Source organism: Podarcis liolepis (assembly GCF_965112155.1).
Source record: "Podarcis liolepis genome assembly, chromosome: 16".
Taxonomy (NCBI): domain Eukaryota; kingdom Metazoa; phylum Chordata; class Lepidosauria; order Squamata; family Lacertidae; genus Podarcis; species Podarcis liolepis.
Window position 1 is genome coordinate 31,220,601 of NC_139567.1, and position 124,347 is coordinate 31,344,947.

Consider the following 124,347-nt stretch of genomic DNA (forward strand, 5'->3'; position numbering starts at 1 on the left):
GCTCCACCATCCATGTGACAGCCCTTCAGATATTTGAAGATGACTATCATCTCCCCTCTCAGTCCTCTCCAGGTGAAACGGACTCAACTCCCTCAACCATTCCTCATAAGGCTTGGTTTGACCTGGATCTGTTCCAGCCACGAGCAGCGAGCACAGGCTCTCTGAAAGGCTTGCAGTACAAATTCGGAAGATTCTGGCAAAGCCACATTTTACCGGGCTGTGCCAACACGGCTTGTCAAGCCTGTCAAGGTTAGCCACTGGAAGCCTCAAGCCCCTGGCACTGGGCATTTGGACAAAGCTCTGAGTGTGAGAAGCAGTTTGCAAATCTGATGTCTCTATTTGCCGGCCGCCCCACATCCAGTTGTGCGGTTCCACTCCACCTCCTGTTCCCCTTTCTCCATCTGTCTGTCATTTGCCAAACACCGGCTTAACAGTCTCCCCCCGCCTGCCCCACCGTTGCCTGTCCTTGAGATACTTTCATGACCAACCTTCCATAATCCGTTCCAAAGCTCCTTGTAAATCCCAGCCAAATAAATTCTTGCCACTCCCGACATAAAGAATCCCAGCGGTCGATCAGGAGTGTTAGAAGTTTGTGTGTGTGGAGCCTACAGCTTTATTTGGGAACTGATTGATGTGATCCTCTTATCCCAGTCCTTCAGGGCTACGTTTCGGCTTCGGGCCCAGCCTCCCCTTACTCAGAAGTAAGTTCCAATGAACTCACTGTGCGGACAGCATGGGCAGAATTGGCAGACAGTGTGGTGTAGTGGTTAGAGTGTTAGGCTAGAACCTGGGTTCAAATCCTCACTCAGCCGTGAAGATCACTGGGTACATACCCTCCAACATTTCTCTGACTAATAGGGACATTCAATAATAATAATAATAATAATAATAATAATAATAATAATAATAATAATAATAAATTATTATTATTATTATTATTATTATTATTATTATTATTATTATTATTATTATAATATACCCTGCCCATCTTTACTGGGTGCCCCAGCCACTCTGGGCAGCTCCCAACAACTATCAATACATAATAAAACAGTAAACATAAAAAACTTCCCTATACCTTCAGATGTCTTCTAAAGGTTATGTAGTTACTTATACGTCCTTGGCTTGGGGGTTACATAACTCCATACCCTCCAACATTTCTCGGATGAAAATAGGGACATCCTAAGGAAAAGTGTGACATCCTGGGTCAAATCAGAAACCGGGGTGGCTTCTGTAAATCTGGGACTGTCCCTGAAAAATAGGGACACTTTGAGGGTCTGTAGGTGACCTTAGAGGCCAGTTGTTCTGCCTCTCACCCTAGCCAACCTCACAGGGCTGTTGTAGGAAATTAAAGGGGGAGAACCATGCAAGCCATCAAGCTACAGACCTTTAAAGTGTCCCTATTTTCCAGGGACAGTCCCAGATTCATAGAAGCCATCCCGGTTTCTGATTTGATCCCAGAATATACTGATTTTCCTTAGGATCTCCCTATTAAATGTTGGATGGTATGGAGCTATCTAGCTATCATGGGGGGGGGGGGCTCATACCTTTCCGTTTGTTGTTGTTATTATTATTTTTAAAAACCAAGCTTCTAGGCCCCATGGTTGTGGATAAATGTGGTGATCTGGGTCACTAGTTGCTGTTCATATTTTCACAGAACGCATCTGGCCTGGGATTCTTAGCAGCCTGATCTTATTATTCAACATATGGCTAGAAAATTTGGCCTGCGAGGGAGAGGGGGGGGGGAGTCTGTGTCTGTGCACCAGGGGGGGGGTGTTTCCCCAAATATTGCATCGCCCTGTATTTATTTAGATAATTTGCTTTCCAGTTTGAGTAGCTTTTCAATTAGCTTAAGAGCTTCTGACCAGCTTGGTATTTCATCATGCAGGCATGTAACCCTCCTGGCAGCAAGGCAGGGCAGCTTCTGCGTTGAGGGAAAGTTCTCTCCTGGCCAAGAAAGCACTCCATTTCTTCCACCACTGCTTCCGCCATCAATACAGCAGTACCTCAGGTTACAGATGCTTCAGGTTACAGACGCTTCGGGTTACAGACTCCGCTAACCCAGAAATAGTACCTCGGGTTAAGAACTTTGCTTCAGGATGAGAACAGAAATTGCGTGGCAGCAGGAGGCCCCATTAGCTAAAGTGGTACCTCAGGTTAAGAACAGTTTCAGGTTAAGAACGGACCTCCAGAACGAATTAAGTTCTTAACCTGAGGTACCACTGTAGTGCCAAGGAGGGAGGCCATTCCTGAATGAGCCATTTTGAGCCTTGGAGCCTAAATTCATGTCTTCCTTTTTTCCCTTTTTTTAATTAAATGCCATCTGTTGGCATCTCTGGGAGTAAATACTGCAGAGTGGAGGGGGCGAGGGAGATGTTGCATCCCATGACTTCCTTTATTCTTGTTTTGGGAGAGAATCTGATGGAGCAAAATAGCAGCGTTTTGCCCAAGTCCCGAGATGCCCAATGCAGCCTGGTGTTTCGCTTTGTTTGCACAGCTGACGGACACACAGGTTAAACACCCGCGAGGGAACCACAGCCAGAACCTGACAGCTCCTCACCCAAAAGATTTCATAGAATCATGGAATTGGAGGGATGGAGGGATGCCAGCTCCATCCTACGATGCTGGAATCACAGCTAAAGGATTCCTGGCAGATGGCCGTCCAAACTCTTACTGAAAATCTGCAATGAAGGAGAGGTGACCGCCTTTGCAGGTAGTCTGTCACACCGATGAACGGATGTTTCTGTTGGAAAGTTCTTCCTAATGTTCAGTTGGAATCTCCTTTCATTTCATTTGAATCCGTTGGTTCAGCTCCTCTCTTCTGGAGTAGCAGAAAACAAACTTCCACATGACAGTACTTCAGGTATTTGAAGATGGCGGTCATGTCACCTCTCAGTCTTCTTGTGACGGCCTGGGATTCGGACTCAGAGGCTGCACCTGAGGAATCCCAGCCTGCACAGGAGACCCCGCCTCCAGAACCAGCTGAGCAGGGGCTGGGGCCTGAGCCTGAAGGGTCTTCACCTGTGCTGGATCCTTAGATGCAGGCGCTAGCTGAGTCTGCTCTGGCCCCTGAGGTGAGGGAGGACCCATTGCCTGCAGGTGCACCACTCTCAGCCCCATCAGGGGAAGAGGAGGTTGCCTCTGGGTCCAGTAACCCTCCAGCCTCTCCTGAGCTGCAGAGGCTCAGGGCAGAGAGGCGGAGGGAACTAAGTTCCTGCAGGAGGAGTGCTCGCCTCCAGGCCAGGAGAGGTGAGTCACCTGTGGACCAGGGCCGCCCTATGCCTCGGGGCAGATAAAAGCCAGTCAGCCCCAGTCCCAGGTTGCGGGAGCAACGTTGTTGCTAGCCTGTTCCTGCCTGCACCCTGTCCTGCTCTTCTGCCAGAGTTCCTGACCCCACCTGACTCCCTGCCTTGGACCCAGCTACAGCTTTGACAGAAAGCCTCCATACCGCACCATCGACCTCGGACTGGACTCGGACCTCGCCTCTCGGTTAGCCCCTGGAACCAGCACACCTCTCTTCTCCAGGCTAAACATACCCAACTCCTTCAACCATTCCTCATAAGTCTTGGTCTCCAGACCCCTTCGTCATCTTAATTGCCCTCTTCTACACCCCCCCCCTTCAAGAGGAACATCTCAAACACTTGATGGAGCCCACACCCCAACAGGTGACCTCTTCCTCCTTCCTGTTGCTGCCTCTTCACCTGCTCTTCTCCAAGCATATGAGGGGCAAGCAGAGCAAGAAGCTGCGGCTGACTCTCCTCCTGGCCAGCGGCAAGGGTGGTCTGCATCCCTTCACACCTGCAATGCCAAAGAGAGCAGGATCCTATTTTGCACATGAAGAAGAATAGAATAGAATTTATTATTTATAACCCCCCCCCAATCTGGCTGGGTTTCCCCAGCCACTCTGGGCAGCTTCCAACAAAGTATTAAAATACAGTGGTTTGTTAAACTTTAAAAGCTTCCCTAAAGAGGGCTGCCTTCAGATGTCTTCTAAAAGTCTGGTCGTTATTCTTCTCTTTGACATCTGGTGGGAGGGCGTTCCACAGGGTGGGCGGCACTACCAAGAAGGCCCTCTGCCTGGTTCCCTGTAACTTGGCTTCTCTCAGTGAGAGAACCGCCAGAAGGCCCTCGGTGCTGGACCTCAGTGTCCGGGCAGAACAATGGGGGTGGAGACACTCCTTCAGGGAAATGAAGTGGCCGTTAGCTGAATTTGCATCAACCAATCCAGCCATAAGCATTTAATTTTTAAGGAAAGTCAACTGGATCTCCTCTCACTCGCACATATATAGACTATAACTCAGAGCCAGCTAACAATATTGATTTGCAAAAGACATAGGATGGGGGAAAAGACTGTTAGGGCTCATCCAGACTTTGGCACCACACCTTCTGGGCTTTTCCAGGTTTGTGCTTTCCAGGTCTGTGTAAGAGTGGGGTTTTACTATTGTTTTCCCCTGGGGAAACCCTCTGATTACCACTGGGTTGGAACAAACAGATTGCCATTTGTTCCAATTCAGCAGTAAACAGTTGGTTTCCCCAGTGAAAGTGGTGGGACCCCCCCCCCCCCAAAAAAAAACCACCACTCAGACACGGACCTATAAAGTGTACATCTGTGTCTGGAAATTGCAGCGCAAAAGGAAGTAATTTCTGGAATGCATGCAAAAGAAACTTGAGACAATAAACATTTTTAATAAAAATAACAGGTATCCCTCCAGATGTTGTGGGACTACAGTTCCCATCATCCCTGACCACTGGTCCTGTTAGCTAGGGATGATGGGAGTTGTAGTCCCAAAACATCTGGAGGGCCGAGTTTGGGGGTGCCTGCATTAGAACATAAGTAGACCCTGCATGTGCAATCTAGTCCAGCATCATCTTCTTACAATGGCTGACCAACCAGATGCCCCAATGGGAACCCCATAAGCAGGACCACAACATAAGAGCATTCTCCCCTCCTGTGGTTTCCAGCGACTGGTATTCAGAAGCATTGCTGCCTCCAGCTGTGGAGGCAGAGCAGAGCCGTCCTGGCTAGTAGCCATCAGTAGCCCTCTCCTCCTTGAATATGTCTAATCGCCATAACTGGCAAAGCACACAACCCTGCAAAGTAAGTTAGAGCAAGAGAATGTCACTGGCCCCTGCTCACCCAATGGACACGCTCATGGCTGATGCTCACAGTTCTCACGCAACCACTCCACAGGCTGTCAACAATGCAGCCTTCGCTAACTTAATTCCCTCCAGTTTCATTTCGGACTACAACTCCCATCAGCCCCTGCCAGCACTAAACCTACCAGCCAGTTCATCAGAACATGTTAACCTATGAATAAGGTCTCAGGCCTTGCTAAAGCCATTCCATTGATCCAGGACTTGTATCCTATCTCCCCTTTCCACCTTCGCTTGATAGTATTTTGACATCCATGCATGAAATTCTGCCATGGCCTTTATTACAGCGAATCTGGAGCGCTTTGGGGTGCTTAGGAAAGTCACTTTTATTATCTTTGTTCTGGCAGACTCTGCCCTTCTGTCATTTTATCAACCACAGCTCTTGCTCTCCTCCAACCCCTCACCCCACCCCAGGGTGCCACCAATATTGTCATTCCGCCGCCTCAAGCTAAGTGGGGAGAGCTTTGCAAATGAAATCAAAGGAATCCCGCTCCAAATGGACATCTCAGGTTCTTCTTTAATGCAGATCAGTCTGACAGACTAGTTGTTATCTAATTCTGGCAATAATTATAGGCTGCTCAGGAAAGTGGTCACATGGTTAGCAACTCAGATTCTCTTCTAAAAAGATTTTTTTTTATAAAAAAAATCAAAATCAGACCCATTGATAAAAAATATAAATGGAAACACATCCCAGCCCTCCATTTTATTCGAGTTATTTCAGGATTTCATTGATCTTCCCCATTCATGGGGGGGGGGGGGAATAGCATCTCTCTTTCAAATTTTTATTTTTTTAAAAATTATAATTCTAAAGTGGGTTGTTTGTGGTGTAGGGGGTGGGGCTGCATTGCATTCTGGGAAGGCAGCCAACCAAGAACTCGATGTGTAGCAATTAAATGAATTAGGATTGGCAAGCTCCCAAATTAGATGAGCCAGGAGGCTTTGAATGCAGGGGGTTGTCTCCTGCTGGCTATCTGGACTCGGCACCAACATAGGATTTGTGTGTGTTTGAGGCAGGGCAAGATAATTTTTCATTCTAGAAGATGAGAGGCGGGGCCTGGCAGACACCAGCAAACAGGTGTGGTGTAAAAGCTCCTCTTCCCCCCCCCCCCGCCTCCACCGCTTCCAGTTTGCTCCTGCTGGAACTCGATCAGCACAAATCGCCCTCCGTGAGATAATGAACAAATATAAAGAGCACAAAGATTGTGTGGGAAGAGGTTGCCAGAAGCTTTAGCGGTGAGGACAAGGACGTGCAAGCCAGGTTGGGAGGAAGGGAGAAGAATCACGCTGCCAATGTATCAATTGTTGGAAGCAAAGGAGAATGAAGAGTGTTGAAGAAAAAGCAAAAAGGCCAGTCTGTGCTGCTTGCAATCTCTTCTGGGCAGACGTAGCCTGGCCCCATTTATCCAAGCCCTGGTGGCTTCCATCTTAGACTACTGTGAAGTGTTGCATGTGGGCCTTGGAGACTTTGCTTCCCTCAGAAATTCATCTGCTGGGCTGCTAGCTGGGAGAAGCCAAAGGAAATGCCTTCTGTTGGTTCTAAGTTTCTGTTCCTGAGTGCAACAGTGGAAGCTGGTCCATTTGGGCCAAGGAGGCATTGCCTCACCAACCTGAGTCTCCTTTTCGCCAGTCTCAACCTGCCTGCCTTATTACTTACAGCCAGTCCAGAGAGTGGAAATGCCTATTGCCTTTCTTCTCAGTCTTCTCAGTGTTGCTGCCTATAGAACTCTTCAAGGAGGAGGAGAAGGATGGGGATAAAACAAGAATGAGTTGGCTCTGCCTGTTTTCAGCACTGGTGCCACCTGCTGTTGGCCTCCTGCCTTACGCCCCACCAGCCCCAAAGGACATTAAGACCTGACTGAACGCAGTTCACAAAAATGGGTGTTTGGGGTTAAAACCTTTTTTTTGTTTTTGTTTTTAAATGGTGTTTATTGAGAATTTTAAAGTTACAAAGAAAGAAGAAAGAAAAGACAAGAGAAGGAGAAAAAGAGAGAAAGAAGTAGATAAACATAACAATTAAACAATACAGATCAATAAAAACCAAAGTCAAAAAAAGTAACAAAAACACACAATACATCTAAATCAAAAAACAAAAATAAACAAACAATTAAAAAACAAGTCTAATATTCCCAAATCCTTAACTTTCATTAACTTATTTCAACGACCTCCTCACACCTCCCTTTTTTGTATTCTAGTTGTTAATTATCTCAGCAAATCCTTTCCATCTTTCACAATATTCTGTCATTTAAATTACCTTAATCTATTTTAACCTTATCTTACCTAAAAAACTCTAAAACTTAAAACTTATATATACCAAATTCTTTTAACCATAACACATTCTTTCATAATTCTTTTTGACATTTCTGCTAAGGCCAAATAATTTCATTCCAACATTTTTCTAATACTCATTAATTTTACAATACTTTTCTAAATAAATTTTGAAACTTTCTTCCAATCTTCATCCATCGTCTCTTCTTCCTGGTCTCGGGTTTTGTCAGTCCTTTCTCATCTATCTAGTCCATCAACCTGGTGCTCTTATGTCCGAGGCTCTTAAATCTTTTCCATGTCTCTTCTGCAGGTCTTCTTCTTGTTTATACCTGCCCTTTACTTTATCTTTTGTTGATCTTTTTCCTGTTCTCTTTCCTTTCCCATTGGGGGGTAGGTCTCGGGAGGACTCCAATCCAAAAGTGTCTCCATCTCTCCTCAGCAGATCAGCCCATTCCCCACAGTCCCATTCCCCACAGTCAACACTGTAATCCAAAAAATATTTAAAAGCATGTTTCAAAGTCTTTCCAAAATTAAGAGCCCTCACAGCTCCAGACCCCCCCTGGTCCACTCCAGATTCGAACTTCAAGAACAGCGGCCTACACTCCTGCAAGGCCTCGGATCTCTCCATTTGTGTTATTTGAGGTTCAACAACAACCTCCTCCATTTTCTTCTGCCCTTGCGCTTGCCCTATCAAAACAGATTCCTGAGCTGGTTCCTGAATGGTTTCTATATGGGTATTCACCGTTTGTCCAAAGTTTTTAACTGCTACAGTCATCAAATCCATCTTCTCATGCATCTGCTCCAGCAAAGCACTTGTCTTACAAAAAGCAAGCACCAAGACTTCTTGTAAACACATTTTTTCCCCCAAGGTTAGAGTCTGGTCTCACGATCCTAATCATACAGCTGTGAGGTCCCCAGATCAGCTCCGGCAACAAATTAACAAGCTCCCTCTAGAGGAGACAATTTCTATTTGTATCCATCTTTTAAAAGCAGGGGTTAAAACCTTTTATAACTTGGGATATGGGAACCCTACTTTCTTGGAGTGTGCCATTTCTGCCCATTTATTTTGTCCTTAAAAGTCTCACTTGTTTTGTCATTCATGCCATTTGCTCCTGCTGTGCTCACTAACCATTGCTTTCAATGGGAAGACTAGGTGTTCTTCCCCTCATGAACCTTGCTGTTCACAGAGGCTGCCTGCCCCTCCTCTCCCCGCTGCCACCCTGCCACGTGACAGCCCTGCATCCATAAGAACATAACAGCCTGCTGGATCAGGCCCATGGCTCATCTAGTCTAGCATCCTCTTCTCACAATGGCCCACCAGATGCTCCAATGGAAACCCTACAAGCAGGACCCAATCACAAGGGCACTTTCCCCTCCTGTGGTCTCTGGCAACGGTGGAGGCAGAGCATAGCCATCCTGGCTAACAGCCATCAAGTAGCCATCAAGTAGCTTCTCCTCCATGGATTTGCCTAACTGGCAAACTACATCTGGCAAAAGCCAGGATAAAGCACATTTTTCCTCGCAACAACCCTGTGAGGCAAATTAGACTGAGAAAATGTGTCTCGGGCCTCAGAAAACAAGCCTGATCCATCTTCTTCTTTGACGATCCCTCGTAGCCAAGTAAGATTGTCTTCCATAAACATGGTTTTAAAAGTGAGTCCATGACTGTGGATTCTGGATCCACATGTCCTTCCACAGTGGGGACATAGGTTTCCGGGTGCGAGTTGATCATGGTGAGGGTTTGCCAAGCATGCCTTCCTCTTAGCGTGTTTCTCCGTTTCGTCCTGAGTTCAACTGTCTTCAAAACCCATGACACCTTTAGTAAAGGTTGTTCTCCAATTCGAGCGCTCGCAGTCCAGTGTTTCCCAGTTGTTGGTGTTTATACTACATTTTTTTAGATTTGCCTTGAGAGAGTCTTTGAACCTCTTTTGTTGACCACCAACATTACACTTTCCATTTTTAAGTTCAGAATAGTTAAGCCTGCTCCATCTTCCATGTGACAGCCCTTCAGATATTTGAAGATGGCTATCATATAACCCGCCAGTGTTGTCTTCTCCAAGCTAAGCATACCCAACTCCCTCAACCACTCCTCATAAGCCTTGGTTTCCAGACCCTTGATCATCTTGGTTGCCCTCCTCTGCACACCTTCCAGCTTGTCAATAGCCTTCTTAAACTGTGGTGCCCCAGAGTCCAGGTGGTTCAGTCTACCAACTTGGATCAGAATGGCATCCAATAGGATACACTGGCTGGGGCTCTGGGTGTGGTAGTCCCAAACATCTGGAGGGCCCCAGGTTGGCTAGGGCTGTGCCAGAAGCTTGGCCCTTTATGAGACTCAAGTTCTCCAAATGTGGGTGAAGCCTAGGATAGGTGGACTGGAGGAAGAGTCTCGAATGACATCCCTTTCTCTCCCAACCCTTATCAAAGCAAGTTGCTCACTTGGAGCTCTCCCTGGTGCTGAAACAGCTAACCTGCGTTTGCCCTGTGGCTCCTCTGCAGAACCTGGACATGAAACACTTACCAGGTGTTTACTCTCATAGGCTTGTTACCAAGCAAAGGTGTTCCTTGGAACACAATTTCCCAGCCTTCTAAAACTCTGGTTGTATAGTTCTGCTTTCCACCACTGTGAATTATGTTTGTACTGCTTTGCTCTCCTCGCTGAAGTGCAAATACTTAAGGGTTTTTTAAAGACTATTTTTATATTATTCGCTAGCTGCCCTGGAAGCAGGGAATGGATGGATCAATTTATTCCTGGTCTGTGCCACTTTCTCATCTGTCCAGTCATAACTCTCCCCCGTCCCATTTTTGCAACATCTGAGTTTGTTTGTTTTTAAATAAACCCAAAACAATGCATCTCACATTAAAATATGCATTTTGGGCATGCATTTTAGCCTAACATTTTTAGCTGATAACTATCACAAAATTTGGACACTGTGCAAAAAAAGAAAAGAGAAGAGAAGCGTAGCTGTGAGTTCTGGTCCACATATTAATCTGGGAAGTGCAAAGCAGGCAGTTTGCTTGAGAACACAGAGTGAGTGAAATCCTTTAGCATTTCTGCCTGGAAGAAGAAACATTGAATGGTGGGGGTGGTGCAGTGTAGAACAAAAGGGCTATCAACAGAGTGAGTCATTTGCTACTCTGGGCCTTTGAAAGGTTCGGGGTGGTTGGGAGACGGATGGAATGTTCTTGTGTATTTCCCCCATAGAACTCCTTGGGATCCACAATTTTTCTGAGAAGCAACTACAGTTGGAGACCCACCTGCTGGTCACCAGTGCATCATTCACTTTTCTCCTTCCTCCCTACAAATGAAGGAGGAATGATGGAAAGTTTGATGCTCTTTTCCCAAAGCTCCCCTCCCAGGGGAAGGGATCTTTGCTGTAGCTTTATGGGGCAAATCCAGCTCCCTTTCCTTAGTCTTTCCCCTGTGCAGGAGTGTCTGTGTGTGAGAGAGGGGGGGGGCTTTCAGTGCTACTATATCAAGAGGCACAGATGCAGAGCAGTTTTATTGCATCAAGAAAGGCTTCCACCCGAAACCATCCCTCATAAACGTGCACAGTGGGGGCAAGACTGGGCAAAAGGGGTCCAGGATTCAGACTAACAATGGTGCTTAGATCCAATCCCATGATTGCTATGCTAATTATTTAAACGATCTCTTTGGGATTCATGGTGAGTCGTCGTTATTGAATTTATCGGTAGCAACCGAAGAAGAAAAAGGGAAGTCTTTGCAAGAACAGTGGAAATCTGCTCCGAGCCCGTCGACATAGGAATGACTGATTGAGGTGTTAAAAATTCCAGAAATGAACAAACTGGCAGATAAAGTACAAAGCAGAAACAGACTTATGGAAGATCTGACAGATAAATGGACTCCTTTTTCTAACTGATAGGAATGATAATTCTTGCTATAATGGGTGGAATACTGTATTTTTTGCAATAAGTGGTACTAATTGTAATAATAACTTTTTAAAGCCAGCTGTGCCCTCAAGGACTGGGATTTAGTCACAGACATCCATTTCAAAGTAACGTCAAGAGTAGATTACTGCCATGCACGCTACATGGGGCCAGCCTTGAAGCTTAAACTGGTTCTTCTATCTATGGAAGTCTAGTTATTAACTAAGGGCTGTATCCAACATTAGCTATGAAGCTGGCTGGGTGACTTTGAGCCAGCCTAGCCTACCTCACAGGGTTGCTGTGAGGATAAAATATGGAGAGTAGAACCATGTACACCACGCCAGTGTGGTGTAGTGGTTAAGAGCAGTGGACTCGTAATCTGGTGAACCGGGTTCGCGTCTCCGCTCCTCCACATGCAGCTGCTGGGTGACCTTGGGCCAGTCACACTTCCTTGAAGTCTCTCAGCCCCACTCACCTCACAGAGTGTTTGTTGTGGGGGAGGAAGGGAAAGGAGAATGTTAGCCGCTTTGAGACTCCTTAAAGGGAGTGAAAGGCGGGATATCAAATCCAAACTCTTCTTCTTCTTCTTCACCTTGAGCTCCTTGGACAGGGCTGCCTTCAGATGTCTTCTAAATGTCAGGTAGTTGTTCTTCTCTTTGACACCTGATGGGAGGGCGTTCCACAGGGCGGTCGCCACTACCGAGAAGGCCCTCTGCCTGGTTCCCTGTAGCTTTGCTTCTCGCAGTGAGGGAACCACCAGAAGGCCCTCGGAGCTGGACCTCAGTGTCCGGGCTGAACGATGCAGATGGAGATGCTCCTTCAGGTATACTGGGCCAAGGCCGTTTAGGGCTTTAAAGGTCAGCACCAACACTTTGAATTGTGCTCGGAAACATACTGGGAGCCAATGTAGGCTCAAGACCAGTGTTATGTGGCCTCGGCGGCCGGTCCCAGTCACCAGTCTAGCTGCCGCATTCTGGATTAATTGTAGTTTCTGGGTCACCTTCAAAGGTAGCCCCACGCAGAGCGCATTGCAGTAGTCCAAGCGGGAGATAACTAGAGATGCACCACTCTGACGAGACAGTCCGCAGGCAAGTAGCAATAGGTATGAATAAGAATAATGCCATGTTTGTGTTTCATGGCAGAAAAATATGAAATATAATTTTACTCTTTATGCTGTAAACCGCCCTGTGATCCTCAAACGAAGAGTGGCATGTAAATTTAATTAATGATGATGATAGTTTTAAATAACATACATCGTCCACAGTTATACGTGACTGCGCTCAGAAACAAACTGACATCCGCCTAACCAGTTCTGCCTTTCATGATGTGATCTCCATTCCTTCATGAGCTGGAGCTCTGCCTGTTTTTCCCACTGCAGCACAGCAGAAAAGGTTGACCTCATCATATGGGCACAGACTTTCAGGGGACGCTCAAGAGAATTGCCAAGAGAGACTCCTTGATCCCTGCAAGGTCTCCTCCCCCAGCTGCTTCGGCAGCTAAACGGAAGGGCAGGTTCCCCTGGGAGACATCGGCAGCTAAGCACCAGCAGAAGAAAGCAGAGCCAACCATAACTCCAGGTGTCCTGATTGCCCGACAGCCACAATAAAAAGGATGACAGGTTTACATGCTGTTTAAGAAAAGAATGGGAGGGGTCCTATCCTAATACAAGCAGGAGTGCAGCAAAGAGCAAGGAGGTGCTTTTTTTAAAAAAAAAGCTTCTTGAATTATATAGATTTTTTACATTAAAAAAAATATACATATCTAAAGCAAATGTGTACAAAGCATTCCCTTCAGATGTCAGCATTCTCCCAATTATGAAGTGCACTTGCCGGCTCCAAAGCTAAATCAAGGTGCATTTTAAATTGTGAATCTTTGGATAAAATTCATTTTTCAGTGTGCCTATTTCTGAGACAAAATCCTGCCAAAAACTGGCACTCCCAATGCTGGTTTTCCAGTTGCAGGTTAATGCAGAAAACAGCAGGATGGAATGGACTTAGGAATTTCATGGGAAAGGAGATGTGGGCCAGAGGGGAACTACTGTAGACCATTGTCTTCGCACCCTCGCCCCTCCCCCCAATAAGCTATGTCAGGGAAGGGGAGCCTGCAGCCCACAGCCCAAGCGGGGCACTATTTGTTCCCTGGGACTCTTCCTCCCCAAGTCATGCCGCTCACCAGCCCTGCTCTGCATTTTCCACGACTTCTTTTGCAGGAATGTGTTCTTGAACTGGGACCGTTCCTCTTGTTTGTGTGGACAGAGGAGAGAGATACAGAGACAGAGTGAGTTTGGGTGTTTAGATTGGAGAAAAGAAGACCGAGAGGCAACAGGATGGTCCGTATGTGTGGTTTGGGAGCTGCACTGTCAGGGAAAAGACAATGCTGTCCAGGGTTGTAAAGACTGCGGAGAGAATAATTGGATGCGCTCTTCCCACCTTGGATCAAATCTATGCTTCCATGTGCCATAAGAAAGCTGCAGAGATAGCACAGGACAGTGCGCACCCCGGAAATGATCTCTTTCAGCTTCTGCCTTCTGGAAGAAGGTGCAGGGTTATAAAGACTAGGACTAGCCGCCTGAGAAACAGTTTCTATCCAAATGCAATTTTGGTTTTAAATGCAGTGTAAGGTAGTCTCTATGGGAGTATATTGTATTTAATTATGGGGTATCAGAGTTTTTAGGGGGTTAACCAGGCTGGGATAGCTGGGATAGCAGGCTTGTTAGTTTTTGAATGTCTGATGTAGATTTTTTCAATTTCGTTGTTCTGTATGGGACAATGCCAATAAAGATTATTGTATCGTATTGATAGCTACCTTCAGATATCTGAAGTCTTGCCAAGTGAAAAATGGGGCCAGTTTGTTTTCTGCTGCAACAGAAGGGGGGACCTGACCCAGTGGACATGAATGGAAAGAAACGAGATTCCAGCGAAACCTTAGGAAGAGCCACTCAACAATGGAATCGACGACCTCAGAAGGTAGGAGACTCTCCTTCATTGGAGGAGGCTGGATGGCCCATCAGTCAGTTGTAATTCCTCCATTGCAGAGGGTTTGAGCCTTGAGGTCCATTCCAACTCTAGGATTCTATGATTATATTATTTTTGAGTGGAAGAAATGTAGCTGGCTGCTCTGCCCACTTTTTCCCCTTCTTCCACAGCTGGCGCACAGTCCCCATAAGCTTGTCTGTGAGTTAATGCAGCCTCCGGACTGAAAAGCTAAGCTGCTCCTGGAGAACACAAATGAAAAACCGGGACCCTCTCAGCAGCCTCCATCTTGAATTTCCTGGGTGTTGGTGGAATGCAGCTTTTGCATTGAACTCCCGTCTATTGGTCTCCTCCCTCTGTTTGCAAAGGACAGCACTGAGCTGGGGGGGGTTATAACAGTGGTTAGGGGAGAACAGGGAGAGAGAGGCACAGATCCTCTGATTTTGGGCAGGCAGCAGGGCATTCTAAGGGCACCGGTGTGCGCGCCCGCTCCTGGTGAGCCTATTATGCTAATTCACTATGGCTGAATGGGAGCCATTTCTCATGTGTCAAGGGGAGGCTGATGATTGAGGTGGCACTTTGGCCGCTGTATTAATCCAAGTACTTGGGCTGAGAGAGAAAGAGCATTCACAACGGTTGGGCTCAAAGACGAGAGGCCAAAAAACCCCACCTCTAGTGGTTTATTTACACCAGCGGTTCCCAAAGTGGGTGGTACAGCCCCCTGGAGAGAAGTGGGGTTACATGGCGGGGTGCTAAGGCAAGGCAAGCCTCAGGCTGCGTGTAAGGCAGGGGAGGGTTCTGGCAGTACAGTGGTACCTCGGGTTACAGACGCTTCAGGTTACAGACACTTCAGGTTACAGACTCCGCTAACCCCGAAATAGTACCTCGGGTTAAGAACTTTGCTTCAGGATGAAAACAGAAATACAGTGGTACCTTAGGTTAAGTACTTAATTCGTTCCGGAGGTCTGTACTTAACCTGAAACTGTTCTTAACCTGAAGCACCACTTTAGCTAATGGGGCCTCCTGCTGCCGCCGCGCCGCCGGAGCACGATTTCTGTTCTCATCCTGAAGCAAAGTTCTTAACCTGAAGCACTATTTCTGGGTTGGCGGAGTCTGTAACCTGAAGCGTATGTAACCTGAAGCGTATGTAACCTGTGGTACCACTGTAGTGTGGCGGCAGCGGGAGGCCCCATAACCTAAAGTGGTACCTCAGGTTAAAAACAGTTTCAGGTTTAGAACAGACCTCAAGAACGAATTAAGTTCTTAAGCCGAGGTTCCACTGTACTCTGGGGACACAGAGAACATACGAAGAGCCTGCTGGATCTTGCCAGTGGCCCACCCAGTCCAGCATCCTGTTCTCCCAGTGGCTAACCAGATGCCTGTGGGAAACCCACAAGCAAGACCTGAGCCCAAGAGCCCTCTCCCCTTCTGTGGTTTCTGGCAACTGCTATTCTGAAGCATTTGCTGCTCCCAAGCATGGAGGCAGAGCTTTGGCATCATGGCAAGCAGCCACTGATCACCTTCTCTTCCAAGAATTTGTCTGATCCTCTTTTAAAGCCACCCAAGATGGCAGCCGCCGCTGCCTCCTGTGAAGCCCCTTGGTTTATCTGTCCTGAATCTTCCAACACTTGGCTTCATCGGATGTCCACAAGTTCTAGCGTTATATGAGAGAGCGAGAAAGACGTTTCTCTATCCCTTTTTCTCCATGCCATGCCTAATTTTATAGACATCTGGTTGGCCACTGTGAAAACAGGATGCTGGACTAGACGAGTCCCCTTTGGTCTGATAGTATATCTGCACCAAATATGCTTTAAACGTGCAGTGTGGGTCTGCCCTAGTGCCGCCAAGAAATCCTCAGGAGTCTTGCTTGACAGGCCTTCCTCTCAACCTCCGAAGCAACCCTCCGATCTCTCCCCTACTGAGTAAATCAGGCAAAGTTTAAAGCCCGACCTTTCCCTGACTTCTCTCGAGCTTTAAAAAATATCTCCCTTCAGCAAAACAAAGACCTTGCGCAGGAATGCCAGCCTCCCCGCCTCCCTCCTCCGCCAAGAGTGATCCTCCAACTCTCCGGCTGCAGAGATTTGAAATGGGTGATAAATGCTTAAGTGCTGGCAGGAAAAGGTGTATAATGGAACAGCTGACAAAACCTTAATTAGCGCTTTGCCAGACCTGCTGAGCAAAACACATTTAGCCAGAGAGCAGCTCTGGGGGCTGAGGATAATGTGTTTGGGTTAAAATAAACATTTATTTAAAGGTGGAGGCAAATCCTTCACCCAGGCTCCTCTTTAACATGGAACTCATGAGGAGCGAGGCGCACACAGCTCGGCGAAATCTGTTTAAGGAGAAAGGACAGCCATGACCCTGGCCAAATGAATGCGAGGCTCCTCAGGAAAGGGTTACCATCCCAGAGGGAAGCCCCTTCTGCAATTTATTTATTTTGATTATAAGGACAAAACCTCGAAGCAGTTTACAAAATAATAATAATAATAATAATAATAATAATAATAATAATAATATAAAGTAATTGTTATTATTTACGTGGATATTCCATCTTTCCACCAGGGAGCTCAAGGTAACCTACAGACTTTTCCTCCTCCCCATTTTATTCTCACAACAACCCTGGGAGGTAGCTTCATTTAAAGTAGTTCACACCACTTTAAACTGCCAGAGCTTTCCCCAAAGGATTCTGGGAGCTCCAGTTTGTTAAGCAGGCCCCCTATTCCCCTCAAGGAGTTACAATTCACAGGGTGGCTTAACAATCATTCCCCTTTCACAGGGAACTCTGCGAAGTGTGGCTCTGGGAATAAGGGTCACCTAACAAGACTCAGCAGCCATGGGGCAAGGCAGATCAGGAGCTTCAGGACCATGGATAACTCCAAGGGAGAAGCCTGATCCAGGAGAGGCTGAAATGTAAAATGGCATTGTACCACTTCAAACGGTCATGGCTTCCCTCAAGGGAAGGTTTTTCCCCCTCTCTCATAACACTGGAACTCATGGTCATCCAATGACAGAACATGTTGGAGGGACAGATAAAATACAGTGGTACCTCGGGTTAAGAACTTAATTCGTGCTGGAGGTCCATTCTTAACCTGAAACTGTTCTTAACCGGTAACACCACTTTAGTTAATGGGGCCTCCTGCTGCTGCCACACTGCCGAAGCACGATTTCTGTTCTTATCCTGAAGCAAAGATCTTAACCTGAGGTACTATTTCTGGGTTAGCGGAGTCTGTAACCTGAAGCGTCTGTAACCTGCAGCGTATGTAACCCGAGGTACCACTGTAATGTCCTTTTCCATGCAGCACAGAGTTAAATGAGGGAAGAAGAGTTTGGATTTGATATCCTGCTTATCACTACCCGAAGGAGCCTCAAAGCAGCTAACATTCTCCTTTCCCTTCCTCCCCCACAACAAACACTCTGTGAGGTGAGTGGGGCTGAGAGACTTCAGAGAAGTGTGACTGGCCCAAGGTCACCTAGCAGCTGCATGTGGAGGAGCGGAGACGCGAACCCAGTTCACCAGATTACGAGTCTACCGCTCTTAACCACTACACCACACTGGCCACCAACTTGGACAGCTTTAAAAAAGGATTTGACAAATTCATGGGGGAGAGGGCTATTGATGTCAGCTAGCCTCAGTGGCTCTGCTCTGCTTCCACAGTTGGAGGCAGTGAGGCTTCTGAATAGCTGTTGCTGGAAACCGCAGGAGGTGAGAGGGCTCCTGTGCTCTGATCCTGCTTGCAGGTTTCCCACAGTTGGCCACTGTGAGGCCCAGAATGGTAGATAGGCCCTTGGCCTGATCCAGCAGGCTTTTCTTATGATCCTAATTTGCTGAGAGTTGTTAGAAGACCCCTTCTATTCCCTTCAGAGAGCTGCAATTGCCAAAGTTCCCTGTGAAGACTGTTCAGCCCCTCAGGGAATTACAGTGGTACCTCGGGTTAAGAACTTAATTCGTTCCGGAGGTCCGTTCTTAACCTGAAACCGTTCTTAACCTGAGGTACCACTTTAGCTAATGGGGCCTCCCACTGCCGCCGCACCACCGGAGCACAATTTCTGTTCTGATCCTGAAGCAAAGTTCTTAACCCGAGGTACTACTTCCGGGTTAGCAGAGTCTGTAACCTGAAGCGTCTGTAACCCGAGGTACCACTGTATAGTTCTGTGAGGGGATGGGAGGGTCTCCTAACTCACAGCACCCTTAACAAGCTTCAGTTCCCAGGATCCTCGGGGGAACTGTAGTGGTGCGATAATGCTTTAAATGTATGTTGCAGATGAGTCTCTGTTAAGGGCCCTCATTTTCCAACAAAGCTTTTATAGGGAGTTTCCCCACCTCCCAGTTTACATCCACATTGGGCTTGAAATTGTTTTTATACATGAAATCATTTTCACGCTTTTCATAGATGAGATTGTTTTATATATTCTTTTTATTGTTGATGCTTTTATCGTTCTGCCACTTTGAGATGTTTCATAGGAAGTGCTTCCTAAATGGAAAGAAATAAGTAAATAACATCACAAATTGCTATGCTATCACAGCTTACTTGCCCATGGAGTCCTCTTTGGACTCCAGCCGTGTGGCCATCCAGGCGTGTTCCAGGAAATCTCAGAACTAGGAGAGCAGGATGTTCAGAGGGTCCAACCCCCAAAGCATTCCACAATCTATTGGATGTTTGCTGAATTCCTGATACAAGTGAATTAGACGCTGCATACTGGATACCCATCCAATGGGTATTGGATACCCAGGCAAGATTCTGCAGCCCTCCCAGAATTTCTGCGTTCACACACATTCTGAAATGCTAAACTATGTGTGACCAGAGGCTCTTTGACACTAAATACCATTGCATGACAATAATCAAGCGCTGCTGCATGTTAACTGTGCAAATACAGATCTGCAAACTATGCTTTTCATCCAACATCCCATCAAGAGGAAGAAACCTTCACCGTGCCTAAAGGGCTGGGTATTGGACATATTTTTGCAGGGGCTGCTTTTTAATAAAAGCTGCATTTATAATGTGTGATTAATTACTTGGCACAAAGAGGCTTTTTTATGGGGCCTGTAAAATGTAAATGATTTTTAATGCAGCCGCCCGAGCCACGAGCTCATCCCCCCCATCCTCCCGTTCAACTATTAATCCTGGTGCTGAGGAGATATGCCATTTGTCACCGCTACATTATCATGAGGTGCAATGCCACATGATATACACGAGCCTGCTATTTATTAAAATATTTGCAAGCGATTCTGTCTCGTAAACCTCAGGTGAGAATCAACTGCAGTTTGTGGAGGACTCCTGCAGGAAAAAAGGGAGAAGGGGAAGGGAGAAGGGGAGAAAATCTGCCCTGCTGATGTAAGGTAGGGCTATTGCGCACAGAATCATAAAATTGAAGAATTGAAGAGTTAGAAGATATCCCCAAGGGTTATCTAGTCCAACTCCTGCAATGCAGGAATCACAGCTAGAGACTCCCTGGCACATGGCCATCCAACCTCTGTTTAAAAACATCCAAGGAAGGAGAATCTGCCACCTTCTGGGGGAGTCTATTCCACTGTCAAACAGAGAGTCAGTGTGGTGCAGTGGTTAAGAGCGGTAGACTTGTAATCTGGTGAACCGGGTTCGCGTCTCCTCTCTTCCACATGCAGCTGCTGGGTGACCTTGGGCTAGTCACACTTCTCTGAACTCTCTCAGCCCCACTCATCTCACAGAGTGTTTGTTGTGGGGGAGAATGTTAGCCGCTTTGAGACTCCTTCGGGTAGTGATAAAGCAAGATATCAAATCCAAACTCTTCTTCTTCTCTTACCATCAGAAAGTTCTTGTCAAGTCAGGTGCCCCCCCCCCCAATCCTATATCTGTGCATCTGATTATTCCTCCCTAAATGTAGAAATTTAAATTTGTCCCTATTTGGGAGGGAGGAGTAGAAGGATGGAAGATGCCCATGTTCCATGGAACCTATGCACACATTCAAAGGATTGTATTGTATTATTATTATTATTATTATTATTATTATTATTATTATTATTATTAGTGGCAGCAGCACTCACACCCAGCTATAGCAGCACCCTTTGGGAATTCTAAGAAACCAACAAATCACTGCAGGTCTGAAACCAGTGGTTAATATTTTGCAATGCAGTTTTGCAAAAAGAAAAGCTGGGGGAGGGTGTGTAAAAATTCATGTATTGGTTAAAATAACATGCCAAAAATTGCATTATATAGATATGGAAACATTCCTTAAACGCAAGCCCTGTTTCCCCCCCCCTCCCTCTCTTTGAAGATCACATCAAGAGTGGAGCAGGTGGAAGGCTTATCATTAAAAGTTCCACAGCATCTTTAACTGTTCATCAAGGGCATGCAGATCATATGGGTTGGTCTCGCTTCTGTGGGGTAAATATAAGGAGTGGGGGACGCTGACTCCTTCAAAAAAACGAATACAGCTAATAAAGCCTTCCTAATTCCTCCAGAGGAACCAGATCTGACCTTATCTATATGCAAATTTCAGTAGTTTTCCCTCTCTCCTTTGAGGTAGGACAAGCTGGTTAGAAGTGTTGCTGATAACTGCGGGAGATTTGCATTTCGTTCAGGCTTCGCTTGGGGCTTTTGTTCATTCCCGGCAACTTCTGCCTTATTCAAACTCCCTCTATGTCAGGCCCATGGAGGCAGGCCTACTAGGCCAAAGAGGGCACTGCCCCACAAGCCTCGGTCTCCCCTCAGCCACCCCTACCCCTCATCGTCCGCCTCCTCAGACTTGGTGCGGCCACTTGTAGAACTCAGCCGGGAGTGGGAAGATGGGCAGCAAAAGTAGGCTTTGTTGGCTCTGCCCGTCCTTGGCTCTGGCACCACCTACTGGTGGGCTCCCTGCCTTCCACCCTACCAGTCTCAGTGGACACCAGGTGCCTTTGCTGGAGCCGCTACCAAAAAGGCCCATCTAGTCCAGCATCCCCTTCACTTGTGGGAAGCTCAGAACTGGGATCTGGGCAAAGGAACCCTCTCTCTTCTTCCCAGCTTTCAAAGCAGGGTTTTGGGCTGGGGAGACATTTGCTTGGAATACTGAACACCCCTCAGAGCATTAATTTAATTTAATTTAATTTAATTTAATTTAATTTAATTTAATTTAATTTAATTATTTTATTTTATTTTTATTGCTTTTATTGCATTAATATCCCATCTTTTTCTCCAATGAGCGCAAAGTGGCGTTTGTGGCTTTTCCTTTCCCCATTTAATCCCCGCAACAACCCTGTGAGGTAGGTTAGACTGAGGGGAAGTGGTTGGCCCAAGGTCACCCAATGAGTTTCATGGCTGAGTTGGGATTCGAACCCTGGTCCCTCCCACGTCCTTGTCCGAAACTCTAACCACTACACTGTACCAAATCACACCAGGTTAAAGTAAGCTGTTCTTTCATGGGAGACTGGGCTGGTTATTTCACACGATTGGGTGATTTTAGTACATAAACATTTTCAGTATTTTGCTTTGGACTTTAAAAATGCTTTTTATTGTATATTTTGCAAGTTATTGTCCATGTAAATCGCTTTGGGACCCTTTTGGCTGTGTGAAATGATGCATGGATTGCATGAGCTGAACTGAATCCTTCAGATAGGTGTTCCCATCCACCCACCCCCAGTTTTATAATAAGGATTATTGAGGGCAACGCATATAAATAAATAAAATGCTTTAAAACCAATGAATTGAATTTTAAATTATGGAATAATTAAGGAATACATGGAGAGCTTATAATGAGCTGATTAGACGCAGAGGTTCATTATTTGTTTACTTATTAAAAAGTAAGATAATTAAGAGTAATTTATTGTTGATGGTTAAATTTATAAATTATTGATAATTTATTGCAAGGAATGTATTGTATTTAGAGCATTAATATTCTGTATTGTAATATTGTTGCTGCATGAATATTTCTATGTGTGAATTTGCACGACTGTGAAACAAAATATACACATGTATGTATGTATGTATGTATGTATGTACAGTGGTACCTCGGGTTAAGTACTTAATTCATTCCGGAGGTCTGTTCTTAACCTGAAACTGTTCTTAACCTGAAGCACCACTTTAGCTAATGGGGCCTCCTGTTGCTACCGCGCCGCCGGAGCATGATTTCTGTTCTCATCCTGAAGCAAAGTTCTTAACCTGAAGTAATATTTCTGGGTTAGCGGAGTCTGTAACTTGAAGCGTATGTAACCTGAAGCGTATGTAACCTGAGGTACCACTGTATGTGTCATATAGTTGTTAGAGGCTTTGACCTGGGAAAGACAAGGGTTCAATGGGTGTGATGTTGGGCCAATCAATCACTCAATCTCAGCCTAACTTACCTCACAGGGTTGTTGTGAGGATAAAATGGGGAGGATGAGAAATATGTATTGAGGTCCTTGGAGGAAAGGTAGGATATAAATGCAAAAAATAATAATAATGAGCTGTTAAAAAAGAAAAGAGCCTTGACATTTTTTCAGTTAAACAGTGGATTTACATACTTTACAACTGCCGCATTTTAAGCAGGGCATCCTGGATCACAGAAGCCAATCCCAGCTTCTGTTTGGATCCCAAAATGTCCGCTTCCAAGACTGGTACCCTGGCTTGAGTCAGGGTCGACCCTGCTGACGATCGCCAGAGCGCCTTCTGGGAAGGTGCTTTGGCGATGTCAAATGGTCATGCCAAGATGGCTCAGTGGGCCTCGCAGAGGCCTCACGGCGGTGGCAGCAAAGAGACGATGAAAGAAGCGGGCCAGGGGTGGCAGCAGCAGCAGCTGAAGGGGACCAGATGGAAACCCAGTCCATTCAGAAAAGTGCCCAGGGCATAAAAATCTCCACAAGAGTAAGACCCTCCTCTCAAGGAGATCTCAGGAGAGAAGGGAATGGATAAGGGTCCACTGAGGTTGGGGTGTGGTTCTAGTATCTCCTGCTAAGAAAGCCCGGGGATGGACTGGAAGGGCTACAGCAGCAATGTCTGTGTAGTACAGGCATAGGCAAACTCGGCCCTCCAGATGTTTTGAGACTACAACTCCCATCATCCCTGACCACTGGTCCTGTTACCTAGGGATGATGGGAGTTGTAGTCCCAAAACATCTGAATTTGCCTATGCCTGCTGTAGTAGCTCTGTGTGCTGGATTGTCTGCCAATGAAAAGCCTGACCGTAGTCTGCTCTGACTTTGCCCCTCTCCTGCCCCTCCCTTCTTGGACTCTGATCTCGATCTCTGCCCTCCCGACCCTCCACTGTGTACCTTGCTTGCTCATACAGTGGTACCTCGGGTTAAGAACTTAATTCGTTCTGGAGGTCCGTTCTTAACCTGAAACTGTTCTTAACCTGAGGTACCACTTTAGCTAATGGGGCCTCCCGCTGCCACCACAATGCCGCCGCATGATTTCTGTTCTCATCCTGAAGCAAAGTTCTCAACCCGAGGTACTATTTCTGGGTTAGCGCAGTCTGTAACCTGAGGTGTCTGTAACCTGAAGCGTCTGTAACCCAAGGTACCACTGTACTCTGACCTTGCGGCAGTCCCAGACAGCTCACATTGGGGCAAAGCTTCTGGCAAGTCCCTTCGTTATTCAGGTGCTCACAGGACACAGTGGGACATGTGTAAACATGCACAGAGCTGTGATGTCCACATTGAAGCTCTATTACAAACTGCAGGATTCAAACATCTAGAGATTAGGCTTTCAGGAGGTTCCCACCCCTTCCTAATGTTCTGCAGTTGCTGAGTGGGGAGGATCCCTGGCTGTTCCCAGACTTTGGATCTCCCTAGAGAAGCCAGACTGGCTCCCTCCTTGTTGTCCTTCTGCCAGCAAGCAAAGACTTATTTCATTCAAATAGGCCTTTAGGAATGGACTGTTTTTTTAAGCAAAGGGCTTTAAAATAGGGCTGTCCTGTGTTTACTGTCTATGTTTCAACAGATTTGTTTTTATATCATTTTGATTTTTTTAATTACTTTTTAACAATTATCATTTATATGTTTTTAACTTTCTGTTTTTTGCTTGTGTTGTTTCAATACGTGTAAGTCGCCTTGGGTCCTGGTCTTGGGAAAAGGTGGAAAATGTTAAATAAGAAACAAAGATCTACTTAAAAACAGAAGACCTGGAAGCTCAGAGAAAACAAACCACCAAACAAAGCTTCCATTTAAAAATTAACAGAGATTTGTGTGTTTGCAAATTTGGATTAATGCCAAAATAATGGAGGTGGGGGAATGAATAAAAACCCATTTCGCAAAGCTTGCCTAATTCTATTATGTTACATTATTAATTTGTTTTCAGTGCAGACCCTCTTTAAAGATGCCGTGCTAAGTTTTTTCACAGAAAGAAAGAGCTTCTACGCATAGGGCAAATCAGACCGTATGACTTCCTATTATTATTATTATTATTATCATTATTAATTTTAATATGCTTGAATAATCAGGTATTTAGAAGGCTGAAAACTAAATAAAAATACTCCAAAGATCACTCCTTGAGGATTTGGGAACCTAAGCTCAATTTACAGGCTCTTCTTATGAGCCTGTCTGAACATGAAGTTGGGCGCCTGCCTAATTTTGGCAGTCTAGTGTGTTTATTTTAAGTAAAAAAAATTAACAGAGAAGTGGCTGCAGACGGGAACGGATAGATATTTGGCCCCATCGCCACCAGCCCTGCCCTTTCCAAGGCATCTCCATCAAACTCCCCCAGGGAGAGACCTGAAGGCTCTCCTTGTAAACCCTTCAGAATGAGTCTGTTGCAGGAGATAAATAGGCAAAGAACCTCCCTCTCTGGAGACCCGCTTTTGACAGAAGCATTAATAACCATCTTCAGGCAGCGGGTGAGATCGCCTCTCGGCAGCCGAAATCTCCGGCCCAGACTGCGTCCCTGCCTCGCCCCCCACAACCAAAACACTCACTGTGTGGTCCGTCTGATTAAAGCGACCCAATGTCTTTGCGACATTTCAGAGACCCACACGCCAAAGGTATGAAGAGGTTATGTTTCAGAAAAACGGGGCATGGAGCTGACAAATGCCTGGAAGTCAAGCAGTTAGCCAACAGTGAAGGAAACACACTCGGTACATGCCTGGTTGCACGGTCCTGAAGTTGTTATTGTGATGGCCTGGGAATCTGATTCAGAAGCTGAATCTGAGGAGTCCCAGCCTGCACAGGAGTTCCCGCCTCCAAGGCCGGCTGAGCTGGGGCAGGGGCTTGAATCTGAAGGGCCTGCACCTGTGCCGGATCCTCAAGAGCAGACACCAGATGCATCCACTCTGGCTCCGGAAGTGATTGAGGACCCATTGCCTGCAGGTGCGCCTCTCCCAGCCCTGTCAGGGGAAGGTGAAGCTGCCCCTGGGTCCAGTAACCCTCCAGCCTCTCCTGAGCGTCAGAGGCTCAGGGCAGAGAGGCGGAGGGAGCTGGGTTCTCTCAGGAGGAGTGCTCACCTTAAGGCCAGGAGAGGCGGGTCACCTGTAGGCCAGGACCGCCCCTGGCCTCAGAGAAGATAAAGGCCAGTCAGCCCAGTCCCAGGTTGCGGGACCAACGTCGTTGGAAACCTGCTTCTGCCAGCACCCAGACCTGTTCTTCCGGAGTTCCCGACCACGCCCGGCTTCTTGCTTCGGACCCCGCTTCGCCCTTTGTGGACTGTCTCCAGACCCTTGACCCAGGACCGGACTCTGACCACGCCTCACGGTAACCTTCCCCCGGGACCAGCACAGTTATCCTTAATTCAATTTATTACCTCTGCTTCGCCTTGGGTGGGGTGTGTGGAGAGGGTGTCACAATAATTTAAAACACTGTTGCACACCACCCCAAATCTCCTGGCAGTGTGAGATTCCAGGCACTTACCTGTTGGAATAACAGAGACGACAGGGGTTTGGATGCAGGTGAGCTGTGCAGAAGCACGCTGGCAAGCATGCTCCAAGCAAGCTGCCGGCTAGCTCTGCTGAGGCTCCTTTTATTAGCAGAAGTCAACAATTGGAAACAGTAGTGAAACCACCCTGAACTTAACGTATTTTCATCTAAACACATTTCCAGCATTAGCAAATACATGTGTCAACAGGTGCTTTCCTCAAACATTCCCCCCGATACTTGATTACGTCTGGGTCCCCAGTCATGCTCCAGCCAGGCGATATGTCTAACAAACAAATTGTGGGAGGACAAAAGGTCGGGGGGGACACACCCTGTTTTCTAGCCAAGAAGGTCAGGGAAATCAAGTGTAACGCTCCTTGACATACTGTTGCATGTCTGGTGCGAGGTTTGCCTTTGCAAAGCAGAGCGTTACCTCCACACTTACCCAAGGTTCATGTTTCCTTTTGGAATGAGGCACAGCGAAGTCTGTGGTGCTGAACAGGACTAGATGGGCCATTGGCCTGATCCGGCAGGGCTCTTCTTATGAGAGTTCACAGCCAATTAAAGGCTCCCCAAAATAATTCCTATGCAGCCCCTTAACAGCAGTCAGCAAAGCCCCTACTGCATGGGTAGGCAAACTGAGGCCCGCGGGCCGGATCAGGCCCAATTGCCTTCTAGATCCAGCCAGCAGACGGTCCGGGAATCGCCATGTGGATCACCAGCGTGTGCGTTCTTTCCCTCTCCCTCCCTCTCCCTCACACGGCGGCACTTTTCTCCTCAGGGACGGAGCAATCTTGTCCCACGCCGGGCGCCGTCAACTGTGGGAGTCAGCTCGCCCGCCTGCCCGCCTCAGCAGGGTGGTGCTGTGAAGGGGGCATGTGATGCCAGCTGCCAACTGCTGCTGCGTTTTCCTCCTGCTCCGCCTTCCTCTCTCTCAGTCCACCCTTCCTTCCTTCTCCATGCCCCTTTTCCATGCTGCTTTCTCGTGCTCTTTCATCACCGCCACCTGCCTCCCTCCTTCATTCCTCCTATGGCATTCAGGTGGGTTGTTGCGGTGGCCACAGCCGCCACTTGCAGATTGGCAGACAGCTCTGTCTTCTTCTCTGTGGTGCCTCTCAGGAAGCAGCAGCAGCAGGTGGTGAGTAAAAGCTCCGGCAACACCCCAGTTCCCCTACTTCCATCCGCTTCTCCTCCATGAGGGCTGCTGCCTCTGTCTTTGCCAGACAACGCAGCCTCCTACCCGCCACAGTGCCTGGCTGGCTGGAGAAGCCCAACTGCGGCTATTGGGACAACAACTGGGACAGGTAATGTAAAGCATCTTCCGGCCTCTTTGCGGGCAGGCGGAAATCATTTATTCCCCCCCCCCAAATATAGTCTGCCCCCCCAAGGTCTGAGGGACAGTGGACCAGCCCCCTGGTGAAAACGTTAGCTGACCCTTGCCCTACTGTGGGATGAAGAAGACTCCTCCCTGTGATTGGTCTAGCTTATGCCACATGACCTCACAAGCCCCTCCCCAGGGCAATCCCATTTGAGTATTCTTTAGGGGGGGCAACATGGTAAATTCACCCCTACTTAAAGTGTGGGAATGGCAACGTCGAAAAACATAGATCTCAGGTGTCAAAGGTCAGGATGAAGAGGTGCATCGTCAGCAGACGATGGTAAAGCAACATAGTGAAGAAATTTAGCTCCTCCTTCAAAGGTGCTCAACAAGACCCAACTTTGAAGTTTCCTGTATCTCCTGTTATTAAATACCCATTACTTCTCCATTAGATGAAGCAAGATTCCCTTGTTAGTAATCCATAATTTCACGGAGGCAGCACGAGGGCCACACCGATTAATTCATACCCGATTGCTGTTGATGTTTTAATTGTCTCCAGCAAACGCACACTTCATGACTTTGCTTGAAACCCAAGCGAAACGATGTATCTTGTGATCTCAAAAGGCAATACAAGTTAATTGGTTTCTAATCAGTGAGCAATAATAACGAGTCTCTGCTCCTTTGTCTTCTCACTGTCTAATTGTTGGTAATAAATGCCGTTCCACTCCCCGAGGCAAGAACACCTGTTCGATGCATGTCAAAGATGAGTATTCACCACAAAGAGGCATGATGGATTTTTGCCACCTAGCAATGCCATTCCTGTCCCTTTTGGTGGAGGCAAATTCAGCCCCCACCCCGTAGAACAGGAAGACTGGAGATACTTCCTCCAGGAGGGAAAGGGAGGGAAAGCCAGCAGCAAATCGCACAAAGGAAGTTAACTCTTTATTTGAAGATGCAGGATCTGTTGGGCCTAATGAACACAGCAACTCATCTTCAGCCATTGTAGAGACTGCATCTCCCAGCCTTCCCAGGCCTTTTCCCAAGCAATTTGATACCAGTCTGCCTGACTGCCTTTGCTCCTCTCACTTCATGTCTCTTCTGATTCTGGGAAACCAGTAGGGAGAGGCGCTTGTTGCAGCAGGACTGGGAGACATCCATGCAACTTCACCAGCCAGACTCCTTTCTGTCTCTTGGTCTCCTTCCTCTCCTGCATCAGCTTCTGCCTCTGATTCTGGACTTCCCTCTGCCACAGACTCTCCCTGTTCACTAAGCCCTGTTAGCTCTTCAGCTTCAGACACCTACTCCCAGTCTTCTCCCTCTGACCACTCATTGTCGCCCCACCACCACTCCCTGGGCTCTGAGCCTTCTTTCCCTGGGGGCTTCCCAGCTGGTGCCTCCCACCATTCCTCTGCATCCAACCAGTCCACAACCCATACATGGTTGTCCCCCCAAATCCCCATAACTACTCTGTGAGGGAGCTTAGGCCACAGTGACTGGCCCACAAGGTCATCCTAGTGAGCTTCAAGGCTGGGTGGTTCAGTTTTTTAAGGGAAAAGCAAAAGAGGCCTGTTGCTGAACCACGTAAATACCTGGTGGGGAATGCCAAGAAGAACCTCCAGCCTTCCAAAAGTCACTTTTGGTTAATGAAGCCAACTATTTCTAGAATATTCCTAAAAGTGCTCATCATAAAGACTTGAGTTTGGGGGCAGAACGGGAGAATTAGTTTCCCCCTGAACTAATTCTTTTGCCAAATCAGCCATTTCGCAATGTTTTGCCAGCTACGTTCCCAATGCTCTCTGCTTGTGTTACTTCTCCTTTTTCATCTTTCCCCTCTTCTCTCCTTTTTGGTAATTTTCCACTTAAATCTGTTGCCTTGTGTGATATCTCTTGTCCAGCCTTAAGCACATTTCCCTTGTCTTTGAATTTTATCTCCCTCCCCTCCGCCCCCTTTTTTAATATAATTAAAATCCAGTTGGGAATTGGGTCACCGGATAAAACAATTTCCAATTGTCTCTTAAAATAGCGCTAGAAAGCACAGTGCAGGAGACTTCCTTATACTGAGTTGGAGCCCTTGTCTGTGTTGCTCAGTATTGTCCACTCTGACTGGCAACTACTTGCCAGGGTTTCAGGTAAGAAGCCTTTCCCAGTCCTACCTGGAGATGGCAGTGATGAAACCTGGGATCTTCTATTGTAGTTATTAATATTGCACAGCTTGAAGGAATAGGATGCATAAAACTGACTTCTCTTGGAATAAAAAAAAAATGTCCAGACCCATAATATGATTCAAAAGCTTTACCTAAACAGAACTTTCTTCATAACAGGTACAAAAACAATCAATGATCCATCCAAACAGTTCCATAAGACATATGCTTGCCAAAGCATAGGTTCATCTTCTTGGTAAATTTAAAGAACTCCAAACAGACCTAAAATCAGAGGTCATTCTCTCTCCACAGCCTCCATTAGCCTGGAGCATTCCACAGATGGAGGGGGCACCACTGAAAAGGCCCTGTCTTGTGTAACCACCATCTGCCCTTCCATCAGGTGGTGCACATTGAGAAAGACTGTTGGTTGTTTCATATGAGGGAGGTGGTCCTTGAGGTCTCATTGTCCTGAGCCGTACAGAACTTCATAGTTCGGTGTCACGATGACATACCCTCCAACTGGGATGCGCATCTTACCGGCCAAGCCCTTGCGTGAGATCACAGAGCCCAAAATACATGCTTTTCTCAGGGCTGTGTTCTCACACTAGATCACGCCACCCCAAAACGTGAGAGTGCAGCCCGAAAAAGCACTTATTCATCTCGCATCAAAAAGCTGCTGAACACGCCCCCTCAGCAGCACCTGGTTGGGTGGCCACCGAGGGGGCGTGAGCGCCAGCCAGGTGAGCTGAAGGCAGGGGGCTACGCCCCCTGCTAGGTGGAGCTCGGGCTCCCGACCACAACCCCTCCCCTCTCTTTCAGGGAGGAGAGTCTTTATTCATCTCGCATCAAAATCTCGATGCGAAATTGCGCAAGATCGCGGCACCCTAAATGGCTGCCATGCTCTCATAGTAAAAAACAGGATGTCCCAGTTTCTCCAGGACAATTACGGGGTATTGTCATGGGCCAGGAGTTGGCTTCACCTGCTGAGCACCAGCCTGAAGGAGCAGAAGGCGAAGTGACTCCTCCTGCTGCTGATCAGCCTTCTTGCTTCTGGTGAGAACCAGCTGACTCCAGCTTTCTTAAGCAGGGTTTCCAGTCAGTTGCTGAACATTTGTCATTCCTGGCCTAGACCTTGCTGCGTCTTGCTTCTCATGACCTTGGACCCTCTGCTTTCTTGACCTACACAGGCTCCCAGTATATTTCCGAGCACAATTCAAAGTGTTGGTGCTGACCTTTAACGCCCTAAACGGCCTCAGCCCAGTATACCTGAAAGAGTGTCTCCACCCCCATCGTTCTGCCTGGATGCTGAGGTCCAGCACTGAGGGCCTTCTAGCAGTTCCTTCACTGCAAAAAGCAAAGCTACAGGGAACCAGACAGAGGGCCTTCTCGGTGGTGGCGCCCGCCCTGTGGAACACCCTCCCATCAGATGTTAAAGAGATAAACAACTACCTGACATTTAGAAGACATCTGAAGACAGCCCTGTTTAGGGAAGCTTTTTAATGTGTGACATTTTTATGTATTTTTAATCTTTGTTGGAAGCCGCCCAGAGTGGCTGGGGAAACCCAGCCAGATGGGCAGGGTACAAATAAATTATTATTATTATTATTATTATTATTATTATTATTATTATTAACCCCTGGATCATCTATGTGAACTGTGATATTCCTGTCCTTAGGACTGGACTGAACCTTGCATATGGACTCTGCCTCCAGGCTAGTACCCCCCCCCCTGAGGCTCGCCTGGTTGGCTGGCTTCTCCCACCACTGAGCTCTGCCATGGCTGGCAGCATGGGACCACAACAGCTTTGCCATTTGAGTGTCCGACTAGGACCCGAGAGACTAACCTACTTCATGGACTTGTGGGGATTAAATGAGAACCATATAAGCCACCTTGATCTCCTTGATCTCTGCAGAAAAAAATATATAAAGGCAATAAATAATGTCAAAATCAGTGCTTTGACTTGAGCCCAGAAGCTTACTGGTAGCCAGTGCAGTTGGGCAATCTCCTGGATCTGAGCCTTCTTCCCCTTGGGGGTTCCCTTGGGGGTTCCCCAGCTGCTGCCTCCTACCCATCCGGCCCATCCATGACACATCTAGGGACAGCAGTGGGTCAAGGAGGGCCCTCACCTGCTCCTATGGAGGGGAGAGTGCCGCTCTGGTTGTAGGACACATTGAACCCTATCCATCTAGACTACGGAGCCACTCACTGATGGCGCTTCCCTCTTACCTCGGAAATGGCCCCTTGGAAGGAGGCTTGGGATTTCAACACCTCAGCTTGGCCAGTACGCCCTTTATTTGACCAAGCGGGTGGCGGGGGGGGGGACCTGCTGTTTTGAAGCTCAGGTTGTCCCTGCGCAGACCAAGGATGGAGCTGAGCTGATTAGAGGAGGCACACTGAGGCAATTTAAGTTTCAGAAAGGAAAAAGCAATTACAGGCTCAAAAGGAATAATAAGCATCAATTAGCGGCAAGTATCTCGGCCGACAATGAAAGCGTTTTCAAGTACACACGCGGCGGAATGAGGGGAGAGGGAAGCTGGGCTCCTTCACTGAATTGCGGCAAGGATTCCGAGATAAAAGGATGGGGAAGCGGCGGAGATATTAAACAATTACCGTCTGGAAATTTGAAAAAGGTTTGGGCTGTCTGGAGTCCAGGGACGAGGGAGGGTGTGCGTCACATTTATTTGGTGGTGTTTGGGTGGAGGGGAGAGGGGAGAGGGGAGAAGGAGAAGGAGGGCCTTCCTTCTGGCTTTAGTACTTATGGCACAAGTGATGTGTGGGCAGGCCTTGGCTCAATTTCGTGCGACACTCTGCCCTATTTCCTGTGGGTGGAAAGGAGGAAGACTTGTAAGGAAATGAAAGGAGAGATGGAGTGGCGGGAATAGAGAAAGAAGGGTAGAAGAGAAATCGGGGGGAAGTTTTAGCCCTAGCTGAAGGGTGTGTTATAAGGGGGGGGGACTGCTCCTTTCCCCTTATGGGATATCCAAGAGTCCGTATAGAGTCCTTAAGTGGGTTCCCTATCAGTAGCAGAAAATAACAGAGGCCAAACAGATTAGTAAGAAAAAAAATTAATTTTAATTTTTATCATCTACAATACTTTCTTATTTATTTTATAGTACAGCACATTGATTATTGCCTTCATTTTATGGATCAATGGTCTCGTTAGATAGTAATATTCATGTTAAATTGCTGTTTTAGGGGTTGTTTTTCATCGTCTGGAACGGATTAATCCATTTTCCATTACTTTCTATGGGAAAGCACGCTTTGGTTTAAGAACGGACTTCCAGAATGGATTAAGTTCATAAACCAAAGTACCACTGTACTTATATAAGTGTACATTTATGAATATTTTTTTTATATTTGGTACCTTCAGAATTCTTATAACAGGTGGTGTTGAAGTAACCTTTTTCTGCTGGTGGACCCAATCCTGGCCTCCCCGCAGCCCTGGTAGACCACTTTGACAGGCAAGCAAAGCCACCCACATAAGGAAGAAGTTTCTGGTGGTAAGAGCTGTTCAACAGTGGAACAGACTCCCTCAGAAGGTGTTGGACTTCATGGAAAGCATTTAAACAGAGGACTGTTAGCCACCTGTCAGGGATTGTTTAGCTGTGATTCCTGCAATGAAGGGGGTTGCACCGCATGACTCTTGTGGTCCCTTCCAACTCTACAATTCCATGATTCTATGAAATGAAATGCGAGCAGGGTGGGAGAGAGAAAAGAGAAGTGGGCAAGAGATCGCACTACACATCACCCACCTCCCCACTTGCTTAGACCCAGGGCCAGCCCATCCAGAATCCGCCCCTTTATAAGCCCAAGGGGAACTCCATTGGTCCCTTTGTGTCACCTGACCTCTGCTCAGCTGCCCAACGGCACCCTCTATCTGCTGAGACATCCACTTCCTGTCCCGCCAAGATGAGTCTGTTCCTCTCTTCTCCCCCCCCCCCAATTGCTGGTTTTCTGTTTCAGCTCTGATGACCTGATGAGAATTTAATCTGAACATTAGGCAAGAGGAGAATCGCGGCAACTGCACTTTCTAATTAACGGAATTACTGCCAGAGCGCAACGTGGCAAAACCATACCCGGAGAAAATCAACTGTGTTTGCTTAACCGGAGAAAAAAGAATAGGAAGAAACCCTCTGATAAATAATTAAAACTTGTTTGTACGATTCCGCCCAGGCCTCTCTGCCACTCAGACTAAGACGCAGCAGGGCTCTAAAGCGTGAACTGTTCTTTCAAAGTAAACAGTGGGGGGACACTGTTTACCATGTTTATTAGGCTTCGTAGAAACTGTTTCCCCATCAGACCTGCCAATTTTCTCTCTCCAAACAGCAGGCAATACACTCTCAGATTTATAGGTTGAGCCTTCCCTCACCATCCTATCCGTTGGAACAGGATCACACTCGGTTCATCGCCTGCCTCAGCCTTATCTTGGGACTTATTTGCGTCATTAATTGACTTGCTGTTGCAGGTACATCACACGGCTTTTGTTGTTTCCCTCTTCAGGGAGCATGAGGTGATATGTGTGGTTCTTCCACTCCCCATTTCATCCTCACAACAACCTTGCAGAGGCAGGTTAGGCTGAGAGCCTATGAAGAGCTCAGGAAGTTCTGTGGTGGATTTGAAGCCCGGCCTCCCATTTCGTCATCTGACATTCTCGCTACTGTGCCGTAGCAGATCATACTGGATCCATCCAAGGCAGGGTTTCCCAAACGTGGGTCTCCAGCTGTTTTTGGACTACAATTCCCTTCATCCCTGACTGCTGGTCCTGCTAGCTAGCGATGATGGGAGTTGTAGTTCAACAATACGGCTAAGGGAGCTGGGCATGTTTAGCCTGGAGAAGAGGGGGTTAAGGGGTGATATGATAGCCATGTTCAAATATATAAAAGGATGTCACATAGAGGAGGGAGAAAGGTTGTTTTCTGCTGCTCCAGAGAAGCAGACACGGAGCAATGGATCCAAACTACAAGAAAGAAGATTCCACCTAAACCTTAGGAAGAACTTCCTGACAGTAAGAGCTGTTTGACAGTGGAATTTGCTGCCAAGGAGTGTGGTGGAGTCTCCTACTTTGGAGGTCTTTAAGCAGAGGCTTGACAACTATATGTCAGGAGTGCTCTGATAGTGTTTCCTGCTTGGCAGGGGGTTGGACTCGATGGCCCTTGTGGTCTCTTCCAACTCTATGATTCTATGATTCTATTAGCTGGAGACCCAAGTTTGGGAAACCCTGATCCAAGGCTCTGCTAAAATAATTTGTTTCTCTGGTTGCCCAGGCCATGCCATGGCTCTCTTCAGATCCCAGTAGTCTAGGTATGCCTCTGGTTGACTGTGTGTATCTCTGCATCCCAACTGCCAGTGAGCAGCAATTAGAGAGGTCTGGGTTTTTTGTTTTTTTGTTTTTGTTGGTTTTTGAATAAATAAATTTTATTAGTATTTTCCACACAACAACACGAAAAATATCAAAAAATAACAATACACAACACACAAAAACCAACATTCGAAAACTAAAGAAAGCAACAACAAAAAACAAAAACAAAAAAATCTCTTACAAGTTAATACTATAAACACTAAAACAACAACAACAAGACATTGACTTCCACCAATCCCACAGCACCTCCTTTATCTCTCATTGTGTCTTCCTGTTTTCCTGTTTTCCTTATCATCTCTATCCTAACATCTAGATATAAATCCCTCTTTCTTATCCTTTCACTTCACAAGGTTATTCCAGATTCAGCCACATTTCTGTCCTCAAACCTTGACTTTTGAGAGGTCTGTTGCTTTCTTGCCCCACTTATTTTGCTTCCTGGGTCCATCCGATTGGCCACTCTGAGGAATGGAATGTTAGGGCCGATGTGCCTTTGTCCAATCCAGCAGTGGGGTTGAACTAGATGGCCCTTGGGTTCCCCTCCAACTCTACAATTCTATGATTCCATTATTCCGCTTACACACTTACGATACCTGCTACCATCACACAGCTGCCCATTCTTCTTCAAAGGATAGATTTCAGCCATGCAGGCATCTCTAGAAATGAGCCCGGGCATCAATATAGATTCTCAGAGCACATTATAGGATTATTTTGTTCCTTGCTCTTTCTTGACAAAAAAGAAACAGAACGTGGATTCATGCACAGTATTATTTATTCATCAAACAATTGTGGGTAGCAACACAGTCGGAATACAGATATCTCCAGGAAATTTTGGGGGCTGGGGTGGGTTTAAGTTATTTATAAAGGGAAGGGAAGTCAGACTTCATTTGCAGCAGTAGAGCTTAGAAACACAGAAAGAGGCTCTGCAGAGCAACCCAGAGAACCAGAAGGCTTCATTCCTAAAATGGGAAGTTTCTCCTGCGATACGAGGACTTTGGGTCACCAGGTGACATTGATTGGCAGTTGGTTCAAGACAGGCAGAAGAAAGCAATTATTGATAGTGGTACCTCGGGTTACATACGCTTCAGGTTACATACGCTTCAGGTTACAGACTCCACTAACCCAGAAATAGTACCTCGGGTTAAGAACATTGCTTCAGGTTGAGAACAGAAATTGTGCTCTGGCGGCGCAGCAGCAGCAGCGGGAGGCCCCATTAGCTAAAGTGGTGCTTCAGGTTAAGAACAGTTTCAGGTTAAGTACAGACCTCCGGAACGAATTAAGTACTTAACCCAAGGTACCACTGTACAACCAGAGGGTGCTGGGATCTTTAACCACAAACAGTGATGGAGTCGCCCACAGACCTTAGCCCAGGGGTGTGGACCTTCAAGCCTGCAGTTGCTGCTTGACTCAAAATCCCCATCATCTCTTGCTTGTGGGGTTGATGGGAGTTGAAGTACAATAACATCTGCAGGGCAACAGGTTCCCCATCATAAGAACCTAGGAAGAGTGGAGGGATCAGACTAGAGGTCCATCTAGCCCAGCTTGGCCAACCAAGTGCTCATGCAAAACCAGCAAACAGGACCCCTGAGCACAAGAGACCTCTCCTCTTCTGTGGCTTCCAGCAACTTGTATTCAAAAGCATTACTGTCTCTGACTGCGGAGGCAGAACATGTTGATAGCATGCAATGACATGAAAGTATTGGGAAATGCCCCAGTCCATCAAAATGAAGTATCATTGGATGTTGATAACATGCAATGGTATTTCCTATTTAATCGACACGCAGTGGTGTTTAGTATCTGCTTATAACTGAGAGATAATGCTGTTGAACAGTAAATACCACGACCTGTTATGTACCAAATAATAAATACTGCTGCATGTTGGTATCTCAGGTACAGAACAGATATAGGAAGGGCCATAGCTGAGTGGTAGATCACCTGCTTCACATGCCAGAAGTCCTTGGGTCAATCCCATACATCTCCAGATGGGGTTGCTGAAAGGTTATGCCTGAAACCCTGGAGAGCCACTGTCAGTCAACTTCAATAATACTGAGCTAGATGAACCAATGGTCTGACTTGGAATAAGGCAGCTTTGTGATGGTTGTGGGTTTGTGGGGTCAGTCTGGATGATGCCCTGAGTTCCTCCCAATTCTTGGGGTCTGGCACCCACTGTGGGTTGGAGGTTACTGAACTAGTCAGACAAGTTTCTTTGCAAAACAATGACCTTAGCTGGCCACTGAAGTGTCCTCATCGACATCTCAAAAGAATGAGCTCAGTGACTGTGCCCTCCAGGCGAATGAGTGGGCCTTTCCTCCACCCTCTCACCTGAACCCCTGAATTCCCTCATTGCTCAGAGATTGGTGCGGCATGTAGCAATGTGGTCCCAATCCTGGTCTGAGAATGTAGCTTCCTTGAAAACTTTTCTCAAAAATTAGACACCAGCCCAAAAGCTGAGATTTGGGCCCGGCCTTCTAAAGATCATTAGACTGCGCTGGGAATCTCTTTTAAAAGAATTTTGGAACTGATGTTCCTCTGGGACATGCAACAACGGCTTATCAGGGACCAGCATCAGCGACCAGAAACAGCATCTGCTGGAATAGCAGGGTGGAGGAAGGGGATAAGGCTGGCACCAGAAATTTAATTTAATTTGGGCCCTTGTGGATTGTGCTTGAATTTCTTTTCTGAAAATCTTGACGTTAAGTCCCATCGTGGTTGGTCGACAGCCATGTTTGATTTGGCTGCAGCTGGAATTTGGCAGATAAGACAGGCTGCCAGATGTTTGCGTGTGTGCGTTTCAGGCTTTAAAAAAAAAAGCAACAGCCCATAAAAGACTAAGTTCAATCGAAATTTCTCCCTCTTTTTAAAAAATGGTTGCAAAGGATGTTTAGCTAAACCTCAAAGCTTGTTCCTTTCCTCCTTCCTGTTTCAAACACAGTTGCGTTTTCAAACGTACAACGTGCCCCAGGGACATGAAGAGAAAGCCTGAAGCCACTTTATTTCCTTTATTTCAAATGAACAATGGGGGGGGGGCTGAATGCAGCCTCAGTTGGGGACGGGGAGGGTGGGTTGGTGCAATTTGCATTTAAAGGCAACCCTATCCAATTCATGCTTTCCAAAACAATATGTGAACTGTATTCTCCCTATGAATCTGCCCGGGCCCCGAGATCTTCAGAGGAGGCCCTTCTCTCAGTCCTACCACCCTCACAAGCATGCTTTGTGGGGACGTAGGAGAGGGCCTTCTTGGTGACTGCTCCCAGGTTTTGGAAATACCTTCCTGGAGAAGCCAGACTATTTCCTTCCTTGTCCTCCTAACAGCAGGCAAAGATTATTCCATTCCAATAGTCCTTTGGGAACTGACTGCTTTTTAAGGGAAAGGATTTGCTGTCCCGTTTTTATTATCATCTGTATTTTAATAGATTTGTTTTTTATATTGTTTTAATTCTATTAAAGTTTAATTCTTTTAACAATCATCTTTGATATGTTTTTGGCTTTCTGCATTTTGTCTGTGTTCTTTTCATTTGTGTAAGGCACCTTGAGTCCCAGTCTAGGGAGGATAGAAATGAATGCTACATAATCATCATCATTATTATTATTATACATAAACCAAAACACAGCCGTGCCTTGAAATTTACGCCTCTCTGAATTTTGCAGTGTGGTTCTCCAGCCCGGTAAGGAGTACAGAAAGGCATACATCAGGGTAGTAAGTGCATTTTTTTAAAGTGCATAGATTTGTGAAAGTAACCCGCAAGAAAAATGCATTCTATTAGGCAAGGCTTTGCTTTGCGAAATGGTCTATATTAGGAGAAAATTGCAGTGCACTGTTGATGAATTTTCATGGTGGGGGAGGAGAATCACAGCAGACATGGGAACGTGGAGAACTTAAACTTCAAATGAGAAACCGAAATGGACCGATTTGGCCAACACCAAGCCTTTCAAACTGGCTATTCCCATTCCTGAAGATTTGGAACAAAAGAGAAGGTAATGAACCAAACCCCTGAGACATTCATGCGCTGTGTTCACCAGGCAGAGACACAGAACCACAGAATCATAGAGCTGGAAGAGGCCACAAGAGTAATCTAGTCCAACCCCCTGCAATGCAGGAATTCTTTTGCCAACATAATAAAAAGTCTCATGCTCTGCTAACTGAGCTATCCATTTCGTTCCTGTTTTTCGACACTGGAGATATATAGTTTTAGGAGCCACCTAAACCAAAACCAAGATTGTAAGTTGTTCTAAACAGTTTTCCATATCATCTTTGCCCTTGGTGAGCAGGACCAGAGGCTAAAAGTGAGCAGAGCGATTGATATAAGATTCATTTTCATACTGTAGACTGGGTTCTGCGCACACCCTGTCTATCTTTCACCCAGGCAAGGAAGAGGCATGATCAGAGTTTAGGGTCCCATTCCAAGCAAGTAAAATCGCTCAAGGAGGGTTAGGCCAATGAGGGGTGTGGCTTGGGGAGAGGGGGTGTGGCTAGGGAAGAGGGTCCCAAGCACTGGGTGGAGAGACCTGGGATGGGCACCTCTGACCTGTAGACCTGACATTCTCCACCCCTGGGCCAGATCGATGAATGGCCTAATTTGGCTGAAAGCAGGGCTTCGTATCAGACCAAAAACAGGTGTGTGTGTTTTATGCACTCTGTCTGAAGCACCTCGTCTCAATAGGCTTGATAAATGGACCCCCTCGGCTTCTTGAACAGGAGAGGGGGGAGGGGGAACCCACTGCTTGGGTCACGGTCCCGAAGTTTATGAAAATCATCGATCACTTCTCAGCTCTCCTGGACCGATATGCATAAGAAGTGCCACGCGACCCAAAGCGGCAGCCATATTTCACAACCCCTTAGCAATGAATTTTTTAATAGAAAACATCAATCCAAAAAAAAAAAAAAAGGAGGGGGGGGGAGATAGCCGGCAGAAAGAATCCTCGTTTAATCATCTGCTGCTGTGTGAGAAAGGTGGAGGGGGAGAAGAGAACTAATTTTAGACAAAAGCTGGAGTCCTTTGAAGACTCACCTACGCTTTGTAATTTTGCAGGCAACTCTCAAAACTCTCAGCATGGGGGGGGGGGGAGAGAGAAATCTCCCTCTTTGACGTCAAATTCCGGCCCTGCAATAATTACAAGAGAAAATTACAAGGACGCCAAGATTCCACTGCAAGAAGGCTGGGTGGGATGCCGTCAGATTTATTGCAATGATGCCTTGAAAGTTTTACGAAAATATTTGCAGAGGGAAAGAGGGATTTGGTAGCCTCCACCCACCGGCTCCTGAATAATTCATCGCCAGGCTGGTAGATCCCAGAATGCCCGATTTGGTGAATCGAGGGTCCTTGGAATTAAATTTTCATGGGTCGACACTTGGATGGCTGCATTTCCATCCTCTCCGCCGCAAGCAGGCGGCCTCAACCAGGGAGAAATGTGAATCTCCTGGAGGTGGGAGGTGGGGCTCAGGCCTCCCCAGGTTCCCTCGCAGGTTTATCTTGCGGTTTGCAGACTCCTGCGACATAATCAGCCTCAAAAGCAGGGACACACAATTCCTCACTGCACGATGGAGCAGAACTATCGGGAGGCACCAGGCTTCATGCTTCTTGTAAGGGTCTCTCTCTCACCCGGTGGTACAACCTCCAGAATTTTCAATCTCCGCAGGTACCTGCAAAACAAATCAATGGATCTATACAGCTAAGTCTGAGGCCGGTTCTAGACAGGATGGAGTACAGACACCTATCGCCCCAAAATGTGTCTTAGCAGGGATGGGCTGATGAGCCACTTTCCAGTTCAGGTCAATTTCACATGTGCTCCTTCTTAAAATCATAGAATTGTGGGGTTGGAAGGGACCCAAAGGGTCATCCAGTTCATCCCCCTGCAATATATCCAGCTTCATATAACCAACATGCTTAACTCAATGCCTGAAGGGTTAAGACCATAGAGTAAGTTGTCCAGCCAGAATTAGCTAGGTCATACCCGTCATCATGGGAGGGAGGGTTGCCAAACTCTTTGTCCTTTTTTCTTCCACCATGTGACCTCTACCAGTAAGGAGATCTAAACCAGTCCTCCAAGCTTAGACTGTGTGGCTTAAGCAAGCCATCTTTGTGTTTCTATACAAATAATTTACAAACATTTGCCATTTTGTAACCTAAGTTAAGCAGCCTGCCTTTTCTTGCTGCTGTATGGAAAAACACATGAACTTGACCTTTGAAGAGTTTGTAAGCAAACCATTTTTAACTTACCAAACTTGTGTTAAGGGGAAGTGGGGAACTTTGGGAGCAACTTAGAAAGGGATATTTTAAAGGTCCAGCAGCGTTTTATTTACATGCTATAGTTTGCTGCATGTTTTGCAGTTTTAAAACTCTACTGGGGCTCTCTCACCAAAGAGTACTTGCCCCAAACCTGGCCTAGTCATCCAGGAAATTACCCCTTTATTATACTGTACTAAATATTTTTATTTTAACCAAACCGACACAATGCAAGAGTCTAGTGTAGGTGAGTTTGTCAGCGATATTCGTGCTAGGTTCCAAAAGAGATGAAAGAGGTATTTCTGAATCATGCTAGTGCAAATAACCTGCCTAACAGGGTCATTGTAAGTGTTGAATGAGAAGGGAAAGAACCGTGTAGTGCCGGATTTACATATAAGCTAAACAAGCTATAGCTTAGGGCTCCACTCTCTTGGGGGGGGGCAAATTTTTTTTAAGGGAAAACAACTGGATGTACATTTTCGAAATATAAGATAAAAAACAAATAAAATAAAACCTACATACAGCAAGAGTGTTTTGTGTTGTGTAGGCTCCTATGATGTAGGACCCCGCCTGCTAGCCTGCTCCCTAAAATATCACTGGTTTGCTTATTTCTGTATATAGGGGCTGTCAGGGAACTGACATCGGAGCTAGAGGCGGAGGGAAGGCTCTCAAATGATGCTGGAGAAGGGCCCAGCAGGGAGAGAGGCAGCTCCGCAGATGGGGAAGCAAATCAGCGCAACACCAGGGATATAGAGGGGCTGATGGGGGAATCGGCGAGAGGGCTCCAGGACTCTTCACCGGACACCAGCGGGGAGAGCACGGGTCCTCCGCTACCCACGCCCACCCTGCGCAGAAGACTTCCGCGCAGAGAGAGTAGGAGGAGACTGGGTGTCAAACAACTTTTATGTTGGAAAAGATTTAAGAAACGCCCACTGACGGATTCTGCTAGCGACCGAGGCAGCCACGAAGTGAAGGGCTGCCCAGACTGAAAGGTTTAGCAAGGCAACAAAGCCTGGAGAGGCGGCAACTTACGCACGAGCAACCCATACACATTACAGGTGCCTACATTCTGCATGGACTGGTTGCATGGCAACATGCGCAAATGGCTTTAGATACCTATTAGGTCCATAAAATACCATATAGCATATATTCAACACACACAAAAGCGACAATTTGTTGTTGTCAAAGGACAGCTGGACCTATAAAGGGCCCCATTACCTTCAGTAGCTTAGGGCCTCATCAAACCTAAATCCAGCCCTGGAACCATGTATGCCACCTTGAGCTCCTTGGAGAGAAAAAGAAGCGTTTTGTGCCTTGAAGCATTTTGAAAACCTATGATGAACCTATCAAGACTGTTTTGTTTTTTTTAAGTCCTCATTCACGCAGCACATAGTTAAACTATGGAACTCACTGCCACCGGATGCAGTGATGGCCTCCAGCTTGGGTGGCTTTAAAAGAGGATCAGATAAATTCAAGGAGGAGAGGGTTCTCCATAGCTACTACCCCCCCATGGCTGTGCTCTGCCTCCACAACCAGAAGCAGTAATATCATGAATGCCAGTTGCTGTAAATTGCAGAAGTGGGAGGGTGCTCTTGGGTTCAAATCCTGATTTCAGGTTTCCCACAGGGGCATCTGGTTGGCCACTGAGAACAGGATACTGGACTAGGTGGGCCATTGGCCTGACCCAGCAGCTTCTTCTTAGGTTCTACAAGCCTTTTGCCTGGAGAAGACAAGATGGAGGAGAAGAAGAGGAGGAGGAGGAGGAGTTTGGATTTGATATCCCGCTTTATCACTACCCAAAGGAGTCTCAAAGTGGCTAACATTCTCCTTTCCCCTCCTCCCCCACAACAAACACTCTGTGAGGTGAGTGGGGCTGAGAGACTTCAGAGAAGTGTGACTGGCCCAAGGTCACCCAGCAGCTGCATGTGGAGGAGCGGGGAAGCGAACCCGGTTCACCAGATTACGAGTCCACCGCTCTGAACCACTACACCACGCTGGCTCTCATAGCCAGCAAGAGCTGTCATGCAGGGTGGCTCTCTGGCGCTCCAGAGGAAACATCAGGACCAGAAGTTTGAAATCAGAGCAAAGCTGTTTTCAGCTGAACATTTAGGAGAAATATCTGGATGGCAGGAACTATTCCAACGGTGGCGCAGGATGCCCTGGGAGGCCCTGAGCATCTTAAATAAGTGTTCTCATCTAATTACTTATAAATGGAATCACTGTAAAATTAATTAGATATAGACCTGCTTTTTTAAAAAAAAAAGTTTAGTGATTCGTGATCTACATGCACTTCTGATCTACACACATAAAAGGTAAATCAGAATAAATGCACAAAAGTTATTTGTGCAGTTGTGGCAAAATCTTGAATTGGTATCTAAGGCGAGTCTGGACAGTTTTCTTTTGGGGATTCTGCAGATCCTACACTGAGCAAGGGGTTGATATAGATGACCTACAGATTCCCATCGAACTCGAAATGTTTGATGATCACAATTCTGATTTTTCTTTCCCCCACCTCCTACTTTAGAATTTGTGCCCTTTTCCAGCATATAGAAACACATCTGATGGGTGATTTGCTTTGGAGTAAAAGGGAACTGACTCTTGCGGAAGGCAAATGAAGGGAACACAATAGCTACATACCTCCAATTCTCCTTACTCTTTTATCCCCCGTTTTTGGAAATATTAATTTATTGATCAGTTGCTTCCAATGTTTTGTTTCCGTCTCTCTGTGTGCATTAATCAAATTTTGATTGCTTTCCCCGACCATCTGTTGCAGGGTGGGTGGCCAGGGGATTTAAATTTCAACACCCTTTGAAGGTTAAATGAACTTGCAATAATTCTACCAACAGTCGTGGCAGGACAAAGTGTTGTGGAGGCTTTAGAAGTGTGACTTGTGTAAAGACTTGCTTCTTTAAAAAAAAATAACAGAAGGAGGCTATGAGCGCCTCTAACTGTATTTATAAATGCTAATGTTTTATCAAAGCACTCCTGATCTTAACATAATAACAGCCTGGCTGCAGGATCAAGCCAAAGGCTCATCTAGCAAGAAGGATATGGACACAGTGGAACGTGTGCAGGGAAGATTATCAAGGGTCTGGAAACAGCATTCAAAACTAACCAGATGCCAGTCACATTTTTCAACAGGCCTTTTGTGAAGAAGTGGAGGTGTCTGGTCACCAGGTTTGGCGACTAAAATCTCCAACTGGCTGGCTGGCTATGCTACCATGCCACACCAGCTGGCTTGCGGGGCAGCACAGCACCAGAAAACATGTCTCTTTTGGTGCTGTGCTGCCCCGTGAATCAGCTGGTCTGTGGGGCAGTGCAGCACCAAAAAGGTGTTATTTGGTGCCGCCCCACTGCACAGATCAATTGATCTGTGGGGCACCTAGGCATTCTGTTGTGTCAGCTAAAGGTTTCATAGGTCATTTGGTTCCTAGCTTTTATATCTCAGTTCCTAACACTGTGTGGAAACCAAGACTTATGAGGAATGGTTGAGAGAGTTGGGTATGTTTAGCCTGGAGAAAATGAGAGGTGATATGAGAGCCAGCTTCAAATATCTGAAGGACTATCACAAGGAAGATACAGCAAGCTTTTCTTTTTCTCTTTTTTTCTGTTTCAGGGACTAGAATCCGAACCAATGAATTCAAATTGTCAGAAAGGAAATTCCATCTAAACTTTCAGAAGAGCTTTATGAGGGTCATATCTGTTTGGAAGTGGAACAGACTCCCTGGGAACAGACTCCCTGCCCTGGAGGATTTTAAACAGAAATTGGATGGCCGTGTGTCAGGGATTATTTAACTGTGATTCCTGCACTGCAGCAAGCTAGATAGCCCTTGGGTCACTTCCATCTTGACAGTTCTAGGATTCTATGGTTCTAGTCCAACATCCTGTTCTCACAGTGGCCACCCAGACTCCCCAAAGGGAACCCCATAAGCAGGACCTGAGCACAAGAGCACTGTCCCCATAAGGCAGCATAAAGCCATTATGAGTAAGTAGCCATTGTCCAACAGCATATGGGGGTGGCAGCTCGCAGGAGGCTGCCTTACTGCCACTCTGCATGAGTCTCTGTTCTGAGTTTGGGGGGGAAATGGATCCAGCTAAGATCAGTGACTCAGGCAGGAAGATAGGGTGTGCTGGTCCCGGGGGGGGGGTTACCATGCGGCGTGGTCTGAGTCCGGTTCTGGGTCGAGGGTCTGGAGGCTGTCCGTCACGGGCAAAGTGGGGTCCAAGGCAAGGAGCCAGGCATGGTCAGGAACTCTGGGAGAGCAGGTCAGGGTGCTGGCAGGAACAGGTTTCCAACGACGTTGCTCCCACAACATGGACTGGGCTAACTGGCCTTTATCTCCTCTGAGGCCTAGGGCGGTCCCGGCCCACAGGTGACTCGCCTCTCCTGGCCTGGAGGTGAGCACTCCTCCTGTGAGAACTTAGTTCCCTCCGCCTCTCTGCCCTGAGCCTCTGCAGCTCCAGAGAGGCTGGAGGGTTACTGGACCCAGAGGCAACCTCACCTTCCCCTGACAGGGCTGAGAGAGGCACACCTGCAGGCAATGGGTCCTCGATCACCTCTGGAGCTAGAGCGGATTCAGCTGGTGTCTGCTCCTGAGGATCCAGCACAGGTGAAGGCCCTTCAGGTTCAAGGCCCTGCCCCGGCTCAGCCGGCCCTGGAGGCGGGAACTCCTGTGCAGGCTGAGATTCCCCTGGTTCAGCCTCTGAATCCGATTCCCAGGCCATCACATAGGGGCAGACTCCTCTGCAGACGTGCAAATTTTCTCTTGACTGTATTCAAAAAGTGGAGTTTTTTGAGCGCAGTGGTGAACTTCAGTGCTCTTTCTCACCTAGAGGTTGAGGGACTGCTGTTTCAGCTCTTGGAAACGTGGGGTGCAGCAATCAAAATTAATTCACGCCGCACTTCCCGAACTCTCCAGCGTGGTGGGTAGGGGGAAGTTGATAAGACACTTGGGTAGGGGAGAGAAATAACATCCCGGTCAACAGATGGAGTTTAATGAAGTTGCCGAAAAAGAGATAGCAAGTTCTGCCTAGGTGTGTGAAATGTGAAGGTGATCAAAGGCAGCACATCCAAAAGCAGGATTAAAGATGTTTAATACAGCTTATTTCCCCAATAAGCTGGAGCGAGATGAAAGACCTGCCACAGGGCCCTGCTGGAGGCTCGGAAATTGCTCTGCAAAAAATCGGCTGTAGTTGATAATTAAAATAGGATCCTATGGGGGTGTTTTGGGGGAACTTCATCACAGCTCAGCACAAGGAAAGAAATGCATTTTCATTTTTTTAAAAAAAGAAGCTAAATAGACTTTTACCTGGATTCCCCCCTCCACCACTAAGCTCAAAGACAGAGGTGGAGAAGCTTTTTGAATCTTAGGGCCACAGTTCTTCCTGGGCAGCCTTCCAGGGTCACCTGCTGGTGGTGGGTGGGGCCAGAGGCAAACATGGGCAGAGCAAGACCTGTGGAATTTGTCAATGGGCTTGTTCCAAGACACAGTCACACACCTCCATCCACCCAGGCAAGCAAAGAGGCAGACTTAGCATCTCAGGGACACCTTCCTGCATTGCAGGGGGTTGGACTAGATTTGTGGTTTTGGACTACCTTTCCCATCATCCCTGCTAGCTAGGGGTGATGGGAGTTGTAGTCTAAAAAAACAGCAGGAGACTCAAGTTTGGGAAACACTGGACTAGATGGTCCTTGGGGATCTTTCTGACTTTGCAATTCTCTGATTCTGTGATTGTTGTTGTTTAGTCGTTTAGTTGTGTACGCCTCTTCGTGACCCCATGGACCAGAGCACGCCAGGCCCTCCTGTCTTCCACTGCCTCCCGCAGTTTGGTCAAACTCATGCTGGTAGCTTCCAGAACACTGTCCAACCATCTCATCCTCTGTTGTCCCCTTCTCCTTGTGCCCTCCATCTTTCCATCAGGGTCTTTTCCAGGGAGTCTTCACTTCTCATGAGGTGGCCAAAGTATTGGAGCCTCAGCTTCAGGATCTGTCCTTCCCGTGAGCACTCAGGGCTGATTTCCTTAAGAATGGAGAGGTTTGATCTTCTTGCAGTCCATGGGACTCTCAAGAGTCTCTTCCAACACCATAATTCAAAAGCATCAATTCTTTGGCGATCAGCCTTCTTTATGGTCCAGCTCTTGCTTCCATACATCACTACTGGGAAAACCATAGCTTTAACTATAAGGACCTTATTCTGTGATTACAGCCAAGCAAAAACACCCCGGAAACATGCAAAGTTAGGGTTGTGTAGCTTTGCAAAAGAGGGCATGACCTGGGGACAGAACTGTGGGACAAGCAGAGTGCTGTGGAGGGCCACATTTGTCCTGAGGTTCCCCACGTTCTTAAGAAAATGCACCAGCTTGATTTCTGAATAGTCAGACAACAGGTTAACATTAGCTACACAGGTGTGCATACAGTGAAATGGCAGGGGTATTTTACAAACAAAAATATGGGTCTAAATCAGATCCAACTCAGAAACCTAACATGTGTAAAAGGGTCTTTTAACCCCCACTATGGTCCCACTTTTGAACTGTGTCCCCTCCTTGACCTGCAATTAGCATAAGAGAAAAAGTATTCCATTGAAGCTGATGGGAGGTGATTCTTTTCCCCGTTGCCCCCATTGCACTTGTGAAGGGCTGGCGATCTCTATCAGATAAAACCTTGAAGATAGACTTTGAAGCTGCTGCCTTTTGTTGGATTAAGGATTGGATTCAATTAGACAACGAAGATGTTTTAGATTTGGAGGGACTGGACAATCGATTTGGATGGCATGCATATTCATGGTATGACAAGATAATGGCTAGCATGGATGGGAACTATAGAATCACAGAACTGCAGAGCTGGAAGGGACCCCAAGGGCCATCTAGTGCAACCCCCTGCAGTGCAAGAACCACAGCTAAATTATAGTTCAAAACAGCTGGCAGGAGCCAGGGCAGAGAAGGTGGTTATAAACCAGGCATGTTTCCCTACTAAATTCGAACCCAAGAAGACATAATAACACAAGAAGAGTACTGCTGGGTCAGGCTGGTGCCCCATGTGGTGTAGGGTACTGTTCTCGCAACAGACAACCTGATGCCCCAGTGGCAAAGCCACAAGCAGGACCTGAGCCCATAAGAGCACTCTGCCCTCCAATGGTTTTGAGCAAGCATTACTGCCTCCCATGGTGGATGCAGAGCTTAGGCCTCATGGACTGTCTCCATTGACAGCCTTGTCTTCCAGTGATTTGCCCAATGCCATTCCAAGTTGGCGGCCATCACTGCCCCCTGCAGTCCCATCGTTGAACTTTGCATTGCATGAAGGACTTTATTTTATCTGTCCTGAATCTCCCAACTTCGTTGGATATCCGCGAGTTCTAGCGTTACGAGAGGAGAAGAACGTTGCTCTGTCTATTTCTCCATGCCGTGCAGCATTCTATAGACTTCTGATGTGTCCCCTCTTCCTTGCCTTTTCTCTAAAGACCAATTTTAGCTTCAGAATATGCGGCTTCTAAGGCATATCCCATATTCCAAGGATCTATTACAGCCCCCTCTGCCCACCCGATTCCTGGTCCTGAAAATGCCAGCATCAGCATGGAGAATTACTTTCCATGAGGAATATGGAGGTTAAGAAGAGACCGCAAGCCTCTAGGAAAACAGTATTTATCTGCTCTCTTATCAGATGCCCTCTGCAAATAAAATAAATAAAAATGGTGGGGGACTACGGCACAGCTGTGGGGTTAAATCAGATATCCAGGAATAAATGCAGGCGTCAGAGGAGCTGAAGTGTTCTATTCATCATCGTCGGGAAAGAGAGACATAGTTATGGATGGATGCAATTTGTCAAGAGTAAGAGAGAAAACAGCAGGCCTTGAGAAACAGCAACAGGTCTTCCTCAGTTTCCTGTTTCCATCCCTGTCCAAAGCTCTGAGGCATCTCAAGCAAGGAGGAGGACGGGCCCAGTCCCAGGCTGCTTCACTTCTCCCTGTGTGGCAATCACACAGGGTCCCCAGACGCTGATGGTCTATTAATAATAATAATAATAATAATAATAATAATAATAATTTATTTGTACCCCACCCATCTGGCTGGGTTCCCCAGCCACTCTGGGCGGCTTCCATAGAGACCAAAAATACACTAAAATGTCACACATTAAAAACTTCCCTAAACAGGGCTGCCTTAAGATGTCTTCTGAATGTCAGGTAGTTGTTTATCGCTTTGACATCTGATGAGAGGGCGTTCCACAGGGCGGGTGCCACTACCGAGAAGGCCCTCTGCCTGGTTCCCTGTAACTTGGCTTCTCGCAGTGAGGGAACTACCAGAAGGCCCTCAGAGCTGGACCTCAGCGTCCGGGCAGAACGATGCGGGTGGAGACGCTCCTTCAGGTATACTGATCCCTGTGCCACCACTGTGCTCGCTTCCCCACTGCCACCAACCCATTACTCTCGGGTACACACTGAGTCCAGACAGTTGTTAAAATTAAATCAAATAAACAAGTTTATTTTGTAAGCATTAACAAGTATGGTTTCTCAGCTAATTTTCTTGTCAGTTTCTTATCCTTAGTTTCTTTACCGGCCTATACCTTCCTAATACCTTCTGACTGATTATCTCAACAGTTTCTCTCACTCTCTCACAGCAGACTAGCCCAACCCACAGACTTATCCTCCCTCTCTCTTCTCTAACTCCAGACTGACTACTTAACAACTCTAACTCCTCCCCTTGGGTTCCTATAGGTTAGTCATTTTACAATTAGTTAATCCTTATGAACCAAGTATGATGTCACACACCTAGGAGAGCAAACGCCACACCCTGTAAGACCAGACAGATCAGACAGCTGGGATAGCTCAGCTGGTAGACCATGAGACTTTTAATCTCAGGGTCGTGGGTTTGAGCCCCACCTCGGGTGAAAAATTCCTGCATTGCAGGGGGCTGGACTAGATGATCTGTGTGGTCCCTTTCAACTCTACAATTCTGTGATTCTATGATCTGGCAGCACAGAAGCAACAGCCCCCTTCTGATGCAAGATCATCTTCTCCAACTCAGGCGTTCACAAGTCTACATGGTCATGACATCCAGATTTGCAATGATGCATCAGACAATGTATTTTGCAAGCCCCTTTTCATTTGCACATAAAAGAAGCCGCCACTAAACAGCACAAAATATATCCAGTTCCCAACCCCCATCAACACCATTACATTATTTTATATAAGCTGGATCCGATCTCACCGTTTCCCCATCCGCTGGTTTATTGTTTCCGCTGGTGGTGTGTTCTTAAAATGAATTAACTGTTAATAATATATATAGTTTCATCAGTCCACAAGCTGCCCCAGAAGCTTTGTTCTAATCCTCTTTTAAAGCCATCTAGGATGGTAGACTAGTAGCTATTTAGACCTAACCTCCACAGACTTTTAAAAAGAATTTTTCATTCCATGCAGCTCATATGATATCAAACACCCCCATGGTATTTTGTTGGTATGGTTGCTTTGGCAGGGGGCACATTTTCCCACTTACGGTGGAAACTCCTTCTGGGATCCAGGTTTTGGGCTGGCGCTTTTGAAGAAATATGTTTCAAAAATGAAATTTCCTCCCCACAACTTGCCCTTTCGAACTTCTGGGGCAATCAAGCAACAGCTTTCTGCTCAAAGGAACTGCCAGCAAGGAAGATGCCAGGCAAGGCTGCTAATGGGAGAATCCCAAGGGCTAGAAAGAGGGCTCAGTGGCTGCATCCGGCCCCCTGGTCTGTGGATCCCCATCCCTGCTCTAAACACTAGGCAAGACTGTCTCTCCACCTCATCAACCCCCTGCATCAACACAGCCTTACCTTCTCCCATTCCGAAATGTTTGTTTCCCGCCCTAAATATAATTCCCCTTTCATAATGGCCACTTAACGATGTTCCATTTGCTAGGCACGCAATTTGGGATATTAATCCTATTAGCCGGCACGCATCAGGCTGCAAAAAAAAAAATTTTTTAAACACACACAAACAATCTGCTGTTTTCTTCAGCCAACTCCCCCCAAAAAGATGAGGTGGTGGAGATCGGAGAAGACCCACGAGAGAGGGGGAAGGTGCCGCAAATGCAAGGGGAAAACTCTTCAGAGGTTTGCAGCACTTTTTGCAAATTAATTGCACGGAACGGGGGTCCCCCGTGGCTCCCGCGTGGAATTCCATTATCACCTAATAGGGTGTCACGGGCGGCTCTGCAAGAAGAAGCAATTTGTCAGATTAAGCATTAACTATCATGTTTGCAAAACTACATCTTTTCCGCTCACCAGGGCATCAAAACCAATATCCTAATCCCTCCGACCCCCCCCCCTTTATTTTATTTTTGCTACAGTATTTATCTTGGGTCAGCCAGGCCTCTGTCTCCTAACTCCTGAATGGAAGGGGGTGGGATGATGAATACTGGGAAATGAAATTGCATTTGTTTCCTCTTTGTTCTCCTCCCTCCCCCTCCCCCCAATTCTCCTGTTCAGCCATTGCTAGGAGAAAAGTTTATACAGTAAATCTATCTAGTCCCCCGCACCCAGCATTGTTTTGCTTTCTGGGGGAAGCCTGCCCCCTGCAGGTAAGAAGGGGAATCTCTCAGACCAGACCAGGCTGTGTAACTTGTTGATACAGTTTGGAAGAACCAACAAGGATTTAGTTCCATCTGCGTTTTTAAGCGAGGCGAGCTAATTCACACGTCCCAATCCACTGATCGGAATGTAAATTATGCTTCACGCGTCTCTGGATTTAGCACTGCAGTACTTTGCTCGGAGAGAGAGAGAGAGAGAAAATCATCACCAACGTCATTGTTTATTTGCATGCTGACTTTCCATAGGTTAAAACCATGTTCAAGGCAGCTTACAGCATGAAAATCACTGGGTTTTTGTTAAGGAAAAAAGGTGTAGGTACTCACCATGAAATTGTTGCAGTAAGTGCCACAGTTGTAACATGGAAAAAGGGGTACTGGTAGTGTGTACTATTGAGTACCCCCCCCCCAGGGGGGAAAACATCACTTCTCATGTTAAACTAATTACAAAAAATGTAGTAAAAGTAGCCATCAGCAATAAATAAAAGCATATCAAAAGGTGTACAGCAAAATTAAACAACCCCTACGTAAATCATAATGATATCTAAAAAATACAAATACAAAAAAGTACAAAAAAGCAAAATTAACATCTCCAAAATTAAATCTTGACCCCAACACAAAACCCCAAACAATACCCCACTCCAAAGAATACCCAAATGTGTTAAATTCATTATCTTCAGATTTTGTGTGTGTGTGTGTAAGCATATTCTAAACGTATATTTGTGGTGACATGCAAATTTTCATACAGAATTTTTAGGTGCTGAGTTTAATGTGGAAATGGGGCAGAGGAAGCTTACAAACGAACTTCTGCAAAACTGACTGACTAGAAACAGACAGATGTGTATCTGAAGAAGTGTGCATGCACACGAAAGCTCATACCTAGAACTAACTCAGTTGGTCTTTAAGGTGCTACTGGAAGAAATTTTTTTTATTTTGACTATGGCAGACCAACACGGCTACCTATCTGTAACTAGAAACAGACTTATCAATCAATCAATCAATCAATCCTTAATAATGATCTACATGCAATGTTGAGTGCTCACTGGAAGGACAGATCGTGACGCTGAGGCTCCAATACTTTGGCCAGACTCCCCGGAAAAGACCCTGATGTTGGGAAAGATGGAGGGCACAAGGAGAAAGGGGCGACAAAGGACGAGATGGTTGGACAGTGTTCTCGAAGCTACCAGCATGAGTTTGACCAAACTGCGGGAGGCAGCGGAAAACAGGAGGGCTTGGCATGCTCTGGTCCAGGGGGTCATGAAGAGTCGGACACGACTAAATGACTAAACAACAACAACACATGCAATGTTACATCTACACTGAGTAGACGCACTGACATTTATCAACATGGCTTACTGACTTAGGTATGTTAATTTCAATGGGCCTGCTCCATGCAATGCTTCTGAATACCAGTTGCTGGAAACCACAGGAGGAGAGAGGGCTCTTGTGCTCGAGTCCTGCTTGGGGGTTTCTCCATGGGGCATGTGGTTGTTCACTGTGAGAACAGGATGCTGAATCCAGCAGGCTCTTCTTACTCTCTTCTGTTAACATCAGGCTGCACCTACGAGGTGCCAGTTGCAGAACACCAATCGAAAGGGGCTTTGTTGATGAAGCCCAAATCATATGTGACCAAATGGAGAGAAGCATCTTCTCTGAGAGTGTTTGATTACCTGAGCCTCCCTCTCTCCCTGACCACTATCAACAAACCAGCACAGGCAATGCTAAGTGGTATGTAAGATAATTGGATGATTGCTGTGCAAACATTTGCTGATTAACCTAAGGACTGCACACACAGCTCCCAGGAACGTCAGGCTGTTGAAACAGGATCCTCTGCTTCAGGAGGAGGTGAAATCGCTTGCAAGGAGGCAGCTGGGAGACTCAGACCCACAGCCGCCAGCCTCGGGACAGGGGAGAGGCAGTAGATTCAATAAATATGCAGCAAGAAAAACAGCCAAGAGTTCACGTAGTGGTTAAAATGTTGGACTAGGACCTGGGAGACCAGGGTTCATATCCCCACTCAGCCATGAAGCCCAGTGGGCGACCTTGGGGGCCATTAACTGCTTCTTAGCCTAAATGACCTACACTGCAAGGTTGTTGTGAGGATATTGTGGGGGGGAGGAGAACTAGGTGTGCCACCCTGAACTGCTTGGAGAAAGAGTTGGGATATTAATGCAATAAATGAATGAATGTTTTGACATTCCAAACTATAGTTTGGATTCAACATTCTCCTCTCCTTCTAGGAAGGTGTTTTGCATGGGTCTCTCCCTCCACAACAACCCTGTGAGGTAGATTAGGCTGAGAGGCAGCGGCTGGCCCAAAGTCACCCAGTGAACTTCATAGCCAGGTGGGGATTCGAACCCTGGTCTCTCCCAGTCCTAGACTGGCACTTTTATCCATGACACCAGACTGGTCCTCCTGCAGCGCTTCCTGGTGGTGCAGCCATCAAGTGATGTGTGTATGTGTGTGTTTACTATTCACGGCAGAGGCGGCAGCTTCATGCATCAGATGTAGAAATGCAGAGTTACTTAAACCCGCTATTAAGAGGTTCAGGAGAGTATTATGGAAAGGATGATAAGATACTCCGTCCCTTTGGACCCGAGACTTTTAATATTAGGATTTACAAGGGATGTGTTTTTATTAGGAAGATAGGGAATTGCTGCAGAATTGGATCAGTGCAGCAAGCAATTTGAGCTGCAGAAAACTGGAGGCTTGCCAAGGTGCTTTCAGCCGGAGAGCACTGAAGACTATCTGTAAGATTATGATAATGGTAAGATCCTAGCACACTAAACTCTGTCAAATGATTACTCTTGGAAACCGTTTTGTGGGCACCTGCTCTTTTTCTTTCCTTCTTCTCTCTCTCCCCCACCCCCCAAATAAAATATTGTAATGGGCATATGTAACGGATACCAGGAAAATGCCAGTTACACTCCTGGGAGAGTTTTTAATCCATTCAATTGTGCAGATCAAAGATAATTTCCCCCTGCATTTTACATCTGGAGTCTTTGGATTGCTATTGTACACGTGAGGATCCTTGGGCTGAGTCATCCTCAGTGAGTCGCGCCCCCCCCCCAATGCAAAGTAGGAGAGTGTGAAAACTCTTAATTCTTTCCACCTCCTCTTGACTTTCTTGAGTGTTCCCATGTAATAGGAACAGGGAACCTGTGGCTTTGGGTTCATCCATAAATTCCCCTGAACATCCTGGGCTATCGATGGCCACTAACCAGGATAGCTCTGCTCTGCCTCCACACTCAGAGGCAGCAATGCTTTTGAATATCAGTTGCTGGAAACCGCAGGAGGGGAGAGGGCTCTTGCGCTCAAATCCTGCTTGCTAGTTTCCCATCATGGGTATCTGGTTGGCCACTGTAGGAACAGGATGCTGGACTAGATTAGCCAGTGGCCTGGTCCAGCAGGGTTTTTGTTATGTCCCAGAATCAGGGAATTGTAGAGTTGGATGCGATCCTGAGGGTCAACTAGTTCAACCCCCTGCAATGCAGGAAACTCAGCTGAAGCATCCATGGCAGATGGCCATCCAAATTCTGCTTTAAAACCTCCAGTGAAGTACAGTCCACCACCTTCTGAGAGAGTCCATTCCACTGTCAAACAGCTCATACAGCCAGAAAGTTCTTCCTGATGTTTAGTTGGAATCTCTTTCTTGTAACCTTACATTTATCCTTGTTGAAATTGAGATTGGCCCAGTTTGCCAATCTCTTCAAGTCATCTTGAATCCTGATTCTGTCTTCTGTGGCAGAGGCTTTCAAGCTTCTCGAGTCCATGGCTCCCTTGAACAACTACAGCGGTACCTTGGGTTACAGACGCTTCAGGTTACAGACTCTGCTAACCCAGAAAGAGTACCTCGGGTTAAGAACTTTACTTCAGGATGAGAACAGAAATCGTGCAGCGGCAGGCCCCATTAGCTAAAGTGGTATCTCGGGTTAAGAACAGTTTCAGGTTAAGAACGGACCTCCGGAATGAATTAAGTCCTTAACCTGAGGTACCACTGTACATTCTTTCTGTGAGGAAACACGCTCCAAGTCTCATAAGCCCCCGGCCTGCAGAAGCCCCTCGTGAAGTGTTTCCCTCAGGCTCCTCTCCCCTCTCCTTGGGAGTCCTCCAGACAGCTGCTGCCACCGCCCCTAGTCTCTGAGCTATCCCCTCCTCACACCGCCCGCCCCCCGGGGCCCGGGAAGAGGATGCCCCCAGCCTTAGCGGCCCAATGGAGACTGGTGAACATGAGGCCAGCATCTTATTCACCTTGGGAGGCAGTAGTGGCAGCAACAGCAGCAGCAGATGCCACCGGACCTGCATGGCAGAAAGGCTCCCAGGCAGGCCTTGCACAGAGCAGGCACAAGAAAGGCCAGCACAGCACCTGCCTGTCCAGCCTCCTACTTGTCTGTCTGTTCCCAGCAGCAAGGGCTGGTGGACTGGCTGGCTGGGCTCCCTCGCCCACTGGCTTGCTAACTCCGGGCAAACAGCATCCCCTAGCCAACCCCAGAGGTGCCATTCGCCTGCGGAGCTGGTAGCCAGGGCTGCTGCAACAAAAAGATGTGCAAGGCTTTGAGAGGCAGAGATGCGAGAGGGCATCTGAGGAGGGAGGGAAGGAAAGAGGGACAGAGGCCAATGTTGCCCACAGCACCCCTGACCATCATTCAAGGCACCCCAGGGTGCCATAGGACACTGGTTGAAAACCACTGTTCTAAGGGAATAATAAATGAATGCCAAAGCCAAGATTAATAATAGCTGCATATTATGAAATGTCAGTAATTTTCAATCCCTTTCCAAATGATCCCTACTACAGATTTCACCTTTCCCATGGCTAGGCCAACGTCTTCATGGAGCTTTCCACTATGAATCCAAGGTCTCATTCCTGTTCAGTCACTGTCAGTTCAGACCCCAAAGAAAACTTTTTTGCGATGTGACAGCAGCAGCCTCTGGTGGCTAAAATACCAAATGGAAGATTTTGATAATATCTCTGCTTCTGCCAACTTTTCTAGTCCTAGTTCACAGTGGTTCATGCAATCCGAACTTCTTAAGGCCCTACAGTAGGTCTCCTGCCTCTTTGGGGTATCACTAAACGGTGTAAGAGGTTTGGGTACCCCCAAAGCAGCAACCTCACATCTCCTAAACCCTCTCACTCCTTAGAATGTGTTGCAAATACGTGGTGTGGTGTTAATACACTTCTAATGTCCCCACCTCAGTGAAGTGAAGCAGGATTAGGGTCTGGGAAAGTCTACGTGCAATGGAAGTGTATGGAACACTTTGCAATATCACAAGTTTTTCAGGTGGTGGAGAGAACAGGCATGGTGATAAGAACTTAGGAAGAGCCTGTCCAGCCATGGGCCTATCTAGCTCAGTACTGTCTTATACTGGCAGCTACCTGGAGATGCTGAAGGATTCAGTTGGTTCAGTTGCACAGCCCTGGCAATAGGTACCCATGGGGCCAAGATAGCAATTAAAATGCCATGGATAGCTCCAACTAGGAAGCTTAGTGGTTTCAGACCATGGATACCTCAAAGTAGGCAACTTGGTGGTTTCAGCACCACGGAGAGCTCCAAGTGGGCAAAGGCAAAGGTGGTGAACTGCAGCCTTTTGAGTCTCTTTCTCCACAGTCTGGCTTCCACCAGGTTCCACCCCCTAGCACTGAGAACCGTGGGTCTTACAATTCCCCCACCCCACCCCCTGGCAGGAAGATGGCAGCATCTTTTCCTTTCTGTGGTTTCCTGCTAGACATGCTCCTTGTGCCATTGCTCAGGTGGGGTTGTTTGAAAGGCACTCAAGTCCTCTGGTGAGTCAGGCTCCCATGTTTGTGCTCAGCAGGTTCTGGATCACTGCCCTGAATTTCCAAGGACCCTGAAGGGCCACCTTTGGGTTCTGTGGACTCTAAAGCACAGTACTCAGAAGACTGGCCCTACCCTCTAGACCTGAGTATGGCCAGCTCCTCCTGAAGGCCAAGCAACATCATTGCTCTTAAAAACGTTGTTGTTTTTTTTTTACTCTAGTCTCTCTCCACTCTGGAGCCACAGAGAGGCCTGGAAGAATGAAACAGTTTACAAGCAGCAACAAAAGCAAAGTAACAGGGAAGGGAAGGAGAAAATCCCATTAAGATTTAATGCTTTTGTGGCTTGGCGGCTCCCTCCAGCAGGAATCCTCCATTTCCATAAACCCATTATCTCCACCGCCGCCTCAATTAATTGGCAAGCTTCCATTGTACGTTTAGCATATCCCAGCACAAACCCGGGGTGTTTTACACAAATGCTTCTGAAAGCTTTCAAATAACTCAGGTTTGCTTAACGGGAAATGTTAACAATGAACAATCGCACCACCACGGAAGATATATATACAAGGATAGAAAGCGTGTTATTGTTAGCCAATTATACGCTTGTTTTTCTCCCTCTCTTGGGGTAGGAGAGGGCTGTAGGATCCTACTGCTGTCAACCCCTGCATCACCACACAAACTTCAGATCCTGGACATGCAAAAGAAAGCACTTCATCACATAGCAGAATGTCATGGACTGGTTGGGCGCAGAGGAATGGTGGGAGGAACAAGCTGTGGGCCCATCAGAGCCTGGGGAATGGTGGTAGAGGCAGAGCATAGCCATCATGGCTAGTAGCCATCAATAGCCCTCTGTGGTGTATTGGTTAAGAGCGGTAGTCTCGTAATCTGGTGAACCAGGTTTGCGTCCCTGTTCCTCCACATGCAGCTGCTGGGTGACCTTGGGCTAGTCACACTTCTCTGAAGTCTCTCAGCCTCACTCACCTCACAGAGTGTTTGTTGTGGGGGAGGAAGGGAAAGGAGAATGTTAGCCGCTTTGAGACTCCCTAGGGTAGTGATAAAGCGGGATATCAAATCCAAACTCTTCTTCTTCTTCTTCTTCTTCTTCTCCTCCTCCTCCTCCTCCATGAATTTGTCTAATCCTTTTTTAAAGCCAACCAAGTTGGTGGCCATCACTGCCTCCTGTGGGAGGGAGTTCCATAGTTTAATTTTGCCCTCTTTATAGGAGTGTTTGGACACTGAGGTCTCCGGACAACTGTGGCACAGAGTGCGGGAGCAATAAATTGCCCGAGAAGTCACTTAGGACTAAGGAGATCCATGATCTAGTAAATTCAGAGCAGGGAAGCAAATGTTCCCCCCTTCCTCATTTTACATTTTAATTGCTCATTTGATGCAAAATGTGAGACAGATCCATCATCTTCCTGTGACGTTCCCGGGGTAATTTGTGCCTCTCATTTCGCCCCCTCTCTCTCTTGAAAAAAAAAGATAGCAGGAGTTTAAAGAAAGTGACCATATTTCATCGCTCGTTGCTGCATTCCCCAAATTTAAAATCAATTAACTCTCAAGCAGCTCCCTAATCCAACAATCAATTTGCAAACTCTTGCATTAAGGCTATCAAAGCGATCTGCAGAATGGCTTCTAGAACCTGTGTGTGCCCCCCTCCGTTATTTCCGCCCCCTTCTTGGATGGGAAATTTAATACCCATAATAATGGATACCCTTGGGAATGACGGACAAGAAACTTAATAATTCATGATTTTACAAAGCCCCAAGGCCATCCAACACATTTGCTGCTGCTGCTGCTTTTCTTGCAGAGTGACTCCTGGAATATCATTATTTTGGAACCAGCAGTCTGCATGGCATGTCACAGAATCGTAGAGTTGGAAGAGACCACCAAGGATCATGTAGTCCAACCCCTGCAATGCAAGAATCACAGCAAAAGAAGCCTTGATAGGTGGCCACCCAAGCTCTCCGATGAAGGAGAGTCCATGACCTTCTGAGGTTGTCCGTTCTGCTGTCAAACAGCTCTTACTGTCATCAAGTTCTCCCTAGTGTTTAGATGGAATCTCTTTTCTTGCCATTTGAATCCATTTGCTTGTGGCTGGTTCAGGGTGTGGCTCTCCTTTGTGTAGAGAGGATCAGGATCTGACCCCCAGGATCTTCCTAAACATTAGGAAGAACTTCCTGACAGTAAGAGCTGTTTGACAGTGGAATTTGCTGCCAAGGAGTGTGGTGGAGTCTCCTTCTTTGGAGGTCTTTAAGCAGAGGCTTGACAACCATATGTCAGGAGTGCTCTGGTGGTGTTTCCTGCTTGGCAGGGGGTTGGACTCAATGGCCCTTGTGGTCTCTTCCAACTCTGTGATTCTATTCTATGATTCCTTTCTTGCCATTTGAATCCATTTGCTTGTGGCTGGTTCAGGGTGTGGCTCTCCTTTGTGCAGAGATGATCAGGATCTGACCCCATTGGTATCTGTCACTGCTGGAAGGCACACACACACACACACACACACACTACCCACCCTACTGAGTCAGTGTTGCCTTTTTGCTTTCATTTCAACCCTCTCAGGAAGAGGCAATCTTTTCATTTATTTATTTAGACAATTTATACAATGCTTACATGTTAACAAAACTCTTAGTGGTTTACAACACAGGCTGAAGCATCTTAAACCAACAACAAGCAAACACACACACACAAAATCAGAGATGCCTCTCATAAGATATTGACATCTGTTGTTCCAAGGGTGTCTATAAGATTATGGATTTCAAGAGATACTTTTATTTGTTTTATTGCATGCAGTTTATACAGTGCTTGATTGGAACGGGCATGTACCTGCCATTTTCTGTTATGTAACCTACACCATGGCAGCCATTTTCAGAGTGGAGGCCATGACACTTTCTCAGGCTCCCAAATGTGCCCACCAGCCCCCAAAAAGTTTGATTATCCCTGATTTGAACTCTGATCTTTGGCATTGTTTTTTTTAAAACAAACAAACAAACAAAAAAACCCAGCATTGGATGTGAAGTGATGGACATGAGGAAGGAGTTGGTAATGCAGGTGAGCTGCGCACAGGTGAGCTGCATGCAAACTGCTGGCCAGCCCTGTGGAGCCTCCTTTTATTGAGACAAATATGCAAACCAGGCAGATACATTTTGGGCTGTGACCTTTACACATCTTCCGGTCCCGAGATCATAGGGTGGTACAAAGTTATTTTGGCACCTGTTTCCACCGTGTCATTTTTCCCCTTGCACAGTGTATGATGAAGGAGACAAAAGGTCTCAGAGATAAAGGTTACAGACAGGGCACCGCAGACTACTGAGACCACAAAAGGTTAGACAGACAGCTGTGGCTTTGTCTGTGAGGGGGGGTGTACTCTGCACCCCAAGGTCACGCGTGCAGGCAGGCTGAAGCTGCGGCTGCCTGCGTGTGGGGAGTGTGCTCCCTCCGGACCCCACTCCCCACTCCGCGATCATCCCTACAAGATGGTTTAACTACACACCCCCAAGCTCCACAATGTCGTGCTTGGTTCTCTTCTATGGTACCACCCCCACCCCCCACATGATAATAAAGTCAAGCACCATCCACATTGAAAGTCCATTGGCAATGTGTCCAGTGCCTGCATCGTAGTACCAAAATTGTTTCCTGCAATGTAGCCAGCAGATAACAAATTACAACACTATTTGTGCAGATTGATGCTGGATGACTTTCTGGGAGAAAGAAAATGAGACTCTATTAGCTTCAAATTCAGGGAAGAAACAAAATTAGAGGAAAGCTTTTGGGTGACGTTTCCATAGAAATCAGGAAAAAGGATAGAAACCTTTAGACGTGGCATCAGAGAGCACACCTCAGAGCGTCAATCTCGAACATAAAATTGCCTGCGTTTAAGATTTCCTCTCCAGGTAACTTTGCAGGCACATTTGGAAGCTGACAAAATGATGGGAGCTCTCGTCACATCTTTGCTAAAACCAGGCCAGCTTCAGAAGGAGAGATGCAATCTAGATAAGTGCGATAAATATGTGAAATGATTTCCACTGTTAAGCTACATAATAGCCAATTTCAAATTTTACGTTTGGTTTTTATTATTATTATTTCTTTTGTGCTTCTCATAAGGGGCATCTGGTTGGCCACTGGGAGAATAGGATGCTAGATAAGGTGGACCATCAGCCTCTGCTTATGTGCTCATGAAACTTCAGTTCTACGTGTTGCCTCTCCTTGCCTCATGGGTGGTCCAGCCCTGGATTTATGCATGTTGTGGATTTCAGTGGGGCTTGCTCCTACACATTCTTAGCAGCTGGATCCATATCCTGCTTATACAGAAGTCAGCACCACTGAGTTCAGTGGTACTTCTTTATTATTATCCATTTTATTTATTATATTTTGTATGCCACTTTTCCCTCTAAGACGATCAAGGTGGTGAACATGGTTCTCCTCTTCTCCATTTTTTCCTCACAACAACCTTGAGAAGCAGGTTAGGCTGAGATCTGTGACGGGCCACTACGATCAGCCAGTGAGCCTCATGGCCTAGTGGGGATTTGAATCCTTGTCTCCTCCCAGGTCCTAGTCCAACAGTCTAACCATTACACCACACTGTCTCTCACATGCTCCCAAGTAAGGGTGGAGCCTTGCCACCCTCATTGCTACCCTTGCAACCGGATCTGGACAGGAGAGCACATTTAGCACCGAGGACTGCTCTTGATTTCACTGGGACCTAATTCTAAAGAAATGTGCACCCTTACTTTAAAACTGTAGACTGCCTTGGTTGCCTTGGCAGAAGGGTGATTTGTAAATACAACAAATCGGTAAGTAAAATATTTTTGCAGCTAGATCCATGCATACTAGGAACAAGTACCACTTAACAGAGTTCACTTGCCTACACAAAACACCTTTAAAGCACCTGCCACACAAACACAAAAATCCTGGGAGCTGTAGATCTGAGTGGTGAACTGCAGTTCCCAATGTTCTTTTCGTATGCTTTAAAGCTATGGCGTTCCTACATAGACAAACGCCTGTTTTGTTTGGTTACTTTGAGCTTGGATCCGCATTAAGGCTTCGTAAACGCAAAACAAAGCTTACAGGAAAATCGATTTTATATATAGGTCCAGTAGCACCTTAAAGGTAAAAAGGGACCCCTGACCATGAGGTCCAGTCGTGACCGACTCTGGGCTTGCGGCGCTCATCTCGCTTTACTGGCTGAGGGAGCCAGCGTGCAGCTTCCGGGTCATGTGACCAGCATGGCTAAGCCACTTCTGGTGAACCAGAGCAGCACACGGAAACGGTACCTATTTATCTACTTGCACTTTGACATGCTTTTGAACTGCTAGGTTGGCAGGAGCAGGGACCGAACAACGGGAGCTCACCCCATTGCAGGGATTCGAACCGCCAACCTTCTGATCAGCAAGTCCTAGGCTCTGTGGTTTAACCCACCGCGCCACCCGCGCCCCTTAGACGCGCCTTAGAGACCAACTAAGTTTGTTCTTGGTATAAGCTTTCGTGTGCACGCACACTGAAACCGGGAGGTGAAGAGTTAATAGGAGGAAAAGGAGGCGTGGCTTGCTCGGGTCAGGAGCGGAGACACGGCCTTGCCTGCTTCCAAAGAACCTTTAGGAAAGCCGCAGCGAACGGTGACGTCACGCCGCGGGGGGCGACGCGACGTTCTGTGCGCATGCGCCCGCAGCGCGAGCGAGAGGGGGCGCCGGAGATGCCCGGATTTAAAAGGGGTCTTCGCCGAGGCTGAAGGGACCCCATGAAGGAAGGTGCGTGTCCGCGAAGGAGGGGCGCTGGTTGAAAATGGGCGAGGGGACGCGCCGGTGGGTCCTGCTCCCCGCTCTTTCAAGGAGCGTAGACCTGAGGTGATGGTGATGGGAGCCCATAGGGGGCGTGGCTTGCGCTGCCCCCTCCCAACCGTCACTCTGTGGGGAAAATAAATGGCGCGTGCGCGGTAGCAACCAAGCGTCCCCCAGTCCACGAGGTGCCTGAGGCCATGGGGATGGGCAGGGAGGAGGAAAAATGGGTCAGCGAGGGTGAGGAGCTGTTGTCGAGGGGTCTCTTTCTCTCTCTGCCTGGAGCCTCCTTTTCCCCCTTCTCTTCCGACCTAAGATAGACTTGAGGTGGTGGGGAAGCTCTCCCAATATTCATTGGGCAGGGTTGGTGAGATTAGGTTGTGAGTGCACTAAACAGAGAAGCGTGTCTGCTCCACGTGGGTTAACCCTGAAATTGCTAGGCATGCGTGTCGTTTGTAATATATTTCTCCTACTGACTGTAGCCATTGCACGTTTTATTAACTTAAATAAAAAGATGAAAAACTGCAAACCCACCCAGTTTCATTAAGTTCCAATAGCGCTGAAGTGTTGTTTGACAACAGCCAGTTTAAAGTGCAAGTGTTCGTTCAAATGCCCTTTGTAAAGAGGAAACTCTTCCCAGTCAGACCCATGGAAGCTCTCTTCTGCTTGCCTTCTTTCTTATAATCAGCCCAGGCCTGCCTGCCAGTTTCCTCTTCCTCCTTAGTTGCCCCTTGCAGAACATCTGTGGGGAGGAGGATGGGAACAAAAGTGGAATTGGTGGCTCTGCCTCACCTACCCTTTCATCTGCCCTACCAGCCGCCACAAAGTAACTTGACCAAACCAGTTTCTGTGTGACTGGGAAAGAGTTTTGTAACACTACTGTCACACCAGAAAAAAAATGTTTTCCCTCACAGCTGCCAAAAATAACCACAGTTTTAAAATGCTGTTTTCTAATTTCAGCCTCTCGCACGTGTAAATCTCTGAGGAGGGTTGGATTTCTTGAAGTATTACAATATAGACATATATGAAATTTGATAGAAGTAGAAGTCAGGGCCTGTATTTTCTGCTGATGTTTCATTTTTTAAAAAAAACTGCAGTTTTTTGGTCTTACGAGTCTCAGTGTTGTTTTGAACATTGTCTTTTATTTTAAACGAAATGTGTATTTAATGATCCATTGTTGAGGAGCTGTATCAAGAGGGTTTCCCTTTAAAAAGTGGCTTTATACTTATTTTAAATAAATGGATCCCAAGTAAAAGTCTCCATTCATTGAGGAAGAATGATGTCTCCAAGGGTAGTGGTGACTCCCCCTTTCAGCAGAGTCTGCAAGAGCCCTCTTGTCTCTTAAAAAGACAAGTAAATTGATTGTGGCCTCAGTTTTTCTTACCTAGACTCCTTTTGTATAGAGTTATATGTGTCTTTCCCCACTACCTCCCTTTTTCCTCTTAGCTCAGTACTGTGAGAGAAAAGGAGACCAGGGTGGAATCTACACACATATAAAAACGCTGTGAAACTACTTTTTTTAAAAAAAAAAAAAAAAGTTTTGAAAAATACATTGAATTTTGCATAGCTCACTTTCGCCATCTAGTGTCACATTTGTATATTGTACTTTACAACACATTTAAAATGTTTTATTTGCAGCTATGTAGCTGAGTCCCAGGAAACTACATGCCTTTTATGCTCAGGGTACACATCCTAAAGGCAGCCAGAATCCTCAGCAGAAGTGAAAAAACCTTGCTGTCAGCAGAGACAACTCAAACCCGTGCTGGCCACAGTTTCCAAAAAATCGTTGCCTTCCGCGGGTGCTCCTGGTTGTGGAGCAGCAGCACCCCATCTCCGGCTGGCTGGTGGTACCAGCCGTGCATTGCCCGTGGCTTTCTCTTCCCATCACCACTACCCGTTTGGCCCTCAAAGCCCCTGTGCACAGTCTCCGAGATGGCAGAGCAGCGCTACTGCGTTGACTACGCCAAGCGAGGCACGGCGGGCTGCAAGAAGTGCAAGGAGAAGATCCTCAAGGGGATGGTGCGCATCGGGAAGGTGGTGCCCAACCCATTCACAGAGTCCGGCGGGGACATGAAGGAGTGGTACCACGTCAAGTGCATTTTTGAGAAGCTGGAGAGGGCCCGGGCGACGACAAAGAAGATTGAGGACATCACGGACTTGGAGGGCTGGGAGGAGCTGCAGGACAGTGAGAAGGAGCTGATAAACCAGCACATCTCGGGTAAGCGGTGGTGGTAAGAGCAGTTATATAGGGTGGCCCAGTATTCAGAGCCTTGGCTACTTAAAGTTAGCCACATTCATTCATATTATTAGTACTAGTGTTACAAATTATTTGTTTTATTTTATTTGTTTTGATAATCATTTTTATTAGTTTTCAATTACAGTCCAATAATGGCCTTATCATAGCAACACCAATTTTTGACACAATTAATAATACCAATCATTGAAATACCGAATTATATAATTTAGATAAGGTGGTCCCCCACATGCTAGAATTGATGGCTTGATTATTTGCTTTATTTCTACGTTCCAAAATCTTATTAATTTCCATTACATTCCAGGCATCATAATAATCCCTTATACAACAACTGCTATATTCATAACTTCTGTTTGTGTTGACACATTAAATGATTTATAAAACTACAAGTGAGGAACTCAGACTATATCCTTGTTCTTCCTTTGTGTGGCAATCATTCTGTACCTGATGTTTCTTCCTGTCCTTGTATTTATTTTATGTTTTTATGGCATTGATATCCCACCTTTCCATGGAACTCAAAGTGGCGCACAGGGTTCTCCTCCTCCTCTCTTCTAATCCCCACAATAACCTGCCACTCATCTTCCATTACTTTGCCAATAGGATCCTGCCCATAGTTAACCGATTTGTCACAAGTTGCCTGTGTTACGTTTGGCTTTTGAGTTGAGGCCCAGATACATGACAAATCACTTTTGCTAGTAGCTTCTCAAAGGGGCAGGTTTCTCTGAACATGTATTACTCAAGACCTGTAGAGGAGTAGAATAAATTCTGTGGCTCTTAACCTTTGACCCCTCATGTCTTCACAGATCTTACTTCCAAAGCTGCAAACACGCCGAAGAAAAAGGCCACCGTCCAGGCGAAGATTTCTGCCAGTGGTCAAATCACCTCCCCCAAGAAAATGCCGGCAGCTTCTTCTGATCCATCACCAAAGAAATTTTCAGGGTTTACAGGTGCATAAGAGATGGACGGGCCTCTTTCTTTTGGTTGTAATTCATTGGTGGCTTTTCCAGCTCAGAGTCTTAGCTTTGGTTCTGTGGGGGAATCTGCAGGTGCTCTTGGATGTGGCCAATCCATGTCCAATGATCTGTGTTTTAACATTTAGGCCATCTGCTGATAGTCTTCATTAACTGATGATTTGGCAAGAGTCTTAAGGATGCCGGAAGAGCCCTGCTGGATTAAGCCAAAGGGTCCATCTGTTTCTGTATCTTGCACCTCACAGTGCAAAGCACAAAAGGCTACAGCCCTCCCTTGCAATTGCATCACAGGACCTTGTATTCAGAGGTAGACTGCCTCTGAACATGAAGGTTCCATTTAGCTATTGTAGCCAATATGTTGGTAGACTCATCCTCCTCCTCCATCATCTCTATGAATTTGTCTAACTCTGCCTTGTAAGTAAGCCCACAAAAGTATACCAGTCTGCTGGTGGGGGTGGGGCTTACAGGTCTCTCCTCCATTGGTCTGCTACATTTCTTACCTGGGTGCAGAGGAAGGGCCTTTTTTCTCTGGCAGCCCACCTGTTCTGCACTGGCAATGGGGGAAGGATGGAACACACCGTCCCTTCCTCCAGCCAGCTTGCTTGCCTACAAATAATTCTTTGTCGCCTATGGCAAGTGGGTGAGTGGTTTGGGCTGGTCTAATCCCTTTTCTAAATCTAGCTAAGCCAGCTGGCATCACCACATCTCATCACAAGGGAATTCCATGTGTTAAGCATGCTGAGTGAATAAGTCATTTTCTAACATCTGTTCTGAATCTGTTGCCCATCAGCTTCACTCCTAAGGTATGAAAGAGGTAGAAAAATGTACCTCTGTTCACATTCTCTACAGACAGGGATGGGAAAACCTCTGCCCTGCCATCTTGTTTTGACCTGCTGGGCTTCCCCATTTGGCCTATGAAGCTGTTTTGGCCGAGCCTTGCCCATCTTGCAACTCACATTATCTCTGACCATTGTGGCTGGAGCTGATGGGTGTTGTCGTCCAACAAGATCTGGAGGGCTGCAGGCTAGCCAGCTCTGTGATACACTCTCCTGGAAGTGATCCCTATTGAGCATGATTTCCTTCCAATCACCCAGGCCTAGGATCAGGCTGGCTGATTTGAAATTCCAAATCATTTGCTGATGGTGATCTGCAGCAGACATCCTGGTAAAACACAGGTAGCCAACGTGGTGCCCTCCAGATGTTGCTGGACTACACCCCTGAATTGATGGGCAAGCTGGCTGGGGCTGAGGGGAGCTGGAGCCTTCATCATCTTCAGTTTTAATCCAGAAACAACAAATCTGAGAAACGCTGCCTTGGATCTACTCAGGTGCTGTTACCTGCACCTGGTCCTCAGGATAGAATGGGCCAGAAGTGCAAATAAATGTTTTGGGGTGTGTGTGAAATCGCAGGTCATACCAGTCAGCGATATCTTTCCCTGAAGTTCTTTTTCTGCACAGCTAAGCCGGGCAGCTCTGATGAAGTGGCTTCTGCATCTCCCCGCAAGCCCAGCTTGTCCACGGAGAAGAGTGACCCAAAGCACAAGGACTGTTTGCTGCGGGAATTCAGGAAGCTTTGTGCTATGGTAGCCGACAAACCTAGCTACAACGTCAAGACCCAGATCATCCAGGACTTCCTGCAGAAGGGAACCAGCGGAGGTACAATTCCTTCTCCCTTTCTCTTTTTTTAAAAATTGGGAGCGTTTGTGTTGATGTAGAGGGCAGGCTTAAATATATGAACAGTTATTATTATTTATTAAATTTGTATACCACCCTTCATCTGAAGATCACAGGGCGGTTCACAACAGAAAAATACAAAAAGAAAAACACAAAATACCTATTTTTTTAAAAAAACCAGTAAACACCCCCCATATTATTATTTATTAAATATGAGTGATCTGCCAAATGGGACAGGTGGAACACAGTTTGTTTCCTCATCCTGGTGACATAATGTATGGTATATGCATGCTATATGTCAGTGGTCCCCAAACACTTTCAGGCCACTGCCCCCTTTGTTCCATAAGCTCATTCCCAGTGCCTCCAACCCTACAAAAAGCATTTTTCTGAATAGCAGTTTGCACAACCCACAAAGGAGGATCATAGCACAATAACATTCAAAAAAGTAACAATTAGTTAGTTACTGTTTTGCACTCAAAGTGACTTGGATGATAAAAATAGAAATAACAAAGACGTTGAAGTCAGTTGTAAAATCAGCAGTAAACAAGGGTTAAAATAGTCATCTGTGATAAGCTTGGGTTGCTGTGATTAGGGCTGTAGGTTTTCTAGAGACCTCTTCATTATGGGCAAATGTGGTCCACAGAGGCCAGGCTGTCCATTCTCACCTCTTTCCTTGTACCCAGATGGCTTCCGTGGGGATCTCTACCTGACAGTCAAGCTGCTGTTGCCGGGGGTCATAAAGAGTGTTTACAACCTGAATGACAAGCAGATCGTAAAGCTCTTCAGCAGGATATTTGGCTGCAGCCAGGAGGACATGGTCCGAGACCTTGAACAAGTGAGGAATGAGTTTGCTATGTACAGTCATACCTCGGGTTAAATATGCTTCGAGTTGAGCGCGTTCGAGTTGCGCTCCTCGGCAACCCGGAAGTAACGGAGCGCGTTACTTCCGGGTTTTGCCGCTTGCGCAGACGCTCAAAATGACGTCACGCGCATGCACAGAAGCGGTGAAAAGTGGCGTGCGCAGACGTGCCGTCGCTAGTTACGTTTACCTCTAGATGCGAACAGGGCTCCAGAACGGATCCCGTTTGTATCTAGAGGTACCACTGTAATGGTCTTGAATCTTGGCCCTCCCGGCCTGTCCGTCAAGCCCTCAGGACACTCCCCAAGGCACACGCCCATCAGCCATCCTTGAGTGTTTTGGCCTGGCTGGGATGGATCATTGAACTCTGATTATGGCTCTTGCTTGCCTGGATGGAGGACAGAGAGAGGTGTTGGTGTAGAACCAGGATTCAAGATGGCCTTAACAGGTTGCAGAACTGGCCACAAACTAACAAAATGAATTTCAATATAGACAAAAGTAAGGTTCTGCACTTAAGCAGGAATAATCAGGTGCACACATTTAGGATGGGAGACACCTGGCTTGGCAGCAGTACATGGGGAAAGGATCCAGTGGTTTAGTAGATCACAAACTTAATATGAGTCAACAGAATGATGCAGCAGCAAAAAAAAAAAAAAAGAATGCTAATCCAGGCTGCATCTAGTGTCCAGATTGAGGGAAGCAATAGGACTATTCTATTCTGCCTTGGTCAGACCCCACGTGGAGTCCTGTATCCAGTTCTGGGCACTACATTTTAAGAAGGATATTGACAAGCTGGAAGGTGTGCAAAGGAGGGAGACTAAGATGATCAAGGGTTTGGAAACCAAGCCTTTTGAGGAAATGTTGAGGGAGCTGGGATGTTCAGCCTGGAGGACAGAAGTGCTGTTACATGGAAGACGGAGCAAGCTTGTTTTCTGCTGCTCCATGGAGGACAACCTGAATCACTGTATTCAGATGACAAGAAAGGAGATTCCCACTAAATATCAGGAATAGCTTTCTGACAGTAAGAGCTGTTCTAAAATGGAATAGACTACCTTGGGAAGTGGTAGATTCCCCTTCACTGGAGGGTTTTCAACAGAAGTTGGATGACTATCTGCCAGCGATTCTCTAGTTGTTTTCTGCACTACAGAGGAATGGATTAGATGACTAGATTATTTTCAGGGTCCCTTCAAATCCTACATTTCTATTATTTTGTGAAAAGACTCCCCCTCCCTATTCTGTGATTTAGTGTATGATTCTATTTTAAACAGGGTGATGTGTCTGAGACAGTGCGGATCTTCTTTGAGCAGAGCAAATCCTGCCCCCCGGCTGCCAAGAGCCTCTTGACGATCCAAGAGGTTGATGACTTCCTGACACAGCTCTCTAAGCTTTCCAAAGAGGACGACCAGCAAAGCTTGCTGCAGGATGTTGCAAACAGGTACAGTAAGAGGTTTGAGATTCCCGGCTGGGGAGATCAAGCTAGAGGTGAGGAACTTCCCCGTGTCTCCAGTGTGTTATTGGGGCTCCCATAATTCCTTACCATCAGTTTAGCTGACAGCTGGGACTGATGGGAGTTCTAGTCTGACAACCTCTGGAGGGTGGCAGATTAGAGGAAGGCCACAACAGGTTCTGTTCTAAGGACAGATTCTGAAGCGGGGGCCACTAGGGGCGCATTGGAAGATGGCCGACAATACCATCTCTCCGTCTCACACGAGGCAATTAAGAAGCTTATATGGGAGTATGTAGCCTCCCTTGTTTCCCCAGGGAATGGGGGAAACACTGCCTTCGCCTGCGGTTGCCATAAATCACCCCCAAGTTTGAAAGAAGAAGGGGGTGAGGGCACTAGGCGCACAGCACTCGTGTGAGATCGCTCTCCCGTCTGCTGTCTGAATATGACTCTTGGATGAATGGAAAAATCCACACAGGATTATAAAAATGCTTGTTTTCAACTCGCTTGTGGAGACTATCAGAGGTCACAAAGTAAAGAAAGGAAAAATATACGAAAACAACAAGAAGAGATGAGGAAAACAACAAAGAAGGAATGGATAGAATTGTGAACATTATTTGGACAGAATTGTGAACATCAAAGCAGCAGCAATAAGATGACCGGATCCCTTTCGGAGCTCGAAACATGGGTACCCCCAACAAAAATTTAAAATTTGGCTCTGTAATTTGGAATTAATGTGATTTGATTGGTTTGTTAATAAAAATTATTATTATTATTTTTTAAAAAGGACAGATTCTGAAGTGGCAGCACAAGCTGCCAGCTTGCTTTTGCAGAAGCAGGAATCTGTTTACATGTCTGAATGGAAGACTGTTTTGGTGCTTTTGTAATCCTGCTTGTGCAGTGATAGCAACCAAAACAATCAAGGGGATGGAGCAAATCCCCTATGGGTAAAGATTGCAGTATTTGGGACTTTTTGCTTTAGAGAAAAGGTAAGAGAAGGAAGTTTGTGAAACTATGGAGAAAGTGGACAGAGGAAAGTTTTTCTCCCTGTCGCATAACATTAGAATTTGTGGTCATCCAATGAAGCTGAGTGTTGGGAGACTGAGGAAAGATAAAAGAAAGTCCTTCTTCACTCAGCACATAGTTAAACTATGGAATCCTCCCCCACAGGAGGCAGTGATGGCCACTGACCTGGATGGCTTTAAAAGAGAAGTAGAGGAATTCATGGAGGAGAGAGAGCTATTGATGGCTATTAGCTGCGATGGCTATGCTCTGCCTGGAAACCACAGGAAGGGGAAAGTGCTGCTGTGCTTGGCTCCTGCTTGCATGCTTCTCTTTGGGGCATCTGGCTGACTACTGGGAGAGCAGGTTGCTGGGCTAGATGGGCCACTGGACTGATCCAACAAGAAAAAAAATCACTGGGGAGAAATAATCTGCATAGAAGTGGGAGGGGGGCTCAGCGTTCTCCCTGCTGCCCCTTCCTTTACAGGCTGACTTGGTAGGCTGCTGTTGCGTCTGTTTTGATCTTCAGCACTGCAAGCTGCATGGTCCTTATGATTAAGTTTTTAAAATAAATAAATGCACAGTTTGCAGCTGATAAAATCTCCAATGATTAATTGTTAAGCTTCATGATCTTGTTTTATGATTGTTTTTAATTGTTCTCTTAATTTTCAGGTGCACGGCCAATGACCTGAAGTGCATCATCCGGTTGATAAAGCATGACTTGAAAATGAATGCTGGAGCCAAACATGTGTAAGCTCTCTCTGTGTGTATGTCGTTTCCAGAAATAATGCAGAAGTCTAAAAATGGGATGTGATGGAGACATAGAAGAAGACCACTTGGGCTCTTTTTGAAATGGAGCTGCTCTCCCAACTCTCAAGAGCCCCAAGGACCAAGCTTTTAGTGTGGCATAGCAGTTAGACTGCTGGACTAGGACCTGGGAGACCAGGATTCAAATCTCACTCAGCCATGAAGTTCACTGTCTCCCAACCTAACCTACCTCACAGGGCTGATGTGAGGATTAAAAGAGAAGGTTTGGGGGACCATGTATACCACCCTGAGCCGCTTGGAGAAAAAGATGGGATATAACTGCATTAAATACAAATATACATAGCGTCATCAGCCCAGTATTGTGCAGTGCTCCGCCAATGGGGATTCAGCAAACGCCTTCTGCGCCAGCTTTTGGAACGCCTGCTGAAAATGTTTCTATTCTGCCAGGCCTATGCAGCCAATTAAGAAAAGATCCTTCTGTGATGGTTAATGATGTAACAAATATGGTTTTATTGCTGTAAACCACTTTGACTTTCTTTTATGATTCAGTGGTACACAATTTTTAAATAAATACAGTCGTACCTTGGAAGTTGATTAGCTGCAGGAAGCTCCTGCAGCTAATCGGAAGCCGCAAAAGCCCCATCGGACATTCGGGTTCCAAAGAATGTTCACAAACCAGAACACTCACTTCCAGGAGTGTTCGGGAACGAAAACATCCAAGTACCAAAGTGTTTGGAATCCAAGGTACGACTGTATGTAGAAATTTATTACTGTTACTGTTAATTATAGTTATTGATCACTTCTTTGCCAAGGTAATTCAAAGCAACTTGCAGTATATAAACAAACACATATGTTGACTCTGGCAACAATGTACAGTCGTACCTTGGTTCTTGAATGCCTTGTGACTCAAACATTTTTGAACGTCCGATGCAGCTTCTAGCCCAGGAAGCTCCTGCAGCCAGTCAGAAGCCGTGCCTTGGTTTTTAAATGTTTTCGGAAGTCAAACTGATTCCGTTTGAGAACCAAGGTACGACTGTATCTAAAAGGCAATCCTATTTTTGAAAAAGCAGGATTAAAACATACCACCCACTCAAGAAGGCCAGAGATAATGAAGAGAGAAAGGCCTGATTGAAAAAGAGATTTTTTTTTTTTGCTTGGCACCTAAAGCTATGCAACGATGACACCAGGCAGGCCTCCCTGGTGAGAGAATTCCACAAACAGCGAGGTGATAAATAATGCACTGACCTTTAAAAATTCAGGCCTCAGTTTTCCCTCAGCCATTCTGTGGTCTTATTCCTCACACAGCACTCTTCAGCTCCTTTCTCCCCTCTTCTATCTCAATTGACAAGAATACAATTGCTGGTTCAGGCTAACAGTCCACCCTCAAGCACATCCCAAGCACAAGAGCCCTCTCTCATCCTGTGACTTCCAGCAACTCATTGCTGCCTCCAATAGTAAAGGCAGAGCAGAACCATTGTGGCTGGTAGCCATCGATAGCCCCTCTCCTCTATGACTTCATCTAATTTTATAGGAAAATAATATATGAGACTGTTACCTCCCACAATCTTTCTCCCTGCCTCCTCCTTTCCTTTCAGGTTGGATGCCTTGGACCCAAATGCTTATGAGGCTTTCAAAGCCTCGCGCAACCTCCACGACGTGGTCGAAAGGGTGCTGAGGAACCAGCAGGAGTCCCAGAAGGTGCCAGGCCTAAAGAGGACTCTCAGCGTCCAGGCCACACTGATGACCCCCGTTCAACCCATGCTGGTAAAAAGAAACAGCCCCAAACCCTGTGATCTGGTGGTCTCCTCATCCAGCCCGTGGAGCTCCCTTTAGAGGCCCTCCTGTCCCCATCTCTGTCAACTGTTTGGCTTTTAATGAAGGCTAAAGCAAGGAAGAATCTAGTGGCACTTTTTGTGGGATGAGCTTGTGTGGACCACAGTCCATTCTGCAATGTAAGAGCCTGGCTGCTGCCAAAGGGCAGTCCATCCAGCCTCGCATTCTGTTCTCTCAGTGCCCAACTGCATGCCAGAAGATGGGGAAGAGTAGGACAGGTGTATAAATCATTCCAGAGCTGCTTCCAAGGAGGGAGAGCTCTTGTGATCTGCAGGCTCTTCTAAAGTGCTGAGAATCCCTTTTTCAGAGAGAGAGCAGCTATCCCCAACCTGGTGCTTTCTGGATGTTTCCAACTACAGTTCACATCAGTCACTAGGGCTGGCCAACGTATCAGTATATCTTCCAAAACCAGTTTGAAGTCCATATTGTGAGATCAGTTTCATAATTTTTGACCTGGCAACAGAATGTGAATCATCACCCACACATTATGCAAAAATCACAATGTGGGGAAGAACGTGAAGCCAGTGAATGCCTCTACATAGCTCCACCTTATTTCAGATATTGTGATAAATTGGTATATCACAATGTTGGAAACCAGATATCGCGCAGTCCTTTCAGCCATGCTGGCTGGGCTGATTGGAGTTGTAGTATGAGACCTCCAGAGGACACCAGGTTGTTGCAGAAGGTCCCAGGATCATACCTAAACACCTCGGGGAGAGGATTGGAGAAGATCTTGGCCTGAGCAGCTGGAGGATTGCTGTTGGATTTTGGGATAGACGATACTGTTTTACATGGGGTTTTGGTCTGCATAGTAGAAGACAACTTGTGCCTAGCTTGTACAAGGAGAAGGGACATAGATCAGGACTAGAGAATCTGCCTTGTAGGCAGAAGGTCTCAGGTTCAACTCCCAGTAGGGTTGGGAGAGACTCCTACCTAAAATCCTGGAGAGCTGCTGCCAGTCAGTGTAGACAGTACAGAGATAGGTGGACCCATGTTCTGGCACAATACAAAGCAGCTTCCTGTGTTGTAGATCTGCATGCAATTAAAAGTCCTAAGGTGAGTTTTTCCTCCTTCTTTCTCCAACAAGGCTGAGGCCTGTAAGTCCATCGAGTATGCCATGAAGAAGTGCCCCAACGGGATGTACTCAGAGATCAAGTACGACGGGGAGCGCGTCCAGGTGCATAAGAAAGGCGACCACTTCAGCTACTTCAGTCGCAGCTTGAAACCTGTCCTTCCACACAAGGTCAGTGGAACCTTCTGTTACTTTATTATGATTGCATTTCTATCCCACCTTTTTCTACAAGGAGCTCAAGGTGGTTTACATGGTCCCTTCGCCCATTTCCTCCTCACAACAACCCTGTGAGGTAGGTTAGGCTGAGAACCAGTGTCTGGCCCAAAATCACTCAATGGGGGGGGGGGGGAATTGAACCTTGATCTCCCAGGTCCTAGTCTGACACTATTGTGCCACACTCTCTTTACACCACTCCAGTGTTTGGAGTAAGCAGCAGCAGAAGGTTAACAATGTACAGTGGTGCCTCGCAAGACGAAAAGAATCCGTTCTGTGATTCTCTTCGTCTAGCGGTTTTTTTGTCTTGCGAAGCAAGCCCATTGACGGATTAGAGAATTAGCGCTTTTAGCGGCTTATCAGCTTATCGGATCAGCTGATAAGTGGCTTAGCAGCTTAGAAAAAGGGGGGAAGGGGGAAAAACCCGCAGGAACTCGCAAGACATTTTCGTCTTGCGAAGCAAGCCCATAGGAGATTCGTTTTGCGAAGCACCTCCAAAACGGAAAACTCTTTCGTCTAGCGAGTTTTCCGTCTTGCGAGGCATTCGTCTTGCGGGGCACCACTGTAATGAATACTTGCTTGGAGGATACCTTTCATTGGAAGGTATTCAGACTGAGAGTATAGGAAAGAGTGCTGCAGTGCTGGCTAACTAATGTGTTGGAGAAGCCAACAAGCCAGGCTTGCCCCTTTGTTCTCAGGAGATGCAGCCGAGATGACCTCTCACCTTCAGGCAGCAGAACAGGTTGCAACCTAAGACATACCTTTCTAAACTTCAAAGGATAGAGATAGGTCGGCACAGAGTTTAAAGGTGCGGGAATAGTTTGGGAATCTGGAGGTCCCTTACTCTGTCTGTTTAAACCCCTTTCTGCAATGTGAGTTGTGCCCAAACTTCCAACACTCTTTGGGTCGCTTCCTGTAGAAACAAGTGGCTGGCTGCTTACCAATATCACATACCTGGCATGTTCCGCTAGTATTGGGGAACTAGGAGCCCCTGTTTTTTCAGGTTCTGCTGCCTGAAGTGATCATCTGACTCTCCCTAACAGGAGGAACGACCCTGGCAAGAAACTCTGATCTCGTGATGTGCTTATGTTTAAACCAGGTGGCCCATTTCAAGGACTTCATCCCCAAGGCTTTCCCAGGGGGACACAGCATGATCCTGGATGCAGAAGTTCTTCTAATAGACAACAAGACAGCCAAGCCCCTTCCCTTTGGAACACTTGGAGTGCACAAGGTGCGTGGTTATAATCTCTCCTTGCCCAGAAATGGACGAAATGACCCAACTCATTGCAAAGCAGGTTGATTTTATTAAAACACAGCAAGTAACAGCAGATGGAATCTGTAGTTGTAAACATCTAGGGGGCACCAGTTTGGGGGATGCTAAGCTTAGGTTGTGGGGCAGACAGTGGCAAGACACGCTGGTGGGTTATAGCATTGGGTATCATGTAGAAAGACCAGAATTTCCCTTCTCCCCATTCTCATGCAGCTCATGGGATCGACCACTGAAACTGACAGCTTAGAGATTCAGGAAAGATGGGGAGAACTTCAGAAAGGCAGAATTTAGGGACATCTCGCCTGCAGAGAGGTCAAGATTTACTTCAACTATGGTTCATTAAACCTTGGTTTAATGTTACGTGCAAATTCTGTCCAGTATTTTAACTGTGGTTTGTTTACTGCCAGAAAACCACAATTTGAAGCTGTGTTTTTTACTGGCATCTCAATTTAACATGCAAATCCAGCCTGCTTCCTTAACTGGGGGTTTTCTGACCACCTCACCCCCAGACACTCATCAAGCACTTTGCCAGCAAAGTTTGAAGCAGTGAGCCATGGTTGGTTTGATCATCTGTGGAACAGCTCACTGGGTTGAACAGAGGCACCGTCTTTGGTCTGACAGAGTTCAGTTTCCTAGACGAAACTGATTCCTGCATTGCACAGAGTTGGGCTAGATGACCCTTTGGGTGCCTTCCAACTCTTTGATTCTGTGAAGTTCCGAGAGGGGGGCAGGGAGCAGCCATGGGAGGATCTGAAGCCCTGTCTGTGAGCTGCACAAAGTGGACTCCAACTCCCATCAGCCCCAGCCAGCATGACTAATGGTCAGGGATAAGGGGACCTGCAGTCCAGCAAGGCGCAGGGAGAGAGGCTGTGGCCAGTCACAGTGGAGAAAGGCGGGCCGAGGAGGAGAGGCAGCAAGGAGACCCGGGGAAGACTGTGGGCCTTGCCAAATGGAAGAGCTTCTGCCTAGCTCTACAGGATTTTTTTCTCCAACCCCAAATACAATCTGTGTTCTAACACATCACTGTCTCTCTGCAGAAAGCAGCTTTCCAGGACGCCAACGTCTGCCTCTTTGTGTTTGACTGTATCTACTTCAACGACGTCAGTCTGATGGACAGGTGGGTCTCATTCTCTCAGTATAACTCAGGACCATATCTGTTCCTTTTTATCCCCTTTGATCTGCAGAACTGGCCCTGCTACAGGTGCCATATAATACTCATTATGCACTTGTAAGAAATTGGACTTTTTAGTGCGGCGGCATCAGCCACACTTTGGAACTCCCTGCCTATTGACATCAGGGAGGCACCTTTACTGTCCTCTTTTTGACACCTGTGAAAAACACTTTTGATTAGGCAAGCCTACCCAGATATGTAGAATGTTGATCTGTGTTCTAATCTGGTTTTTAGCATATCTTTGGTTTTCGTTATTCTTTGAATGTTTTAAATAGGTTTTTTTTTTACTGTTGTTATTGGCTATTGCACTGTTTTATTCTTTTAATGTCTACATTTCATGAAATAAATAAAAATTAAATAAAGTTAGGCCCATTTCGTCCTGAAACCTGTTTTTCTCATCATCGTTCTCCATCTCTGCCCTGTTTTCTCCAGGCCGCTCCGTGAGCGCCGCAAGTTTCTCTACGATAACATGGTGGAAATCCCCAACCGAATCCTCTTCTCGGAGATGAAGCACGTCACGGTGGGTGCCATTCCAGACTGTGAGCTGGAAACGCTTGGAAATGTCCCCATGGGGAATATTGAAGACTCTCAAATTGCCACCAACAAAAATGAGCTCAGTATTCTGAGGAGCCTACCAGCATTAGCCTAATAATGTCCACAGTGTTCTGGAATCCAGACAGTTCTTTTCTGTTTTGTCCAGATTTGACTGAAGTAGAAAATCAGCACAACCTAGGTAGGATGGGGACAGAGTGACTTCCTTACATTCCATTCTTGATAGAAAGAGTTTTACAGTTCTGCATTTTGTTCCTTCTGATTATTATTGTTGTTGTTGTTGTTGTTGTTGTTCCTGCAAGAAACTAACACAGCCAGTCACTCCCCCTCTGGTAATCCTTTTTAACTTGGCTATTTCTCTTTCAGAAAGCTTCGGACCTTGCTGATATGATCAACCGGGTCATCCGTGAGGGGCTGGAGGGTTTGGTGCTGAAAGATGTGAAGGCATGTATCCTTGTGTTTTTGATGCACACACCAGACAATTTATTTTATTTGGTTCATCAGCTTGATTTCTTTTTAAAAAATTAATAAGTGGTTTACATAAAATGGTACAAAATATTCATTAAAATTGGCAATAAAACCCGTAAACATAATAAAATGAGCATAGATAAAAGAAACAAACATAAAATTACCTGTCGAGATAGGCTTGGCTAAGCAAAAAGGTTTTAATAGGCATCAAACTGCACAACGTAAGTGCCTGCCTAATATCAAGAGGCAGGAAGTTCCAGAGACTAGGGGCATCACACTAAACTATCAGTTTCTCTCGAGTGTGCAACAGACATTATGCTGCACTTGTAAAAGTGACAGCTCCACAGATTGAAGCAGTCAAACGGGGCACATTTTGATTACTTTTTAGACAGGAAAGTGAGGTGCTAATGTTGGTTAAACTGAAGATCTCCATCTAGAAATCGTCTCTCTCTCCCTCTGCCTCTTCCAACTTCACAGCTATCTGCTGGCATTGTTCTAGAGCTTCAATGCCTATTTTTGCAAGCATAAGGACTAGGAGGTTGCTTTTTGTTTTTAAACATGCCCCGGATGTGATACGCTTTAGAGAGCTCTGGCCAACCACCTCTTCTTTCTTGCTTTGGCCTGTGCAGAGCCTCTATGAGCCAGGAAAACGCCACTGGCTCAAAGTGAAGAAGGACTACCTGAACGAGGGGGCAATGGCTGACACGGCAGACCTGGTGGTCTTGGGTGCCTTCTACGGCCAAGGGAGCAAAGGTGGGTGTCTTAGAAACCAGCCTCAGAGGACCACTTGAGAGGCCTGGGAAATTTCCTCCCCCCACCCCCCCCCATCACTGCAACCAATCTAGTTGGTGGCGGTCCATGGGACATAAAGTCTGTTTTTCCAGTTGAGCTGCTCTAAAGCAGGGACCGCGTTTCCCTCCCTCTCTCTGCCGCAGGGGGGATGATGTCCATCTTCCTCATGGGCTGCTACGATCCCGACAGCCAGAAGTGGTGCACGGTGACCAAATGCGCCGGCGGCCATGATGACGCTACGCTGGCCCGGCTGCAAAAGGAGCTGGACATGGTGAAGATCAGCAAGGTTTGCAGCCCGGAGATGTCACAGCCCTCGAGTGTCGGTTGCGGGGATTCTCAAAGAGCTGCTGCCAAGTCGGCATACATAAGAACAGGTCCAATGGCCCATCTAGGCCAGCATCCTGTTCTCACAGTGGCCAACCAGGTGTCTCAGCAGGAAACCCACAAGCCAGGACCTCAGCACAAGAGTGCTCTCCCCTTCCTGCAGTTTTACAGCAACTGGCATTCAGAAGCATTACTGCCTCTGACCATGGAGGCAGAGCATAGCCGTCGTGACCAGTAGTAGCCATCAATAGCCGTCTCCTCCACAAATTTGCCCAATCGTCTGTTAAAGCCATCCATCTGGTGGCCCTCATTGCTTCTTGCAGGAACTATGCACTGCATGAATAAGTCCTTTCTTTTACCCCTTCTGAATTTTCCAACATTCGGCTTCATTGGATGCCCACAAGTTCTAGTGTTTCTCCATGCCCTGCATAATGTTTTAAACTTCTCTCATGTCACGTCTTGCTTGCCTTTTCTCTAAGCTCAGAAGTCCCAGACACTGCTGTTTTTCCTCAGAGGGGTGTCACTCCATCCCCTTGATCATTTTGACAACACTGAACTAGATGGATTCATGACATGACTTAGCCTATGGCTGCTTCCAATGGTCCTTTCAGCGCTGTTGCACTCCAGTCTGGTTTTGTGGGCTTCCCAGAACAGTTACCTGTGATTGGCTACTGTGAGAAGAGCATGTTGGGCACGCTGGACCTCCATGGGCAGCCAGGCTCTTCTTCAAAGATTCTCCCAAGGTGTGCAGCTGGTAGGCTCAAGGAATGGGATTATTTTGAAGGTGACTTCCTGTGTCTTTTTCTCTCCTTCCTAGGATCCCAGTAAGATTCCAAGCTGGCTGAAAATAAATAAGAATTATTATCCAGACTTCATTGTTCCAGATCCAAAGGTAAAACAGCCTGAGAGGGAGGGGCAGGAGCTGCAGGGGGAGAGGAATAGGATTGTCCCTGTGCAAAAGTAACAATGGGCTCTGATTTTCAATGTGGACCTTTTTTTAGAGGTTGTGGGCAGGGGGCGTTCTGTAAATGAATTGTTAGTGTCTGGTGTGGCTAGATAGGTGAAGCTAAGCAGATATGAACCCAGTTACCGTATTTTTTGCTCTATAAGACTCACTTTTTCCCTCCTAAAAAGTAAGGGGAAATGTGTGTGTGTCTTATGGAGCGAATGCAGGTTGCGCAGCTATCGCTGAAGCCAAAACAGCAAGAGGGATTGCTGCTTTCACTGCACAGGGATCCCTCTTGCTGTTCTGGCTTCTGAGATTCAGAATATGTTTTTTCTTGTTTTCCTCCTCCAAAAACTAGGTGCGTCTTATAGAGTGAAAAATACAGTAGATCCTTGGTCGAGAAACCACTGTACTATATGAGAGCTTTGTGTGTTGGGGGGGGGTAGTTCAATTGTAAAAATTCCACATACAGTCTTACATTGGTTCTCGAACAGAATGCATTCCGGGAGTCCGTTTGACTCCCAGAACTGTTCGAAAACCAAGGTGCAGCTTCCAGTTGGCTGCAGGAGCGTCCTGCAGCCAATCAGAAGCCACGCCGGATGTTCGGCTTCCGAAAATCGTTGAAAACCTGGAACACTCACTTCCGGGTTTCGATCATTTGGGAGCTGATTTGTTCAGGAGACAAGGCGTCTGAGATCCAAGGTACGACTGTATACAAAAAATTGCTCATTCCTAAACCCTTGGATCTGCCCCATGGCTAGTGGGTAGGAGAGAGCAAGAGAATCCCCTGTACTTCCGGTGCCTATGTGCCAAGTGGGCCTTGTCCAGCAATCAAAGTGGAGAACTTAAAAGCTCTTTTTGTAACAGATAACCCCAAGCAGACTCGGCTCAAAAAGAGGTCTGCCTTGCTTGGATTTAACTTGCACAATTTGAACCATCCTGTCTTCAGCCAAGTATAGTTGGAACTCACATGAATTAAATGAGCACAGGACGCCATCAGCTTGTATTTGTGTTGTGTGTCAAAAGTCCCTTTTAATCATATCTGTTCATTTGGCGCCCTACCTCTTCACTGGATCAAAGACCCAAAGTGGGTTTTCCTATGAACTCAGAGCACACACCATGTTGCCTCAACCACTTCTCTCAGATCTCCTGACCATGTTGAAAAAAGAATCTCGTTCAAGTATATTGGGAGCATATGAATGTTTCTCAGACTTCTTGAAAACAAGGATGAGGGAGCATAATCCAGGTTGTGTATATGTGTGTGATTAATACACTACAATTCTGCACCCAGTACTCCCAAGACTGCCTCTCTGGCCATGGGGGCTAGTAGTTTCCTTTAGAATTTTCAGAACCCAAGCTGAGATTCTTGGGGTGCTGAATTCTGTTCCAGTCTTGTGCAAAACTCGCACAGAATTCTGGCTGTTCTCCAGCAGAGTTCTCCCTCACAAACTGCTATCCTTTAATGGTGAACTGCATTGAGCAGCAGAGAGAGGATTGGCCAAGTAAGGTTGGGTCAGCTCATTCTGCGATTGTTGCCCTCTGCATTAGGAAGCACCAGTCTGGGAGATCACGGGGGCTGAGTTCTCCAAAGCAGAGGCCCACACCGCTGATGGGATCTCCATCCGCTTTCCACGCTGCACACGGATCCGAGACGACAAAGACTGGACCACGGCCACCTCCCTACCACAACTCCGGGTGAGTCACAACCTTCTGCTGCTCATCTGCCCTTCCTTTAGAACCAGGAGTGGAACTTCACTTGATTCTTAGGGGAAGCAGCTGTAGCTCAGTGGTGGAGCATCTGTACTGCATGCAGAAGATCCCAGGTTCAGTCCCCAATGACGTCACCAGGTTAGATTGGGAAGGTTTCTCCTGCCTGGAATCTAGGAAAGCCGCTGCCAGTCAGTGTGGACAGTGCTGAGCTAGGTGAACCTGTGGTCTGACTCAGTATGAAGCAGCTTCCTCTGATTCATAGAATCATAGAATTGTAGAGTTGGAAGGTACCTCAAGGGTAATCTAGTCTAACCCCCAACCCTATAGTCAGAACCAAGAGGACTAGAATCATGCTTAGGTGTGGCTGGCACATCCTGAAGGGTATGTCTGAAATCCTGGAGAGCCGCTGTCAGTCCAGGCAGTTCGGAGTGAGATGGACCAAGGGTCTGGCTCAGCTTTATTTGTACATGTGTGTTTGTAAATAGATAGATAGATCTTTTAAAATTATAATCTCTTTTGTTTCAAGGGGAAGGGCTGCAGCTCATTGGTGGAGTGTCTGTTCTGCATGCAGGATATCCGAGGTTCAGTCCCCAACGGTATCCCCAGGTTGGGTTGGCAAGGTTTTTCCTGGCTGAAACCCAGGGGAGCTGCTGCCAGTCGGTGTAGACAATACTGAGCTAGATGGACCGGAGGCACCTTCCTTTGTTCCTTGGCTGAGGGTTTCTTTCCTGTTTTCTAATGGCAAATCCCTATACTCTGGCGGGGGGCAGGAGCTATACCAGTTGTCCAAGGAGAAGTCTGACTTCACTGTGGTCGCCATGGAGGAGGAGAACTCCACAGCTGGCAGCAGCGGAGAGACAGAAGGGCAGTCGAGGTCTTCCACTCCCCGCAAGACTCCGAAGCAGCCCTCCAGCAAGTCCCCAGCAAAAGCTAAGAAGCCTGAAGGTGTGGGGGCTGGGATGTTTGTTGCTGTGGGAGGGGGGCTGGGGAGGGCTGTTGAAAGTTCCCTTGGGCATCAAACCCTGCCCCAAATACAGACACACCCAGCTGGGTTCCTGCTTTGTCTTTTGACAACACATGGTGAGAGGTGCATCTGTAGAAGCAGGGCCTTTATGGTCATGGCCCCAGGGCAGCCCAAAGCCACAGTTCTTAACTCTCTTTTTAAGGGACTGCAAGGTGCACCTTTTTTCTTATGGGGATTGGGGTCAGAGATGGAGGGAAGCTTCTGGCCCTCCAGATGTTGCTGGACTATAACTCCCAAGGACTATAAGTCCCAGCATGCTCCTTGGCCATTGGCAGGTGCTGATGGGAGTTGGACATCTAGCAAACCACAGGTTCCTCCATCCCTGCAGAGGGCATTGTGCACTGATCAGTCTCTCAGTTCATCAGTGATGCTGTTCCATTTTTGTAATTCATGCTCTAGGTTTCTCCGTGTCTCTAATTATAATAGTTACTTATTTTTTGTTCTGGAAGCTGCTCTGAGCTTTGGACAAGCAGCATAAAATTGTTTCTGGATAACATCTCATGGAGGGGCAACACCCAAAGCTTGTTCGGTGCCAATCCCTGCCACATGCTTTCCAAAACCCTCTCAGGGCCACCCTAAAGCCCATCCAAACCCTAGTGTAAAGACGGGCTGTTGCAATCAAGTTGCCTGTCAGTAGCCAGGAATAGGGTGATGATCAGCCACTGTAAGAAGGGGAGAGACTGTATTTCAGTTGGTGGAGCACTCGCTTGGCACCCAGAGGGTCCCAGATTCAGTCCCCAAGTGGGAGACACTCCTGCATGAAATGCTGGAGAGCTGCTGCCAGTCAGTGTAGACAGTACTGAGCTAAATGGACCAATAATCTCACTGGACTAGATGGGCCATTGGCCTATTCTAGCAGGCTGTTCTTCTGTGGCTTTAACTGATGCAGATAATTATTTTAAGTGATCAGTTTCCCACTCCACAGTTTATGGGGTAAGATGGGCTAGAAGACCAGTGCACACCGCCACAATATGCCCACCTTTGACCCTTCTACACTGCCCTCTCCCTTCTCCTGGCAAGGCACCCTAACTCACTGATGTAGAATGTTTTGTTGTCTTTTTTCTTTTTAGCCAGCAAACCTGTAGAAAAGTCCCCGCTGAAGAAGGCCACGGAGAAGCGAGGAGAGAAGAGGAAAGCCTCTGAGCTGGAAGGAGAGAAGGGGAAGGTAAGAGGACCTGACCTCCTCATCCCTCCTGTGGGATATGGATATCAGTGTCTACTAGCCAGGATGGCTATAATCTGCCTGCACTGTTGGAGACAACTTGCCTCTGAATACCAGCTCCTGGGGGGAGTGTACTCACCCCCTGCTTGCGGACATCCCAGAGGTAGGTGGCTAACAGGTGTGAAAAGGCGTTCCTTTGGCCTAATCGAGCTGTGCTCTTCTTACTTTCTTGTAACTGAAGGAGGCATTCTGAATAACAATCTGCATACTTTGGAAAGAGAAAATGTCTCATAGAATTGTAGGAAGAGACCCAAAGGGTCATCTAGTCCAACCCCTTGCGATGCATTTAATTCCAAAGGAAGCCTTCCAGTGATGGAAATGCTTTGTCGGGGGCTTTTCAGGCATTGCCAATGAGTGCCTGCAAAGTCCCTTTTGTCCAAGCACTTCCCCATCTTCGGTGATGTCAGATAGGCGTAGCTCAGTTGAAGCAACCTCGTGGGCCAAGTGGAGAAGTCCTGTGGGCCGCCAGTTCCTAACCCACCATATAGCAAGCTGAGTCCCTCCTCACTCACCAACCAGTTGTGTTTCTTCCCATTTCTCTATCCGCAGATGCTGCTGGATATCTTCACTGGGGTGAAGCTGTACCTGCCTCCTTCCGTGGAAGGCTTCAGCAAAATTAGGCGGTATTTTGTCGCCTACGACGGAGACCTGGTCCGCGAATTCGACACCTCCTCAGCGACACACGTTATGGGGGACGTGGAAGAGAATCCATCTGCCAAGCACGTCTCCCCTGACTGGATCTGGGAGTGCATACGGAAAAGGAGGCTGGTAGCCCCTTGCTAAGCTGGTCTTTGGCCCATGCCAGGGCCGCAGCAGCCACAGGGACAGGTGAGGGGAGCAAGGTGGCTTTTAAGGATGCCTTGGCTACATTTTTAAAGAAAAGGTTTAACACCTTTTGGGATGAAATTTTCAGCTCTGATAAACTGACATTATGGAAATCAAATTAAATATCACCTCATGGGTCTGACCACTGTAGTTCATGTGTTGTGAAGTGACCAGTCTGCTGATGGGAGCTTTAACACATGACACCCGTGTTAAAACAGCTGCACTGGCCACCCATCTGTTACCGAGCCAGGTTCAAGGTCCCTGTATTAATTTACAAAGGCCTGAACAACTTAGGTCCTGAGCATCTCAGGAACTACCTGAACCCTTATATCCCAGTTCAGTCACAGAGATCATCTGCAGGAGTGTTGTTGGTCATTCCCCAAGTAGGTGAGGCTCATTTGACAACAGCAAGGAATCAAGCCTTTAGTGTCATCAGTCCAGTCCTGTGGAACACACTGCCACTAGATTCAGCAGGCACCTTCTGTGCCAACTATTAAACGTCTGCCGAGAGCTTTTCTGTTCCACCAAGCCTATGAAGGCAATTAAGAATACAGCCTTCCTCAATGGTTAATTGATGTCTGTTTTTAACTTTGTTGCTGTAAACTCCTTTGATATGTTTCTAATGATACAGCAGTATACAAATATTAAGAGAGGTGACAAGGCATTGCTGGTGACAAGGGAATGCAGTCAGGGAGGAATGGTGGGCTTTTTTTCAGGGGCAACTCACAGGAACTCAGTTCTGGCACCTCTCTGCTGAGTGCCATTGAAGAAGAAGAGGAGGAGGAGGAGTTTGGATTTGATATCCCATTTTATCACTACCCTAAGGAGTCTCAAAGCGGCTAACATTCTCCTTTCCCTTCCTCCCCCACAACAAACACTATGTGAGGTGAGTGAGGCTGAGAGACTTCAGAGAAGTGTGACTAGCCCAAGGTCACCCAGCAGCTGCATGTGGAGGAGCGGAGACGCAAACCCGGTTCACCAGATTACGAGTCCACTGCTCTTAACCACTACATCACCCTGGCTTGCCATTCTAAGAGAATAAGGGAAGTGTTCGTGGTGAGTTCTAGTACCTCTTTTTCTAGAAATGTAGCGCTGACTCCAGGTGCCACCAGTTCTAGAGAGCAAGCCTGACAATGCACACTTTACTTGGGTAACAGAATGGATTTCCACTGGTTGAATACCAGCCTCAAATGATGCACGTTTTCTAAGAGCGTCAGAGCACATTGCTACTGAAAACCTACTTGGAGCAGGGAGGCAAAGGAGTGTATCTGCTGTTGAAAAGATGACAGAAGTCACTTTTTTATAAGGCATTTCCATTTTATTATAAAATTATAAGGCAGGATTCAGCTCCACCATCTGTAAGAAACTGTGTGTGGTTCAACAGGCCTCAATTAAGAGACTTAACTTTCACGGTCAAACAAAGCGTACATTTGCTGTATTAAAAAAAACCCCAAAAACTTTTCAGACAAATTTTATTTTCCACAGCTTTAGGGCAGCAGCTTCCTGCCAAGTCACAAACCAGCATCACTTTCACCAGATCACAGCCCAGGAAGCATAGCCAGCTTTGCAGCAAAGGAAGGAGGAGCGATCAGTTAAGACCAACTTGTGCACTTTGTTACCGAGACAAACATAAGCAAGTTGAATGGGTGGGGAAATTCCCATCTCCAACCACACACTCTTCCTGTATCTAGCTCTGCTTTCCAGAGTTAACTGCTAGACACAAATAGTTCCCTGTTAAATCTAATAATGCACTTAATTTACCCATGTGTGTAGACCAATGTATTTTCCTCATTTAATGAGCTGCCTCTTTCCTGCCTCCCCATCTATTCCAAATTTATTCCTTTACTGATAGCTCTTCCTTATGAATGATTAAAATTCATCCCCTTGATCTTTTTTAAATCATTCCTCAAAACTGCAACCACATAAGAACTTCACCAAAGTTTGAGGGTGGGAGCAGGAAGAATTGTGCATACAAAGTAGTATCATTCTCGGATACTGGCTTTCCTGCAACATTAACCCCATATAAACACCATCCCCACAGCTTGTCAGCCTACCTAGAGCTTGGAGAGTGAAGTTAGGATCAGAAAAATTGGCAAAGGCTTTTCCTACAAAGGGAAAAGAAATTTGTAAGATCAAAGGGAAAATGGCTCACATAGGGTTTCCACTGCTAGCTGTGAAAATTTGAAATAACGGAATGCTCAGGCTTTACTCCACATCTGTAGTCTGTTGGTGTGCTGTTTTGGTACAGCTCCATTGCTGAGGCAAGTAAACAAGATTAGCTCTTCTCCCCCTAGGCACAGGTGTGTGAGTTATAAAAATCTTCCAGTCCTTGAGTAAATAAAGCAGCAGCCAATTAAAGTTGTTCTTTGGTTTAATTGCTCCCAAGCAGAACTTATCCCCCCTTTCGCTGTCCGTACTGGCTAAGCTGGCAGCAAAAGTTATAGAGGCATATGCAGACAGCACATCTGTCCAGCAGCAGGTGCTACGCAGGAGCAAGGGATGAGGGTCCCGTCACTTTGCAGGCCCACAATTCAGGTACAAACGGTCCAGTTCAGAAGCCAGATCTTTGGAAAGAATGGGGCATCATAGTGCATATCAAACATGGTGCATGCACTTTTTTTTTCTGGAAAGACTGGTGCCTCAGAAAGCTATGCTGCCATGAAGATTAAAGCATTCAGGGAGGGGAGAGAGAGTGAGCCTTGCTGCCACAAGGAAGGATGTAGCCTGCCTTTTTCCACAATGGACATGTCTACCCGCAGGCAAGCAAAGACCAGCAGCAATACACTGTCTACAGCCCCACTCAACCACTACATACACATTTTACGCCCAACACTTTTCCCACAAACCCCTTTCTGTAACTGCGCAAGTCTCAAGAAGTTTAAGGCAAGTTTGTATTATTCAGCCCCCACCCCGCAACCCTTCATCTCTGCGAGGCACTTAAAATACCTGGAGTTTGGTCTAGAAAGGCCACTGGGTCCACTTGAGAGTTAAGACACTGCTGAGCGAAAGAACAAGCAGAAGAAAAAGTACCATTGTTGTTTAAGGCTTTCGAACCACAGGGGAGAGAAAGGCAGAGAATGTGTGTAAACAGAGCTGCTGCTCCCTGGATATTTCCAAACCCATGTCTGAGAGTTACTGATGAGAGGCTCCACCGTTAACAGTAAGAAGATAGGCTCTCCTTAAGACGGGGATATTGTTCTGTCTCCTCCAGGCAACTGCTTGTATTTAAAAAAAAGTCCATGTTCAGGGGAATTGACAAACCAGAGGCTGCCGTCTGGGCGATGTATGAAGCGGCACTCGAGAGCTGATTTCAGGGTAAAAGGGCAGGGGCCCTTACCTGCAGGAATCTCCCCTGCCATTGGCAAAGTCCTCTCTTCCAAATTGAGCCAGCACTCCAGCAGATGGCTAATGGGCTTGCCTTCTCAAAACAGGCAACTGAGATGCCATGGTTTGGCATCCATAAGGCAAAACAAGCATTTAAAAAAATTAAAAGCCAACTAGCACGCAGTCTTCAGCCTCCTGAAGTAAGCTGATGAGAAATTTGTCCATTCCAGTTTCATAGCAGAGTCGCCAGAGACCCAACAAAATAATCTCAAAACTGTCTACTCACACTAATATCATGATTTATCAGCGCACAAGGGCCTTGGGGGCGTTCAGAGACACATCAGAATGAGGTGACTGGTTTTACCGCTCCCCAAAATGAAACTGCTCTGGCCAAGGTCCATTCCAAAGGGTATGGGCCCTCCTTTCCTACACAGAACAGAAGACATAACTAATTCTACAAGTAAACCCAGGGCTCTGCAAAGACCACTGCGCTTGCTCACAGGAAGGAGGCGGTAAACATAAAATTATGAAAAGCAAGGAAGTAGCCCCAAAGACACTCATGTGCCAAGAAACTGGACTGAAATGTCTCCTTCACAGTTGCAAATCCGCTCCCAGTCCCACCGTGCATGAACGGGAGGGACGTTCCTCGCCATGGCCACCAGGAAGCCACGCATTTGCTTGGATTATGCATCCAAGGCAGCATTTAGCCTGACCTGCAAGGCTAGCGAACAAACCGAAGAGGTCCTTGTGTTTTGTTTCACCAAAAAAATGTAAAAACGCTTTGAAAAGAGGAACAAGTCCCAGAAATGAAAACGCTGATGTCCCTGTAAATGGCCTCTTTAGAGAAAAGAGGAGAGAACTGAGAGCAGCGAGTTATCTCTTCCTCTTTAGACCACCTTGTTTTATTCACTCCAGAGGGGAAGAGCCTCAACGGCTGGGGGAAAGCCACGCCTTTTGTTGATGCCCTGTCGCAAGCAAACAGAGAGGGGGAGGAACGGTGCATCACTTTCGAGATCTGCTGAGGATTTCCAGCTCTCCAGGCACTGCGGTATAATGTACAGTATCATACGTGTGTAGGGAGGAGGAGCCCAGCCTATCACAGCTCTTGAGTCTTTTTGCAGTTCCTCCATCCCTTGCCTCACCAGTCGCCTGTAAGGGGGCGCCTTAGGAATGGATGGGAAGAAGGGGCTGGATAGCTGGGACCCATCAGCTCTCCATCACAGTGGGGTGAGTCTTCTAAGACGATATTCCGCCCTGCTTCAGACAAAGCCCTTAAGACCTGAAGACATGGACAGCTCTGATCACATACTGCCGGCAGATGGGGCACTCGTTCATGCGCTTCCCACACTTGGTGCAGGTGACCATGTGGCCACACTCCAGGAGGACGCAGTCAATGATGGAGTCCATGCAGATCTTGCAGAGGTTGTCCTCCGAGCCAGGGAGAGTGGCATTGCCAGATGGAGCTGGAACGGCAAAGGGGGGACTTGATTGTAAGAAAAAGAAAGCCTCAAAGCAGTTTACAAACAGGAAAAAAGCAAAACTATCAAAAAGTTATTTAAAATGTTCAGAAAAATAATTAAAATCAACAATAAGCTAAACACAGATTAAGACTCTCGTCGAACATTCTACGTGTCTGGATATATAGTTGTTTAAACTGCTTTTAATATGCTGTACAGTCGTACCTAGGATTCCGAACACACTGGAACTCGGGACGTTTTGGCTCCCTAATGCCGTGAACCCGGAAGTGAGTGTTCCTGTTTGCGAATGTTCTATTGGAACCCGAACCTTTGACAAGGCTTCTGCGGCTTCTGATTGGCTACAGGAGCTTCCTGCAGCCAATCAGAAGCCGCGATTTGGTTTTCGAACGTTTTGGAAGTCGAATGGACTTCTGAAACAAATTCCGTTCAACTTCCAAGGTACAGCTGTGCTAGTGTTTTAACATTAATGTTGGTTTTTGTTTGTTGTAACCCGCTCTGGGAGCTTAGGGTGAAGGGAGGGTTGGTTGGTTGGTTGGTTGGTTGGTTGGTTGGTTGGTAAGTAAGTAAATAAATAAATGACTTGCCTAAACAAGAATGTTTTTAGCAAGCATCAAAAAAGAAGTACAGTGAAGGTGCTTTCCTGGTGTCAATAAGGCAGGGAGTTCCACAGAGTGGGTTCTGCCACACTAAAAGATCAAGTTCTTACAAATGTGGAATGAGTGTTCTGTGGCACCTGTAACAGTTTGGATCAGTCAAATGGGCACATATGAGGCAAGGTGATCTTCCAGGTAAACTGGTCCCAAGTTGTTAAGGGCTTTATATACTAATAGTAACACCTTGAACTTAGCCGGACAGCAAATCAGCAACTTGTGGAGATTCCTGAGCAGAGGTGTTCTCTGCTGATTGGGGTCTCACTCCTGTCAGCAATCATGCTACAGCTTCCAGATCTGGAACAAGGGAAGCCCCACATGGAGCACACTGGGGAGACGGGGCCCACGTCTGAGCAAGAGCCGCTTTCCAAAACTTCCCAGCATCAACTCTGGGCTTTGCCATTTTAAGATTCTTAACCTATCATCAAGGTGTATACACATTCATATATGATTGCTTGCTGTCCATAAATGAGAGAGACAAAGTCCCACCCCCCTGCACAAAATAAATGCCTATCCTTCCCATTGAGCAACTTTTGAAAGGAGAAACAAGGGCTGCTTACCAGCTTGATCATCCGTATCAGAAACTGAAAACAGAAAAAGGAGAAGTTTGATGAAATCCTATTGCAACAGTGCTCAATATAAATGAACAAGATGTGTTGTACCCTTGCACTGCCTCCTGGGAAGGATGGAGTGGGGACTGGAAAAATTACTTGGGAGAAAAAGGAACAAAGCTCTGGGAATGGGAGATCCTGTGGTGGGCCAGAGGCTCCTACTACACTTTTTATGCCAGTTTCATGAGACCCTGTGGCTGCATCAGGCCAATGGCTCATCTAGTCCAGAATCCTGTTCTCACCATGGCCAACCAGAAGCTTGTTAGGGGACCCAAGTGTAAGAGCCCCTTCCCTTCCTTTCCTTTGGTTTCCAGCAACTGGTATTCAGAAACATTGCTGCCTCCAGCTGTGGAGGCAGAGCAGAACCCTCATGGCCGGTGGCCATCGATAGCTTTCTCTTTCACGAATTTGTCTAATCTTTGAAAACCATCCAACTTGGCTCTTCCTAAGGGTGTGAGTTCCATAGATTAACCATGTGCTGCATGAAGAGGGACTTTCCCTTATCCTAAATCTCCCCACATTCAACTTCATGGGATGTGAAGTGCGTGGAGAGGGAGGAAAAACCTTTATCCACTTTCTCCATGCTGCGCAGCATTTCACAAACTTGTGGGATGCCGCCTCTTACTCAACTTTTCTCTAAACTAAAAAAGCCTCTCATTCCCACAGATATACAAAGATATGTGCAGATGAAATATATATACCATGGGTATGCAAACTAAGGCCGGGGGGGGGCCGGATCCAGCCCAATCTCCTTCTAAATCCGGCCCGAAGACAGTCCGAGAATCAGCGTGTTTTTACATGAGTAGAATGTGTGCTGTTATTTTAAATGCATCTCTGGGTTATTTGTGGGGCATTCCCCCCCCCAAACTATATATATATAGTCGGGGCCCCCACAAGGTCTGAGGGACAGTGGACGGCCCCGATGAAAAGGTTTGCGGACCCTTGATATATATCGTACTTTTCCGTGTATAAGACTAGGATTTTTTTACTAAAAATAATGTTAAAAGGGGGGGTAGTCTTATACACGGGGGCAATCTCCCCCGTTTTCTTATTTTTGAGTCCCCAAAAATAGGGGGCCTCTTATACATGAGGGCGTGTTATACACTGAAAAATACGGTGTGTGTGTGTGTGTGTATTTTCTGCCTCCCCCCCCCCAATGAATCCTTACCCAGCTGCTGAAGGTCCTTCTCTTTGTACAGGCGGGTCACTCTCTCCATCAGCTCCCATTTCTCACAACAGCCCTTGTAGTTGACAAAGTTCCGAGCGAGGATCTCCTTCAGCTGCCTTACGGAGAGGGCATCAATGTCTCTCACACTTGTCAGGTCAGAGAGAGATGCCCTCCGCCCCGGAACTAGGTTATCCTCAGAGTCGGTGGACTGAAATACAAAGCGGTTTGCGGGTAAGGCTGCGAGGCTTCAGCCTGGCTCTGCTGCAGCAAAAAAAAAGAAGGGGGGGTCCTCTCTATCTGCTAGCCAGCCAAAATCAGCTGTCTCTCCAACACATGAAGTTTAGGCATGAAGGCACAGACTTTACATGATGGGTCTTCACGTGCAGTCACTGCTCTGCTATGTGGAAATCACACACATAAATGTTTCACCAAGCACATGAGGGTGTAATGATATCTGGGCACCCGGTGCTAGAAACCAGATTTATTTGCCTGCAACGCCTTTCTAACCTGGACCCATGAACTGGGGGCAATATTTATCAGGGTGCATCTGGGTGAAGTTAGTGGCACGAATGTGTTTAGCTTTAATAAAAACACACGGGTGGTAGAAACCGAAAGACTTCTCAAACCGACTGCCTTCCAGATATTTTGGACTGTAAGTCCCATCAGCCCCAGCTAGCATGGTCAATGCTCAGGGATGGTGGGAGGCACAGGGCACCAGGCTGGGGTAGGCTGGGCTATGGCAAGAAGAGATGGAAACCAGAGGGCAGGGAGAGAGAGGGGCTACAACAGCAAGCTTCAGTATCTCTCCTCCTTGATACTAAGGAAGGACTGATCAGTGTACTTCCTCTAAGTTTAACTCCATCCCATCCCATCTCTTCATTAATTTGTTATTATTTAAAAGGGGGGAAAAACCCATATTCAAATTCAATGCATTTCTAAATAATACTTTTATCCTAATGCATTTGCATGCTTTGCAGTACGTTTTTCTGAGCCAAGAACTGGAATTACAAAATTCGGAGAAGTGCAAAACCAAAAGGGCTATCATATTTCTGATCTGTCTATTTGCTTGGGAGTTGCAAACTAGGTCAGTTTGTTTAAAAATGTGGACTGAACAAATTCCTATCCTGACATCTTACACATAACACAAAATCCCCTAATATTCTATCATGTGATTGGCTGTGGCTCACTTTTGGAACCAATACTGGCGAAGACGTAGGGCATAAATAATATACCACACAGACAGAGATATACACATCTCTCATACAAACAGATCTACTGTGTGTTTTGGAAAGTCGTTTGCCTGTTTGCTGGGCATTCAGACACCTTTTATGCTATCAGCATCCAATTTTGCATGATGGTTCCTGAGACTGAGGAGCAGGTTTTCGTCTATGTTTGGATACAACTGGATGCTTTTTAGAACCTAGAGGGCAGACTGAACCTTTCAGAACCGCACAGATTTTAGCCACCAATTTCAAAACCGCACTGGTTTTTTTGCCTTCCTTGAATGTGTGTGGCACGCACCCCTTGGCATTTCGGAACCAGAGGAACGTGAAACGGGTTTCAAGCTCCATACAATCAGCTGGTGGGTAGCAGAGGATGGAGACCAGTCCACCAGCGAGGGGACATCACACTGTGAAATTCAAGCTGTGGGGCTGCAGAAGAGGTAAGTGGACGAAGATTCCATAGGGACACACGTAAATGATTTTACGGGTAAAAGTGGGGCTTGAACCTACCTTGAAATCCAACCGCTGCACCACCAAGGATCCCCATAATCTTTTTCGGTATCCAGAGCACTCATTGCAACCCCTGGCCCACCCCCACACGGCCTCCTTGTTCTGGCTGCATCATCAGCCCTCGCCTACCTGTGTCTCCTCCTCGGTCAGTGCTTCCACTGCATTCTCGACTTCCGCCATGTCGCCCTGGCTCGGTAAGACATGCCCATTTGCCTAGGAGGAAAACAGATGCTGCTGAAAGACTGAACCTCCTAGAAAACCCACCGTGGAGAGACAGAAGAGTCTAGAAAAGATGCTGGGCCATCTCTGGAGGACCCTGAACCCACCCAAAGCTGATTTACAGCTGCTGGCCTGACGCAAGGTGGGATGGAGTGCAGAGGGAGGGACAAAGAGGAAGAAAAATTCTTGGTTCAATGTGAAGAGTTTCTGGACTAGGGAGGAGGTTACGGTTTTGGTGGGAGCATTGCTTGGTTTATTATTTGCATATGGTGGTTATTATTAGTAGTAGTAGTAGTAGAAGTACTAGTGGTGGTGGTAGTGGTGGTATTAATACTACTACTACTACTACTACTACTACTACTACTACTACTATCAATGCACTTGCTATTGTTTAAAGAGATGCTATGTTGTTTTTCCATAAGTTGTATATTATTATATGAAATGATAATGTGTTATATGATTCCCTCCCCTCTTTTCCCTGTTATTGCATATGTGCATCTACTTTTCCTTTAACATCAGTCACTTAGAGACTTTGGGTAATAGTAAGTTTAAATATATAAGCAATCAATTAATAATAAACAAAAACTCTCCTTCGTCCTTTTGAACTCTAGAAGGATGCACAAGGAATCACAAGAGGAAGAAGCTAAATGCAGACCTGTTTGTAATCTGGCTCTCACAACTCTAGGACTTAATGGCCAAACTGACAACTCCTGTCCAAGTGAGTCAAACAGGCAAGAAAATCACCACTTTTCCATCAGCCTGGCATAATTTTATTCCATATGCAGCATCAATGGAACATGGTTATAGGTTTCTGAGAATGGAATGATACCATTGTATAAAAATTGAAATCAGTAGATTTCAGTCACTGGGTAGCTCAGTCGACCAGAGCATGGTGCTGACAACACCAAGGTTGTAGGTTTGACAGCTGCATATTCCTGCATTGCACTCTATGATTCTGTGACTTGAAATGCAATTAAATAGGCATGTGGTGCTTCTGTGCGGTGCTGATATGTAAGAACAAAAAAATCACCTGCGCATGAATCACTCTTTACAATATATATATATTGCAAATAAAGAAAAACAAAAATAATGGGGTGGGGGGAACCAAGAGGAAACTTGGGCGATCCCGAACACACCCAAGCTGGATGATGAAATTGCTCCCAGCTGGGAAACGACGTCTGCTGGGCCCCTTTACCTTAATGTTGACTAAGCCCCGTTAAGACCGCCTAGGCTTGAGTAGGGAAACCCTAGGGTGGTGTCCCCAAGGCCCGGGTCAGTCATGATTGAGCTGCAGAGAGCACCAGGAGCCCATGCCGGGAAGGCCTGGCTCTGCCCTGCTGCCTTCCATTGTGACGCGGGGCTGACATCATGGAGAATGCAAGGCAGCCTGGCTCTTTGTGACACAGCACTGCAGGGCCAAGGGCACTCCAATCTCTGCAGGGCGACTGGGTGCTCCCCAACCCATGTCTTGTGGAGGGGTGGGTGGTCCAAAAGGGCTCTATGGTCTCCTCCGGCTAGCCTGTGGGCTAAAGGGTTGAGCCATGGCAGCATGCAGCAGAAGGGTGAGAGGCTGCCAGAGAGCTGCATGAGGTTGGTAAAGATCAGTGGTCACCCAAGGGCTTAGTGGTGCTCTTAAGAGCCCTCCCCTGCCTGCCCATGCTCAATGACCCCTCGGTGATGAGGGCCATTTCCTTTTCCTCCCTTGAAAAAGACACAGAGCTGTAAGAGGAAGCGGGGAAGAGTGCCACTCTTTCCCACTTCCTCTTCCAGCTCTATGGGTTTTCCAAGGCTCAGGTTACTTCTACCGGAGTTCATTTTTATCTGGAACACTTCAAAAAGTAAAGGTGGGTGGGTGAACAACCTATCTCTTTATTAATGCATGTGGGAGGGAGAAGAGGCAGAAGGGAAGGCACCCACAGCATTCAACTCAAAACCAGGGAAGGGGCTTTGTTGGTAGCGGCACCCCCCAAGTTACACAATGCTCTCATCAGAAAGGCTCACTTAGCACCTACATCAGGATTTTCTCAGGACCTATATCTTGGAAAGGGCCACAGTGCAGTGCAAGAGCATCTGCTTTGCATGCAGGAGGTGCTGGGTTCAAATTCAGGCATCTGCAGGTAGAGCAAGGTCTGTCTGAAGCCCCAAAGAGCCACTTCCAGACATTTGTAGCCACTTCTAAGCTAGACGGAACAAAAAGGCAGCTTCCTATGTTCTTATATTCTTTCAGGTCTTTTCTGGAGTTTTCGCATTTTTATAGCGCTGACGATGCTTTGTAATGCTTTCAGGCTGGTTTTACACCAACCTCAGAGGCGGATTTAGAGTAGCGCAAATGCTTCCACCACACTGGGCACCGAGCCTTGGGGTCACTGCAGGGTGTTGCAACTATGACATAGTTGTGAATTGGGCAGAACAGAAGGCAAGAGGTGCCAAATCTTGGCCTCACACAGGGCACCACTGAAATTGGAAAGACCAAAATCCAGCCCTGCCCACCTTAGCACTGGGGCACACATAAGACATGGTAGGTTGGGCAATATAGAAATGCCAAGACTGATAAAGTCTACATATGAAGCTATGAACCCTTGAAAAGCAAGCCAAGAACCTTACGAAGCCGCCCAAGAGTGAGGGCAAATGACCACACAGGTGTTTCGACAGGAGATTAACACTTGGCCGGGCAGTACCTGTGGCTGCTCCTCAGTCTGCAAGGCAGGGTCCGTCGCAGCCCACTCAGGAGGGCAGTCCGGTGAGGTAGGTGCAGGGGCCTCTTGCTCCTGGACAGGGGAGACGATTGTCACCGGAGGAACCCGGGCAGTCCTGTCTCCCTGGGGACCCACAGTGGGTTGTTGGCCGATGATCAGACAGACCAGCTCGTCCTTCTCGCGGCACATTTCGGTGGAGATCTCCCGCAGCTCCAGGTAGTCCCGCAGGTCTTTCACCTTCATTTTGATCAGCTCCTCCCGCTGGAAGGCTGTGGCCCGGAACCGCTCGCAGAGGTGGCAGAGACAGGGGCCGCTCTCCGGCTGGTGTGAGCAGGCCAGGCAGAAGGTCTTTTTGCAGTCCAGGCAAGTGTGCTGTCCGGAAAAGGGAAGAGAGGAATGTCAGGCGGAGGCAGCCAGGGAGGAAGACACAGGCCAATACTTCCCAAGGTGGTCAGTGGTGCCCCCGGGGGGGGGGTTAAATGACTATTGGACGGGTATCACTGGACCAAGTTCATCAGTTCTGTTGAATTAATTAAACTAAACAGTTTTAATTGCATTTTTAATAAACTGTTTTGAATGTTATCATGCTCTTATCTTAGAGAATTGTGGAAACAACAGAATAATGCTTTTTATAGGGTAAGGGGGCATTGGAGATGTGTTTGTTGAACTGGGGTGGGCCAGTGGCTTAAAAATACTTGGCAGCCTCTGAGATAAGACAGACCTCTGTATTTTGGGCTGGCCCTCAAAAAAGGAAACAAGAGCTTCTGGGCACTGCAGGATTCTGGATAACAAGTCACTGTTAAATCAAGCTGAGCCAACTGTTCATATGATTGTTTTGTACTGGTTTGGTTTTCAAGGAATTTCATGTCTTTGTTGTACCTGTGTATATTTTACGATAGTTTTATACACATAAGGAAATTGATGGCTTGTTAACCAAGAAAATTAGAAGTTGCTGATGGATTTAAATAAAAATGAGTTGGTAGCCCAGCCAAGGTAGGGAAAAGAATGGTGTTTTGCTATCCCAGATTCAAGACTGCTTAGGATTCGGAATTCAAGGAAAGAATCTTCACTCACAGCATAAAAATCTCAACATAAGCCATTGTTGTAACGGTACTTAATGCCTGCTTCTGCTTAGGATCAATACAACGGATAGAGAAAACCCTTTGCCAATGATCAAGTACCAAAATGATCAAGGAGTTGGAGCAACTCTCCTATGAGGAATGACTGAAACGTTTGGGACTTTTTAGTTTAGAGAAAAAGAGAGTGTGACATGATAGTCAAGTTTATAAAATTATGCATGGTACGGAGAAAGTGGGTAGAGAAAAGTTTTCCTCCCTCTCTCATAACACTAGAACTGTTGGACATCCCACAAGGCTGAATACTAGAAGATTCGGGACTCGTAACAGAAATTCCTTCTTCACACAACTATGGAACTCCCTCCCACAGGAGGCAGTGATGGCCACCAACTTGAGTGGTTTTAAAAGAGGATTAGACACATTCATGGAGGAGAGGGCTATCAGTAACTACTAGCCACGACGGCTATTGCTCAGCCTCCACAGCTGGAAGCAGCAGTTGCTGGAAAGCAAAGGAGGGGAGAGGGCTGCTCTTGTGCTGGGGTCCTGCTTGAGGGTTTCCCACAGGCTTCTGGTTGGCCCCTGCAAGAGCAGCATGCTAGACTATATGGGCCACTGGCCTGATCCAGGAGTCTGTACTTAAATGCTCACCTTACACATATGTGATGGTATGTCTGATTCAGTATAAGGCACTGCCCAAAATTTTTAGCCGTTGTGTTTTTTTTAATCACATTTTTACAGTGGAGAGGGTGTGGAGAGAAATTACAGATGCCCCTCGTGTCATGCAAGTAATTCAGTATAAACTGCTGAGATGCTCAGTGAGCATCCTGCTCTCCATGATCATATGATGCTCCCTCCATTTACTGACAGCAGCAAAATGAATGCTTACATGCATGATGCAGAATGCTGCTCCCTTGCCCTGAGTCTGAATGGAGTCTTGTTCTGCGGTGACCTTTGGCTGTAAACAAACCAACCTGGCTGACTTAAAAAGTGTTCAGTAGAAGCAAAACTGGAATGGTGAGGATCTTGGGACACTCAGCCACCACAGCAGTTCCAGAGAGCTTCCAAGCAGGCTCTCATTCCTTAGGAGAAAGCCAGCAGACCCTTGTGGTGTGCTGGGGTAGCATTTGTGGTGGCTGGCGTTTTGGCCTTGGGTTCAAATCCCAGCCCAGCGGTGAAATTCACTTGATCGACCTCCTCAAGATTTCCCACATCCCAGAAGCCCTGTCTGTCCCAAGTCAGCTCTGCGTCTAGTACCCCAACCCAGGAAGAGTTTACATGTAGGGGAGGGCCCGTAGCTCATGAGAGGACCAGGACAGTCACCGCCTCTCAGCCTGGTATACCTCACAGGGTTGCTGGGATGAAATGAGGAGGGTGGAACCATGTATATTTTCCTATGACATCACAGACTCAGACGGATCTACCTCGCAGGGTTATTCAGAAAGTAAAAACTGGGGCGGGAGTGGGGGCAACTGGGTATTCTGCTCTTCTCTCCTAGGACTAAGCAGAGGATTTAAATTAAACTAAATGCCATTAAAAAGAAGAAACAGTAAGATATAAGAAAAGAGGTCCTATATTGGAAGGTGTGGCCAGTGTGTTTATAAAAGTTCAAGCAATTAACTTTCAGGGAAATAAGTCCAGAGTCAAAGGTCGGGCAATATTATTTATTGTGGCCCAAGAAAAATATCACAAAAGCATGGCAAGGTCTTTGGGGAGCAAGGGGGGCATTGCTATGGCGGCAGTTAGGCAAACCAAGGGTTAACCCTGGTGAGCTGTTGGAAACCAACTCAGGATGGTTGAGAAGCTCTCTGTGTAAAGGAGTTGTGCGTGTGTACACAAGCACATAAGTGCACACACATTCCATACAAAGGCTCCACATCCGCCTCCCTTTCCCTTGCCATTTTTCCATCCAAGAACGTGCAGGAGGTCAGATGCTTTCCGAGACTCTGAAAGGCTGGCCTCCTGCCACCCAAACGGAAGACTTCCCAGGAGAAGAAAACCCCTCCTCATTTAAATGGACTTCTCCGAGTGAGAAAATGCCTTTCCTCCTCCGTACCCGCCCCCAGGGTGACTCAAGCGTGCCAGAACTTAAGCCTGAAATACAAGGAAAAACCAGACTGTGCAGAGAAACATACGCTTCCACCGCAGGCATTTCTGTGCGACACAAATGTGCACGTTTGGAACAAAATGTGCAAGTTTGGAACAAGTTGGGGGACAGGAGAGAATAAGGGGGCTCTTGAACCGGCTGTTTTAAAACAGCCTCCCCTAACCTGGTATGCAAATGGCTATAGCCAGCCCTGGGCTGACCCTGAATCAGCCCCACAGTGACTTCGAAGAAAATTATGCCTATGAGAGCCACCTGTTGGGATCCTTCTAGAACCCTAGTTTTCTAGACTAGCCAGCTGGTGACTTTCACTGAAGTCCACTGGCAGGCCCCTGCTGCTGCTCTCCAGTATTCAGAGGTACAGTGCCCTTAAACGTGGAGGCTCCACTTTCCTAGTGGGGCTAAACCTCTTTCCTGAATTTGTCCAATCCCTCCTGCACACAACCTTTTAAAAAGCCGTCTCAGCAGGCAGGAGTCACCACCTCAGCTTGTCACAGTAAGCTGTTGCTGTTGTTGTTATTTGAATTTATATACAGCCCTATACCTGCAGGGGTTAGGGCAGTTCACAGGATAAAATCAGAATACAAAACCATAAAATACATATAAAAATAAAAACGACAACCTAATAACCCAAGATTCACAAGTTAAGCTCTGTTGGAAGTAGATGTGTGCGCTCTCTCACTCTAAGTGTCCATTCAACTTCTCATCAATATTATTATTATTAATAAAAATAATTACTTTCCCTTCATCCCAAGGTCCCAGATTGGGTTACAACCATGTAAAATATGCAATACAAAACATTTTTTAAAAAAACTTAGAATTACAAAAAATGCAATCAATCTCAAGAAATTATATATACAGGCAACTCCCCATATGCAAGGGGGTTGTGTTCCAGCTCACTGCGCACCTAAGCCTACTCTGCCCTCTAAGCGCAGCATTGTGAGCCGACGTGGTCGCTCGTCCTCATCACAAATAATATTTATATACTGCTTAATATGCAAAACCCCGACACAATTCCCATGAAACACAGTAAGAGAACTAGAGCAGGTTCCCACCATGGGCTCCCAATGTGGAGCATGACACCCCACTCACCTTAAGGGAGGCGTTGCTGAAACGGGCCCCACAGCCTTTGCAGCCCTGCTCAGGGCCGGTGGGCGAAGGGAAGGAGCTGTAGCCGGCGTTGGCGTAGGCTTGCGCGCGGGTCCCCTGCTGCGGGCGGTGTTGGATGTCCTCGGGCTGCCCGTTCAGGCAAAACCAGTTGCAGCATGTCGCCCACATGATAAATGGTTAGAACTGGAGAGGGGGTGGGTGGGAAACGAAAGCCAAGATCAGTCAACTGAGTTAAGAAAGACGGTTTCTTCAAACAAAAAAAGCCTGGGGAGTAGGAAGGAAGGCACCACAATGCACATTTCAGAGGGCAGCCAATCCTTTTTTGCTTTGCAGGGAGATAAGAATGCCCTTGCTCTCACAAAAGCAGGAGAGGTGAGCCCATTTCTGGATGGGACCAGTTCAGATTGCAAAGGCGGAGGAAGGCTTACGAGACAGAATGTTACTTCATTGCACAGACAGATGGAAACACATGTGCAGAGCATGCCGGGAAAACCCCTTGCCTCCAACATGCTAATTTTCTACATGCGAGGAATCTTGATTTGTTTTTTGTCAGGATTTATCCAAAGAGAAACAGCAGCATCTCCCAGCTGACATCTGTTCTGCAACAGCAGAACACTTTTGAAAGTGTTCCTTCTATGGAAGCAACAGCTGGACAGTGCTCTTGCACTTAGGTTCTGCTTGTGGGTTTCCCCTGGGAATCTGGTTGGCTGCTGTGTGAACAAGATGCTGGCCTAGATAGACCATTGGCCTGATTCTTCTTATCTTCTTAAGTACAGTGGTACCTCTGGTGACAAGCTTAATTCATTCCAGAGGTCCGTTCTTAACCTGAGGTACCACTTTAGCTAATGGGGTCTCCCACTGCTGCCGCTGCCGCCACCACGCAATTTCTGTTCTCATCCTGAGGTATAGTTCTTAACCCGAGGTACTACTTCTGAGTTAGCGGAGTCTGTAACCCAAGGTGTTTGTAACCCAAGATACCACCGTACTCCAATGTCATAGCTGAATATACTAAAGAGCTTTTGACGTGGATGTTAGCTGCAGTTGGATTTAAATAACCCTTGAAAAATCTACATTTGCCTTTGCAGTTTAAGAACTCATGGGACTTTGGCTGTTGCATAAAAAAAGTCACACTGCACTGCATGTTCCAAGGGGATATAATAATAATAATAATAATAATAATAATAATAATAATAATAATAATAATAATAATACCACCCTATATAAAACCAGAAAATACATAGTCAAAATAAAAACAACAACAACCAAAGAGCCGCCGCCGCCCCCCAACACATTTTAAAAGGGCATAGGATATCAATCAAATCAACCAAAAGCCTGGTTAAAGAAGAACGTTATTGCCTGGCGCTTAAAGGTGTATAATGAAGGCGCCAGGCGAACCTCCCTGGGGAGAGCATTCCACAGACGGGGAGCCACTGCAGAAAAGGAATGGAGGATGCTATTATGTCATCTGGTGGGATTTTATTTCCTATGACTTAGATGTTCCACATTCACCAGCCACACAGCTCAGTTAATATGGATGCCTCAATTCGTATTTGTGTGTCCCCATTTATTGCTCTTATGATTTATTGCTTGCTTGCTTTGTATATGGTATGACGTAATTCCCTGACACTGCACTTTTGGATTGCTAGTAAAGCTAACAAAATCAGAAGAAGAAAAAGTGCTCCAACTGGTCGTTCGGGGACTGATTTGGCAAAGTCCCTCTTTCATTCGGGCTCAGGAAAAGCAAGGAAACTCCCGCCAGCCACAGAGAAGCCTGCCCGCCGCCCTCAGACACTGCCATTCCTTCAGCAACAATTCCAATAGGAAGCATCATCAAGCGCTTGGGAAGCTGCCCAAAACCGTTTGCTAATCACGGATAAGCTGGAAAGACACGATGACAGGTCTGGCAGGCGCCGGTTACTTCCGAACTGATGGCTGAGCCAAAGTTAACAGAGCTCAGTAAATCCCACTAGGAGGACTCAAAGAAGTGGGAAGCGTCAGCAGCTATACTACTCACACAATTGGTGGGCAGATGTTCAGAACTGCAAAACTGGTCAGTGTCAGGGGTGCTCACAATCAACACTAGGATGTTCCAGGGTGAAGAGCAAGCTTGTTTTCTGCTGCTCCAGAGGTTAGGAACCAAACTCATAGCTTCAAATGACAAGGAAGGAGATTCTGACTAAACATTAGGAAGAACTTTCTGATGGTTATAGCTGTTTGACAGTGGAACTGACTCCCTTGGAAGGTGGTAGGCTCTCATACACTGGAGTTTTTTGAACAGAGTTTGGGTGGCCATCTGTCAGGGATTCTTTAACCACGACTCCTGCATTGCAGGGAGTTAGACAGAATGCCCCTTAGGGTCCCTTCCAACTCTACAATTCTATTATTCTAAGCTGCTATAAAGGCCTTTGCCAAACTATGCCAACCTATGCGCCTTCCAGATGTTTGGGGGGTACATCTCCGGTCACCTCCATCCATCACAGCCATGATCCCAGCAGATTCAGCATCACTGAGTGATGCTGACTGGGGACAATGGGAACTGTATCCCCAAAATATCTGGAGGGCACCTAGGCTGTGCAGAAGCTGGTGTAAACAAAGCGTTTAATGACAATACATATAATTAAAGGGCTGTCCCAAAATTCTTAAATTGCCACCGGAGAGATGAAAAAGAAAAAAGACACCCAGAATGAGGGAGAGAATTTCTCTGGGGAATAATCTGTTGCTTTTTCGGCAGGAAAAGGGATGTTTTTTAAGATTTACTCTGATTACACTGTGTTGTATTTGCATTGCTTATGAGCTGCCTTGGGGTGTCTTCTGTGCCTCAAAGGTGGCATACAAACATTAACATTAAAATTAAAACCTAGCAACCTCTCTCTCTGTGTGTGTGTGTGTTTTGTCTCACTCGCTGGATCATCACCTTGTCAGGGTGAGTAGGCTTGCACGTTCCTATGACCCTTGTGGCCATGACCCTTGTGACCGAAGCCATCGGGAGTCTCGTACTCCCAGCAGATGATCCAAGGCGGTAAGGTCAAAGGGGAGGAGCTAACCATGAATGATCCAAAAAGTCCTCAACGGCAGAACAGGAAGAAGATAACAAGTGGCATGTTACAATGGCTGTGAAGGCGGGTGAAGGCTGCAGCAGATAAGAATCTACCAGTCATTGTGATACCCATGCCATCAAAATAAGAGCCTTACTGCAAAGATTCTGCATTGGTCAGTATGCACTGATCTACACGCATAAAACAAATTCACACACAGGCCTCTTCCAAAATCTCTTCCCAAACCCAAAAGTCCCATGGCGATCAGCAAATAGTAACAGGGGCAGGAACGTGAAATATGGAAGCCCCTAGTCATGAACCCCTGGAAAGGGGGAGGAGCTAGAAAAGGTGCCCTAAACATACTCTGCCTCCCTTTTCCCCTAATTCAGGCATAGGCAAACTCAGCCCTCCAGATGTTTTGGGACTACAACTCCCATCACCCCTAGCTAACAGGACCAGCGGTCAGGGATGATGGGAACTGTCCCAAAACAGCTGGAGGGCAGAGTTGGCCTATGGCTGCCCTAACTGAATTACCGCACCCACTGGGGTCACTATCCAGCAGTCGTAAAATACAATTGAACTTTGGGACGTGGAACATATGGACTTTGTTGGATAACACTGATAATGAGCGTCCCAAACACACAACTGCCATCATTGCAAGAGAGCTGTGACGTTTTAAGATTGACACTGCAGCGCTTCAAGAAACTCAAAGAACAGGAGAGGAACAACTGAAGGAAGAAAAAGGAGGCTACACGTTCTACTGGAAAAGTTGTTGTTTTTTTAACAAGAACATTGAATACATGGGAGTAGGCTTCACTATCAAAAACGATCTTGCGAAGCTCTTGTTAGAAGTCCCTACCAACATTAATGAGCGACTTTCAACCCTTCACATAAAACTCACCAAAAACCAACAGGCTACTATTCTAAGCGCTTATGCATCACCACTGGATGACTGACACTTTCCAACGTTACACCATTGAGTTGGATTTGTGGTGCTGCAGAGGGGTTGTTTTGTGCTTGTTGGTGCAGCACAATGTCATGGACTTTGAAGATGCTCAACTCAGGACGAAAGGGAGAAATGAAGACGAAAGCATGTTTGGTAACCCCTCACAGTGATCAACTTCTGCCCGGAAACCTATGTTCCCACTGTGAAAGGATGTGTAGATCCAGAATTGGCCTCCACAGTCACTTACAGACTCACTACTTAGACCATGTTCATGAAAGACAATCTTACTCTGCTACGAGTGATCGCCAAAGAAGTAGTGTGTGTGTTTTGTACCTTGTACCAAGTTTGTTTTCTGCCAGCAGACAGCCACACTCTCCCAACCAAATATTCATTTCCTGAAACTTGGAAAAATCCTGGCAGGGTTATTTAGAGAAACTCTTCTTTCAAAGTTAGGGGTTTTTGCTTTTTTTTAAAGGGATAATGTTCCACAGTGGTCCAGTTCTCAAAGCATTGAGTCAGTAGTGAAAGTTACAGCAAGGAAATAGTTTTTTCTTTTCTTTTTTTGTCGGGGAAGACCAAATATACAAAAGGTCAGATGACTCACCCAGCACAGCACAGGAAGCTAAGAATTTGGGCGAGAAATGGTAACAAGACCCAGAGTCCAAGGCTTAAGGAGTTCAGAAATAAACCTATCCAAGAGCCTGGACCAGCCTTCTCCAATCTAGCACAACTCCCATCAGATGGACAGACGATGCTGAGAACCCAGGCCAAGCTGGCTGGGGTTGATGGGAGTTGTAGTCCAAAACACCTGGAGAGCACCTGGTTGGGAAAGGTTGGCCTAGACTACTCCGCTGAGGTCTCCCTCCCCAGTTCTCTGAGAACAGCCTTTTGTTCCCCTGCTCAGCCCGCATGACCTACTACCCTTTAAATGCATAAAGCAATTTTTCCTGGGCAGCTTTTGCACCATTGGAAGTGCTGTTGAGGCAAGGTCAGGAAGAAAAAGTGCAAATAAACGAATAGAACCCATGTTGCTGCTAGTGCGATAGGAATTTTGAGGTCTTAGATATATGTTAAATGTTCATAAGTGTACCAATCAAGCACATACATAGATCAGCACAGGAATACCAACCTGGAACCATTTTGATTCCTAAACTGAGTAAATGTTTTCTCTACAAGGTCAAAGTGGGAAACCTCCCCATTGTCTCTTTCATCACAATTCCTGTCTTAAGGGCACATTTAAGATATGAATAGGGTGTGAGCCCGTGACCTGGCCCTGGAACTAAGTATTTATCACTACAAAAGAATGGCCAGGCTCCCCAGACAATCCAATCAAGTAACCTGCCAGACAGGAGATAAACAACGACAGGAGAAAAACAACATTCAAATTTCTGTTTTAAGACCGCCTTTTCTGTGATGTAGGTATGATGTATCTGGGGGGTGGTCTTAGGTTACACCCCTTCTGTGATGTATGTATGATGTTTCTGTGGGTGGTCTTGATCTACAGGGTGGCAATTTCAAAAGTCTTTATAAGGCCTTGCGTGACATTTTCTGGGTTCCTCCTCCTCTCCTGCGGGTTGAGGGGAGCACCCTGTTGCAACAGTTCAATAAAGATCAAGCTTACTAGCTGCTTTGCTTCTCGATATTCTCTGGTTGGCCTCTGTTATCTTCTCCTACCAACAGGGAACCTATGTAAGGACTCTATATGGGCAAATTTTTATTTACAACACTAGTTAGCATTCACCAGCAGAATTATATCACCAGCAAAGAGATAAACATTGTTTGGAATTGCTGCTTCCTCATCTACTGCGTCTGCCTGGACCCAAGATTGCTATGCTTTCCTCACACTGTTCATGAGCATTTGTTGTATCCACGTGGAGTTTGATCATAAGCAGGTTTTCCGCACTGGAATTAGAGTGACTCAGCATCGCAGGGACAGTGTGAGTTACAAATTAACAAGGAAAAGGTATCTCTTAACCAGGTCAGAGGAAGCCCGACAAATTGCTGTAAGACACCTCCTTAATTCTCACACACACACCCCACAGGAAAGCCCCTTTCAACACATCCTCCAAATAAAACGAAACTTCTATTTTTTTTAGAATATGAATCACTCTGCCGCTTAAAAATATTCCCATCCGGCACAGTCCTTTTGCAGGCTGGTCGCTACAAGGACTTGTTATATACACAAAAGCAGACTCACACCTGGGATGCCTTGGGAATTCTGTTTGCAGTTCCGGTCACCTCACCTCAAAAAGGTTATTGTAGAGTTGGGAAAGGTTCGTAAAAGAGCCAGGATCAGGCAAGCTCATGGTGCAGAGGGCTATCAAAGGCTACTAGCCACAATGGCTATGCTCTGCCTCCACAGTTGGAGGCAGCAATGCTTCTGTTGCTGGAAGCCACAGGAGGGGAGTCTGCTCTTGTGTTCAAATCCTCATTTGCTTGGCCACTGTGAGAGCAAGATGCTGGGCTAGATGGGCCACTGGCCTGATCCAGCAAGCTCTCCTTAAACATTCTAAGAAGCCCAAAGCTCAGTGCAGCTCTGAAATCAGAGCTTGAACACAAAGCGGTTTTGAAAGTTCACCGTCTTAATTCAAAATAGTGCCCAGTCGTATCCAAACACAGAGGAAAACCTGCTCCTTAATGTCAGGCGCCACTGACAATGTCAGGGTTACGATATCTTAAGCAGTGTCCAAAGGCACAGTGAACCAACAACTCTGTGAGGTAGAACAGCACTAGCCACATATTTTGTGCCATGGAAATCCTGCATCCCTTTCCACACAGGTGGTGGGAAGGCAGAGAGGGGAAGAGGGGAGGAATGGGGTGTCCGTTGCTACTGAGCAACCCCAAAGGGTCAGTGCTGGAGTGGGGTGGCACCGTCCCCATTACTGATCTGGGCCTTGCTGTCATCTTAAGTTTAGCACCTGAGAATGCTCTATAAATAGGGTATCAAACATCAGCCTAGATGGAGGTGGGTTAGTGAGCTGGTTGTAGATAAAGCTTAAGGCTGTCCGGAATTTTTTTGCAACTAATTGCTGGTTGGGGGTTAGTTGCATTATCTGTGTGGTTGGTGGGAATGCTGGAGAGCGAGGTTTGTATGCGGAAGACTGTTGAGGATGCATTCGTGAGAGGTTTCCCACAGGCATCTGGCTGGCCACTGTGAGAACAGGGTACTGGACTGGGTGGGCCATTGGCCTGATGCAGCAAGCTCTTAAGTTCTTCGGCAAGCGCAAGCAAGCCAGAGGAGGAGATTGCAAGTTAAATGGAGCACAACTCAGCACAGATCAACTCTGTAGAACACCATGCTTACTGTTCCCATAAATGCAGATCTGCTTATTATCCGCATACATAAATGCCTGCATCTGCTCCTTGTATGCTTTCTTCCACCAAAGCAGACTCTTTATGAGAATTCTTTGCCAACCAGAACATATTGTCCTGAGACAAAGGTCCCGGTTTACGCAAGTGGGCATGAAACAACCCAGGAGAACAGGACGGACGGCCATAAAAGGGAGCATTCGGGGTGGGGGAGAATATTATGCTTCACTGCTTATTTTATACAAATGGTTGAGACTCAGGTCTGCTAATTCCCACACACCAACCTCTTCCCAATGAAAAGAGGTGTTCATTCAGGCTAAACCATATATAATAGATATAGATAGATAGATAGATAGATAGATAGATAGATAGATAGATAGATAGATGATAGAATACTTCCTATAAGAAAATCTAAGTGAAGAGCAAACATACATAAAAATTAAGGAAAACCATGAAACGTTTCCAAAGCATAATAAAAAATTATAAACTAAGATTAAAAAGCACAACAATCCTTTGTTGTAGATTTTATGAGCTGCAACCTGTGCACTTGCTTATTTAAAAAATAATTTTAAAGAACATGCAGCTTGCAATGCTAAAGGCCAAGCTAGACGCAGAAGCAGAACTAGCCTGTCAAAACTAGGGAGCCCCCAACTGCCTATGAAGGCAGGGGCAGCAGGGAGGAGAATGCTGAACCCTTGTCTCCCATGCAGATTTCTCCCCAGCAATTTTTTTATTTTCCCCTGGCGGGCAGCTGCTAACAGCAGTATAGTAGGAGTAGCACATAAGAACCTAAAAAGAGCCTCCTGGATCAGGCCAATGGCCCATCTAGTCCAGCAACCTGTTCTCAGAGAGACCAACCAGATGGCCCAATGGGAAACACACAAGCAGGATCCAAGCACAAGAGCCCTCTCTTGTTGAATCCAGCAACTGGGATTCAGAAGCACTGCTGCCTCCAACTGTGGAAGCGGAGCCCTTTGGAATTTCAGACTCCAAAGCAGGGGGTCAGCATACTTTTTCAGCAGGGGGCCGGTCCACTGTCCCTCACACCTTGTGGGGGGCCAGACTATATTTTGAAGGGAAAAATGAACGAATTCCTATGCCCCACAAATAACCCAGAGATGCATTTTAAATAAAAGGGCACATTCTACTCATGTAAAAACACACTGATTCCCGGACTGTATGCGGGCTGGATTTAGAAGGTGACTGGGCCGGATCCGGCCACCGGGCCTTAGTTTGCCTACCCATGGGCCAAAGCATCCTCAAGCGTTGCCCATGCTTGCTGGAGCTGAGGGAAGTTGGAGTCTGACAACATTAAGAAAGCACTAGGTTGAGCAAGCTTCTGCCAACCTAGCAGTTCGAAAGCACGTCAAAGTGCAAGTAGACAAATAGGTACCGCTCCAGCGGGAAGGTAAACGGTGTTTCCGTGCGCTGCTCTGGTTCACCAGAAGCGGCTTAGTCATGCTGGCCACATGACCTGGAAGCTGTACGCCAGCTCCCTTGGCCAATAAAGTGAGATGAGTGCCGCAACCCGAGAGTGGTCATGACTGGATCTAATGGTCAGGGGTCCCTTTACCTTTACCTAGGTTAAGCAAAGCTGAGATCGGCCTTTGGTCTGATCTAGCTGGGATTAATTAGATAATTTGAAGGACACATGCTTATCAGCAGCTATTAAGCACAAAGACCAAGGAAATGAGCCTTCAAATTCAGATGCAATCTCACTATTGGACTCTGAGGAGATACAGATGAGGGTTACCTTCATGCTTTAATGGCAGGCTCCCCCGAAGTGTCTGGTGGGCAATCACAAAAAGCACATTGCTGAACTAGGGGGTCCATCTGCCTGATACACTAAGGCTCTTCCAATGTAAAATACAGTGGTACCTCTGGTTACGTACTTAATTCATTCTGGAGGTCCGTTCTTAACCTGAAACTGTTCTTAACCTGAAGCACCACTTTAGCTAATGGGGCCTCCTGCTGCTGCTGCGTCGCCACTGCACAATTTCTGTTCTCATCCTGAAGCACAGTTCTTAACCCGAGGTAATATATCTGGGTTAGCGGAGTCTGTAACCTGAAGCGTATGTAACCTGAAGCGTATGTAACCCGAGGTACCCCTGTACACATTATATTTATTGGATTTGCCCAGGGCAGTAAAAAAAAACCCAACAACAACAACTTTAAAACAAATTAGAAACAAAGAGGATCTCCTCACAACTGACAGCATTCATCTTTCAGCCTTCAGATGCCAAAAGGAAACATTTTTCATCATGTGCTCCGTTCTGGGTACACCCATTAAAAAACTCACTTGCACACCTCAGACTTGCTAAACTGCAAAACAGTCCCACTGGCACACCCATGTTTATCCTGCGTGAAAAGCATTTTGCAAACAACCCTAGGCCACCCTCACTTCCCACAAAACCTCAACACTGGTCAGTTTTGAAAGCCACCACAATTCAAAACGTCATACTGGCAAACTGTCTGCAGACAGTTTGTGCCTTTTGCCTTAAGATAAACAGTCCCGTTGGCTTGAGTGGTCCTAGAGGGCTCCTTTCAGAATCTCCCACAACTGGGAACAGCTGGAACACAGGCAAGGAACTCTCCAGGCACGCATGCACAGCCACCCACCCGCTGCTTTCTTATCTACCAAAACAAGCTCTCATGAAAAGCCTCTCTGCAGCCAAGCATCATTTTGGTCATCACACCCACCCTACAAATTAAGAAGACTCGACTTTATCAACCGCTCCTGGGGTTTCAGGTACTCCTCATTCTCAAAGCTAGAAACCTGCTGAGGTGCATCTTATGCAATACAGTGGTACCTCGGGTTACATACACTTCAGGTTACATACGCTTCAGGTTACAGACTCCACTAACCCAGAAATAGTGCTTCAGGTTAAGAACTTTGCTTCAAGATGAGAACAGAAATCGTGCTCCGGCGGCGCAGCAGCAGCAGGAGGCCCCATTAGCTAAAGTGGTGCTTCAGGTTAAGAACAGTTTCAGGTTAAGAACGGACCTCCAGAATGAATTAAGTACTTAACCAGAGGTACCACTGTACAGTGACAGCCAAATGACTTTGCATAGAAATAGGAGCATAGCTCAGGAACAGAGCGTCCCTGGGTTTGCGGGCAAAAGGGCCCAAATTCAATCCCTGGAAACTCCAGATAAGCCAGACATGTGGGGGACCTTTTCTTCAGTCCATCTCCCACCTTCCCTGAAATAGGGGGTTGGGACTCTATCAGAGAGGGTAAAAGCCAGCAGTGTGAAGATAGGAGGCAGCACCCTCTGAATATCAGTTGCTATGAACTGCAAGTGCTGTCGCAAACTGCTCTTCCTTGCAGGCTGCCCAGAGACATCGCTGGCCATCGTAAGAAAAGCTTGCAGGGCGAGGGCCAAAGTCCAAGGTTCCAAAAGTGGTCCAAATCAGTGGTTCCAAAAGTGGGCAGTACTCATGGGCATAGCCAGGGTTTTTGTTACGGAGGCAGGGCTTGGTTGAAGGAGGCAGGACTTTTGTTGGGTGGGCAGAACCTACATGACTGGTCAGTTGGTTAAGTATTTCTATTGTTTTATTTGACCTAGGGGAGGCAGCTGCCTCCCCTTGGCTACGCCCATGGCAGTACCATCTCCTGGGGAGGGTGCTAAGGAGCAAGAGGGCACCAGGGGGCGCCAGAGGCGTAAATGGCTATAAAGTCTTGAATAGCTGATATCATTGGATCAAGTTCATCAATTTTGTTGAATTAAAAAAAATACAAATAGATACAAAACAAATAATAAACGTCAATCCATATTTCAATTCTTGTTCTTTTTTAATTGACTTCCTTTGTCCTCAACGCAGGTCTAACTTCATATTTGGTAAACTGTTTCTTTCTCATTTCTTTTTTCCTACTTTTCTCTGTATTTTATACATTTACACCATATTTTGTTTTGCAAAAATTACTCAAAGCAAGTCCAGGTATTGATTTTAGGACACTGCTTTTTTAGATAATCTCTATATTTTCCCCATTCATTTTGGAATGTTTGTTTAGATTGTTCCCTAATTGTATCCATCATTTTGGCCAATACAGTGTAATCAAATAATTTATCTTGCCACTCTTTTTTGTTGGTACTATCTCTTTTTTCCAATTTTTTGCAATTAAGAGTCTCACTTTCGATGTTGCATACAGGAATACTCTCTTATTTTCACTTGCCATGTCGGAGTCTAATATGGCCAGCAGAAATATGCCGTGCGACCCAGGCTTTTTAACACAGATGCAACTGGGTTTGCCTGGCATCAGAAGCAGTTAACACTACCCACAACCACCTCTCTAGTAATTCAAGTGCTTAGCAGGTTTCCCAAGGCAAAGAAATGAAGAAGAAAAGGGCTCAAGGTAATATGCATGATACAAGACCCATCCTGGGAACAGGGCTGGGGGGGGGGTGGACAGGGGACAAGCAAGAATCAACAGTTGATAAGGGCAACTCTGTATGCTGATGAGTGATTGCTTCTAGGGGGCTGTGGCTCAGTGACAAGGACCCCAGTTCGGATCCAGCACACTCATGCTTTGCACACGGAAACAGACCACGGTTCAATCTCTGGCTGCACTTGTTGAAAAATAATTATGTCAGGTAGCAAGACTGGATTCTAATTCTTAGTGTGAAGTAGCTGTTAGAGCATGGGTAGGCAAACTAAGGCCCGGGGGCCGGATCTGGCCCAATCACCTTCTAAATCCGGCCCATGAACGGTCCTGAAATCAGCGTGTTTTTTCATCAGTGAAATGTGCCCTTTTATTTAAAATGCATCTCTGGGTTATTTGTGGGGTCTGCCTGGTGTTTTTACAGGAGTAGAATGTGTGCTTTTATTTAAAATGCATCTCTGGGTTATTTGTGGGGCATAGGAATTTGTTCTTTTTTCTCTCCCCCCCCCCAAATATAGTCCAGCCCCACACAAGGTGTGAGGGACGGTGGACTGGCCCCCTGCTGAAAAAGTTTGCTGACCCCTGTATTAGAGTGTCAGACTAGGACCTGGGAGATCAGGGTTCAAATCCTCACTTGAAGCTCACTAGGTGCCCCTTGGGCCAGTAGCTGCCTCTCAGCCTAACCTACCTCATATGTTATTGTGGGGTGTAAGCCTTGGTATATTCAGTTAAATGATGGCAAGGATTGAAAGACATCTCTTTCTCTTTCTTGGGGAAGGACTATAGCTCAGTGGTAGAGTGTCTGCCTTGCATGCCCAGGTGCAATCCCCACCAGCATCTCCAGCTAGGAAGATTCCTGTCCGAAACTGAGGAGCCACTGCTGGTCAATGTAGAGGCTATACTGAACTGCAGACAATATACACTGGTGCCCCGCAAGACGAATGCCTCGCAAGACAAAAAACCCGCTAGACGAAAAGGTTTTGCGTTTTTTGAGCTGCTTCGCAAGACGAATTTCCCTATGGGCTTGCTTCGCAAGACGAAAAACGAAAGCGTCTTGCAAGTTTGTTTCCTTTTTCTTAACACTGTTAATACAGTTGCGACTTGACTTCGAGGAGCAACTCATAGAACGCGGTGTGGTAGCCTTTTTTGAGGTTTTTGAAGACTTTGGTGATTTTTGAAGCTTTTCCAAAACTTCTTTTGCAGCCATTTGGTAAGTTAAACTTTTAAAACTTTTTGGGGGGTTTTTGGATTTTGGGTTGGGGTGTTTGGAATTCAAGGACTTGGTGTTGGGGAGGGGTTTGCAAGAATCTGGAAGCTTGTGTGGTTTTTTTCTGCATTTTTATGATTTTCTGTGACCATTGGGCCACTCTGCTGTTTTTTTAAAAAAATTCTGGATTTGAATTTCTGTGTGGTGGGTGGCTGGGGGAACAGTTGAGGAGGGGGTTATTCAGCAAGAAGCAAAGAGTGGAAGAGGAACCTTCTTCGAGTTGTCCCCCAGAGTCTTAGAAAATGTACTGTACACTTTGTTGATTTTTAAATGTGTGACTTTAAAGAGCACTTAATAAACTCTTGTTGTACCAAATTTGGCTTTGTTTGGACTTTTTTTGACCATAGGAACGCATTAATTGAATTTCAATGCATTCCTATGGGATTTCGTGCTTCGCAAGACGAAAAATTCGCTAGGCGAAAAAACTCGCGGAACGAATTAATTTCGTTGAAGGGGAAGGGGAAATCAGAAAGGGGAGGACCCTAATTTTGGAGGTTTTCTAAATTTCTTCCTCTTCCCATAAATTCCTTGTTCACTCTTCCATTTGCTTGTTGGGACCATATGCTTTGAGCAAGTACCCCATTTCAAAAAGGGCACAGGAGAAGCTGCTGCTGCTACATCTACTTTAGTATCACTCACACTGACTGGCAGCAGCTCTCCAGGGTTTCCCAGCCCTACCTAAAGAGAGTCAGTGGTGGTGTGATGGTTAGAGTGTTGGGCTAGGACTTGGGAAACCAGGGTTCAAAGCCACCACCTAGTCATGAAGCTCACTGGGCAACTTTGGGGGTCAGTCACTGCCTCTCAACCTAACCTACCTCTCAGGGTTGTTGAGGAGATTAAATGAGGTGGCAAGGAGAACTATGTATGTCACCTCAAGTTCCTTGGGAGGAAAGGTGGGGTATGAAATCAATAAAAAGTGGTGCCAGGAATCAAACCTTTCTCCTTCTGCATTCACAGCAGGTGCTCTGTCCCTGAACTACCTGTCTGTCCCAAAATAAATTGCCTGGGTAAATAAAATTGTATGTGTGTGGAGAGCACACATGCAATACCTAAAAGGTTGGCATCACATAGATCTGATTCAATGCAAGCTGTAAGCAACTGTTACCACATCTATGTTCTTTAAAATGTCTTGTCATGTGCCTGGTTATACACACAGCTAACAGTAGCAGAAGTATCTGGTCATCCACCCCCCAAAAAAATATTTAGTACTCCGCTCTTCAGCCAAAAAGGCTCCCAGAGCGGCTTATATACAATCAAAACAAGACAGTCCCTACCCACAGGCTTACAATCTAAAAATAAACATGACACACAAGGGGAAAAGGTGAGGGAGGGAAGAGGAAAATAAAAATCACAACTCAGGCACCAATTCCTAAACAAGGAGGTGCCAAATGGAGCTGGGCCTCCAGCAAAGCTCTGAGATGGAGAGAATGAACGGCAGCCTTCCATAATAAGGAAGCTATTTAAGTTTTAGAGAAGACCCATCAACAACAAGCAGCAACAAGGAAAGAGGAAGTGTACAGCCTGCTCCCTGCTGCCGCAAGCCCCTTTACCTTTCAGAAACCCATTAAATTGTATGGGATTGCCATGTTCCAGCCCCAGAGGTAGCAAACACGTACGCAGCACAGCAATTACAGACACAACAAGGCTTCTGAGCCTGTTTCTCCAGAGCAATTAAGTCATTATTCACTGTCAATGCTACATCGGCCCACATAGCCATTATGTTCCCATTGTTATCACGAGGAGGGTCCAAGCCATGTTGATTCCTGTGCTTCCTGCTCTTCCTTTTGCCCCACCGAAGCTATGTAGGAAGCTGTCTTATACAGAGTCAGGCTGTTTTTGTCTACACTGACTGGCAGCAGCTCTCCAGGGTTTCAGGCAAGGGAGAATCTCAGCCCTACCTGAAGATGCTACTAGGGACTGAACCTGGGACTGTCTACATGTACAGTAGATGCTCTTCCCTTTAGGATCCCCTGCTTTACCCATTAAAATGAACAAGCAAGACTGAACCAGAGGCTGAATGCTGACCTTAGCTGGAGCCTGGCAACATGCCACCGTCTTCTGGGCGGTTGAAGATAACTTCCAAGTAAACAAACACCGTATTTTTCAATCCAAAGCCCAGCAAGAGAGACTGCTGAAACCCAAACGCCATTTCCTCTTGTTCCTTATTTATGTTCGGCAGGAACAGGAGAAAGGACAAAGGCGCAGTGTGTGCATTAAACGGTCCCGAGGGCAAAGCCCACGCCAAAACACCAGGAGCATCCACTTCTACATGTAAACATGTTCAGTTTCACAGCGAATTACAGATGTGTGTTCAGTTCCCGATAAAAAGCTGCTGCACACCAGCTTAACGGTAGTGAACTTGCCTCAATGCTGCTTCAACAGATGGGCGAGTACACCATAAGGAATAAAGTGCGCAGCAACTTATAACAGGGCTGTGAACAAATTCAACCATGAGGTTTTGATAGTGGCAGGAGAGATAAAGCCATTTCACACCTGACTCACATGTTAGCAAGCAATTTTTTTAAATTCTTTTTTTCAAGAGTCAGCCCCATTGTCCAAAGTCCCTCCAAACATTTCCTCTTCACAGCCTGCGACAGCGGGCAACTCAACAGAGTGAGGAAGGTCTACGCCTTGATTTACACCATGATGAACAGAAGCAAGACTTTGATACAATTTATATATTGCTTGATTGTGGGGAAAAAAGAAAAAAGCTCAAAGCAGTATACAAAAAAGAGTAAAACAATAAAATTATCAGGAAAACACAACTACCTATAACTTTAAAAATAAATAAAATTGATGCTAAAACAGATTAAAATATCAATATTCTACATATCTAGGCAGGCTTGTTTTTAGGAGGTCCCAAATAGTGAAGATGCCTGCCTGGTGTCAAGAGGCAAGGAGTTCCAAAGCGTGCATGCTTATATTGGATCTCACAGAAGTTCCCATTGATCATCAAGGTAAAGGTAAAGGGACCCCTGACCATTAGGTCCAGTCGTGACCGACTCTGGGGTTGCGGTGCTCATCTCGCTTTACTGGACGAGGGAGCTGGCGTACAGCTTCCAGGTCATGTGGCCAGCATGACAAAGCCACTTCTGGCGAACCAGAGCAGCGCACGGAAACGCCGTTTACCTTCCTGCCGGAGCAGTACCTACCGTATTTATCTACTTGCACTTTGATGTGCTTTTGAACTGCTAGGTTGGCAGGAGCAGGGACCAAGTAACGGGAGCTCACCCTGTCACGGGGGTTCGAACCGCCGACCTTCTGATCGGCAAGCCCTAGGCTCTGTGGTTTAACCCACAGCGCCACCCGCGTCCCTATTGATCATCAAAGAACAGTGTAAATTCCCTTCCACAGAACTTACCCAACTCACATGGATATCCTTTATTTCCAACATACTCACGTCTTCCATATGTTTTGAGACTACAACTCTTATCAGCCCCAGACAGCAGCCTACATTTCCAGCCTACGTTGCCACACACTGAGTTCCGGCACTCACAGCAAACAATATTTACCACTCTGTGCTGACTCATAGGGCACACACTTCTCTGAGCCGCCACTGCGCATTACTACTAAAAATTGAAAGTAGAGCACGCATTTTCGTTCTCAATCTGCTACCAAAACGGAAAGTGCAATTTCCTCTGAAGAAGTGTGCAATGAAAGGTGTTGGCACCAACTCAACTTAAGATGCGTTCACACCCGGACTTTATTTCAGCTGTCTTGTCTCCTGTACTTAAGCACTGCCCATAAAACAGGACAGTTTGCCAAAAGCGTCTTAGGACAAGATGGAGGGCCGTCAACCAAATGCCGGCAAAGGGGAAGTCTCATCCAGGGCACCCAAGGGGAGCAACTTGGCATGGGGAAGATGTACAACAGGCCTGTGGCACACCCAGCTTTGATTTCCAACAAAGAAGAATGGGCAGAGGTTCAGGAGGAATGGCAGCAGCCCCTCTCCAGTATCCGCCACCTGAGGCAATTGCCTCAGTCTGTCTAATGATAGTGCCGGCCCTGAGAGTTAATGGGATAGGTAATGAGGACAGTACAGAAGAACATTATGGCGGCAGGAAAGGACATTTACACTGATGCTGTTTGTAGGATCATGTGATTTCATCTTGCAACCAGGGTAAGGATTTCCCATAACATACCAAATCCTATCCATGGCCTGTTTTTAAGAAGAGTTGGCCAATACTACAGCAAAGCACTGGACAAACCCACAAAAGGAATTGGGGTGTGATTACATTCGTGGTCATCTGTACTTCTACAATCAGTTTTCCCTGCTCTGCCACTCGGACAAAACACTCTCAAAAACATCCACAATCCAGCCCCAGTGTTAAGTGACCCCCAACAAATATTCCCAAGCAAACCCATTCAAATTCTTAAACAGGGACTGGGTGGTTGTCAAGGATTCCTTAGCTGTGATTCCTGTATTATAGGGATTGAACTAGATGACCCTTGGGGTCCCTTTCAACTCTACAGTTCTATGATTATGCCAAGCTGAATAGCTCAGTTGGTAGAGCATGATCCTCTTTATCAAGGATCCAAACCCCACATTGGGTAGAAGATTCCTGCACTGCAGGGGGTTAGTCTAGATGACCCTCACAGTCCCATCCAACTTTACAATTCTATGAGTCTATGACTCTCCTTCACTACAGGATTTTAAAAAGAGTTTAGATAGTCATCCGTCAGGGATTCTTAAGCTGTGGTTCCAGCATTGCAGGGAGTTGCACTAGATCAGAGTTCAAGGAAGCATTCCAGACAGGGGAAAACACTGGAGGAGGGTGCAAGGCAGGGCTAGTGAGGGGTGGGGCCTGGGAAGAGGGGGCAGAGCTTTGGGAGAGTTCCAAGGACCAGACAGCAAGGCCCAGAGAGTCCTATGCATGAGACTCTCCATCCCTCTCCTATAGCTGCCACTCTGCCCCAAAGATTCTCCACGGCCACCTGCCAACCTAAAAAAAATCACCTCTCTAACAAAGCAACCTCCCTTCAACTTCTTGCTGCTGCTCCAATTAACCTCCCTGCCCTACTAACAACCTCCTCACTGTCGCTCCCAAAATCCCAGCCCTACAAATTCTGCTCTCTTCCCCAACTGCCCCCAAACCATGGTATCTCCAAAGTGGAAATATTATTATTATCCCCAGTTTTTTTATCATTTATATCTTACCTGTCCTCCAGGCAGCACATGACTCTTCCTGCTCCCCATTTTATCCTCACAACGCTCCTGTGGGGTAGGTTTGCCTATAGGAGACATCAACCAGCCCCAAGGGACCCAGTGAGCTTTGTGACAGATAGGGGGGGATATGAACCCAGTTCCTAGGAAGGGATATAACTCAGTAGCAGAGCATCTGCTCTGCATGCAGAAGGACCCCATGTTCAATGCTCAGTGGCCTCTCCAGTTAGCACTGAGATTCCCCTCTGCCTGAAAACCTGGAGAGCTGCTGCCAGTCTGTGTCAACAGTACTGAGCTAGATAGACAAAAGGGTCTGACTTGGAATAAGGTCACTGAAGATCAGAGGAAGATGCTGTCTACACTGACTGACAGGCAGGATTCTTTCCCCAGCCCTACCTGAAGATGCCAACGGAGACTGAACCTGGGACCTTCTGCATGCAAAGCAGGTGTTCTACCACTGAGATACAGCCCTTCCCCTACCCTGAGCAGGATGCTGGACTAGACTGTACTCCTCTATCAGTTAAGTGCTTCCTACTGTCATCCCATGCACAGGCACCCAGCCCTGTGAACTCTGACCCCCCCCCCCAACAAACCTTCGCAGCAAAATACCTCAGATGCTTTAGGTTACAGACTCCACTAACCCAGAAATAGTATCTTGGGTTAAGAACTTTGCTTCAGGATGAGAACAGAAATTGTGCGGTGGCAGCGTGAGGCCCCATTAGCTAAAGTGGTGCTTCAGGTTAAGTACAGTTTCAGGTTGAGAACGGACCTCCAAAACGAAGTACTTAACCCGAGGTACCACTGTACTCAACTGCCTCCCCACAACCCAAACCTCCAGTTAAGAAACCGCCTCCCCTCTGCTTTCCCCACTCCATGAACACCCAGACCCTCTTTCAAAACAAGAGCCAGTGCTCAGCAACAAACACACCCCCAGCCTTCTCATGCTCTACCTCCTGAGCGATATATCTACTTTGCAACCCCATCGATTCCACACTTCCTCTCACCAAACTGGATCTCTCTTTAAAAAGAAGTATGGTGTAATGGTTAGAGTGCTGGACTAGAACTACCCGGAGGCCAGGCTTCAAATCCTCCCACTTGGCCATGGGGCTCACTGGGTCAGTATCTCTTAGTCTAAGCTACCTCACAGGGTTGTTGTGATGATAAAATGCGGAGGGGGAGAACTATGTCCACCACCTTCCAGTGCCTTGGAAGAAAATATGGTATATAAATGTATTGATAATGATGATGATAATAGTAGTATTAGTAGTAATAACAAGCATCTCTCACCTCAGGAGTCTCTGCCCCCCAACCAACTTACCTTGCTGTCATTAAGAAGCAGGGGCCCCACCCCCTATATTATTACCCTATAAAGTCCACATTTCCTCAACACCACCAGTACTGGGTGTCATTAAGGAAAAGGCTCTCCCCATTAAGCTTCTGCCACTAACAGACCCCCACAAAAGAAGCCACACCCCCTTATTTCTTCCCACACTTCAGCCCTATATTCCCCCCCCCATACAATCTCTCTCTCATAGCCCAGCAGGCACCGCCTCCTCCCCCCGCCACGCTTTCCGTTGACCCCCCCTCCTTCTACCTTCGAGCCAAGGGAGGAGCCCCTGCTTACCTCCGCGGCGCTTCCTCCTTCGCCGAAGGCCGGGCTGCGACTGACTGAGCCAGATGGAGAAGTGGGCGGGCCGCCGGCACGGCTCCGCCCCCTCCGGCCGCCGCCTGGCCTCCCTGGGCAGCGCCGCTCGCTCCCATGGCAACGGGTGGGGAGAGAAGGAGGCGGGGCAGCTTTGGGGAAGAGCGGAAAGCCCCGTCGGACTTCCGCCTCCGCGCGCCCCCTCTCTATGGTTGGGATGAGAGAAGGCGGCCAAGCAGTGAGCCATAGAGACGAGGGCTGTCTGGGGGCTAGAGGGACCGCCAAGCGGACGCCTGCGTGCACCTCGCCGCTCCCTAGCGGAGCGGAGGCCGAAAGTCGCCACGAAACGAAGACAAACCACGTTTTCGAATCTCGCTTTGGGCGGTGGGATGGGATGGTTTTCAGAATATTTTTTTTTTTAATGGTTGCTAACAATTTTTCATTTAATTTTTTTTTAAATGCTAACTATCACTTGTCCACCTCTCTTTTTTTCCTCTGTAAGTATCCACTAAAAATTAACCAAAGGGTGTTAGTTTTTGAGATCATTCCCCCACCCCACACAAACACTTTTAATGTCATGTATTACATTTTGTACTAAATAAATATCATGTTTTATTTTAAGAATACGTGTCTATATGTTTTGCGCTTTGACATGAATGTTTTAATTTTATTAATTTTATTTTATTATTCCTTATTGCTAATTTTACTAATTGCAAACCGTAGGGATATATTTTTTCTATGTGAGTTTATGTACATCCTACTGTGTGGCTTAGGTTTCGTTATCCTGTTCTGTGCTGCTACAGCCTAGTGCAACAAAAGTGATTCCAGCTTTAAAAAGCTATTCGAACATTGTTTTTATACAAACTTAATGCACTATACATGAACACACATTACGTACTATCTAAAGAGGAGGTCAGAGGAACCTAAACACACTGATCAAAAACAAGATTTCAGAATAGTGTGATGAGTATTGCGGGCGTCCGGTCTAGATGATGCCCCTGGTCCCCTACAAAACCCACATACCTGTATCTGTGAGGATAGACTGTAGAAGAATGAATCTGATGAACCAGTCAGACTAGTTCATTGCTTATGGTGATTGCCTCAGATGACCATTTAAGTACTGCTATTAACAGTGAACTCTGTTGCCACAGTGAGAAATGGGCGGGCCTTTTCTCACCTGACATGGTTGGAAGCCACTTCATCCTAAGATGGCGAACAATAATGGGGTGAGCAGTGGGGTCGGGACATGGATGGTGGTGCTGGAAGTCAGAGAGACACATGTTGTGTCTTGAGTTCAGTGGCTCAGAAATACACGTGACCCTGAGAACTAATTAATATATGAAGAAAATAGGATCACAGAATTGTAGATTTGGAAGGGACTCCAAGGGTCATCTAGTCAAACTCCCTGCAATGCAGGAATCTCAAAATGCAGTTCCCCATCCAATTTGATACCATACCAGACCCTGCTTAGCTTTGCAAATGTGCTACCAGCTTAATCACTGCACCACAAAGGCTGTGACTTGGGGCTTCCCTGGGAACCTAATAGGGGGGGGAGATAAGTTGGGGTATTAATGCTGTGAGCCCCTCCATCCTATGCTCAGGTTATATACCGTATTTTTCGCTCTATAACACGCAGATTTTTTCTCCTAAAAAGGAAGGGGAAATGTCTGTGCGTGTTATGCAGCGAATGTGTGGTCCCTGTAGCCGAAAAATAAGGCAAAAATCAAACCGCGCTTCAGGGAGAAGGGAGCTCCGTGAGAAAGCTGTTGCTTTCCTGCATTCTGCCTCAGGGTCTCTCTGCCCACCCTGCTCTGTTTCGTTGCTGTGTTTGCTCAAACGGAACAAAGAGCAGGGAAAGCCCCTCCCCTCCAGGCAAGTAGAGAGGAAAGCAGAGCGTCCGAACAAAGAGCAGGGAAAGCCCCTCCCCTCCAGGCAAGTAGAGGGGAAAGCAGAGCGTCCCTCGCTCTATCCTGTCCCTGCTCCGGAGGGAACAATGTTTGTGAAGGGAAGAGAGATTACAGGTTCGGCTTAAAATTCTGATTTGACTTCCTGCTTTTTTTTTTTTGGAGACACACAGCATTCAAATATGCTTTCTTCCATTTAAAAGGATGAAATCCTTAAACAGTGGCTGGCTTGTGTGGGTGGGTGGGGGAAAACTTTTGCCTTCCTTTCCTCACGTTATAGCCCTCTCCTGCATTCTTAGCCTTCTGTGTTTTTCCTTCCCTCCCCACTTAAAATGTGGTTACAAAGCATGGATCCACATGGATCCTCAGGATCTTTGCATTGGGTCACCCCAAATTCACCATCAGAGCACACAGCATGTCCATGGCTACAGCCTGTCCCCCCCAAAAAAAATCACACACCCATTGTTGCCTGGGGCTGCAATGGTGCAAAAACGTGGTTACAAAGCATGGATCCACAGGGATCCTCAGGATCTTTGCATTGGGTCAGCCAAAATTCACCATCAGAGCACATAGCATGTCCATGGCTACAGCCTGTCCCCCCCCCAAAAAATCACGCACCCACTGTTGCCTGGGGCTGCAATGGTGCAAAAACGTGGTTACAAAGCATGGATCCACAGGGATTCTCAGGATTTTTGCATTGGGTCACCCCAAATTCACCATCAGATCACATGTCTGTGGCCACAGCATGAATCACAAAAATGATACGTCCACTGTTTCATTCAGAATATTTTTTCCCTTGTTTTCCTCCTCTAAAAACGATGTGCGTGTTATGGTCAGGTGCGTGTTATAGAGCGAAAAATACGGTATTACAGTGGTGCCTCGCAAGACGAAATTAATCCGTTCTGCGAGTCTCTTCGTCTAGCGTTTTTTTCGTCTTGCGAAGCAACCCTATTAGCGGCT

At 46.7% G+C, this 124,347-nt stretch overlaps 2 protein-coding genes across 9 annotated transcripts; one reads left to right on the plus strand and one right to left on the minus strand.

Annotated features, from left to right (window-relative positions):
• The first annotated feature begins 62,960 nt into the window (after nucleotides 1–62,960).
• LIG3 (DNA ligase 3) lies at nucleotides 62,961–85,700 on the plus strand. 6 transcript variants are annotated; one of them, XM_083479204.1, is made up of 21 exons: nucleotides 63,023–63,152; nucleotides 64,362–64,532; nucleotides 64,818–65,397; nucleotides 66,237–66,380; nucleotides 67,862–68,059; nucleotides 68,761–68,912; nucleotides 70,205–70,371; nucleotides 72,055–72,132; nucleotides 73,746–73,914; nucleotides 75,071–75,226; nucleotides 76,368–76,499; nucleotides 77,576–77,655; nucleotides 78,142–78,229; nucleotides 78,628–78,705; nucleotides 79,359–79,482; nucleotides 79,665–79,807; nucleotides 80,663–80,737; nucleotides 82,340–82,486; nucleotides 83,272–83,446; nucleotides 84,596–84,690; nucleotides 85,297–85,700. In XM_083479204.1, exons 3-21 carry the CDS (start codon nucleotides 64,845–64,847, stop codon nucleotides 85,528–85,530), a joined length of 2,988 nt encoding a protein of 995 aa, XP_083335330.1. In that variant the 5' UTR covers nucleotides 63,023–63,152; nucleotides 64,362–64,532; nucleotides 64,818–64,844; the 3' UTR covers nucleotides 85,531–85,700. The 6 variants fall into 6 exon arrangements, with proteins under 6 accessions (XP_083335333.1, XP_083335330.1, XP_083335331.1 ...); XM_083479208.1 differs by having other exon boundaries at nucleotides 63,082–63,206; XM_083479209.1 differs by lacking the exon at nucleotides 63,023–63,152 and adding an exon at nucleotides 63,359–63,419.
• Nucleotides 85,701–86,868: 1,168 nt separating this feature from the next.
• RFFL (ring finger and FYVE like domain containing E3 ubiquitin protein ligase) lies at nucleotides 86,869–121,692 on the minus strand. Of its 3 annotated transcripts, XM_083479388.1 has the most exons (8): nucleotides 121,466–121,588; nucleotides 119,836–119,909; nucleotides 101,721–101,921; nucleotides 97,434–97,823; nucleotides 94,666–94,749; nucleotides 92,804–93,011; nucleotides 91,585–91,608; nucleotides 86,869–90,359 (listed from the first exon to the last, which is right to left on the minus strand). In XM_083479388.1, the coding sequence occupies exons 3-8, from the start codon at nucleotides 101,904–101,906 to the stop codon at nucleotides 90,169–90,171; spliced, it is 1,083 nt and encodes a 360-aa protein (XP_083335514.1). In that variant the 5' UTR covers nucleotides 101,907–101,921; nucleotides 119,836–119,909; nucleotides 121,466–121,588; the 3' UTR covers nucleotides 86,869–90,168. The 3 variants fall into 3 exon arrangements, with proteins under 3 accessions (XP_083335514.1, XP_083335513.1, XP_083335515.1); XM_083479387.1 differs by lacking the exon at nucleotides 119,836–119,909 and having other exon boundaries at nucleotides 121,466–121,692; XM_083479389.1 differs by lacking the exons at nucleotides 119,836–119,909; nucleotides 121,466–121,588 and adding an exon at nucleotides 118,039–118,240.
• Between the last annotated feature and the right edge of the window lie 2,655 nt (nucleotides 121,693–124,347).

Bases quoted from the DNA above. Each gene is read 5' to 3' on its own strand.
- LIG3 (XM_083479207.1), top strand. From the start codon at position 64,845: ATGCCTTTTATGCTCAGGGTACACATCCTAAAGGCAGCCAGAATCCTC. The intron at 68,913-70,204 runs GTGAGGAATGAG...TATTTTAAACAG, and splicing joins TGGTCCGAGACCTTGAACAA to GGTGATGTGTCTGAGACAGT. The intron at 75,227-76,367 runs GTCAGTGGAACC...TGTTTAAACCAG, and splicing joins AACCTGTCCTTCCACACAAG to GTGGCCCATTTCAAGGACTT.
- RFFL (XM_083479387.1), bottom strand. From the start codon at position 101,906: ATGTGGGCGACATGCTGCAACTGGTTTTGCCTGAACGGGCAGCCCGAG. The intron at 97,824-101,720 runs GTGAGTGGGGTG...TTTTCCGGACAG, and splicing joins TCAGCAACGCCTCCCTTAAG to CACACTTGCCTGGACTGCAA. The intron at 93,012-94,665 runs GTAGGCGAGGGC...TTTGTATTTCAG, and splicing joins TGACCGAGGAGGAGACACAG to TCCACCGACTCTGAGGATAA.